This window comes from Carassius auratus, chromosome 15 (genome assembly GCF_003368295.1).
Source record: "Carassius auratus strain Wakin chromosome 15, ASM336829v1, whole genome shotgun sequence".
Classification (NCBI taxonomy): domain Eukaryota; kingdom Metazoa; phylum Chordata; class Actinopteri; order Cypriniformes; family Cyprinidae; genus Carassius; species Carassius auratus.
This window is the reverse complement of record NC_039257.1, coordinates 21607132-21751310: the sequence shown is the minus strand read 5'-3', so window position 1 is coordinate 21751310 and position 144179 is coordinate 21607132. Positions and strand designations below refer to the sequence as shown.

The 144179-nt window shown below is 39.8% G+C and overlaps 5 protein-coding genes across 6 annotated transcripts; 2 read left to right on the top strand and 3 right to left on the bottom strand.

Annotated features, from left to right (window-relative positions):
* Positions 1-30036: 30036 nt before the first annotated feature.
* LOC113115381 (putative gustatory receptor clone PTE03) lies at positions 30037-30954 on the top strand. Its single transcript, XM_026282908.1, has one exon. It carries the CDS (start codon positions 30037-30039, stop codon positions 30952-30954), a length of 918 nt encoding a protein of 305 aa, XP_026138693.1.
* Positions 30955-61059: 30105 nt separating this feature from the next.
* On the top strand, positions 61060-62762 carry LOC113115374 (uncharacterized). The gene is made up of 6 exons (XM_026282902.1): positions 61060-61366; positions 61468-61513; positions 61599-61690; positions 61924-62034; positions 62128-62404; positions 62482-62762. Exons 1-6 carry the CDS (start codon positions 61065-61067, stop codon positions 62683-62685), a joined length of 1032 nt encoding a protein of 343 aa, XP_026138687.1. The 5' UTR covers positions 61060-61064; the 3' UTR covers positions 62686-62762.
* A 99-nt stretch (positions 62763-62861) lies between these two features.
* Positions 62862-69960, bottom strand: LOC113115372 (uncharacterized). Of its 2 annotated transcripts, XM_026282900.1 has the most exons (13): positions 68075-68220; positions 67879-67954; positions 67515-67792; positions 67249-67314; positions 67072-67159; positions 66855-66948; positions 66563-66768; positions 66371-66464; positions 66121-66283; positions 65895-65992; positions 63915-64059; positions 63704-63830; positions 62863-63573 (listed from the first exon to the last, which is right to left on the bottom strand). In XM_026282900.1, exons 1-13 carry the CDS (start codon positions 68093-68095, stop codon positions 63317-63319), a joined length of 1713 nt encoding a protein of 570 aa, XP_026138685.1. In that variant the 5' UTR covers positions 68096-68220; the 3' UTR covers positions 62863-63316. The 2 variants fall into 2 exon arrangements, with proteins under 2 accessions (XP_026138686.1, XP_026138685.1); XM_026282901.1 differs by lacking the exons at positions 67879-67954; positions 68075-68220 and adding an exon at positions 69773-69960 and having other exon boundaries at positions 62862-63573.
* A 1611-nt stretch (positions 69961-71571) lies between these two features.
* LOC113115477 (uncharacterized) lies at positions 71572-84985 on the bottom strand. Its single transcript, XM_026283070.1, has 6 exons — positions 84814-84985; positions 84626-84737; positions 82472-82803; positions 73722-73921; positions 71773-71932; positions 71572-71660 (listed from the first exon to the last, which is right to left on the bottom strand). The coding sequence occupies exons 3-6, from the start codon at positions 82761-82763 to the stop codon at positions 71572-71574; spliced, it is 741 nt and encodes a 246-aa protein (XP_026138855.1). The 5' UTR covers positions 82764-82803; positions 84626-84737; positions 84814-84985.
* A 50055-nt stretch (positions 84986-135040) lies between these two features.
* LOC113115371 (uncharacterized) lies at positions 135041-139539 on the bottom strand. Its single transcript, XM_026282899.1, has 4 exons — positions 138900-139539; positions 136313-137373; positions 135911-136227; positions 135041-135523 (listed from the first exon to the last, which is right to left on the bottom strand). Exons 1-4 carry the CDS (start codon positions 139221-139223, stop codon positions 135165-135167), a joined length of 2061 nt encoding a protein of 686 aa, XP_026138684.1. The 5' UTR covers positions 139224-139539; the 3' UTR covers positions 135041-135164.
* Between the last annotated feature and the right edge of the window lie 4640 nt (positions 139540-144179).

The window sequence follows — 144179 nt, the reverse complement described above, 5'->3', positions numbered from 1 at the left end:
CTCTGTAATAGTGGACACCATTGAACCAGTGTCCACCAAACAGGGAACTGAAACCCCACCAAAGACGGCAACAAGATGGGGACAGGACGAAATTAGTAGAGGCATGTTTTCAACGTGATTTAAAACCGAGCCCATTGACACCCCAACCGGACTGTGGCTCTGCAGCCCGGTGGGAACTAGTTTTCCGACTGTTGTGCTGGGCGGGGCTGTCTTCCTCCAGATACGGGTACTACCGCGGAAGGAGGCCAAGGGCGCGGAGAAACCCGGTCACCATCGCATTCTCTAGCGAAGTGACCAGCACGTTGACATCGTCTACATATTACAGGTCCCCTGCGAGGGGAGGGCTTTTGCAAGGAAGAACCCTGTAACTGGGCAAGCCCTTGAGTAAGCTGGCCCAACTGCTCCTGTTGAAGTTTTAACATCTCTTTTAACTCATCAAATTCCGATCTGGCCACCAAGCCTCCACCCTCTAACCCAGAACGCCCCTGCATTCCATATTGGACACCATACGCTAACGGGAGGGACTGGCTCCGAGCTCTCGCACCTCCCAACATCCCTTCCCTTTCCCACCTTATCGCTTCACTACGCACATGTAAAAAATTACAGGACGGCTCACGACGAACCAATTGTTTAAGCTCACGGCGCAATGCTGGATCTAAAACAAATTCAACAAACTGGTCACGTAGCAAAACCCCTGCATTTGGCATCGCAGCCGGTGACTGTTGCTTCACCTTCTCCTGAAGGCTCATTAAGGCGAGGGAGAACTCCAACAAGGTCTCCCCCTCCTGTTGCCTACGGGAGAAGAAAGCTTCTTGTAGTGCTACATACGACAAGGAACAACCATACAGGTCACGAAGTGCCACAATAATTTTATCAGGGTCTCCCTTTTCTACATCAGGACGATGCCTAATTTCCTCTCGAGCTTCCCCCTCTAAATGATCAAAAAGGAAAAAAGCTTTATCGGCCGTGGACAGACAACGGACCCGCATACAGGCCTGTGCTTCCTCAACCCACTCATTAATACCCACTCCTGATTTACCACTAAACTTTGGGCACTTACGGTCCCTGGGGACAAAAACAAACCTATCAACAGCTTCAGTGCCAGCACCGGCCTCTAAAGGCCTAGATGTTGCTGCGTTACTACCCTGCGCATCACTAATGGCACTTACTGAAGGTTGCTGTCCCTGTAGCCTTTCGTTCTCACTCCTCAATTGGGCCACCAGGTCCCGCAGCTCCTGCAACTCAACATCCATATCTAATAATTTTAATTGAGAAAAGAATTATGAATTAAATACATAAACCTAGACATAGGGATGTTAGAGAGAAACAGTTTATGACACCGCTGTTTTGTCAAAATGCATACAATCACAAGAAAACAAAATAAATACCCAGGTCTCCAAAATCCTGTCAAAATAATAAGCAGACCCTGCCGACTACGCCAAATATGTGGCAACCACAGGGACAAAGGGCACAATAGATGTTATAGAATTTAGTTTAGACTACGCCACCCTGGGAATTTCACCCAGGGAATAATATACCCGCACACAGGTTCCCCACTAAAGACAGAACAACATGGAGACACAGGTATTTATACAAAATTACCAAAAGTTTATTATAATAAAAACCATGCACAGACAAATGACAAACCACAAACGCAATGTTCACAAAAAGGAAGCTGCGGCCTCACGAGAGATGTGTACGTTCCCCTCACACTGCACACTCACTCTCACAGCACAAAGAGCCCCAGTGAAATAATTGGTCACAGCACACGTTGTAGACACCACCACCAAAGATAGGAGGGAAACGATCAATTTCCTAAGCCAAAAAGGCCGCAGCTCCTAAAAAAAAAAAAAACACACACTCCACACCACACACACACACACAGAAAAGAAAAAGATTAATACAAAAAAAAAGGTTATACAAGCTAACAGGTGGATGACAAATACTCATCCACCTAAAGGTCTTGACGTTCAACCTTAATGGGCCCAATCCAATCCAAAAAAAGCCATTAAACAAATCTTGAAAAATAAACTTAAAAATCAACAGTTATTACGTTGTATACATAAATCAACACTTCAAATGAATAAACAATATATGAAATAAATAAATTCACAGATATTATACCAAAAGTGACAATTTAGACATGAAAAATTACACAAAATAAAGAAAACCCCAAAGAAAGAAAACCACGAATTGCTTGAGGTTTCAACAAAGAAATATAATTCGAGATCTTATTATATGGGCAAAATATGCACTTAGAAAGTGTGTGTAGGCAAAGATGTACAGCAGTATGTATCAACACATTGTATTACAGCAGTATCAGATTGTCTATAAACAAAACAGCGGTGACACTGCACGAACTGTAGTTCTCCGTAGCTGCGAGGCCAGGCACCCAAAAGGATATTCCCTCAATAGTTTGATATAGTCGTCATTCTCCCACCAAATCACGAACTAATCAAAACAAATGCAGGAAAGTTGCCACCTAACCAGTCGCTACACTTTAATAAGACAACAATAAATTAAAACCAGTCATACCCGTACCTGAAGTCCACAGATGCCCGCACAACAGTCATCCGAATGAAGCCAATTGTAATGAAACGCAAATGGGAAATTGTTGTCCGTCCGAAATGGTCAGAGCAGCGCGCAGCAAACAGGTGAGGTTTCACAGAGAACACGCTGAGAATGGTCACAGCAGCGTGCAGCATAAAGCAAACAGGCGAGCGTTCACAAAAGACGCGCAAGGAGCCTATATGCCAGCGCAAATTAATGACGTCACGTAAACTGCGTGTGGGCTTTCAGCTCATTATGCCACATAGGCATGTTAATTTTCTAAATTACTTGAGTAAAAGGACAAGTACAAAGAACTACTACAGTAGCAACTTTGTTACAGCCCAATTATTAGCCTATAATGGAAATGAAATATGGATTTTGTTTGCTTCTAAATGTTTAACTTTTGATTATGAAATGTTTGTTAAATTAGTTAAAATGTGGGCAGTATACATGTTAAAATGGAATAAAATATGCTGTATTAAGATATGTTCTCATCTGAAATAAACAGATGAACAAAGTTTATTATTACTTTTATAGGTTGTTCTTAGTCAAAATGATGTAGTTTATTAAGTCCTGCAAAATTATCTGATAATTAATTATTAATTACTAATGGGTTCCCTATGTTTTCACTTTAGAATACTGTTTCAGATTCTAAGTAATTCTTCAGGAATTATTTGATAATTAATTATTAATTAATAATGGGTTCCCTATGTTTTCACTTTAGAATACTGTTTCAGATTCGAATTAATTCTTCAGGAATTATTTGATAATTCTTTATTAATTACTAATCGTTTCCCTGTGTTTTCACTTTAGAATACTGTTTCAGATTCGAAGTAATTCTTGAGGAATTATCTAATAATTCAGCCTGATCTCACAATCAAAACGTACATATTTAGACGTAAATTAAAACTGTCCAATATGTATGTGCCTTTAAATATTTACAGTGTTGTTTACGTATTATCTAGACGTAATTACAGGTTCAATACGTAACTAAATTTACATAAAAACAACCTAAAATAAGATAGAACGTTTTCTCTGACCAGTCAGTTATCCATAGAAAAATGCGTAACCCCACCCGAACCTACCCAATTTATACAGAATGTTAAAAGAATAAAACATAATAAAAGACAATTTTAGTAAAAATATAATATTAAAACGTTATTTTGAGCCACTAACGTTAATTCTACACCTACTCCTAAACCTACCAATAACCATTTCTTAAAACTACATAACGTTACTGTTATAAATAAACAAATAACAGACAAACAAACGTAACACTAATCATTTATTTTTTGCGAAAAGATCAGAAGTGGTACCAAAAGTAGTTCAAATGATAATGAGTTCCAGCCGCAGTCCTCTCTGGAGGTAATAGTTTTTATAAGGTACAGAGCAGAATTTAATTTATTAATCCGTGAAATTATGAATCTGTCTTCTCTCCGTGAAGGCGCATTGGCGCGGTACTGATTTCAAATGTCTATCAACTGAAACACGGCATGTCGCAATCTGTGACGAATTAGGTGAGAACCAATGAGAGTTTGATATCAGTGCCGTAAACCGTGTCGTAACGTTTCTCGAGGGTGGCGCACTGGCGCTATTTTCACATTCAAATCATATCATAACGAGCGCGGGCTTTGACTGTGACGGTCGCTGTTGCTGAGAATGAAGATGAAGATCGATTGATAAAGGGCTGAATTTGGATATGTTCCTTGCATACATCTGGATTCTAAAGATATGGAGTACAGCAAACAAATTAAATGGATGTGATTTGTAATTTTATGCTGTACTTTTGTGTATCTATGGTTGTAATGCCACTCATTGGATAGGAGAAAATCGCACAGCAAAATATTGCAAAATGTTTCAGGTTCAAAATAAGTCATTCAGAATTATTTGTTCATTAATAATTAATTACTAATAGGTTCCCTATGTTTTCACTTTAGAATACTGTTTCAGATTCTAAGTAATTCTTCAGGAATTATCTGATAATTCTTTATTAATTACAAATTGGGTACCTGTATTTTCACTTTTCCTGGTGTGTATATATATATATAATGTCGTATATGCTGAGGAGGCACACATACAGTACTGTATATAAAATATAAAAACTAAGGTAAGTTATCACAAGGCACTGGAGTGGGGTTCCACTGGAAGGTGATTTCTTACAAAACACACTCACAAAACAATTTACTACATAGGCAAAACCTCTATAAAATGTATTGCATTGATTAATATTGCATTTTCATACTACTACTATTATTGCTAATATCATTTATATGAAAGGGTCACAATTCAATGTAATTGTGTAAAACTGTTCATTAGTAGTTACTTCATAGTTATTTTTCTTGAACCTTAACTAGTTGATAATTAATAGTAGTTCTTCAGGAGGTATGACAGAATACATTAGTTATTGATTAGCTAACTGTTACTTAACATAATCATAAAATTATATTACATACTGATAAATTAACACATCTTCCTTAGTAGTTAACAGTAGTGAGTTAAGTGTTAATGAATAATCACCTGTTAGTTCTTCAATAATTCCTTATAAGTTATGTAGTAAGTAAGAAACAGTATTCTAAAGTGTTACCATTTTTTTTTATATTTATATTTTCATTGTCTGGCTATCTGGGACTTCGGTATGGAGTTAAATGTTACGATTATAACTTTTTCGCTAGTATTCTATAACATTTTGAGTTTATATTAGCACCTTTTGTTGTTTTCTCGTTGTAACTGATAGAGCGTTTGGACACGGAAGCGTTGCTACGTGATGTCAGACTTAACAAGCGAATTAGAATGGTGTTTTAAAAGCTTGATCAAGTTAATCTTAAAAGGTTAGTGCACCTAAATATTAAAATTGTCATTAATGACTCACCCTCATGTCGTTCCAAACCCATAAGACCTCTGTTCATCTTCGGAACACAGTTTAAGATATTTTAGATTTAGTCTGAGAGCTTTCTGTTCCTCCATTAAAAATGTATGTACGGTATACTGTCCATGTCCAGAAAGGTAAAAAAGACATAATCAAAGTAGTCCATGTGACATCAGAGGGTCAGTTAGAATTTTTTGAAAGCATCAAAAATAAATTTTGCTCCAAAAATAGCAAAAACTATGAATTTATTCAGCATTGTCTTCTCTTACGGGTCTGTTGTGAGTGGGTTCACTGCAGTGTAGTGATATCCGGTTTGCGAACGAATCACTCAATGTAACCGGATCTTCTTGAATCAGTTTACCAAATCGAACTGAAAGGTTTGAAAACGGTTTGCGTCTCCAATAAGCATTAATCCACTAGTGACTTACACTGTTATCTTTTTTAATGTGGCTGACACTCCCTCTGAGTTAAAATAAACCAATATTCCGGAGTAATTCATTTACTCAAACAGTACACTGACTGAACTGCTGTGAATAGAGAACTGAAGATAAACACTGAGCTTAGCCAGTTAACGAACAAAAAATTGACATGTTCTTGAGTCAAGAACCGTTTCTGTCTGACGCGTCCGATTGGAGAACAGAGGAGCTGATTAGGGCTGCACGATGTGTCGTTTAAGCATCGATATCGCAATGTACGAATCCACGATAGTCAGGATAGTGCAGGATGTGCGATGTAGGCTGTCGTAGTTGATCCGTTATTCATTAAGTGTACGGGCCAGCTGCTCCCCGGCCCTTGACGAATGTGATTTGCGGTGTGTTTTTAAGTCCTGTCAGTTTAACAGGTTAGAGACAGAGAGAGCGTGAGAGAGGGCGAATGCGCGTGCGAGAGAGCGTGAGTATTGGATTATAATCCCGCAAAATGTAATGCAGTCACAGAGCAAAAATATCAAGCAAAGATCAAATATTATAAAACACATGTAAAATAATAATGCACCAAACCGAAAAACAAATGCAATTTTTTTTTTTTTATAACAAAAAGCGCAGTCATGGTTCGAAAAAATAATACGCGTAAATCAAAAATGTAAACGCATTTAAAAGTCTATTGCACAAAATTGAAACATGAATTCAAAATTTTCAAAATCTCAAACAAAATCAGGTTTCCTGCTCTTATGTAATTTTTTTTTTTTGTGTGTGCTTGTGGTTTTTTCGCCTTTGCTCTTGTTTCCACGTTCTGAGCTTGCGTTTCTAAAAGTTGCAGTTTGAGATTCATGTAAATCAGGGCAGGCTTCAGCATTACCATTGGCCCGCAGGTTCTAGATTGACAGCTGCGCCTCTAGCCAATCAGTCCAAGGGGGAGTTGACGTCACTCCAATGCGACTCGTGGCTGCTGAGGGTAATGGTGACACAGGAGTGGATTTTCAAATCTCTCCCGTCCCCCTCCCGCAAAAAAAGATCCCGTCCCAGTCCCACAAAAAAACTGGGGGAAAATCCCGTCCCATTTCCCGGAATGACTCATGATCTCTCCCTCTCCCATGTTGTATTTATTTTTTTCAGCCGGAATCTGTCAGTTACAGTGAAAAAATACAGCACAGATCACAGCATGCCCACTTAAGTTAAATATTTTTTTTTGTTATTTTATTGAACTGAAAGCAATCTAAAACAATGCACATTGTGCATTTCACACACATTTTCTATTTTTTTTTTTTTTTTTTGAGCATAGACATTGCACTCTGAGAGTGGAGCTCTCTATAGATTTATTTTTAATTTTAAAGCTGCAGTAGGTAACTTTTGACACTCTAGCGGTTAATAAACAGAACTGCTTGCATCTTGCGGAAGAACATCGTAGCCGGAACTACTTCTCTTTGTTTATGTCTATGAAGAATCACAAAGGTACTGGGTTACTTTGCCGCGGTATCCCCGAAGCAATCTAAAAAAGTCTAAATATAAACACTCATTATAGGTGCTTCCTAGTGCTTCAGGACAAGCTAAAAACACGGTTTGGAAAATGGATTCATGGTGTACTCGCTTATTATTTACATTTTTCTACATTTTGAACACAAACAAAGTTACGGACCGCAGCTCTGATTGGTTGTTTCTTACCGGGAGCGGATGACTTTCTGCAAATGGCAATAGGACCACTGGGAGGAGCCAGAGGAGCTTCATTTTTTTCACAGATTATCTGTCTCATATTCTACTGTCAGGACATAATAGTGATGGGATTTATGGCTCTTTGAGGGGATCCGGATCTTCGCGATCCGTTCCTTTCAAAGAGCCGTTCAAAAGAATGGCTCTTTTGGCTCTTTTTAAATATTTAGTCAGTTTTAAGAAGCCAGCTTGGGAGCATCTCAGTTTATCCTGGAAATAATCACTGGGAGGTATTATGAGGTGAGATTTGTAGTCAAATAATTAAAGCTCAGATATCACACACCAATATCTGAGTTTGAATTATTCTGAAATATTGATTATTACCTCATTTCTCATGTGTCGACTATATTCCATAGGGTTGCACAAATCCCTCTGCTTAGACAGTGACATCATTATTTTGATTTACCTTTAGTACAAAGTGTGTGTGTGTGTGTGTGTGTGTGTGTGTGTGTGTGTGTGTGTGTGTGTGTGTGTGTGTGTGTGTGTGCGTGTGTGTGTGTGTGTGTGTGTAAAACTACGTTGACTTATGTTATTCATACAATACCTACTCACAAATAAACATAAAAAACAAAGCCGGCTGCAATGAATTTCTGTGCAAAACAGCTTTTACTACAAACACTTCCACACAAGAACATTGTTATCACACAAGAACATTTTGATAGAAAACTAATTTTTTTTTTAAGTAGATAAAATTAGAATAAATAAAATGGAAATGTCTACATACTACATACTATTACTACTGTAAACTTTGCAAATAGGACATCAGCCCCTTCAAGTCAATGAACAATAACAAAGTGGGCTACAATGAATGTCTGTGGAAAACAGCTTTTAGTGAAACATTTCTATACAAGTACAGTATCACAAAAGAACATTTTTAATGATTTTAAAATAAGTTTTAAATGAACACAAAATGCAATGTAAATGCATGCACAACTAATAACTAATATCATCACGCTATAAAGGGTTGGCCTGCGCTGGGTGCGCCCCTCCCCCTATAACTGTTCTGTCTCCTGGCGGAGCTCATTTGTATGAACACGCATAGGAAAAAAGAACGATAGAAAGAACGGCTCCTCTCCAGTCGCGACTCGGCTCCCATCGTTCATGTTTATGAGCCGTTCAAAAGAATCGGTTCGTTCGCGAACGTCACAACTCTAGGACATAATGATAGGTTTAACAAATATGTAAAAAAAATATATATTTTTACAAAAGTTACCTACTGCAGCTTTAAGAGCAAGTGAGAGCACTGGTGCCACCATAGTGTCCACACACACTTCAATAGCACACATTTCTATAGGTCAACATTAGATTGAGCGACCATATAAAGTTATTACTACATACATCTTTTCGATGAAAAGCTATATTTGAGGTCTATGAATGATAGGTGGGCTTTTGGATGTACTGCCCAATGTAGGCTACTGTTTTACCACATAGACCAGCCGTTAATGATCTGTCCTTTATCAGCCACACCAAAGCAAACAGGAGGACAGCATAAAGACACAGGGCAAGTACAATTGAGTTCAAAATTTAAAAATAAGACTACAGTTTATACTTTATTTATTTAAAAGATAGGCTATATTTGTGTAGGAAGTTAGGGATCAAAGTGTTATTATGATTCCAGGTCCCACCAACACGTTTTCCCATCCCAGTCCCGTAATAGTGATTTTGTTTACAATCAATGTCAGTCTCTAGTGTGGAGATGGATAGCCAGCGTCAGCAGGCAAATCCCGGACAATCTCAGGTAATTGGTCTTAAATATTTTGTTAGTGGGTGACAGAAACATTCCCTTTGTATGATATTTAATGCTCCTCTTGTCAGTAAAGCTGGTTGTGTAATCAGCGGTAAATCTCCATCACCTGCGCGCTTTCACAAGGAGCAGCATTACGCCCGTTTCACACATACTTCGTCTGCGGTGCGTATGCGTTGCATATTTTTTTTACGCACCCATGTTAATGGATTCCAGCATTCACACTGCACGCAGTTGCGGTCCGTCAGTGCGTTCCAGGAGCAGTGTGTCTGCAGCAGTGCAGCGATCGTTTACGTACCGAGTCTATTTTTGCTGTGCTGCATGCGCTGAATTAAAGTGACAGTGCATTGTTCGCGGTAAAAATGAACATGGATTGACACAGAAATGCAGTCATTTCACAATAAATGTATACTAATCAAAGCCTACTGTGTTTTACACGCCAAACACATGGGTTTTGGCTAGATTTAAAACAAGAAAAGGAGCAACTTTACAGAAACAAGGCAACATTATAAATGCACTTTTATAGAGGCAGAAAAAAGAAGTTATTTAAGACCCGTTGGATTGCGTGTAATAAAGATTTAAATGCAAAAGGCACGAGAGTCGACTGTTTCTGTCAGTGGTGTTTTAATTATGAATGTTTGTGATATCCTAACAAGAAAAGTAGGCTAATGTTGTGTTTAAATGTGTTGCAGCTTGTTTCAGCTATTATAAAAACCTAGCAGTCAAATGCATGAGTAATACGTTGTTTATATTTGAATTTAAATATGTCTATTAAAGATTGTTACTGTTACTGTGATATAGTAATGTTGGATAATTGCATTACAATAGCAAAGAATATGGGGAAAGTAATAGCACAAGGCAAATAGTTTTTGCACAATGAACCCACAAACAGTAATGTTAGCCTACTATTTCACAAACATTTTCTCAAAAAAGAAAACTGCCCACCCCCCTCCAATTCATTAGCAAGTTGAATGTATTAGTCCTGAGAGTTACATTTAGCACTGCTCATTTGTTATTGAGCAATACAGTGTGTTCATGACAACACAATAATAACAATAAAGGGGATACACGGAGCCCCTATTCACATAATAGTGTCACTACTAAGGTTATATTACATTAGCATGGCACTGTTACAGTATGGCTAATGTAAGTCATCTCAAAACATAACGGAACACTTAACGCAGCAACTGGTGATCCAATTTGTCCTGTCTTTATTATCGATGGGATGGCTGTATCCTTTAGCACATGTTTCATGGTGCGTGTGGCAACTTGCATTTTTTCAAAATAGTCGTCTACAGTAAAATGTTCAGAGCAAACAAAATACTTTGTGATGGTGTTTACAGGTGTGTTTGGAACTATAACCAGAACAAGTAGCCATCGATTCATCAGGTCAGCGTTTTTGGTTGGAATTCTATGAAACATCATAGTATTACCAGGTGCCCGGTCTTCGTACGTCGCTTATTACATCCGAGATCAAATGACACATCCAAGATGATATCATCGTGCTAATCATGATCCGGCTAATTGGGTTCTTCGAACACACCTGTTGTGTATGATAAGTATCGCTGGATTGAGTTATCAGAGATAATTGCACATTCATGTGTTGGCTTAAAAGGGGATATCTATCGATACTCGAAACCATGATCAGCAGTGCAGCGATTGGCTGGTGGCAGGACGGCAATGTAATGACGTCATATAATTTAAAATGACACCCGACGAAAAACTTGACAAATTTCTGGACTTTTATAAGGAAACAGCCAAGCAAACAAAACTACATACATGTTATAATAGATACATGAAACAGATAATAGGTACATGTTTTTATTTTATTAGAATTTTTTTCATGATTCCCAAGATATTTAGATTCGCAATTTATAATAGTTGTGCAGTCTTTACATTTTTATTTCAATGTAGAAATTATCTATTCATTTTATATTTGGACAGATATGTTACGTGACAGCATTAATGAAAGTTTCTTAAGGGTCAATATCATGTTATCTGCATCTCCTGCGCTCCATCAAGCCACTCTAATAATAGCATTCATCACTCAAAATAATGCACGACTCTATTATCTGTATAGCATGTGTGTTAGACTCTAATACATTTATGAAGTAATAATTTTATGACAAATAAATATTTCAGTGAGTAAAACTGGCTGTTTCTATAGTAGGCTGTTATGGACTACGCAGCATTTTTATATTATTTTTTAATAATTTTTTTAATGATTATTATTTACAATTATTGTCCCTGGATCAGTACGATTCACTTGTAATAAAGTAGCGGTGGTAGCAGACATATTTTGAGTATCGGTTCTGGTTGAAAAGAAGCTATCTAATCCTGTTCACATGAAATAAGTCTGCTCCCGAGCAGGTTTGAGCTTACGGACCTGTTGCTATGACAGCAGCTCCGGGATGAGCTTCGAAGAACCAAATGATCCAAGATCACGCCAAATCGTCAACATTCAAATCCAGCTAACTGAGTTAGCGACGTACGAAGAACAGGCCCCTGGTCTCCATTGTTTATTGTCGCAGCTCTTTACAATACAGCGAACACCCATGATTGTACACTATAAATTTACTATCTAGTAATTGCTGACTCTATTACTCCAACTCTGAGTGAACTCTCTGCTCCTCACCACGGCGCGTCTCGGGTGCTGCGCTAATCACTCCGCCCAAGTAGCCACTCCCCCCAAGTAACGTTTGCTGTGCACCTACGCCTGGTGAGAATATAGTTCCCAGTATTTATATGATTAAAAATGGTCTCTGTCTCATATAGCCTTGTTATTTGTACACGCTGTGACTATACAGATCACAACATGTAAATAAGAAAATGTTTGCATTATTTTGTCACTTATTGGGATTACTATGCTACCATTATCGATTTATATCCAGTCTTTGTGCTAAGCTAGGCTAGCAGTGGGTGCATCAAATAACACTTACAGAACGCACAGAAATGAAAGAGGTATGTATGGACTTATCTAACTCTGGGGGATACTGTGAATAAGCTGAAGTCCCAAAAAGTCGGAGTGTTCCTTTAACATCCCGCTCGACTATTGCAGTCATTATAACCTGATCAAGCCATAGCTAAATATGTTTAACATGAATTCTTGCTTGATATGCAGTTATATTACAGGCTGTTGGCATGAATTGTACTCGTGATGGAGGCTCTTGGAGCAAGTGAAAACCAGGATGCTCAGACTCGTAATATCCTCTCCTCGATCAAGTCAGAATCACACCGCTCCGCTCATCCTTTGCTCGGCGATGTGTCTCTGTCAGACTCGCAGGGGAGGGTTAAGCCACTCTGAACTACGGGAGACTGAGTGGTGCGTCGGTGGATGTTAAAAAGAAAACCAATTTTCATTCAAACAAACCGATGTAAATTACAAATTCGAGTTAATTGATAAAATCGATTTATCACCCTCCCCTACTTGCTTTCATATGATTTAATGAAAAAATAAATGCAGCTGCATTTAAATGCAGTTGTGTAAAATATGTTCAAGATTTGCACTGCACGTGTGATGGTAGATGTGCAGCTTTTATTCTTATTTATTTTATCTTCATTACAAATCTTGTTTGGTTTCATTTTGGATAATTGCATGTAAAAAAATAATTTTCATTGTAATGCAAAATGTGAATTAATATTCATATGCAAGTATTTGTGCAAAAATTATTAATTTGCATTAATGACAGGGCACATTAATATTCATGATCAACAATCTGTGAATGTTGCATTTCTCTGTCGGAGAGAGCCAGCAATGTGAATTTAATCTTGCAGCAGACAAGAAAACATTTGTTTATTAATAAATAATTAAAATGTCTAATTTTTCAAAATTATAAAGCTACTTCTGCATGTACTTTGTGGCAAACTTAATGCATGTGCTTGAGAGCGGAATATATTAAGATTTATTATGTAAATTTAATATAAACCTCTGATTAGTTGAATATAACAAATGAACGACTAGAACTAGAAAAATCTTAAGTGGGGACAGACCATTTTTTAGTCTATAACCAAAACAACAGTCCTATATAAACCAGTTCAGCAACTTTGAAAGCCTCATAAGACACTGTCCATATGAAAGAGCAATTCACACCTTTATCTCGACCCCCACAAGCCACACATAACTAACCCCAAAAACCCAACCCCCTCCAGCTGAACAGAATTCAGTCTGTGTTTTGGCTCTGAGGAACGGTGTGTTACTGGGCTGAAACATGCCTGCACTCAGCAGCACTACTCTTTGTATTCATAATTTTCTCGCAGCCCATATTATTTTCACAAGACCATAATGATAATAACAAATCATCAATTAATAATTAATCATTATTTTACAAAAATCATTGTTATTTGTGATCGTGGATGTTTGAGGAAGGCTTTAAGACCAAGCGGAGTCATCTGTTCCCGCCTCACAGCGCGCGGGTCTCAGAGGCTTCACTGTCTGCGGTTTGACTTTACTGAATCAGATTGAGGCAAACTTATTAATAATGAGCCCAAAATTTAGCAAGGCAGAAAAATTCTAACAGAAGGAAGACGTATATCATTGAGCTAATGCTGTTAAAGAGAGAGAGAGAGAGAGAGAGTCCAGGACTATTCTTAAACTTGGAGCTCATTATATTGAAGTACAAATCCAAACACCAGAAACGTTATGCATTTTATGAATAATGAAATGTTATGAAAATTATGCATTTTATTTATTCACATGCTGTATGGTTGAAATAATATTTTAGTTCACAACTTTAAGTTCCATTGGCTAATGTTTCATAAACCTTCAGTTGTTATGCTCTAAAATCCATGCCATTATTAATTTCACAGTATTTTTACCACCTAAATGATTAATCTTTAAAGTCACAATTCTATAATGGTCAAAATTACTCAGGCCAATGGTATTTTTTAATGACATTATTTTATTATTATTATTATTTGAATAATTTTAGCTTACATATAAAGGTAAAGCAAAACAAATATTCGGATTGTCCCTTATTTTTTCCCTTTTTTCCTAAAGAATAAATACATATCTTTTACAAGAATAAACATGATAACATTATTAATTAATAAAAATAATTTAAGCAATTTAAGCCTTTTTTTTTTTTACTTGAATATAAATACTATTAAACTAACTTTAAATTCTCAAGGAGTTTATAAGTAAAAAAAAAAGTTCTAAATGAACTTGTGTTAACAATATAATTCGATTTTTTAAAATGAACAATTCCTGTATAAAATGGGACAGCAATCTTTATATCAGTGGTTCTTAACCTTTTTTTTCCAGAGGGCCGCACTTTGGTCTAAGTGCAAGTCTACGCATATAATTTACATATTACGTCAGCAATACAAACCAACCTGATTTATAATATTATAGCCTAACTATTATGATATATAATCTATTACATTCATTGAAATAAACAATTCTACCCCCCATAAATAAAACACCTGATGCTGTTAGGAGCTGACCAATTTTGTGAGATTCAGCTTGAAAGGAGTAACACAAAGAAGTTGCGATTGTAACGCCTGTGTTATACTTTTCGCATGAGCAATCCGGACGGGTACACGGCCAGCGCGAACGCAGACTTCTTCAATTTATACTTCTGAATGGGCAGGCTGATGGCCAACTCTGCAATTGCCCAGAATTCTTATCGCTGTCTTTATATTCTTTAATTGACGGATTGCACAGGTTCGAGTAGCAATTAGCTTCTTCACTCTGCCTGCACATGTGCAATTTTGCTTTTGAAGCCTACTGACCACGCGCACCTGTCCACGCGGTCGTCTGCTCAGAGCCTCAGCACACACTCTCCAATGACGATTTTTACGTCACGCCTACCTAGCAGTCCATAGCGGACTCGCGGACACAGAAAGTTTGACAGAGGCTTTAAAATGCATGACCTGACGCGCAACATTTCAGAAAATGTGTGTTCATAAATGTAGCTTATTTTGATCCAAATATGGAAAGCACTTTTGAATTTAATAATATGAGGTTCTCTCTTGAGATATTTTGCCACATTTCTTCAATTAAGGATTGTTACAGTGTATGGTGTTTCCATTTATCTGAACTTATTCAAGTGTGTTGCGGGGCAAAAAAAAAATATAAAAATCCAGCACTTCTCCTTCAATACTGATACTGTGACTATTCACAGTTTGTACATGTTCATTCGCTGGCATTTTGTGATTTTTTTTTTCTCCCTTAAAAAACAAATATGTCCATTCTGATGCAGATTTTTACATTAAGGCAATTTACCTAATGGCTGTTGATGACTATTTGAATTGAATTGAATTGCCAAAGTGCGTGCTTGTATGTGTTCGTTAAATGCTTATGCCAGTGCAGGCCCGTCGTCAAGGGGGGGCATCGGGGGGCAGTGCCCCCCCAAAACGTAACGCACAGAACAATTAACCCAACTCGCATTAGACGTTTGATATTACATGTTATTGATTTAGATTAGAGGTGGGCAGATCGATACTAATATCGATAATATCGATACCAACGTTGGTATCGGTATTGATCGATACCAGCGGGAAAATATCGATACTTAAGTTTCAGTTTCTATCGTTTTGCGACCTGGCCGTGTTTGTCAAAATGCTGCTGCTGTCACAGAGCAGAGCAAGCTCTTAAGAGTGCTGCTCGTGCTCGACACTGCTCTCCGCCCCCTCTCCTGTGTTGTACCGTCACGTGACTCACCACTAGCGCTACCACCAGCAGTCAGGCGCGCGCACCGCTCAGCCGCGCATTTCTAACAGCAGTCAGTCAGAGGCGGAGAGAAAGAGGAGCGTTGTATGGCTGTATTTTCAGGCCGATCTACCCTTTTTGTGTTAGCTGTGAAAGGGATACTAGTTTCTATATTTAAACTTCACCTAGATGTGCACCAGACTTAATTATTTTTATTATTTTATCAATAGCTGATTCTCCAAGAGCACTGGATATTACAAGGCGCCTATCAGAAATGATTGCGAAGGACCTGCAGCCTCTTTCCATAGTGGAAGATGTCGGCTTCAGGAATTTTGTATAAGGAGAATTTGTTTTACATTGGGAAGTAAAACGTTGTGACTTTAAGAAAAAAATCCTGAAAAGAAGTGCACTAAAGAAGAGAAACATTTTTTTACTTGAAAAGAGAATTTGTTTTTACATTTTTTATATTTGTGAAGTAATCATTTTGTAACTTTGTTTATTTAAATAAATCAGAAGTAACCAAAAGTTGTTTCTGAACAAAAGCTTTTGTAGTACTGATTAATAACCCAAAATGCAAATCACAAAAACAAATTAAAAGTCATGAAAATTCATTTAGATTTAGGTTGAAGACGCATCCACCTTAATTATTAAAAAGTATCGGTATTGGTATCGGTATCGGCGATACTGGCCCTGCATTTACTTAGTATCGGATCGATACCAAATCTAGCGGTATCGCACACCTCTAATTTAGATCATTGCGACAATGACGTTGTTTTCAGCAGAACTTGTCTCACAGGAACAGTAATCACTAAAACGGTAACAATAGAAATGCATAACACATTACCTTCAGAAATGATTCAGACAATTCATTATTCAACGCATTACTACACAGAACATAATTTTAAATATAATTATATTCATAAATGACTGTTAAAACATCCCAAAACAGCACCCAAACCTTGCAAAGACATACCTTATTAATTATTCAAATACAACAGCCAATGGCAAATCTCCAGCAGCAGACCTTTCAATATGTTATTTTTGTGTTAGTAGTTTTATTAATTCAAATTACAATATGCAGTTTGTGTATAAGTATATGTATATGTATATATAAATCATGCAGTTCATTTAGTTAAGCATACAGTATTGTATTGTTTATACGCAATTCCTTTGCGCAGCTGAGCTTTGCATTGCATGCGATCTCAGAATAAATTTTTGGCGGTTTTGTACAGAAAAGCTACAGTATATAAGAAAGTGGTTTAAAGATTCGTCGGTGAAAAAGACGACTTTGACCAACACCAACGTGTGTGGAAACGACTCTGGAGCTAATGAGATGGTAGGATTGGAGAATTTGTCTAATGAGACACAAGTTCACAGCGTAGACAGAGCAGCGGGTCTAATTATGAATGGGCCTACTACTAGTGGTGACGTGATTGCCGTCGCTCTGGCTGTGACTGGGCCAAAGCTGCAGGCCATTGATGATCTTGGAAATGAAGGACCGAATCAGATCATTTTTACAGCGATACCCTGCTCAGTTGTATAATAATAAAAATCGCTCCTTTGTGTCTTCATGGTATCAGACTCGTGACTGGCTTGAATATAGTGTCATAGCTGATGCAGCATTCTGCTTCCCATGTCGAGTGTTCAATAGTGCGCACGCCGTAGTATAGACGTTGAGATCATACGGTGAAGTATTTTATTTGAATAATTGAACAAATCAAGACTATTGTGGTATTTTATTTTATTTTATTTTAGTTATAGCCTAATAGGGAATGTGAAGGTACGTCACACAGTGTTGCATTATGGGACGTGGGCGCCATGTTTAGAGGCACGATCTCTGTTTACGTTTTCGCCAACCATTGCTATGACATTTAATTGTGGGTGTGTTTGGCTAAAACGAGGTAAAATTGAAGAACGGAAGTAATGGAGAAGTTGAAAGAAAAAGAGAAGGGGCCCTATCGGGAGAAACTAAATGCCACTTCCAAAAAAAAAACGTTATTTAGACAAACTGTCCGAGATAAACAAGATAGATCCATTTGATTTAGCAGCCCAAGACTGGATTACGGATCCAGACGCACTACCTCCGCTCACATGTATGGACATCGTCAATTACCTCGTTTTAGGATTGAGTGCGTACACTTTGCAGGAGTTTAAGAGCTATAAATCCCTTCAAGCTCATGAACAGTTTTGCAGCGGCTGGGTACAAGACCTCCTCATTCACAGGCCGCCTAACTGCAAGAGCACAGTCGTACTGGCAAAGGTAAGATGGCACTTCTTCTTCTGTCAGAGTTTTATGGCGGTTGGCACACCAGCTAAAATAAATATGCTATTTACTGACAATGTTTTAATACCTACGTATCTTAATGATTCTGTAAAATTGATTCTTTCTCTGTTGTATTTTGTGCAATGAATCAACACGTTCATAAGATGGCACTTGTGTTTTTGGCCAAGTTATTAAAACAAACAAAATGGTAAATATTCAGCTAAAGTTATGTTATTTTAAAGAGACATAAGCAGTGGGTTTGAGCAGTTGCATTTTAAAAAAATATTGGTTATAATTGTCAAAATTGTCTAAAAACCCAGTTTTATTTTGCTTGTGGTGGGCAGATTTATTTTTGTAACACGTGATTATGTTGATTAGAAATGAATGAATACATAATGTATAATCAATAATTTACATTACATTATTTTTACATTGAAATACATAATTTACATTTACAAATTAGTTTGACAGTGTAAGCATAAAAGCAAGATAATTTAAGTGGTTCTGCTTTTATTAATCACAAATTAACTACATTTAATTTGTATTAATCAGATAACAAATTTATCTGTCATTGATTAACATTTCTGTCTTTATGTACAGGTGATGCACTCCCAGTGCCTTGGTGAAGTTCCTCTGAAGGCTTGGGTTATTATCAACACCAATGGTGAAGTTTCCTCAGCCCACTGTACGTGTATGCCTGGAGTTGCAGAGACATGCACCCATGTTGAAGAATGTCAGTACCCAAACAGTTATCTGGAACCACTGACTTCCATAGATTTTTTTTTCCTGCTATGGAAGTCAGTGGTTCCAGGTAACTGTTTGGTTATTGACATTCTTCAAAATATCTTCCTTTGTGTTCAGCAGAAGAAAGAAATTCATACAGGTTTGAAACAACTTGAGGGTGAATAAATGACAGAATTTTCATTTTAAAGTAAACTATCCCTTTAAAGGGTCTCTGTGAATACAATCAGTACAGAAACAGATAAGTCACTTAATGTATTTAATAAGCAGTTATATAAAAACTTGAGTCAGAAACACTTCAAAAAGGCATGTAAAAATATGTACAGAATATCAAAGCAAATTGTTCATTGAAAACAAAATAAATAATTTTTGATTCATGCAATGTGGCCTGTCTTTATCATCTGCTAACATAATCCACAAATTCAACATCATTCATCAACTATCCTACAAATCATCAAGGAATATACAATACACAACACCTTTTGCTTTGTACAACTTTTAACAAACGTTTTTACAAACCAGTTGATTTAGCAATCACTGCACAACACTTGGACACATGTTTGTAAGAGCACAGCAGACTGTGACAACTTTCTTCTTGTTCTTTCTCCTCCCCTTCCTCTCCTGGCCTCTTGCTAATTACCTGATGTTTGAGGTATTTTCTTAACTGACGTGCAAACCTCTCTTTGTTCATCACTTTCACTTCATTGTGGCCCAGAAGTAAAGATGGTGCCCAGTCAGGATGAGTATCCAGCATTTCAAATGCTGGTTGTCCTGTAAATACAGCAATTTTGTAGGTTATAGACAATTATGGACATCTTCATATACTTTCAACACACATACATCTACATATACACACACACACTCACACATATATATATATACATATACATAATTATGTTAGTGTAACCGTCTTCTTCTGTCTGCGTTGTGTTGTTAATTCAGTGCAAAAAAAGACAGGAGAGCACCAGATTGGGTCTGCATAAGAGAATATATTTTGTTTTACAGGCCGTCACGCCAGCTTCAGCTCAATTACACAGTGACACTCAGTTCGGGAGAAAGGCAGAAAAGGGAGAAAACGAAGGAAGACAAAAATAGGGTTTTGTCAATGCATACCTGCATAAGAGAATATATTTTGTTTTACAGGCCGTCACGCCAGCTTCAGCTCAATTACACAGTGACACTGCCAAAAAACATAACATTCCCAATATATTGTGAATAAAATAAATAAAAACAACTTAAACATCGTGTGTGTGACTTGTTTTCAACCAATGCTAACAACTAATCGGTAGCATAGAATACAGCATACCTCGGGAGAAAGGCAGAAAAGACCGCTCAAAGATTAATACAGCGGATATAGCTGCCTGGACCGAACCACTTTGTTGTAAAGAGGAGGGGAGGGGGGGGGGCGGTCAAACCATCACCTCTTTACAGACCGTTTTTTAATGAATTTTATGAATATAAACACTTGTTTCAATAATAGTAAAACAGCCTTAAATGTATAATAACAGAAAAATCTTGTGAAATTAAACCATTTTAACCTCGTTACACTCACCCCCACTGATTTCACTAGATTTTACATAACATCATAAAAAGAGTAATACATAAAAAAATAAATAAATAAATAAATCATGCCCAAAATACTCAACTCTACAGTTAGATGACTCAGCAATCAAGTGTATCTCCCAAACATGAAGACTGAAGAAAGTCTACCAACATTATCGCTGTCCACAGAAGGACTAGGAAAGAGAAAGGTTAGCTACTCCTTTACCTAACCATAGGAAGACATGCCATATACACATCTTATCGACAAATTACATCCAAGATTGCATAATTGTCTAATTGTCATAGACTACACAAATGTGTTTTTTTTTTCTTTACAAGGACATTGAAAACGTGAAATGAAAGAGAGAAAAAAAACAATAATAATAACACATGAACTCTTTATCAACTCTTCTTGTTTTCTCCAAACGAGATCGACAAAAGATAGGTTAGATATAGTCTTAATGAGCCTATTTAACGGCTATACCAGTCTGAATGAGCCTATTTAACGGCTTTACTAGTCTGAATGAACCTATTTAACGGCTTTACTAGTCTTAGACTGTACACTATTACACATTAACCCTCTTAAACAAAATAGAAAACAGAAAATGTATCAATAGAAATTGTAACAACAGAACAAAAACACAAAAAATATATATATATATATATACACACAAGTAACCATCTACCAATTACTCATAGTATCATTTTCTTTTACCCAAAAAGATTCTTAACAAATTGACTAGACATAGTCTGAATGAGCCTATTTAACGGCTTTACAAGTCTGCCATGTCTAGTACGATAACCCTCACTCTGCCCAGGCCTTTCCACTGACAGCTCCTTTCCAAAGGTAGATGGTGGTACAGAGGGGGGATGCTCATTAACCAGGCTTCCTTCGTGAACTTACTTAATCTCAGTGACATTCTCCTCACTCAAATTGACACTTGTTGCCGAATCATCCTGATTCCCATTCCTTAATTCAGAGTGGTCACAACCGCGTTTATCATTGCCCACATGGAAATCAACACCAGTAACCGTAACATCACACTCACTGGAAGCAGAAGTTACCAACTCCCCCTCAAATTCTACATCATCACTTTCGTGAACAGTTCCCTCACACATCACATTCTGCTCATCCACTTCATCTCTATGTGCGACAGAACCACCAGACCTGCTAGAGTGGTCAGCAACCCACTGAGTAGTCCTTTCTTCTGCAAGCTGCTCAAAACTAGAGTCCTCAGGTTCATCACCACTCATACTGGATAACTGTTCCTCGACAGCGCCTGCATCAAGCAAAGGCAGAAAGTCAACCGGCATAATCAGATTCCTATGAACAGTTTTAACAACGCCCAAAAGGCTTCTGAGTTTGTACGTGTTCATTAAGGAATTTTTGTCAATCACTACATAAACTGTACTCTCCCAACGATCTGCCAGTTTCTTTTTACCTCTTTCGCCTTTGTTGGCTAATAAAACTCTTTGCCCAATGTCAATTGACTGTCCTTTACACCTTTTGTTATACATTTCTGCTTGTTTGTGTTGTTGTTTTTCTGAATGGGACTGTGCAAGCTTCATAGCTTCACAGAGGTCTCGCTTGAGTGACTGCACATACTTATCAATGTCAACTGTTTCTCCACTCAAAAGTACAGGTTCAAACATCAGGTCAACGGGTAGTCTCGGAGTACGGCCGTACATGAGAAAAAAAGGTGAAAAACCTGTAGTTTCGTGAACTGTACAATTATATGCAAAAGTCAAGGTGTTCAACATTTGTGGCCATCTGATTTTAGATCTGGGGGGCAGTGCACGGATCATGTTACCAAGAGTACGGTTCATTCGTTCCACCTGGCCATTGCCCATTGGATGGTACGGTGTGGTGTGCGTTTTGTCAATACCAGCCAACTGACACAGCTCTGCAATCAATAGACTCTCAAAATTGGCGCCCTGGTCAGAGTGAATGCTAACTGGAAAACCATACATGCAAAAGAAGTTATTCCAAAGAACCCGTGCCACTGTCTTCGCAGATTGATTAGCACAAGGATATGCACATGCCAACTTCGTGAAATGGTCAGTGACTACTAAAACGTCAACAGACTTATTGTTGTGGTCTTCAGCTGACCAAAAGTCTATACAGACTAATTCGAGTGGCGACGAAGTGGTAATGGAAACTAATGGGGCCCTAGCCTCAGGCTCTGGGGCTTTACTCACAATGCATCTCTTACAGTAGTGTACGTAATCCTTCACATCTTTCTCCATTGTATCCCAATAAAACCTCTGTCTGGCCAACCCCAATGAGCGCTGCTGACCCTGATGGCCCACGTCATCATGAATGCCTTTCAATACTGCCATTCGGAGCGATTCCGGCACAACATATTGGTAAACCTTCTGTTTGGTCACTGGGTGCTTGGACACACGATACACTATTCCCAGGCGGGTGGTCAGTTTACCCCACTGTCTCAATATCCTTAACGTTCCACGTGATTCATGAACTTTTTCGCGTCTAGAGGGGCGACGACCGCGGTCAATGAAAAACTTGACATGACCCACAACACCATCATTGACGTGTTTGCTAAGAAGTACATCATGAGTGAAAACGGGAACCGGGTTCTGCCCCACTGCGACAAGAGATTCCAAGTACTGCACATGTGAAATAGCTCTTATAGTACCAGCGTCTTCCCAATGCTGATGTGTCCTCATAACAGCAGAAACCTCATCACTGCACACATGTACACTTCCTGTAGTACACACAGCTTTCACAGTAGTGTCCACAGTGCCAATCTGAGCAGTCACACCCCTCATCTCAGGAAGCTCCGCCGAGAGCCGAAACATATTCTGAACTTCATCCGTTTTGAAATTGTCTGCCTGCTTAAGAAGGGTGGAATAAGGAGCTCTAGTAAGTCTGTGCAAAATTTTTGACTGCACAAAAGGCTCTCTGCTGAGGGCATCAGCCACCACATTTCTAGGGCCTGGAATATACTGGATGTCGAAGTCAAACGGTGCCAACTGCGCCACCCAACGCTGCTCGCAGGCATCCAATCTGGGCTTGGTCAGTATGTACTTCAAGGGATTGTTGTCGGTCCACACAGTGAACCTGTGACCACGCAACCAATGGCTAAATTTATGACAAATTGCCCATTTCATTGCGAAAAATTCAAGGCGATGTGCTGGATATTTTGCCTGAGCGTGATTTAGAGACTTGCTGGCAAAAGCTATAGGTTGTGCTCTCTCACTGTTGTGTTGAACTTGCGACAATACTGCACCAAGTCCAGATGTAGACGCATCAACGGATAAAATGAACGGCTTACTAAAGTCAGGGTGAGCCAAAAGTACTTCCTCAACGAGTGCTGCCTTAAGATTCTGAAATGCCTGTTTACACTCCTGGGTCCAATCATCTGGGACAAGTTTGCGGGACAGCGAAGGCTTTTTCCTACTTTTCGAATGCCGAGGCCTTTTCTGACCACCCGTCAGAGCAAACATCATTGACGTGTTGGGACTAAAAACATTAACTGTTTGAGGATGCGGAACACCATATCTACATCATCAGTCCTTGAGACTGAGGCACTATTGCGCAACCATACCTGAATGACATCCCTTGCACGGCCCATCAATTTGTTTATGATTTCATCAATGCACTCTAGTCCCGAATAGCTCACCTTTTCAAGGTAAGCTCTCATCAACTCTTCCCATTCAAAGACTGAACACTTATCTGAGCTGTCACCACGGAAGTATGGTGGCTCTCTACTACTTTTCAGTACAAGGTTCATCTTCGAAGCATCAATGATGGTGGTACCACACGGATTCACTTGTGAGCACCTCTGGCAGTCATTAAACGAAGTTGATGCAGGTAACTGACTGCTAGAAAACAAGCTGGCTTTAATCGACTGACTGATATCGGAGCTCAGCTGTTTTACCTGTTCATTAGATAGTACTACAGTAGGTTCTGATAAACTCATTTCCAGTGGTGGTATATCGTGGGACACTGGAGTAGAAAAGTGTACTCTGTTAGCATCATAATCAGTGCTATTCAACTTCCCAGGAGTACACGGAACACTAAATGGCAAAACCCCTCTACCTCTCCCCAAATGATAGCCACCAAAATCACTGGTATCTTTGTTATAATTCATCATGAATTACCATACTTATAAATAAAATAAAAATAAAAAATAAAAACACAAAAATATATTTTTTTTCCACAGCTGAATAAATTAATCAGCACTTTTGATTTTACCTCTCTAATAAGCTGATTAATCACTCAAAACATTTAACCTAAATCAAATCTATATCTGTTTGATACCTCTTAAACTTGCTGGTTCAAAAATACTGTAAGCTTAGTTCATGCGTCTCCTCGGTGAACTGTAAAACGGCAAAGTCCGACGTCTTCTTAACCTCTGTACCAGCAGTCTGTGCGTCCCCTCAATGAAACGGAAAAACGGAGCGATCTGACGTCATCTAATCTCCGTGCAGCATTCCGCGTGTCCCCACGATAAAGCAGGAAAGCAGTGAGATCCGACGTCTTCTAATCTCCGTGCAGCAACCTCGGGAGTTCGGCAGCCGCTGAACAATCGAACGGGTCACGACACCAGTGTAACCGTCTTCTTCTGTCTGCGTTGTGTTGTTAATTCAGTGCAAAAAAATTAACACTGCGCTTGCGGCATTCTGAAAAGTTGAGATGTTTTTACATTTTGCTGTATCTAAAACGTATCGAACCGAACCGAACCGAACCGTGACATCAGTGTATCGTATCGAACCGAACCGTGAATTTTGTGAACCGTTACACCCCTAATATATATATATATATAAAATCAACTTCTTAGATATTATGATTGTTGTTGCAAATGGAACATTATCTGTTGATAGCCACAAATTATGCATTGCTCTGGAAGTCAACACACATCGACGTTTAAGACAATAAGAACAAAATGAAAATATTGTATTTAGGTCAAAGTTAGAGACCAGAGAACTCACCTGACTGAAAATGCAGCGAACACACTCTCGCTGATGCAGGGATGTTTTGGAAAGTAAAAATGTTTTTCTCTTGATTGCGGCAACCTCCTCCACCTGCTTTCCTTGTTGTTTTTTCCAGGAAGGAAGGCTGAAAAAACGTATTCCGTTGTTCAGTTTCCTCCCTGAACGATCGTGTGACCTGCTATGGCAGTTCTTGATCGAGCAGTACTGGCCAAACATATCGACGTTTATTAAAATCTCAAAAGAAAATCCAAACACAGCCTCCAATAGAGGTGGGCAGATCGATACTAATATCGATAATATCGATACCAACGTTGTCCCCACCAAAGCTGAGACCAAACCTACGCCCATGCATATGATCCTTTGTGTTAAGGTCTTCTTTTAATTTTTGTTTAGTAGACTGTAGTCTAAGACTATCCTACATTTTAAAAATTAACAAGTTGTAATTTTTTTTTTTAAATGTTACAATGTTATATCATAATGTTATTGCTGTTTTACTTCCTCCTTTTATCTCATTTTACAATTACATTCATTTCGCAAACCGTCCATTTGCGCCACCTGGTGGTAGTTTTGTGAATGATTTTAACACGCGACTGAATTACAGTTACCACTGCGGCGGTAAGTCCCAGATAGGCTGGCCACCTACTGTATATATATATATATATATATATATATATATATATATATATATATATATACATGGGCCTTATATTTATTTATTGTTTAATAACAATAGCATGCATATGATCCTTTGTGTAAAGGTCTTCTTTTAATTTTTTATGAGTAGACTGTAGCCTAAGACTAGCTTACGTTTTAAAATTAACTCACTGTAAATGTTTGAATATTTTTTAAAGACGTTACAATGTTATATCATAATGTTGTTGTTGTTTTACTTCTTCCTTTTATCTCATTTTACAATTACATTAATTTCGCAATCCGTCCCTTTGCGCCACCTGGCGTTAATTTTGTGAATGATTTTAACACGCGACTGAATTCAAGAGGGTCTGGCTGCAGACTTGCACTTGCACTCTCAGACATGCATTCTCAGACTTGCACTCTCAGACACTTGCACTTCCAAAAGTGACATCACTTGCAGTCTTTATTTTTTATTTTATTGAATTTTTTTTTACTTTTTATTTTTTTGAATTTCCCAACATTTATAACATTAGCCAGGTGGCAAAGACAAGAAAAAATAAACTAAATTACAATGTCACTTTCAATCGCTACTTGCAATCTGCTACCTGCGACACTTGCAATCAACACATCGTGCTTGTTGCCAATGGAGACAAGAAGCTGTGGTGGTGAATAAAAGTAATGTGCAAAGTTTCGCGTTAAGCATTTTTCCATATAGAATAAACTGTCTACAACTCGTTTATATCACTGTCTTTGTCAATTAAGCTACAATATGTGTTTTATTTATAATGATTTTCTATAGGAGGAAAACGTTTAATGTACAATTTAACGCACTGCGTTCTTCTGTAGCCTACTCGTCTGCTTGCCTGTATGGAGTTGATCCTTTTAAAATCACTTAATGCATGTTCATAATGCATGTTCATATTTGCTGGTCTGTATAAACGTTGAATCAACAACAAGACATATAGGCTAGGCCTACTAAATTGTCTTTATCATCTTAGTCTGTTATTAGGCCACATTAAGCATTCGCATTGTGTTCATAGCCATCTGCTTGCCTTGTAGTAGATTAAATACCTATATATTTAATTTGGTCTTTTAATTGAACATAACGTATCCTAATACATTATGCCATATTAAGTGTTTGTTTTTTTCTACAGGAGGAAAACGCTTAACGAAAGACTTTGTGTATAGTAGTATGCCTACTAATTTGGTTTTAATCGTTTAATCACCACCACAGCGTCTTGTCTCCATTGGCAACATGCATGATTTGTGTTGATTGCAAGTGACGTCACAGGTAGCAGAGAGTGCAAGTAGCAATTGCAAATGACATTGTACTTTAGTTTCTTTTTTCTTGTCTTCACCACCTGGCTACTGTTGTAAAATGTTGAGAGATTCAAAGAAAAAGTTATCAATAAATAGAACAAAAAAATTAAATAAATAAAGACTGCAAGTGACGTCGCTAGCGGAAGCACAAGTGTCCGAGAGTGCAAGTCTGAGAATGCAAGTCTGCAGCCAGACCCTTCTCACTGAATTACAGGTGCCGCGGTGGTACACATGGCAGTAAAGCCCAATTAGGCTGTCTACCTACTGTATGTAACAATCCCAAGTAGTTAAGACATTACAAATCATTTGCACATAAATCACACATAAATAACTTTTATTACATTTGGATTTAGATAGATTTTTAAATATGATAAATGGCTACTTTTTATATTTATCTTTTTTTGTAAAAAAAAAAAAGTGTTATTGTTGCTTGAAAACATTGATTTTAACTGTTAGTTATTGCAGTATTATTTGTCAGCCCTATAAAACACTTTGTTACCCCAAACTATTATACATATAAAAGCCATTAGCCATTTTAGTGTCATAAAAGTAATCAATGCAGCCACTTAATCCTTTTCTACTCATTAAGACGTGAATTTTCCCTTTAATTAATGTAATGCTCTGACTTATTTGTAAATTATACTGTTCCCATTAAGTGATGTTATAAGTGATTTGATTCAGCATTTCGACACCTCTGTAAGGATGCATTAAAACTTGAGAAAGCAGTTTAATAAAGGATGTATTGATCTCATGAATTAGCAAATTTTACTATACAAATTATTTTTAATTGGCTGTTAGTTTATATGGGAATATCACATGACTTATGATCCTTTAACAATGGATTCGTGCAAAAACACACACCTTTTGGACAAATCTCACAACATGATATAACACCCACAAATACTGCCTAAATAAAATACTGATATCGTGCACTATATTCACTGTACCAATATTTAAAATTGGCATTTGATCTTAAAAAAAAAACAAAAAAAAAACTTTTCTTTGCCAAAGCACTGACAGGGCTCATTGATCTAATGGCACTGACGAGTGCTCCAAATGCAAATTTGCTCGCAACAATCAGGCTGAATTTGACAGCACTCTGATCCAGTGGCACACAAGCATTGTCAGTTTGACAGTACTCTAGCCCAATAATGTTTGGGAATTCACTGGGGGTGACTGTCATATTTCAGAGTGACCATGCCACTATTTATCACAACCCTGCTAAAATGTAGCAATGTAGTTCCAGTATGAGCTCTTTATTGGCACCCCTTCAGCTGTTGGTGCCCTAGGGTAGTCATTCCCAAAGGCGGGGTCCCGACCCACAAGTGGGTCGCGGGAGAATTTGTATGGGTCGCCAAGTCGAGCACTATTTTTCAGTGTGCTATATACTCTTGATAAAAAATTGATTATGTGTAGTTCACCAATTAGCCGCACGATGGAGCTCGTCGTTTTCTTCGGGTTTTTTTTAATTTATTTTTTTTTTTTTTTAGCTGCGCTCTGCACTGGGCAACCAGCCATAAAAATGGATGCTTGGCTAAACTTGTTCATATTATTCTGGTAGATGTGCAAAGCATTGAATGTTATATGAAACGCATGCATTGATTCTGTCTGGTTTTATTGATGATAGGAAGAAAAATAAATGATTAACTGCCCTATTTTGCACTTTGTCTCATTAAGTATAAATTGTGTACACTGTAATGATGAGGATATGAAAACAATGAGATGCCCTGTCAACTCTTCCTTTCTCATTTCACCTCTGCATTTTGTTGTCAACAACAGGTAAATAAAAAATAGTTGTGCTTTGTCAAATATCTGTATCTCTTTTAAATAATTAAGTGGAAGCTTAACTGACCTTAAAAATGGTCATACATATTTTGTTAATGCATAAATTCTCCTTGTGATATATGAACTATATGGGCCTAATGTTTATTGGGCCACAAGGATTTATCGACTTTAAAATGTGGGTCCCCAGAAAAAAAGTTTGGGAAACACTGCCCTAGGGGACCTCCTAGTTCACCTATGCCTAGAAACGGCACTGCTTTTAACCCATGACTTCTCTGAATTGCACCAGGACTGATTTTTTCAGTGTTGTTGTTTTTTTTATTTTATTTATTTATTTTTTTTGGTAGCAAATTGTTTGGAACAGTAGATGACAGTTTAATCAGTAAGTGAGTTACAAGAGTTTTGCCCATTTTGCCACATAATCCATTTTAAGGATTGTACGAGTCTATCCTATTTATGCAAATCAAGCACAGCAGAGAGGTCTCCAGAGACATGTTTTATACTATATAAACAGCATGTACTGGCGACTCTTAGTTCTTCTAAACTACAGCACAAGTAGAGCTAATTCTCTGCACATTCACATATTATTTGAAGATGAAGTGATGGTAATTTCTGATCATATCACACAAGGTATTTCTGATAATGCATTCACATGTATATTGTTTAACTTACTGAATAATTCATAGAGTACTTTATATTCACATTATGTATTATTTAAAACATTGTGGTTATCTAAAGCTGATAACCATGAAAACTATTTATTTGTAAGATACATAAAGATCACATTAACTTTTTCTCTTCTCATCCTCAGGTCCATGAATCCAATTCTTTGATTAATGGAAAATGGAAAATGGAACATATTTTTACATGATGTTGTTTGAAAATATTGGGTACATAAGATTTGCTTTCTTTGGTTTGGGGTTTATTCTATATTGTGCTATTGTATGTTTTAATGCCCTTATTATTCTTGCAATTTTTCTGGAAAGGACATTGCACCAGCCCATGTACATTCTGATTTCATGTTTATCCGTCAACTCTGTGTTTGGAACAGCTGCTTTTTTCCCAAGGTTACTGACAGACTTGATATCTGATACACACTTAGTCTCCCGTGCAGCATGTATTTTACAGGCTTTTGTAATTTTTTCATATGCATCAAATGAAAGCATAATATTAATGTTAATGGCATTTGACAGGTATGTAGCAATCAGTAAACCATTACAGTACAACAACATAATGACTCCCAGGATTTTATCTGTTTTGATATCTATAAGCTGTATTTATCCAATGCTTTGTGTTGGTATTGGTGGCATATTAAGTGCCAGACTCACAATGTGTGGTAACAAACTGTGGAAGGTGTATTGTCACAACTTTGAAATTGTCAAGCTTTCTTGTGCAAACACTATTGTTAATAATGTTTTTGGCTTTTTCATACTGACCACAACTGTTATCATGCCTTTAAGTTTTATATTATACTCTTATGTTAAAATTCTTATCATTTGTAGAAAAAGCTCACTAGATTTCAGGAGAAAAGCATATCAAACTTGTATTCCACACATAGTGATCCTCTTAAATTTCTCAGTAGCTATTTTTTGCGAGGTCACTTTGAGTCGAATTGCAACTTTGGAACTCCCTATAGGACTGTCAGTAATTCTTTCATTAGAGTTTCTCATTGTACCACCCATCCTGGACCCTCTTGTTTATGGTTTGAATTTTCCTAAAATTCGCAAAAAAATTATATGGATTATGAAAGCTTGCAAATAGCTGTAACAGATACTGCAAACAATGTTAACAAAATTCAATAAATTATGTAATCATGATGTACAATACATTTTATGAACCTGTGAATTTGAGACTTTGTGTTTTACTGTAAATATTTGCCACAATCATATATTTACTATACATTTTATTATATCGCAAGTTACTGTATTCATGACATGGTTCAGACCCTCGGTCACCTTTCAGACACCAAAAATATCAGATACCAGATATTGCCTGTAAAATCAATAAACATTTATACACACACACATTTGTTTAATAGTCAACATTTGAAGTGGATCAAAAACTTTCATCAAAGTTGTCCTAAAACCTAAAATCAAAATGTGTTCTTGTTTAACCCTTGTGCACTGTTCGATTTCTGTGTACACCCTTTATGGAGCGGGTCAAATTGACCCTAATTGGATTCAATACAATTCCTCAAAAATCACACTATGAAAAACAACAAAGATTCAGGTACAAACTGTAAACTTTTATTATCAACATTGTCATTTTTAAAGATGTTTTGTTTTGACAAAATTTTAAAAATAAACAGTATGCTGACTTGTCTTGCATATACATTTGTTTTTCTTAGAACATCATAACTGAACAATTAAATGTAGCTGTATAATGAAAATATTTATTTATCTTAAGTTTACTGTTTTGTGAACTCATTTCATAAAGTCAAGAAGTTACTTTTGACATGATGAGCACACAGCAAGTATGTGCTTTTGGCATTTGAATTTCTTGCACTTCACACACAAGGTGCTGGTTTTGCTGTCGCGCTTGGATGGGCACACCTCACATCTCTGCCTTTTTTTTCTCCCTATCATCTGTGTTCACTCCTTTATTTTCTGTGGGTCTGACTCCAGATGCACATTTCTGCCCTCCATGTTCAGAATCTCTTTGGGTAGCTCAGGTTTGTCATTTGTAATTTGCCATTAATTTTGAACATAATGATTTAGCTTTTTGAAGTGTGTTTGGTTAGGGTTAGAGCACTTTTAGATACACTTACACTTTAGAACTGAAGCTGATGCCTGACATACATTAAATATTTTTTTTTTATTTCGTGTCTGTACAGTTTCTTTTGAATGGCTGTCTATGAGGGTCAAACTGACCCACGAACATCACAAATGTAATATTAATTTTTCTTGTATATGTAAAAAAAGCCCAGCATTTTGAAACTTTGCATGCATGTCCATGATGATAAATGAGAAAAAGTCACAAAATATCAATAAGAGAATAAAGGTTTAATATTATTTCAGTTAGCTTGAAAAAATAAATTATTAATTTTTACCATCTGTGGCTTACAAAATATTTTTCTGTATTGAAATAAGTGTGGAAATCCTAATTTTTTAGCTTCATAAAGTAGTAAAATAATAAAATAACAAAATATAACCAAGAAATGTTATTATTTTGGGTCAGTACAGTTTCCTTAGAGCGTTAAAATATGCGGGGCAAATTGACCCGCGAACATCACGAACGTAATAGTAATTTTGTTTGTATATGTCAAAAAACACCAGCATGTTGAAACTGCACGCATGTTCATGATGATGAATGAGAAAAAGTCACAAAATATCAAGAAAAAAAACATAGGTTAACCAGTATTTCCAACAACTAGAAAATCTAAACGGGTCAAATTGACCCACAACATAACACAAGGGTTAACTTTGATAAACTTTACTGATCAACTTCAAATGTTGACTGATATATATATATATATATATATTTTAGTGGTGTCAAATGATTACTCATGATTAATCGCATCCTATATAAAAGTAAAAGTTTTTGTTTACATTCTAAATGAGTGTTTACTATGGAGGGCCAAATTACTCAAAATTAAATAATTAAATAAATGTTGAAATCGTAAATCGTTAAATGCATAATTACATATTTAAACACATAAATAAATGCATAAATAAATATATAAATATTCATTTATTTATTTATTCATTAATTTCTTTCTTTTGGTATTTATTAATTTATTTATTTATTTGTTTATGTATTTATTTATTAATTTATTCCTCCCTTCCCATTTCATTTTCAGGTTTACAGTTGTGGGCACATCACTCAGTTGACGGTGTCACGTTTCAATCTAAATTTCTTTGGTCTTTCTAATTTAGGCTCCTTTTTCTTGGATGGTAGAGTAAAATATCTGTTGTTAACTCTTGCATATGAAGTTAGCCATCAAAAAGTTGACTATGACATAATTTTAATACAAGTAGAACATATCCAGGAGATCTTTAGCCTGGTAATACCAGACTCTGCTACTTCACTTTGCTTCGTAGACAGAGTCTGGAATGGCATAATAGAGAAGTGTTTTCTCTCTCGCTAGGGGGCGCTTGTCTGAAGTTTAAAATCATTGGTTACCGTAAGCCAATCAGATACATTTAGTTATGACGTATGTTATGCGCCTATACAGCCGCATCGAAGCACAGACATCATGCATCGAACTCAAATCTATGATTGAACTTCCACTGTAAACCTGTTGTAAACACATGATGATGCGAGCGAAATACCGGAGTGAACATGGCTGTAAACGACTTTTGCAGATTATGCGAAGTTAATCTACGCATCTACGTCACGGCTCTCAGCCCGCCCTCTGTTCGTTGATTGGACCGGCTGTTTCCAGACCGGTGGCAAACAGAAAGCTCTGACGCTGTATCAGACTGAGTACAGAAGTTAAATGAAATTGAGCGGAAGTAGGAAGTCTGACGTAGTCAGGCTAGGAGATCTTTGCTGCATGAGTAAACACCGTAATAGAGTAATAGAGTAAGCAGCACATATTTTTTTGGTGCGCTCAGATTATTCGCACTGCATGCAGTTGATCAAAACTGACCTGATTAACATGTAAAATAACAGATTTTCGATTAATAAAAACTTTCATGTTTCACAATCACCATATGCAAAAATAAAATGCATGAAAACACATCACATCTGCTTTTTGTCCAAACTTCAAAGGCCTGTTTAAATGAATAAAACTAGAGGCATTTGTTAACTTTAAGATTACTTTTTATAATGTAAACTACCTATATGTGTGACACCCTGAAGTATGTACACATTTTAGTTATTGTGATTTTAGAAGAAAAAGTTTTTTCATAAACTTTTTTTCAGTTTACATGTATTCTATATGTTAAATGTAAAGGGGAGCTGAAACTGTAGGAGTTCTAGCCTGTTCTCTCTGTCCCTCCCCTTTCCCCATACACACAGGATACAGCAGAGTTTTTTCCCACCCACATCCTGCTTCTAATTGGCTCTGACCCACATGGCAACGAGTACTAGCCAATCAGAGGCAGAGCAGGGCAATCTGTTTTTTTTTTTCTGGCTAGGAAAACATCGTCAGTGAGTGACGTAAACATTAAATAAATTTGTTTGCAATTTGCAAGTTGCGACTGATGGTGACTTCCTGGACTGTAGAAGAGTTTTTATTATGCAGTAATAAATAAAGAATTTGTGAATTCAGGATTATATTTATTTGTGTGTGCACATTTTAATTATTAGATGTTTACTGTGTTTACTTGGTACATCAGTCTATATTTGATATCCCATCAGTTTTCTAATGTTAAATAATGTTAAAAGGTGGTTTAACTCCCTCTTGTGGTCAGTGTCCTGAAGCTTAGGGGGGATAAAAATAAATAAACTGTACCATGCTTGCATTTTGTAAAACCAATCTGTCCACAAGGATGTAAATTGACAATCTGTACCCACAGTTTAAAATCCATTCCCAAGAATTGTAAAACCATGCACACAGTTTATTTATTTTTGCAAGATCAGTTTATTTTATACAGAACATAAAACACATAATAAAATAATAATAATAAAAAAAAAATACAAATAAGTAGGTAAGGAATGACAATATACAAATTGACAATTGTATGGAGGTATAATACAAAAAGCAGTTATGTATGTACAGGTATATTATGTGCAAAATTTAAGTGTACACTAAAGATGTGTGTTAGATAAGTAAGTGTATGTGTATATAAATATAAAGTGTAGTGTGTTCCACAGTTTTTATCAATTGTTCATTAGATGGATTGCCTCTTTTTTTACTTCCGGCGTGCCGCTACGATGGCGTCGCTGACGAGCGCTCTGTGCAAACTTTGCTTTTTTTCGTGTTTTTTTGTGTTATGCGTGTTACTTGGTATACTTAACCCTCTGGAGTCTAAGGGTATTTTTGGGGCCTTGAGAAGTTTTGTCATGCCCTGACATTTGTGCTTTTTTCAGTTTCTTATAAATATCTAAATGGGTAAAGTCTAATATCACTGTAATCAGCACAAACTGGGCTATAATAATATGTGAAATGCATGCATGTACATGATTGTATTTTTGAGAAAAAAAATGTTATGCATGGTTAGTGAAAAACTAAAAATGTTAAATCACTTGAATAAGGCAATAAAACACATACATAAAATTGGTTGCCGGAAAAGTTGAGAACTGGAGCTTGTAGCCTAGAATTTTTCTTTCTGAATGATGTGAAAATCATCTTGTTTACTCACTCACAGAAAACAATATATTGATTTAAATTTTCTAAAACACTTTTTGTTGGTAAAAGTCATATGCGAGTAGGCGTCAACTATCATGAATATCATTGTGATTTACACCTGAGAAGACAAAGGGCTGCATAATGAGCTGCATAATGAGCCTCTCATTCAACTGTGCCACTCTGAGGGAGGACTTACAAGAAAGAATGTGAGAACAAAATAAAAGTATATAATTTTATGTTTGTAGTTTATTAAGAATATATTTAATTATCCCACAACATAATTTAATATCCACTTGGGGAAGCAGGTAAACAGTTTATTAGGAACAATCAAAGCTGACTTTCAAATTTTTTGGCATCCTTTCTCTAGTCACACAATCCTTCAGAAATCCTTTTAACAATCTTATTTTCTACCAAATAAACCCCATTTATTATCATCATCATTATTATTATTATTATTATTATTATTATTATTAATGTTGAAAAGAGCTGATAATATTTTTCAGGTTTTTTTAGGGGGAATAAATCGAAAGAACTGCATTGTTTTTACATTTGTTAGAGTTATCTCTATTTGTCACATTTATATTATTTACATCAAGCTTTTGAATGGTATAGTATTGTATATTGTTATTGAAACTTCATAATGTTTCACTTGATTATACATTTAGTCAGGAATTATAGTTTGGAAAAAGTATTTGGAAAAAGTCTAACTAGTAAAATGTTTACACGTTATGTGAAAACTAGTACAAATAAATAAAAAGAGACTTACTCATGTTTATGATCTCTGCTGAATAAAGTGCTTCATTCTTTTTTCTGAGGAAATCCATTTCTCAAATCCTCAACCACATCACATCTTTTTGGGGTGAATTATGTCTTAGTCCTCTCATCGCGAAGCAAACAGTAAAATAAAATAAAAACTTGAAGAATAGTCTGGCTGCTTTTTCTTCTCTGTGGGCGTATTCAAGCCGCGCGCTTCAGTTTGAATCTGAATAGCGCGTTAAGCGCGGGGGCATGGTCACATTAGATATAATGAGCGGTGATATGAAAAACAGACATTGCGTTGTTTTCATATGGATTACTTTATTTCAGAATATTTGTTTTCGGCAGCACTTGTTTAGTTTAAAAGTAGACATTCCAGACTTTCTATAGATATCTCTCTCATGTCTCTTCGTTGAGTATTCACGGAGTTACAGTTCATTTTAATGAAATGTTTATACATGACGATCAGCGGAGACAAAGACTGTAGACAGCGCACCTTGTTTGTTATCTTTATTTTATAAGTGCACAAAGGTTTTTTGTTATTATGTCTGTATCCAAAAAAAACTAGACCCTTTACAGATTCGATTGATGTATTGCTCTTATCTGTACGAATAAAACTGAGAGTGTAATTTAAGTTATTTTCGGGGTTATCAGGTGAAAATGACTCAAAACGCATATATGCGTTAATCGACTCGAAAGGGTTAATTATGCTCAGACAGTACAGACTCTAATACAGTACGATCGACAAACACTACTGGACATCCGATCAAATTTAAACTTCGGGTCTGAAACAACGCCGCCTCTGAACTCCAGCTTCAGCGTTTACGTGCTCCCTCGCTGGGGCACTGATGTTCAGACATTAGATCACTGCTATTCAACACTAAAGGACAGTTACAAACCTCTCCCCCGACCAGCATTTGGCAAAGGTGACCACATTAGCATACTGCTGTTACCAGCATACAGACAATGCCTCAAACAGGAAAAAACGGTTTCTAAAACAGTCTACAAATGGAGTGAAGAGGCCATCTCCACACTACCTGACTGCTTTGATTCCACAGACTGGCAGATGTTTCAAGATACAGCAGGAGACAACATACAGGAATACACGGACTCTGTGATAGGCTACATTAACAAATGCACAGAAGATGTTGTTCCATCCACTAACGTTAAATAATTTCCAAACCAGAAACCATGGGTCAACGGTGAGGTGCGGGCCAAATTATGAGCACGGACTGCTGCCTTCAACTCTGGTGATTTAACTGCTTATAAGAAGTCCAGGTATGACCTTCAAAAGAGACTTTAGGGACAGAGTGGAGTCAGAATATCATGGCTCTGACCCCCAACGCATGTGGAGCAGTCTACGCTACATCACAGACTACAAAGGAAGGAAAAGCAGTGGTGTGTCTTTGTCTGTCTCTTTACCAGATGAGCTCAACACATTCTATGCTCGTTTTGAGGCAGACAATACATTTCCTGCTGTGAAAATACCTGCTGACAATGACACCTGCCCCTTGGTTCTTACCACACACGAAGTGAGTAAGGCCTTCAAGAGAGTCAACGGCCGCAAAGCTCCAGGTCCAGATGGCATACACGGACGTGTCGTGTGTTCCACAGTTTTTATCAATTGTTCATTAGATGGATTGCCTCTTTTTTTACTTCCGGCGTGCCTTTACGATGGCGTCGCTGACGAGCGCTCTGTGCAAACTTTGCTTTTTTTTGTGTTGAATGAATGCCTCTTGACTCTTGGAAGAACCTGTTCCTGTGTCTGGTCGTTCTGGTGCTCAGTGCTCTGTAGCGTCGACCAGATGGCAACAGTTCAAAGAGGGAGTGTGCTGGATGTGAGGGGTCCAGAGTGATTTTGCCAGCCCTTTTGCTCACTCTGGATAAGTACAGTTCTTGAATAGAAGGGAGGGTTGTACCGATGATTCGCTCAGCAGTTCGGACTACCCTCTGTAGTCTTCTGAGGTCCAATTTAGAAGCTGAGCTGAACTAGACGGTTACTGAAGTGCAGAGGATGGATTCAATGATTGTGGAGTAGAACTGTTTCAGCAGCTCCTGAAGCAGGTTAAACTTCTGCAGCTGACGAAGGAAGTACAACCTCTGCTGGGCCTTTTTCACAATGGAGTCAATGTGAATGTCCCACTTAAGGTCCTGAGAGATAGTGGTGCCCAGGAACCTGAATGACTCCACTGCAGTCACAGTGCTGTTCATGATGGTGAGTGTGGGGAGTGCAGGGGGGTTTCTCCTTAAGTCCACGATCATCTCCACTGTTTTGAGTGTGTTAAGCTCCGGGTTGTTGAGAGTGCACTAGACAGCCAGCTCTTTAACCTCCTGTTTGTAGCAGACTCGTCACCATCCTGAATGAGGCCGATGAGTGTGGTGTCATCTGCAAACTTCAGGAGCTTGACAGAGGGGTCTTTAGATGTGCAATTATTAGTGTAGAGGGAGAAGAGCAGTGGGGAGAGAACGCAGCCCTGAAGAGCTTCAGTGCCGATTGTTTGGGTACTGGACAATTGCTGGGGATTATGTGCGACAGAGACATGTTTGCTCTTGTCTCCTCAATTTTTCCTGTTTTTACAGGTATGACTTTCACAATAACAAAACATCCACACAAGATATTTAATTCCTATGTGTATGTTCATATTGCGAATATATTGTTTATAAATGTTATGTTTTTTGAAGATATTGAATATGCGTAGATCATCCGCCATTTTATCAACGCTGTGAAATGTACTCTTGTGATGTGTTAGTGATATGCATTTTAATTTTGATTCATATAGGCTCCAGTTACCAGGTTATGATTTTCATTATTTTTTTTTATTAATGTTATATGTATTTATTTAACTTGGAGTGTAGAGAAAAGCCTTACAAACCGTATTCATTAGCCTATATAAAACTGCAATGTTCAAGTTAAATAACAACGCTCCGTTTACTTTAACAAAAATCCCAAATATATACTATTTATTAATATGGCAAATTTAAAATGGGCAATATTGTGCTGAATGTAGAACTTGAAGACAATAACAGTAACAACAATAATAAAGGGAAACTCCAAAGTCGAGTCAGGTGCTCATGGACCCTCCAGAGTCAGAGTTAGTCACCGTCGACCTTCCAGAGTCAGGGTTAGTCACCGTCGACCTTCCAGAGTCAGGGTTAGTTCCTGTTGACCTTCCAGAGTTGAGTCAGGTGACCGTTGAATTTTCAGAGTTGAGTCAGGTTCCGGTTAACCCTCCAGAGTCGAGTCAGGTGCTCATGGACCCTCCAGAGTCGAGTCAGGTGCTCGTGGACCCTCCAGAGTCAGAGTTAGTCACCATTGACCTTTCAGAGTCAGGGTTAGTCACCTTTGACCTTCCAGAGTCAGGGTTAGTCACCTTTGACCTTCCAGAATCAGGGTTAGTCACCTTTGACCGTCTAGAATCAGGGCTAGTCACCGTTGACCTTCCAGAGTCAGGACTAGTCACCATGGACTTTCCAGAGACAAAGCTAGTCACTGTTGACCTTTCAGAGTCAAGTCAAGTCACTAGTGATCTTCAAGGACAGAGTCAAGTCACTGGTGATCTTCAAGGACAGAGTCAAGTCACCTGTGATCTTCAAGGACTGAGTCAAGTCACCGGTGATCTTCATGAACAAAGGCAAGTCACCATTGATCTTCATGAACAAATACAAGTCACCAATGATCTGCATGAACAAATGAAAGTCACCAATAATCTTCATGAGCAGAGTCAAGTCAGCACCGATCTTCTGGAATCCAGTATAAACACCATGGGATTACCAGAGTTTCGTCCTCCCGTTGGTCCGGCCGCACGGATGTGGTGGTCTTCTGCTCCGCCCTGGGGGCTTTCGGCCTCAACCACAAGGATGTGGTGGTCTTCTGCTCCACCCTGGAGGCTTTCTGCCTCGACCACAAGGATGTGGTGGTCGTCTGCTCCACCCTGGGGGGCGTCTGGTTTGACCACACGGACGTGGTGGTCTTCTGCTTTGCCCTGGGGGCCTTCGGCCTCGACCACAAGGATGTGGTGGTCTTCTGCTCCACCCTGGGGACTGTTTGCATCGACCACAAGGATGTGGTGGTCTTCTGCTCCACCCTGGGGGACTCCGGCCTCAACCACACGGAGGTGGTGGTCTTCTGCTCCGCCCTGGGGGTCTTCCGCCCTGACCACACGGTTGTGGTGGTCTTCTGCTCCGCCCTGGTGGGCGTCACGTGATGTCTTTAATGGACTTATGTTTTTTGTGTTTTTGTTTTTTTGTTTTTTCTGTCTGCTTCCTCCTATGGACCTGGCCCTCCGTCCCTCCCCCTGATCCTCCACCTCACTCCTGGGTTTCTCCGCCGGTCCACCTCCCTCCTGGGTTTCTAGTCTGTCTTTCCGTTTCCCTCTGGGACCTAGCCCTCCGTCCCTCCCCCTGATCCTCTGCCGGTCCACCACCCTCCTGGACTCCTTGTTTTGTGTTGCACTTCTCTTGTCTCTGTTTCCCCATTTTACCTGGTTCTCTTGTCTCTGTTTCCCCATTCTACCTGGTCCTCTTGTCTCTGTTTAACCATTTTATCTGGCCCTCCGTCCCTCCCCCTAGTCCTCCGCCGCTCCACCTCCCTCCTGGTCTCTTTGTCTGTTTGGTTTTCCCTTGGGTTCAGGTGGAGCATCTGGCAGCTGCTCCGTGGAGGAGGGGGTAATGTCACGCTGTCGAGTTTCTGTTTCCCTTGGTGTCCACTAGTGGGCTCACTTCCCCTTAGGCACTTCACCATAGGCACTAGAATTCCTCTAGTCTGGTCCTGTCTTCACAGTAATTGCACTCCAGTTATTTTGCACTAGGTGCAGGCAATCTATTGTCATTAGCCTCCTTATAAATACCAGTCTTTCCCTGTTGTTTGTATGGAGTCCTTACCCTTCGTATGTCCAGTCTTCTCGCTTCCCGAGATTCTTCCTTCCTCACATTCTGAGTTCCCGTTCCTATTCCTTTCTTGTTTGTTTGTTTTTGTTTGGACTGCATTTCTGGTTTTGACCCTGGCATGTCTGACAACAAATTCGGATTATCCCAATAAAGCATACCTGCGATTGGATCTCTCCTTTTCCCTGTGTTTCACTGGGTGCGAATCGTTACAGTCTATCTGTTTGTCTGTGTATCTGTTTTTGTCTGTCTGTCTGTGTATCTATCTGTCTGTCTATCTGTCTTTGTCTATCTATCTATCTGTCTGTCTGTCTGTCTATCTCTCTTTGTCTGTCTATATATCTGTCTGTCTATTTGTCTTTGTCTATCTATCTCTGTCTATCTTTGTCTATCTATATTTATGTGTCTATCTATCTGTCTTTGTCCATCTATCTGTCTATCTTTGTGTATCTATATTTATGTATCTATCTGTCTGTCTATCTGTCTTTCTCTATTTATATCTATCTACCTTGGCCAACACATTAGGGTGGTGATTCCCTCATGTGCTGTTACCCGCATCAGAGCAGTTCCCTGACAACATTGGAACCTATTCAGGTTTTCAACCCCCTCCCCTTGACTAAAATAAAGAACTTAACATTTCAATTTTTCAATGTAATTTGTTTATTTACTTTAGATCACAGACAGACAGAAGGTAGTCTAAATCGTGACGTGTGTTGTGCAACAGTTTAACTCTTTTCAGGTCTTTGAAACTGTGTGCAGAGGTGGTCAGGAACTTGCAGTCCTTTTAGAGATTCCTGAAACAGTTGTGTCTGCTCCAACACACATTAAGGGGAGGGGGGGGGGGGTTGGGGGTGAAATGCTCGTTTTCACTCAATATCCTGTTAATCTTGAGTACATATAGAGTAGTACTGCATCCTTCATAAATCCAAAAAGTCTTTAGTTTTATTATAGTCATAAGGGAAAGATAGTCTTTACCGATTTTTCCCAGAAAAACACGAGCGCCTGGAAGCGTGACGTGTGGGCGGAGCTAAAGAATCACCAGCGCGAGTAGGCTTTTGCGTTGAGAGCATGTGGAAGCTGTGACATTACCGTGAGGGAAAGCCCATCATCCAAAACAAACCATGGCTTACAGTCAGATTCAGCCGTTTATTTATGATCCAGAATCAGATCCAGAGGCTGAATCTGAACGAGAGCAGCAGCAGCAACGACTCGCTCCGAGCGGGGCTCGAACCCGGGTCTCCGGCATGGGAGGGGACGCACTAACAAGGAGGCAGAGATATTTGAAGCAGTTTTACTCACCGCCTGCGGTTCCAACACACGATCGTGACCCTTTTTCCTTGGGATTGCATCATCCTTAAGAAATAAACGATACGCAAATCCGTCGTCAAACTGGGCCTTGTGAACAAGCATCTTCGAAATGCAGGGAACAAACAAAAACACTTGCACAACTCTGTTTATGCTCTGTAAAAATGAACTCCATCCACTGGTCCCTTAATGCTGTTTTTTCTTTGGTAATCTGTGCAGGGTTGTCTTGCCCTGGCAACCAAAAACACACTTCTTTTGTGACTTTTTGCGACGCTCCCGCTCTGATCAGTGAATCGCTCTGATCAGTGAAATGTCTGTGCTGCTCAGCCTCGCTATACGGGAACACGCGCTCTTCCGGCAGAAGTGCCCTAGGACCCATATAAGGAAATTCCGCTCCATCTAACGTCATACAGAGACATACTCAAAAAAAACTTTCCGAAACTTGTGACAAACCGGAAGGAGTATTTTGGGAACAAAAATACTCCTTCAAACGTACAACTTAATTTTTGAAACTTTGTCCATGTTTAGCTTGGGAATCCAACTCTTTAACAGTGTAAAAAAACTCAGTATGCATGAAATAGCATTTCACCCCCCCTTTAAAAAAGCAGATCCTACAAGTGGTCAGATCCTACAAGATCCTAGTGGTGGGCATAGATTTTTTTTTTTTTAATCTAGATTAAATCTCACTATGATCTTGAAATTAATCTAGATTAATCTAGATTAAAATGGTTCATTCGAATTCTGCCGAAGGCATTCAGAATATGTGTGTTAACCAAATAAAATTGACAAAAAGTCAGTCTTTGAGAAGTGGTTTATCAAGCTAGATGGTGTATTAGAAAAGGGGCTCATCTCCTGTTTCCAAAATGCATCACAAAGTGCTTTAAAAGCTGTAAACTAATTCCACATTGCACAAGGTGCAAACAACCTTACGCCTGTTTCACACATACAATGCAGTGGGTATGCATTGCATATTTTTTTAAGCACCCATGTTAAGAGTAAAGAGAATCAAGAGGCATTTATTTGTCATTTGCATAAGTTAACACTTGGGAAAACTGGGCATTGAAATGCTTGTGACGAGGCTCAGACATACAGTGACAATAACAAGACATAAGACATAGACGTACATGGAGAGAGCACTGAGAATTTTGAGTGGCTACAGTGCCCATAGACAGAAAGACATGGACTGACACTTCATTTTTGTCTTTTCAAGAGTTACTGAATGCCCTGCTACATATATCCTACAGTAATCGTAATTCTATTTAAAACATATTAATGTACATGTGTAATTACAGTCATTATAAAATATATAGTTGTTTAAATACACACTATAAATGCATATATTTGAAAAAAAAATAACGCTTAAAAAAAACCTTGAGTACATAGCATAGGTCTACGCGCCCCCTGAACCCCAAATAAACATGGACAGTGACATAGAAATTTGCAGTGGCTCTGTGGAGGTGGAGGACTTCTATCCTCCTGATTCCCCAGGGCTAAATGGAGACATAATAGATGGCAGTGCAGGTCCTCTGTCCTATCTATTTTAACCAATAGCCCCTGCCGTGACTGTGGACACAAACATGGACGAACCTTGACTTTATGCCTCCACGTCCCCCCCGATTGCCTCAGAGATAGTAAAAGATTGCCTCGAGCTTCTCCTCCTGTCCATACGGTAATTTCTCTACTGTGCGCAGGTTATGATGCAATCGTTAGCCTATTTTTTGCAAAAACTGTTTCCACGGGGCCATAACGTAAGATACAATGGGGCCAGTACAATTTCCTGATTTTTTAGAAATAATTATTGTACAAATTGAGTCTTTAAATGCTTCAGATGTAAAGTTATTCGCTGTCAAAGTGACGCCAAAATGAATGGGAGTCAATGGAATGTAACAGCAGGTGGAGGCAGTGTTGGAAGTAACGGCGTTTAAGTATAACAATGTTATTAACAGAGTTTAATTTTCAGTAACAGAATAATCTAATTAATTACTTTTCCCATCGTTACAATGCCGTTATCTTTACTGAGAATGTAAAATGTCACGTTACTACAATTTGGTTGAATAAAGCGCAAGGTGTCATGCTTTGGCTAGTGGCTACACATCAGCTGCCTGACACCGTTGCAAATTCAATTCAAGTTTATTTGTATAGCGCTTTTTACAATATGAATCGTTACAAAGCAACTTTACAGATGATTATGTTTCTACAATATTTAGTAGTAGCTTATGGTGGTGACTGTCAGTTTGTGCACGTTTGACAGGATTTTTAGAAAAAATTAATACAAGAAGTAGTCAGCTAGACGATGAACATTATTAATATTATTAATTAATAATTATTATATGTTGCAGTCACACTTGTAGCAATATTTGTTAGTTCTGTTTGTTGATTCAGGGTTAGCATCATCTGAGGTCCTCTGAGGGTCAGCATCATCTCTTCTCAGGTGTTTTGGATCCAGACTGGAGCTTGTGTAAATCATCCCGTGGCAAAACATAGAAACAAAATAGAGACATCATTAGCATAGCTGCTGATCCAACAAACTAAAATTAGTTTAACCCAAGCTAATGAATAAAAATGCAAATTTGATCAGATGCAACTACCCTCACAATTTCAGAGATACATTATTCGAATGCTTGGTGAAAGAGATGCGTTTTTAATCTAGATTTAAACAGAGAGAGTGTGTCTGAACCCACGAACATTATCAGGAAGGCTATTCCAGAGTTTTGGAGCCAAATGTGAAAAAGCTCTACCTCCTTTAGTGGACTTTGCTATCCTAGGAACTACCAAAAGTCCAGCGTTTTGTGACCTTAGGGTGTGTGATGGGTTGCAGCGTGGTAGAAGGATAGTTAGGTATGCAGGAGCTAAACCATTTAGGGCCTTATAGGGAAGTAATGATAATTTGTAACTGATATGGAACTTAATAGGTAGCCAGTGCAGAGACTGTAAAATTGGGGTAATATGATCATATTTTCTTGACCTGGTAAGGACTCTAGCTGCTGCATTTTGGACTACCTGTAGCTTGTTTATTGACAAAGCAGGACAACCACCTAGAAGTGCATTACAATAGTCCAGTCTAGAGGTCATGAATGCATGAACTAGCTTTTCTGCATCAGAAACAGATAACATGTTTCATAGCTTGGCAATGTTTCTAAGATGGAAGAATGCAGTTTTTGTAACATTGGAAATATTATTTTCAAAAGACAAATTGCTGTCTAATATGACACCCAGATTTCTGACTGTAGAGGAAGTAACAGTACATCTGTCTAGTTGCAGATTGTAATCTACAAGATTCTGTGTAGTGTTTTTTGGTCCAATAATTAATATCTCTGTCTTATCCGAATTTAATTAGAGAAAATTATTTGTCATCCAATCTTTTACAATTTTAACACACTCTGTTAGCTTAGATAGTTGAGAAGTTTCATCTGGTCTTGTTGAGATATATAGCTGAGTATCATCAGCATAACAGTGGAAGCTAATTCTGTGTTTTCTAATAATATTACCAAGGGGCAACATGTATATTGAAAATAGAAGAGGACCTAGGACGGATCCTTGTGGCACTCCATATTTTACTGATAATAAATGAGATGACACCCCATTTAAGTAAACAAAATGGTAGCGATCATACAGGTAGGATCTAAACCATCTTAGAGCCTGCCCTTGAATACCTGTATAGTTTTGTAATCTATCTATGAGTATGTCATGATCTATGGATCTATCTATACAAACCACGCTGAGAGGATTAGTAAAACATACAATCTCATTACAGGGCTTTCTGATCATAATATTGTATTTTTCTCCCGAAAATTAACAATTACAATTTTATTCCAAAACATCTTCATCAAAATCTTGATATTACTCTAAATGAAGTAAATTGGTCTGGATAATTTTCTGATAAAGATATTGAAACCAACTCTCAGATATTTAACGCTAAAATTACAGATGTTATGAAGCCTTTTATTAAAAGAGGAAAAGATAAAAAAAGGTGGAAATCATCTACCCTGGTTGAATAATCACTGCAAAATACTTATGAAAGAAAGAGACATCTTACTCAAAGTGTTTTTAAAATCTGGTCTTACCATTTGATAGGCAAAGATTTACTTCCATGAGAAATAAAACAACTCATACCTTACGTAAAGCCAAGGCAAATATTTTCTTGGATGTCATTACAAGTGCAAATGGAAATGGCAAAATAATATGGCAAAATATCAATAAACTAATTGGAAAGTAAAATAAAATGGACAATGATAGATTGGAAATGTCAGGGACACAACTGGACACAGATGCAGGTATAGTGTGAGAATTTATTCAAAAAAGTCCAAAAGAAAAACTCCCTCCAACTAACAAAAACAGGCCGGGAAATAATGGAAAAATGTCCAACAGGAAAATAAGAGACTTGAATGTCCTTTTGTAAACACCCGGCAGGGGGCGCCCGACGGCGCGGCCGCGTAGGAAGTGGAGGAGGGAGGAGAACACGAGAGAGCCCGTCACAGAGCAAACCAAAAACACTTCTGAGGAATGCAGGTATCTGGTCTAGGAAATGAGGGAGGGGAAAAAATAGAAAAAGCCAAACAAAACCAGTAGCAGCAGACAATGGCACGACAGAGCAGGACTAGACAGAATGGCTACACATGGGCTGTAGTCGAACGACGATCTGGCACCGATTGGCGTGACAGACGGGAATAAATAGAGGAAGAGATGAACAGACATTGAATGCAGGTGAGTGGAGTCAAACAATTAGAAGCGGAAACTGTAGTAATGAGGGGGAGGGAGGAACGCCACAGATAGGTGCAAGACGAACGATCAAAACCAAAATAAAACACCATGTGTGCATGAAATGACGACATAAACAAAAACACACACACCGAAGAACAGGGTCATCAGACAGCTGACATGACAGTACCCCCCCTCTGACGGACGCCACCAGGCGCCGCAGGAAGGGGCTCACCTCGTCGCCGGTAGAAGTCCTCGACCAGTGTCCGATCCAAGATGTCCCGGGCCGGGACCCAGCTCCTCTCCTCTGGGCCATAGCCCTCCCAGTCCACAAGGTATTGAAAGCCCCGACCCCTACGTCGGACATCTAGCAACTTCCTCACCGTATAGACCGGGGAGCCATCCACTAGACGGGGGGGAGGGGGGGGGGGGGGTTGGGGCAGATGGAACAAGATGGGAATGGAACACAGGTTTAACCCTGGAAACATGGAAAACAGGGTGTACCCGACCAAGCGTGGTAGGGAGCTTGAGCTGCACCGCCGCCGGACTCAGGACCTTGGTGATCCGGTATGGGCCAATGAACCTGGGTGCCAACTTGCGTGAGGCTACCCTGAGAGGCAGGTCCTTGGTGGAAAGCCATACCCTTTGACCACACACATAGCGGGGAGCAGGAGTCCGGTGACGATCGGCCGCTGCTTTGGTCCGCCTACTAGCCTGGGCCAAGGACGCCTTAGCTTTCTTCCAGGTGCGTCGACACCGTCGGACAAAAGCCAAAGCAGACGGGACCGCAGCTTCGGGTTCCTGTGTGGGAAACAAGGGAGGTTGATAACCAACAGAACACTGGAATGGGGACATACCTGTGGCAGAAGCCGGAAGGGAGTTATGGGCGTATTCTACCCAGGACAGCTGTTGACACCAGGAGCTGGGATTGTGGGATGCCAGGCAGCGAAGAGTGCGTTCCAAATCCTGGTTTGCCCCCTCGGACTGCCCGTTGGTCTGGGGATGGAAACCTGATGACAGACTCGTAGAGGCCCCGATCTGCCGACAGAACTCCCTCCAAAACCAAGAGACAAACTGGGGACCCCTATCAGAGACCACATTGACCGGAAGACCATGAATCCAGAATATGTGATCAACCATCACCTGAGCAGTCTCCTTGGCTGAGGGGAGCTTGGGAAGGGGAATGAAATGGGCCGCCTTAGAGAAACGGTCCACCACCGTAAGAATGACGGTGTTACCCATGGATTCTGGGAGGCCAGTGACAAAATCAAGGGCCAAATGTGACCAGGGGCGGGAAGGGATGGGCAACGGGTGGAGCAGACCAATCAGGAGGCGCATTGGAAGTCTTGTTCTGAGCGCACACAGAGCAGGCAGCCACGAACTGCCTGACATCCTTGGCCATGGATGGCCACCAAAATCGCTGACGGATGGCAGCCAGCGACCTCCGGACTCCTGGATGACAGACTAGCCTGGACGAGTGACCCCACTGGATCACTTCAGAGTGCAACTTGGTGGGAACAAACAGATTACCCGCTGGACCCCCCTTCGGCACAGGACCCTTAAGTAGAGCCTCCTCTACTCGTCTCTCGATGTCCCAAGAGAGGGATGCCACCACCACCCTCTTGGGCAAGATGGTGTCTGCAGACTCCCTCCCCTCAGGAGCCTCGAAAAGACGAGAGAGTGCATCGGGCTTGATATTCTTGGACCCGGGCCTGTATGACAGGGTGAAATTGAACCGACCAAAGAAGAGGGCCCAGCGAGCCTGTCGGGAGCTCAGCCTCCTGGCCGAACGGATGTACTCGAGGTTCTTATGATCCGTCCAGACCAGGAAGGGCTGAGCTGCGCCCTCCAACCAGTGACGCCACTCCCCCAAAGCCAGCCTGACTGCCAACAACTCCCGATTACCTATGTCGTAATTCCGTTCTGGGGGACTCAGGCGGTGGGAGAAGAAGGCACAGGGATGCACCTTACCATCCTCGTGTGACCGCTGAGATAGGACCGCGTCCACACCGACATCTGAGGCATCCACCTCAACAATGAATTGACGTTCAGGGTCTGGAATAGACAAGACAGGAGTAGAGATAAAACGGGACTTTAATTTATCAAAGGCCTCCTGTGCCCCAGTATTCCACTTGAACGGTACCTTGGGAGAGGTGAGAGCCGTTAAAGGTGCAGCAATCTGACCAAAGTTCCGGATGAACCGCCGATAGAAGTTGGCAAACCCCAGGAACCGCTGCAGAGCTTTACGAGAGTCAGGAGCTGGCCACTCGGCAACGGCCCTTACCTTACAGGGGTCGGCTTTGATCTCCCCCGCAGAAACAACAGACCCCAGGAACGGAACCGACTGGGCATGGAAAACGCACTTCTCCGCCTTAACATAGAGCTGGTTCTCCAGCAGCCGTTGTAACACCTGGCGAACATGCTGAGTGTGTACCTGCAGAGATGGGGAAAATATCAAGATATCATCAAGATACACGAAGACGAATTGATTCACCATGTCTCTCAACACGTCGTTAACCAGGGCCTGGAAGACAGCTGGGGCGTTGGTCAGACCAAATGGTAAGACCCGGTACTCAAAGTGTCCCGTGGGCGTGTTGAAAGCTGTCTTCCACTCATCCCCCTCACGTATACGAATCAGGTGGTAGGCATTTCGAAGGTCCAGCTTGGTGAAGACCTTGGCTCCCTGCAATAGCTCAAAGGCAGACGACATAAGAGGCAAGGGGTACCTGTTCTTAATAGTGATGTCATTCAGGCCTCGGTAATCTATACAAGGACGCAAGGAGCCATCCTTCTTCTTGACAAAGAAGAAGCCAGCACCTGCAGGAGATGAAGAGGGTCGGATGAGACCGGCTTTGAGGGATTCATTAATGTATTTGTCCATGGCCTCTCTTTCAGGGCCTGAAAGGGAAAACAAGTGACCTTTGGGCGGAGAAGTGCCTGGGAGGAGCTAAATGGCACAGTCATAAGGACGATGTGGAGGTAACGAGGTGGCCCGGGACTTACAAAACACCTGGCACAAGTCGTGGTACTCCACCGGGACCCCCTTCAAATCAGCAGCCTCCACCTGTAAGACAGGACACACAGACACAGGAAAAGAGGCAGCACCCGAACAAGACGCATGACAAAACTTACTCCAAGACAAGACAGAGTTGCTCAACCAATCCACGTGAGGGCCATGTTGCACCAACCACGGGTGCCCCAGGACAATGGGAGCACTCGGGGATTCAAGAAGGTACAGCGTGGTTACCTCACGGTGATTGCCCGAGACTATTAGATTGACAGGAGGGGTAGCATAGGAGACAGTGGTGATCAAAGTGCCATTCAATGAACGGGCAGGAATAGGTTCAGGAAGAGGAATGACAGAAATCCCCCAACGGGTGGCTAGAGAGAGGTCCATAAAGTTGCCCTCAGCTCCCGAGTCAACCAGTGCTGCACAGGAGTTAGAGATATCACCAAACTGAATTGAGACAGGAAGGAGAGTGCGAGAGCAGGGGGGATGCAATAAAGGGGTAGCGCTCACCAGGATCCCCCTCTTTACTGGTGAGCCTTGACTTTTAACGGACAGCCTGCTGCGAAGTGACCGGACTTGCCACAATACAGACATAGCCCTTGGGTGAGTCTTTGCTGCTTCTGTTGCGGAGTGAGCCGAAGGCGCCCCACCTGCATAGGCTCCGGCTCAGTGGTTTCGGTGGGGGAAACAGGTGACAACTCCTCGGTCCTCCAGGGTGGACGAACTGCCAGGCGCTGACGGCGGCGGCGAAGGCGACCCTCGATCCGCAACGCCATATTAACGAGATCGTCAAAGTCCCGTGGCAAGTCCTGAGTGGCCAGCTCATCCTGGATGTCATCATCTAGCCCTGCACGGAACATAGCTCGACAGGCCCCCTCATTCCAATCGCAGGTCGCTGCCAGAGTCTTGAAATGAATAGCGTAGTCCGTTACTGAGCGACCCGCCTGACGGAGCCGTGCTAGCTGGTCAGCTGCTTCCTGACCTCTGGCAGAGTGGTCAAATAGCCTCTCCATCTCCTGGCGGAAATCCTTAAAAGAGGCGCAACAAGGGGCTTGAGTCTCCCAGACGGAAGTACCCCAGTCTCTAGCTTTACCAGTTAGAAGAGTCAATACATAAGCCACTTTGGACATCTCAAGAGCATATGTGCGTGGCTGCAAGGCAAACACCACCGAACACTGGGACAAGAAGGCCCGGCAGGAATTGGGGTCTCCATCGTAGGGTGGTGGGTTATTGCATCGGGGCTCAAGCTCATGGCGAGGAAGATGGTGAGCTGCACCACCCTTTGCAGCCTCTCGTTGCAGCTCTTGGATGCGGGTGGTCAGCTCAGCCACTTGGTTGGCTAAGAACTCCACCTCCCTTGTGGTGTTCGTCAATCTGGCTTCGTGCTGGCCCAAAAGAACACCCTGCTGGGTGAATGCGGTTCTGACAGGGTCTGCGCCTGCTGTGTCCATCTTGGCCAGATCGTTCTGTCAGGGACACAACTGGACACAGATGCAGGTATAGTGTGAGAATTTATTCAAAAAAGTCCAAAAGAAAAACTCCCTCCAACTAACAAAAACAGGCCGGGAAATAATGGAAAAATGTCCAACAGGAAAATAAGAGACTTGAATGTCCTTTCGTAAACACCCGGCAGGGGGCGCCCGACGGCGCGGCCGCGTAGGAAGTAGAGGAGGGAGGAGAACACGAGAGAGCCCCTCACGGAGCAAACCAAAAACACTTCTGAGGAATGCAGGTGTCCGGTCTAGGAAATGAGGGAGGGGAAAAAATAGAAAAAGCAAAACAAAACCAGTAGCAGAAGACAATGGCACGACAGAGCAGGACTAGACAGAATGGCTACACATGGGCTGTAGTCGAACGACGATCTGGCACCGATTGGCGCGACAGACGGGAATAAATAGAGGAAGAGATGAACAGACATTGAATGCAGGTGAGTGGAGTCAAACAATTAGAAGCGGAAACTGTTGTAATGAGGGGGAGGGAGGAACGCCACAGATAGGTGCAAGACGAACGATCAAAACCAAAACAAAACACCATGTGCGCATGAAATGACGACATAAACAAAAACACACACCGAAGAACAGGGTGATCAGACAGCTGACATGACAGGAAATAAAAGTTAACAACCAGCTGCTATATAATCCAAAAGAATTAGCAACTGAATTCAATAATTTCTTTATTAATTCTGTCAATGAAATAACACAAATGTTTAGTTCCTCAGAGATAGTTTGTAAGCCTATTAATCCTGGACAGCCGGTCTTCAGGTTAGAGCAAATAACTGATCTTGAAGTGGCTAACATTATTAAGTCCATGAAACCATCAAAGGCCAAAGATGCTTTTGGCCTTGATACCTATTTTTTAAAAATACACAAAGACGTGCTGGTTTGCCCGCTAACACATCTGATAAATCTATCAATTAAAATGGCAGTTGTTCCATCAGGATGGAAGGTGGCTATAGTCTCACCAATTTTTAAATCAGGAGACAAAACAAACATTTCAAATTATCGCCCCATCAGCATCCTCCCTGTTGTATCTAAGGTTGCAGAAGAGTGGATCCCCAAGCTGCTGAATAAACATCTCAGTAATGGCCATTCTCTCCTGCACCCCATGCAATTTGGGTTTCGCCAGTACCACTCCACAGAGACTGCAAACCGTGTCTTCGTTGAAACAGTGAAATCCTTGCTTGATAAAACCACATGTGTTGGTGCAGTCTTTTTGGATTTAAAGAAGGCATTCGATACAGTAGATCATCGAGCCCTTCTGTCTAAACTGACTCACTTCAACTTTGCAGAAGATGCGCTAGTTTGGTTTCAATCTTACTTGTCCAACAGAAGACAAGCTGTGAGTGTTAGTGGCACTATGTAGTCTTACCTTGAATGTTCAGCAGGAGTCCCATAAGGATCTATTTTGGGACCAGTACTGTTTTCTCTATATATAAATGATATGCCAAACATTTGTCAAAAAGTCAATTTCCAAATGTATGCTGATGATGCAGTTATTTTTACACCTGCTAAAAGCACACAGGAAGCATCATCCATTCTTACATCAGCACTGGAGAATATTCAGCATTGGCTGCTTAAATCCTGCCTATTATTGAACAAAAAGAAAACTGTTACCATGATTTTCTCAAAAAAAAATCATAAAACTAGAGCGGTCCAATGTGTTCCTGGGGGGAGTGGAACTTGACATTGTTGAAGAGTTCAAGTACCTCGGGGTCACACTGGACCCAACACTTTCATTCAAAAAACACATTAAACTTACAGCAAACAGAATCAAATTCAATTTACATAACTTTAAACAAATCAGACCATCAATGACAATTACTTCTGCTAAAATGTTCCTACATTCAATGATATTCTCACATATAAATTACTGCATCACAACCTGGTCACTCACTGGAAATACAATTTTAAAACCCATAGAAATGTTATTCAAAAAATCTATAAAAATACTTGATCAAAAGCCTCTGTCATTCCATCAGTGTAATATTTTGGGAAAATACAATATGCTCAATTTTGAAAATTTTATTAATTAAAAAAATAGCTGTTTAATTAATAAAGTTTTTCAAGGATTGGCCCCACCTTCTCTTTCAACATATATCAAACCTAGGTCTGATAGAGGTTTTTGCACCAGAGACTCATTTAGAGGAGATATAGAGATCCCGCACAGAAAAACTACCTTTGGACAAACTGTTCTGTCTATCAGAGCAGGTCATTTTTGGAATAGCCTCTCAACAAATATTAGAGAATGTCCTACTTACTGCACATTTAAAATGCACCTTAAACAGTTTCTTAAAAGTTCCCAGATATGTCCTCATTTTGACTAATTTTATTGATGTAATCTGTCTGAATGTGTGCTAATGTGTTTCTTGCTTGATACTGTATATTGTCTGTTCTTTTATGTTGTATTATTTGTATGTTGTTGTTTTCCTGCCTCGGGACTACAGGTGAAAATTAGCATTTATGCTATAACCTGGCTCATTTACAGTCTGTACAGAAATGTTAGATTGTTCATTAATGTGCATTGTCCCGAACAAATAAATAAATAAAATAAAAAAATAAAAAATGGTGTCGAACGCAGCACTAACATCAAGTAAGACTAGAAATGAGATGCAGCCTTGATCTGACGCAAGGAGCAGGTCATTTGTAATTTTAACTAGTGCAGTTTCTGTGCTATGGTGGGGCCTGAAACCTGACTGAAATTCTTCATACAGATCATTTTTATGCAGGAAGGTGCTCAATTGAGCAGACACAACTTTTTGTGAAAATTTTGACATAAATGGAAGATTTGAAATAGGCCTATAATTTGCCAGTACAATAGGATCTAGTTTTGGTTTCTTAATAAGAGGCTTGATAACCGCCAGCTTGAATGATTTTGGGACGTGACCTAAAGATAACGACGAGTTAATGATATTGAGAAGCGGTTCTTCGGCTACAGGTAACAACTCTAGATCTAATAAACATGTTGTTGGTTTAGATACAGTGATAAGTTTATTTAGCTCTTCCTGTCCTATGGTTGTAAAGCACTGCAGTTTATCTTTGGGTGCGATGGATGAAACTGAAGTGTTAGATGCTGTAGAATCTACATTCGCTATTGTATTTCTAATGTTATCTATTTTATAAAATTAAATTAAATTAAATAAAAAAAAAATTATGCATTTAGCAGACACTTTTATCCAAAGCGACTTACAGTGCATTCAGGCTATAAATTTTTACATATCATGTGTTCCCGGGGAATCAAACCCCCAACCTTGCGCTTGCTTGCTTGCTAGCGCAGTGCTCTACCAGTTGAGCTACAGGAACACTATCAGTGAAGAAATTCATAAAGTCATTAATATTTAACGTTGGTGTAATATTTGAATCAGGTAGCGTCTGGTAATTTGTTAATTTAGCTACTTTGCTAAATAAAAACCTTGGATTGTTTTGGTTATTTTCTATGAGTTTGTGTATACGCTCTGCCCTAGCAGTTTTTAGAGCCTGTCTATAGCTGGACATACTGTTTTACCATGCAATTCTAAAAACTTCCATGTTAGTTTTTCTCCATTTGCGTTCAAGACTAAGAGTTTCTTTCTTGAGAGAGTGAGTATTACTGTTATACCATGGCACAGTATGTTTTTCTCTAACCTTTTTCAATTTGATGGGGGCAACAGTTTCTAATGTATTAGAGAAAATAGTGCCCATGTTGTCAGTCATTTAGTCTAATTCATGTGTATTTTTGGGTACAAATATCAGTTGAGATAGATCAGGCAGGTTATTTGCGAATCTTTTCTTTGGTGGCTGGAACAATAGTTCTGCCCAGATGGTAACGCTGAGACATATAGTTAATATCAGTTATATGCAGCATGCACGATACAAGGAAATGGTCTGTAATATCATCACTTTGAGATACAATATCTATAGCAGTAAGATCGATTCCTTGAGATATAATTAAATCTAGTGTATGACTAAAACGATGAGTGGGCCCGGTGACATTTTGCTTGACTCCAAAAGAGTTTATTTGGTCAGTAAACGCAAGTCCTAATGTATCATTTGTATTATCAACGTGAATATTAAAATCTCCCATGATCAGCGCCTTATCAACTGTAACTAGAAGGTCTGAGAGGAAATCTGCAAATTCTTTTAGGAATTCTGTATATGGCCCTGGTGGTCTATACAAAGTAGCCAGAGCAAGAGTTACATTAGATTTCTTTTGCATGTCTGACAGTGTAATATTTAGCAGAAGTATTTCAAAAGAGTTAAACCTGTATCCTGTTTTCTGGGTAACATTGAGAATATCACTATATATTGTTGCAACACCTCCGCCACGACCAGTCTGACGGGGCTCATGCTTATAACAGTAGTTTGGTGGAGTAGACTCATTTAGACCAAAATAATAATTTGGTTTTAGCCAGGTTTCAGTCAAGCAGAGTACATCAAAACTATTATCTGTGATCATTTCATTTACAATAACTGCTTTGGGTATGAGTGATCTAATATTTATGAGCCCAAACTTTAAAAATTGTTTTTGTTTATTTACTTTACATGTTTCTGGTTTAATTACGATAAGATTTTTTCTAGAACCTAAATTATATTTATATTTGACCTCACTATTCGGGAAACAGACACAGTCTTAATAGTTTTTACAGTGCAAGTACTTTTATCATTTTAGCGGGTGGAACAAAACTCATCATAATGGTTATTTGAGAATTGACTTACTAGTCACATGGAGCGAAGTGTCCTGGAGATGTTGTCAGAAAGCAGCTCCGCTCCGATTATGCTAGGGTGTAATCCATCAGCGCGAAACAGCTTAGGATGCTCCCAGAAAAGATTCCAGTTATTAACAAATAGCAGTTTCTGTTCTTTACACCATGACAACAACCATTCATTTAAAGCAAAAAGTCTACTGAACCTTTCGTGTCCTCGTCGATACGTGGGCAGTGGTCCTGACACGATGATCGTTGCCGTGGGCGTCGTGCTGCGAACCGTCTCGATCAGGCTGCTGAAGTCCCTCTTCAGCGTCTCCGTCTGCCGCAGCGTGGTGTCGTTAACCCCGGCGTGAAGCACAACCGCTCTGGGGCTCTTGTCGGCCTTCAGGATCGCGGGTATCTGCGCAGAAACATCGAGAACACGAGCACCAGGCAAACAATGAGTGTGCACTTTACCTTCAGCTAACGTAGCACGGACGTGTCGGACGATGGAATCTCTGATGATCACAGCGTCGCGTCCTGTCTCGCGGAGGGGAGCGAAGCAGTTCCAGATGGAGATCTTGAAGGCAGGAGGGGGAGAAGTCGTCGCCCGGGGCCCAGCTCGCGTCCTCCACTGTGGATGCACCCAGGGTCCGTGGTGTCCCGGCGTCGCAGTGAAGGACATCTGGGAAGATCGCATCCTGGGTGTGTGGGCGGTGCCCTGCTCACGCTGTCTCACTGCACACTCTGACAACCACTAAACACAAGACGGCATCAGCGATAATGGCATTCTCTAAAAAAGACTTTATCCAAGTCTGCCTCAAGCAACTCAAATCTTATGAACCACCTCACATCAACACATGCTAACATGTTACTGTACTGAATATTTAATGCTGTGTTGAAACCAGATGCGACTTGTGCAAATAATTTGCGCTATCCGCGCGTAATTGGATCCTTGAACATTTTGAGTTCATACGCTTCATTCGAGCGTGAAATTAACTTCACAACAGACGCAAATTCGCATCATTGGGGGGCTTCTGCCAGTTATGTTCACGCAGCATTTTCAACCACCATTTTTATTCAGATAATTTTCTAAATATTACTGTAATCGTGTCATGCAATGTAGTTTTAAAAGTATTTAATGCGAGAATGTAGTTGTTTTAAACTCAAATATGCGGTTTATTTTAAAATGTGTTTGCCGATTTTCGGAGGTTGTCTATTCGCGTCTTTGCATTGACTTAACATTGAAATCACTCGCGCCAGACACTCTATTTGCGTCTGGTGTGAACGCACCATGAGAGTTGGATAGTATTCTGTTTATTGTGCAGTAACTTTAGGCCTAATATACAGTTACAGATATTTGCACTAATGACCAGGTTTCCCTTTGTTTCTTTTTACCCAAGTTTGAATTTGTTTATCTTAAACAAGTTTTATTTTTAATATTTATTTTTTATATGTTTTTATTTCTATGCATATCATATGGCAAGCTCCAATCTATTGAGTTCAAATAAATACATTTTCTAAAATTTTCTAAAAACTTAGTGTTTTTACTCTTCAATCAGTTAATATAAACATCTTATATTTACATTTTGAGAGAAGTAATTTGTAACTGTAACTTATTTACTTTTTTCATGTAAGATGACCAACACTGGGTGGTGGTCTGCTAGCCAATGGCGGCGTCCAGGGATGCTTCCATAAAATATGAAACCCTGCCCCTCTGGTGCGCATTTGAAGTGTGAATGCATCACAGGAGCGCGACGAAGTGTGTCTCAAACGGAAGTGTGTGGACTCCGAAGTGCGGATGTGAAGTGCGATTGCGTCACAACATCAGGACATAAGCTGTCCCAAAGTCAGAATGCGCACTTCGCACGTGTTACTGGCATAAAGCCCACAAACAATAAGAGAGTCACCGAACAAATGTTACTTCGCATGTGCGCTTTTGTGGCCCTAACTTAACTTGCGGCAGACTTCCAAATAGAATCAATAACAACAGCCAAGTCCCAATAGAGTAGATATTTTTTTGATAACAAACAAAATATGTTTGCTCCGTAAATCAAGTGGACTTAATGAAAATACAAATAAATTATTTCTGAGCAGGAGATGCATAAAGCACGAGAAATGAAAGCTTTAGCCTAAGTTCTGCCAGGAAGACTCAATTACTTCGTCACTAATTACCTTCATCATTATCCAATCACGTCTTTATACTTCAGTATAAAAGATCGGTACTTACACCCCAGATAGCAAAATAGCTGTGGCCCAGATCTGGGGCACATTTGACACTTTCATTTGGCCCACATATGGTAGGAATGATGGCACTTGGGCGGTCCGCTCCTGTTTACCAGATCTGGGCCACAAGGAAGCCTTAGCAATGCCGCATGTCAGCCATGAATAAAACCAATGAAGCAGAACTGGCCCACATCTGGGCCACAGTTAGTTTTAATTCTGGCCCAGATCCAACACCTTCCTCTGGCCCACATACCACGTGGAATGATGGCACTTGAGCGGTCCGCTCTTGTTTACCAGATCTCGGCCACAAGGAAGCCATAGCAATGCCACATGTCAGCCGAGGACTAAACAAATAAAGCAGGACTGGCCCAAATCTGGGCCACAGTTATTTCGAATTCTGGCCCAGATTTGGCCCAAATCCGATACCTTGCTCTGGCCCACATACCACGTGGAATGATGGCAACTGGGCGACCAGCTCCTGTTTGCCACATTTGGGTCTCATGGAAGCCATAGCAATGCCACATGTAACAAACCACATAAACCACACATGACCCTAATGTGGGCCACACATTATAATTTTTTTTATGCAAAACCTCTTTCCCACATTCCTCATGTGGCCCACTGCAGCATGGAACGATGGCACTTTGACAATGCACTCATGTTTACCAGTTTTGGTCCACTAAGAATGAAACAAATTAACTGTAACTGTGTATGTGTATGGCGTGTGTGTGCATGCTGTGCCATTAAAACTTTGGAAACTCAGTGACAAAATATCAATGACACTAAGTGAGTTCTGCATCAACATTATTCACATACAGTCAAGAGAAATGTAAAAATGGCCTACCTAAATATTAAGTTACAACAGATGATCCAAACACATTTCTGAAAAAATTGCATTATTTATTAATATTGCCAATGAAAAACCCATTGCATGATTACATTTCCAAAACTGGGAAGCAATCTATGGGATTAGAATCCCGCCAAATGTATTGCAGTCACAGATCGAAAAATAATAAGCATAAATTAAAAAAATAAAAACACGTGTAAAATAATAACGCACAAAACCGAAAAACAAATGATTTTTTTTTTTAAATAACAAACAATGCAGTGATGGATCTAAAAATAATAAGTGTGAATCAAAAATGTAAACACATTTAAAATTATATTGCACAAAACTGAAACATGTGTTAAAAAAATTCCAAATCGCAAACAAAATCAGGTTTCCTGCTCACGTGTTATTTTTTTGTGTGCTTGTGGTCTTTCCCCCTTTGCTCTTGTTTCCACGTTCTGCGCTTGCGTTTCTAAAAGTTGCAGTTAGAGTTTCATGTAAATCAGGGCGGGCTTCAGTGTCACTATTGGCCAACAAGTTCTAGATTGACAGCTTCTCCTCTAGCCAATCAGTCCAAGGGGGAGTTGACGTCACTCCAATGCGACTCATGGCTGCTGTGAGAGGATGGATAACCAGCGTCAGCAGGCAAATGCCAGACAATCTCAGGTAATTAGCATAAATATTTTGTGTGTATATATATATATATAGGTGCCTGATTTCACATAGAGCAGCGGTTACTACACAGAGCCTTTGTTTACTGAGAAGATGCGCAAATAAACGCTGAAAATGAACGTGGATTTGCGCATCTTCTCAGTTAACAACGGCTCTGTGTAGTAACAGCTGCTCTATGTGAAATCACGCACCTGATGGAATTAACCGCTGATTAGAAAACCGGCTTTACTGACGAGATGCACATAACGATCGGCCAATTGTGATCGGAGCACCCCTAATATATATATATATAGTGTGTGAATTATGACAGTTTTGTGGATTTCGGTTTAGGTGCAACGAATGAATTGATTGCTGGAATTTATATTGATAGTTTTATATTCCATTTATTCACAGGCAGTCTCAAGGTTGCTTTTAGAGAGACTCTTGTCACGACTACAGGAGGCTTTGCAGCGCTTGCCATTAGACCTGGATTATTTATATTTTATTTGCACAAATGGTTTGGTTTTGATCACTTCACATACAAGTCGTGAACATGTACCTCAAGAAGTAATGCAGTGTCTTTCAAACCTATGTTCTGTTCTTGTGAATCGCCTGGAAACAAGACGTACCTCTTTAGTAGGGGTGCTCCGATCACGATCGGCCGATCGTTATGCGCATCTCGTCAGTAAAGCCGGTTTTCTAATGAGCCGTTAATTCCATCAGGTGCGTGATTTCACATAGAGCAGCTGTTACTACACAGAGCCGTTGTTAATAGAGAAGATGCGCAAATCCACTTCATTTTCAGCGTTTTTTGGTGCATCTTCTCTATTAACAACGGCTCTGTGTAGTAACAGCTGCTCTATGTGAAATCATGCACCTGATGCAATTAACGGCTGATTAGAAAACCGGCTTTACTGGCGAGATGCGCATTAACGATCGGCCGATCGTGATGGAGCACCCCTACTCTTTAGTGATTTTGAATGAAATTGCTGGACTAATGGGACGTCTCAAAATCATTGTATCTGAGCAGCACATCAGACGATTGATTGAAATTGGTCTGACTGTACCTTGCATTTCAAAACTGCTTGGCGTGTCAACACGAACAATAGAACGCAGAATGCAAGAGTTTGGTATAACAGTGAGAGGAACATACAGTCAATTGACTGATGAAGAGTTAGACAATCTTGTGGTTGCAATCAAAACAACATCACCACATTCAGGCTACAGAATGATGAGAGGACACTTGAAAGCTCTTGGTCATCGAGTCCAGTGGAGCAGAGTCTTCAACTCTATGAATAGAGTTGATTCAGCTGGAGTCCTTGCTAGAATGTCACAACTTGGACATGTTGTGAGGAGATCATATTCAGTTCAGGCCCCTCTTTCCCTCATGCATTTGGACACCAACCACAAGCTGATCAGGTAGGTTAAATTATTTTTATACAAGTCACTTGTTGTACAGTAAGATATCTTATGTTATTAAAGGTCCCTGTGTGCATAAATGTTTTTCCTTTTGAATTCAGATATGGCTTTGTAATATTTGGGGGCATAGATGGCTACTCAAGAAAGGTTAGTGGTGTGACTCCTGTATGTGTGATACAATCATGGAATAATTGTGTAAAATGCCAATAACTTCCCTAAATTATTTTATGAGGTCATGTATCTGGGGGCTGCAACCAACAACAAAGCAGAGACTGCACTAGGTTTCTTCCTTGAGGCAGTAGAAAAGCATGGAGTTCCTTCACGGTATGTACATTTGAGTACATCCTAACTATCCATCCATGTTTCTATATATACAGAATGACTGACTGACTGAATGGTCTTAAAACCCTCACCAAGCATTTTAAATGGCTTCAAACTTAAAGATATAACAATTTACTCTCTGGCTAGGCTCAGGCTTTCTCAAGCCAACCCCATAAGATGTTTTGTCCAACCTTACTATGTAGTGTTAATGTTAAATTTACTGTCTTAATGTGTAGGGTAAGAGCAGACCAAGGTGTAGAAAATGTGGACATTGCAAGGTGGATGTTCACTGTTCAGGGCTGTGGCAGGGGAAGTTTCATTTCGGGGAAGAGCGTTCATAATCAAAGGTAATTTCTTGTTACTTTAGTGTTGGTAATTTGTTTTTGAATTTTGAATCATAAATGATTAAGAAATAAGGTTGTTTTGTCTCTTACATTTAGGGTCGAACGGCTGTGGAAAGATGTGTGGATGTCGGTTTCAAACTTGTATTATGATGTTCTACATAATTTGGAAGAGAGTGGCACTCTTGACCCATCAAACACCATTCACCTCTTCTGTGCACATTATGTTTTTCTTCCACGCCTCCAAAGAGACCTAGATACATTCACTGAGGCATGGAATGACCATTCCATCCGTACAGAGCAAAATCTGTCCCCCAATCAGCTGTGGGAAATAGGACTCGCACAGAATACAGTCAATGTTTCTTGTAATGTGGAGGTATGATTGTAAAAAAAAAAAAAAAAAAGCACTATGTTTTGTCTATACTGTATTATTATTATTATTTTTTTAAACAGGACCTCAACATTTTGGTGCAAGATGGAATTTACCCCCAGGAGGAGCAGAACACTGGAGTAGTGGTCCCTCAGGTGGAGTGTCTGCTCTCAGAGTATGAAATGGCTCGACTCAGGACAACCATTAGTCCAGTCTCACAGTCCAGAGACTTTGGACAAGATATTTACTTATCAGTGTTACGTTTTGTGCAGCTGCTTCTTGAATAACACTTTGGAGCTCAAAACATCAGACTGTAAGTTACGTAAAAGAAAATCCTGTAATGGTATCATTAAACTATTGTGAAACTAAGCAGTGCTTCCCACACAGAGATTAAACAAAAAAAATGAAATCTATATAACTAATGTGGTAAATATGACATAACACTTTTGGCATAAAAATAAAAACAATTCCTTTTAAAAGTTTTTTTTATTATTATTGTAATCAACATTGTCAAATACCTACTGTAGTTGCAAACCTCTACACCAAGGCTCTCTTGGAAAACATGAACTTATAAATGAAATGCAACATCAGTACCTTAAATCAGATATAAAATCAGTTAAGGAAAGCTCTACAACAGAGCGGCTTGATTTGAACTGCAGATGCAAGTTATATATCTTAAATCAGATATAAACTACAGAAACCAGACTCATTTCAGAAAAGAATGTGCAACTTAAGTATCTTAATGTAGGTCTAAAAGTACTGCAGACATCCACCAGTTGATGTAGGAAATATGTTAACCAACTGTAACACTTAAAGCTATGGTTTAAGAGATTAACTCAAATCCAGCACTATATTGTGGGTGATATTTAAACCCTGCTAAATGCTCCCCCTGATTTTATGGCTTGTACAATGATGAATTTAAAAGTCTTCGTATGTTGTCATGTGTGCTACTGGAAAGGTAACCGTATTAGTGCAAGCACTCACTATTGGGAAGCATATGGTGTGCTGTGGCATTCTGACTTTACAGTCATGATCAAATTTGAAAACTATCTGAAAAGCCTTCTGTTCCGAAATCAGTAGTGGCTTATGTCCCTGGCCTGTAATCCATTGCATGACTCTAGGGACAGTGAGGTAGGATGGCTCAGTTTCCACTTCTGCTGCATCTTCAGCACTCTCTATAGTTTTGTGTAAAGAAAAACAAGAAAGTCATATCTTGGACAAACTGAGAGTGAGTAGTGTTATTGAATTTTAATTTTGGGTAAACAATCCCATTGATAATAAAGTACAATACAACGTAAAGCCCACCTCCACATTCAATTTCTTGAAGGAAGTCCTGAAAGTAGTTTATGATTTTACTCTCTACCGAAGCCCTTGAAGTTCCTCTCTCACTCATTTCAGGAGCAACATTGCTGAGAATATAGTCTGCATCTGGCTGGAAAAATAACAAATTGTCAGTAGAACAGCAAATTGATGTTTCCTTAAAAAAAAACAATGTTGTTACAAACATTTAACTTACTGTACATTCCTGCCCAGGAACAAACAGACTCTTGCAAAGACTTGGATGCTCCTTGAGTATGTCCAGCAATCCATACAGCTGAAGGCCTTTGCGCAAGTCTCCAAGCATTGGTATAACTCGAAATGTTGCATGGAGAACAATTGCTCTTGTGGAGAAAAACAAAAGTAACAAATTAGAAAAACTGTAGATCTAGTAATACAGCATAAGTTTGTTTCAAGATGTACAGTATTGTTCAAAATAATAGCAGTACAATGTGACTAACCAGAATAATCAAGGTTTTTCGTATATTTTTTTATTGCTACGTGGCAAACAAGTTACCAGTAGGTTCAGTAGATTCTCAGAAAACAAATGAGACCCAGCATTCATGATATGCACGCTCTTAAGGCTGTGCAATTGGGCAATTAGTTGAATTAGTTGAAAGGGGTGTGTTCAAAAAAATAGCAGTGTGGCATTCAATCACTGAGGTCATCAATTTTGTGAAGAAACAGGTGTGAATCAGGTGGCCCCTATTTAAGGATGAAGCCAACACTTGTTGAACATGCATTTGAAAGCTGAGGAAAATGGGTCGTTCAAGACATTGTTCAGAAGAACAGCGTACTTTGATTAAAAAGTTGATTAGAGAGGGGAAAACCTATAAAGAGGTGCAAAAAATGATAGGCTGTTCAGCTAAAATGATCTCCAATGCCTTAAAATGGAGAGCAAAACCAGAGAGACGTGGAAGAAAATGGAAGACAACCATCAAAATGGATAGAAGAATAACCAGAATGGCAAAGGCTCAGCCAATGATCACCTCCAGGATGATCAAAGACAGTCTGGAGTTACCTGTAAGTACTGTGACAGTTAGAAGACGTCTGTGTGAAGCTAATCTATTTTCAAGAATCCCCCGCAAAGTCCCTCTGTTAAAAAAAAAGGCATGTGCAGAAGAGGTTACAATTTGCCAAAGAACACATCAACTGGCCTAAAGAGAAATGGAGGAACATTTTGTGGACTGATGAGAGTAAAATTGTTCTTTTTGGGTCCAAGGACCACAGGCAGTTTGTGAGACGACCCCCAAACTCTGAATTCAAGCCACAGTACACAGTGAAGACAGTGAAGCATGGAGGTGCAAGCATCATGATATGGGCATGTTTCTCCTACTATGGTGTTGGGCCTATTTATCGCATACCAGGGATCATGGATCAGTTTGCATATGTTAAAATACTTGAAGAGGTCATGTTGCCCTATGCTGAAGAGGACATGCCCTTGAAATGGTTGTTTCAACAAGACAATGACCCAAAACACACTAGTAAACGGGCAAAGTCTTGGTTCCAAACCAACAAAATTAATGTTATGGAGTGGCCAGCCCAATCTCCAGACCTTAATCCAATTGAGAACTTGTGGGGTGATATCAAAAATGCTGTTTCTGAAGCAAAACCAAGAAATGTGAATGAATTGTGGAATGTTGTTAAAGAATCATGGAGTGGAATAACAGCTGAGAGGTGCCACAAGTTGGTTGACTCCATGCCACACAGATGTCAAGCAGTTTTAAAAAACTGTGGTCATACAACTAAATATTAGTTTAGTGATTCACAGGATTGCTAAATCCCAGAAGAAAAAAAAATGTTTGTACAAAATAGTTTTGAGTTTGTACAGTCAAAGGTAGACACTGCTATTTTTTTGAACACACCCCTTTCAACTTATTGCCCAATTGCACAGCCTTAAGAGCGTGCATATCATGAATGCTGGGTCTTGTTTGTTTTCTGACAATCTACTGAACCTACTGGTAACTTGTTTGCCACGTAGCAATAAAAAATATACTAAAAACCTTGATTATTCTGGTTAGTCACATTGTACTGCTATTATTTTGAACAATACTGTAAGTTAAACAGTTATGGTTAATAAGTAAAATTTAATTTGACTAAATGTAACATTACACAGTCTTCCAAATTCTATCCTTCATAACACAGTCTGCTTAAAAGGCAAAGTATTTTCCATATTTACCTAATTACGGCATCTTTTTGTTCTATGTTGAGTGCTCCTGTGTATCCACAGCTGATAATTTCATCTGTAAATTCAGTCAGATCAGTTGCCTCTTCAACCTTAAGAAAAACAGTCAGTGACAAACAGGATGACAAATTAACTCAATGTGATTGCTTTGTGGTAATATACAAACCAACAATGTAATATACTGCTGGCAGCTATTAGGCAGTATTCAGAGTGAAGTTACCTTTGTGATCAATAGGGAGTATTCAACATCATCTACATCATCCTTGCAAATTCTGCTGACATCAACTTCCCCAGTGGTGAGGTAAAAGTAGCACCACTCCCTCATAAAACATGGGGCTGGGCCACCTTGAGCTAGACTGACAGCAAAGATCTCGCCAGCAGTCCTATTATTTCAAAGTGAGGTTTTAAAAAGCACTCAGTAATTGCCTTTACACATGTAATAAAAAAAATTGAGCTTCAACAACACAAACCTGAAGAGACCATTGTCAAGGTCACTGTTGGAGTACTGTGGACTCTTTGCTCTCTGACCCAAGAAGAGGCGTTTTTCAATGCCACTGATCATTTCTTTGAATAACATTGAGAAAAAGCAGAGTGTGAATTACACAGATAAATGTTTATTTATTTTTGGTACAGCTTTTCCACTTTTATTATTCTTAACTTGCCTGTAAGAAACTCCTTTCTTAAAGCACCAGAGTCGACTCCAGCTTCCCCAATAAAGGTTATTTTTAGCTGGTTGGCTGGGTTTCCTTTTTTTTGTCTTTGCCACTGCTTGAGCCCCCTCTCTAGGAGATTGTCCCGTGAAACACAAATGCGGAATTGATTTTCTGCATTAACTCGGCCAGCAAGCAGCTCCAGAAGATCATCTAGACTGTAACAGGAGATGATGAGATGGTGAACACCATTTACATTTACACTTTATTTAACTTTTTAGACTGTACTATATGAACATTTTACCATAATACTTGTGGAGAGCTTGAATTGCCTGTTGTATCATCAGCAATACCAGAATCATCATTGCGCATAAAAGAACTGTGATCTGGAGACTCCACTGTAATTGGAAAGAGAATACGGTTTCATTTTACAGTGGAACATGTGACATTAAAGCACTTGGGGTTGATTTATAACACATTTGTTTCCTAGAACTATGTTTCCTAAAGTTTGTGTTACTCACAAAGATTTTGTTCTCCACACAGGCTGGCATGTAGTTCAAGACTGTCCACAGGAAACTTCAGTTGACATATTGGGCATGGTAAAACAGACTACAAACAAGAACATGTTAAACGATATAATAGTAACGTGGATTAGAGAAAATTTTGATTAGGGCTGGAGAATTTTAATGCCACATTACCTCAGATGGAAAATTTTCTTGTGTTATCTCATCCAAATTGCTTTCTGAGACGAACTGAACTTCTGTCTGCTCCAAAACAAATAAATAAAAACTGTATCATACAAAGTACTTCATCATAAGTATGTGATTAGCAATCTGTTGACATAAACTAAAATCATTTATCCTTTTGTAGGTCTGTATAATAAATCAATATGGAATGTTACATTATTCAAAATAAAAATAATCTTTTTGGGTACTAAACTAATTAGAAAGCATCAATCCATTACCTCTTCAATTGAGGATGCGGAATCACTTGACTTGCAAACCTGAATGTGGAGAGCCAACACTTGCAGGGGCATGCTTTTGTTGCACATTTGGCAAGTAGCCTTTGGCATTTTTTTGAATTCTCTGGCATCATTAGGGAGAGGATTAAGGTCCAGCTCCTCTTGTAGAGGAACTACATACAGCATTGTCTTTCCAGATGCGGAGGCAGATTTAATCTGGGATCCAGTGTAACCTTCCGAGTCTGGAGGAATAACATTCAGCCGTCTTGTACCACTCCCCCCTATAAACAAAGACAAAATTAACAAGACAAATGTTTTTATAACCCAAAACATACTGACTCAAGTGGTAATAAAAATATAAAGTCACCAGTAGCCTTATAAAGCATCCATCCTCCACTCAGACCCTCCATTTTCGGGAATGCTTCATACAGTATGCTGGAAAGCTATTGTGAAATGCAAAGAAACTCACTAAATTAGAATTTTTAATTCTATTTCCTGTACTTATGACTCTACTATAAATGTACTTTTTCCAGTTGTACAAAAAGACAAATACACTAACATACCTCTGAATGTGTTATGTCCATTGTAATTGAGATTGTCCTTTTGCCAAACCCTGCTTGAACAAGCTTGAGCTCGTGTGCAGGTGAAGGGGTAGTCTCAGAATTTTTATCCAAAAGATATACATTTAAATTAAAAGGTTTAAATGCTTTTGCATTCTTGGTATGTGTTCTGGATGCTACATTTATTCTTTTTTTCCCGCAGATTGCATGTCTTCGGAACATGCTTGGAAAATTTTATCATTTATATATTTTTTTTTATATAAAATGAATGTCTGTAGGTATACAGTAATAAAAAAACGAAGTTTGTTTAACTTAAAAAAATGTCAAATCTAATAGTGTAGGGGTTTAACTATGTAAATGACAGAGTGCCTGCAAATAAAACATTTTAACTATTAGATTGGTTATCCATGCACTGTTTGGCCAACAACATGCACCTGGCCATGTCCTGATCAATGGTGGTATTTGTCTGTCTTTCTGGTAAGACTGCCTGCTGCCCCTGACCCTGCACTTGAACTTGAGGACGTGGTGTTACAGGACTCTGATTAAGAGTCTGTGTTAGCACAGAGATGAGGCTCTGTGCTGCACTAAGCACATCCAGGTATTCGGTCTGCTAAACACAAAGTTTACATTAAGAGTTAATGCGAGCATAATGAGAAACAATGAGAAAACCTTTATATTATGCATTCAGAATATATTCAGAACGCTTCACTCTTGATAATGTTGTCATTGTTTGATTGGTATACAGCAGAGCGGACTATATATATATATATATTATACTGAAAGGTCTTTGTACTTATGTAAAGGTGATATTATTTAGGGTTTTACATTTGCTAAAGATAAAAAAACTATTATCAATTAATCACAGTAGGGTACTAATCATATATTGGTGAGGTTAAATATATGTGAACATTTTTAACTAAAGACTGTGACAAATGAGGGAAAAATGTTTCTGACCACTTTATGAATCCACTGTATATAGGCCTACATTTCTAGCATTTAGTTGGCATTCTTACTGATGTTCTGTCCTCTATTTCTAATATAAACGGTTAGCAGCCATACTTCTCAAAGCTATTGGAACTGCTTTATTGATGTGATGAAGATAGATAATTAGATACTGATTTCTTTGCACTATAGTGGAATAGTCCCTAAATAAGGTAACAATTTGCTATCCCAGTGAGTTAGGATCAATGCATAAAATCATAATAATCTTAATGGAATCTATGATCTCGAGGATACACCGTTACAGATAGCAAAATCGTGCATTTTAAGATATACAGTCATAGTCTTAAATACTGCCTGCACGAAAAAAAAAAAAGCACGTGATATTTAATGCTCATCTGATCAGTAAAGCCGGTTCTGTAATCAGCGGTAGATCTCCATCACCTGCACACTTTCACATGGAGCAGCATAACGGCTCTGTGTAGTAAATACTGCTCCATGTGAAAGCGTTCAGGTGATGGAGATCTACCGCTGATTACAGAACCGGCTTTACTGATCAGATGAGCATTAAATATCGTTATCGTGTAACGTTAGGCCTACTGCCTAAAATATAAAGTATTGCTTACTAAGCCAAACAAACAAGACACGTGTTAACAGGCTAGATATCGACCTACTCAGACTACATTGAACTTGGAGAAAATATCATAACACACAAAGGGAATGTTTCTGTCACCCACTAACAAAATATTTATGGCTAATTACCTGAGATTGTCTGGCATTTGCCTGCTGACGCTGGTTATCCATCCTCTCACAGCAGCCATGAGTCGCATTGGAGTGACGTCAACTCCCCCTTGGACTGATTGGCTAGAGGAGAAGCTGTCAATCTAGAACTTGTTGGCCAATAGTGACACTGAAGCCCGCCCTGATTTACATGAAACTCTAACTGCAACTTTTAGATACGCAAGCGCAGAACGTGGAAACAAGAGCAAAGCGGGAAAGACCACAAGCACACAAAAAAATAACACGTGAGCAGGAAACCTGATTTTGTTTGCGATTTGGAATTTTTTTAACACATGTTTCAGTTTTGTGCAATATAATTTTAAATGTGTTTACATTTTTGATTCACACTTATTATTTTTAGATCCATCACCGCGTTGTTTGTTATTTTAAAAAAAATCATTTGTTTTTCGGTTTTGTGCGTTATTATTTTACACGTTTTTTTATTTTTTTAATTTATGCTTATTATTTTTCGATCTGTGACTGCAATACATTTGGCGGGATTCTAATCCCATAGCAATCTAAACATGGAAAAAAAAACAGTACAATAAACACAAAATATGTGTATAGAAAATATTGTAGAAATGAAATAAAAACAAAACATGTTTCCAGTAGCTATGTATAAGTTAGCTCATCCAAAAAACAAACTTGTCTGACATTGTAGAAGTGAACACTGCAGAACCTTGGCAACAGGAACAATCCAAACTTATAGGATTTATTGACCTCCTTGACTGGGCCCATCAGCATCATGGCAATCTCGCAGGCCTTTAAAGGACACAAAAATGAAAAAACAAAAAAACAAACTGTTGACTCAGTAAGATTTTAGAAGCCAAATTAAACAAAATTCCCAAAACAAAATAAAATTACAAGAAAAAATTAAATAAAAACACAAAACAAAAAAGATAGGCATTGTACTTATTTTGTGTTATTGTTACAGGTACACTATGTAACTTTTTACACCATCTAGCAAGGGTGGCATGATCTGAAAATAAATGAGAACATGCATTTAAGAAATATCTTGACTAAGGGGAATCTAGTGCTTATGTCTTTTGGTCTTACTCCTCCTTGTGCCTTATAAAAAATTCTATTCAATTCAGTTCACATTTATTTGCATAGCGGTTTTCCCAATACATATCGTTTCAAAGGTTCTTTAGGTTCAGGTTCTTTCAACTAAAAGTGAAGCTGCAAGTTTCAAAAACAGCAGTATGTGTTTCCTTTATTGGAAGCATCACATAAATATTGAATGGTGAGTAAATGGACCGGAACTACCTGCGCATTAAACTGTTTGGTAAAACTTTACAATAAGGTCTCATTTGTTAACATTAGTTAATGTATTAAGTAACACGAACTAACCATGAGCAAAACATTTGTTACAGTATTTAATCATCTTTGTTGACATTCGATAATAAAAAATACAGTCCTTCATTTGTTTGTTCATATAAGTTCACAGAGCATTAATGTTAACAAATTCAACTTTTGATTTTAATAATGTATTAGTAAACACTGTAATTAACATTAACTAAGATTAATAAATGCTATTGAGGAATTGTTATTTCCTAGTTCATGTTGACTAATGTAGTAAACTAATGTTAACTAATGAAACATTTAAAGTGTTACCAATGGTTTTAATACACATCTTAAAGCCAATCAAAATTATGTATTTAGACAGACCATGGTGTAGTACAAATTATTACATACATATATAGTTAAAATGCAATGTTACTGACTTACAGGTTTCTTGGACACTCTTTCGTTTCTCTCTTTCTCTTTTCCCTCCATCTCGGTCACCTGCAAGGTGAAGCCATTTTTTTTATATAGAATTCTATCTCTTGATCGGTGGCCGTTGCTGTTAGCCTGCTGTTTCTGACAGTTCCTAAAAGTAGAGAACTTTTTTTTAAACCTAGCATTAATATATAGTGTGCATAAAACATGCATACAATGGAGAATGGACTTATAGACTGATGACAGCACAATGTGACACTTACCAGTAATAACATCTTTCAGCTGCAGTCTGTGGAAAGCTGTTTTGCCATTGATGCCACGCCAGTTGAGTTGTTTGGCAAGGGAGTTGGTAAAACAGTGTTTCATAACTCGCCAAACGCTATCCTTAATGTCAACTCCTCCAATGACGCTCAAAGCAGTAATCTGAAAAATATCAATTACAAGCCACGGATCCATGTTTTATATCAGCATTTCTCACAGTAACACTATTCACAATAAAAAAAAAAAAAAAAATTCATCACTTCTCCCTTAGTTGGCATTTAGGACAGTCTCATTGTTGGATTACTGGCCTTATTAACCCGTTTTCTACTGTAGGACTGCCACTCTATCACTGATGCAGTTCCATATTCAACTGTCAAGGTGATACAGTGGCAGTGCTATAGCAGAAAACACTGCCATTTTGGAAACTAGCTGGCTCAAGAAAGTGATGAAGGTAAAATGAAACAAAGCAAATTTTACCAATCAATACATCGTCTCCCCAACTGTAAATGACTAAAATCAAAAGCAACATCTAACCAGCATCCAGAAGGGAGAGGACAGAATCACTGCTGTCCAACTCAGGTGGCTATAGAAACATATTGGCCAAAAAAAGTTACCCATCCTTTTAAGTGGTCATGAAATGGAAAAGTCATTGATGTTTACACATGTAAAAGTTTAATCAGCAGTAAATAAATTCTGCAAGTTTAATACTTCAATACTCCCCAGTTTAAAATATGTTAATGGACATGTTTCCAAACATCTACTAAAATTTATATGTATGTAAAGCAAGGATGTCCATCAATTACAAGAGCGATATTCGGCTGCAAGATGACAAGAAAGACCAACCAATGTTGGCCTGTCCCTGGACGTGGAGAAACTCTTCCAAAAGAATGAAGTGTTATAAATGCATGTCTGAAGATTATTTTAATACGAATTGCCTGAGCGATTAAGCAAGCTGTTTTCTTAACTATGCTCAACATGCTGGCGGTTTCCCCAAATATTCTGCGTAGAGATCTACAGTAGTGCCAAGTATTTTGTCCTTGGAGGCAATACCGTTTATGAATTTATTTATAATCTATAAGTGTGTTGTGATAAACATAAAATCAGCGTTTAACACTATTAAGAGACCAAGTATGTCATAAGGGTCTTTCGCACCACTTTAGTTCCAGAGTACTAAAGTACAGGGACGATTTTGCGGGAACTCTTTCCAAGAACCATTTAAAGTGTTGCATTCGCACCGAGAGTGCGAGACTCTAGGACTAGTAGGTAAGCCAGTCGACAGCGATGTCATTTGTGTGCGGCGTTCAACAACGTTAACAACAGGAGAATGGAGGACGCTGTGATCTGAGCTGTGTTTTTGTTGTGTCTTGCGGGTTTCACAATAATGGACATGGAATGTCGATGTATACATAAAGCGATTGAAAGAACGGAAAGGAGGATTAAGAATCTCCAACTACAACTGGCAGTGCTACAAGTGCCTGCACTTTAGTGTCCGTATATTTATCGCTGTTCGTCAAACTTGCGAAATAAGTGGACACAATGTTTACAGTATGTTACACAGCGTTTTAAATTATGGGCATTTTCGAAAACGTCTGGCCAATCAATGTCTACTTACGTTATGGGTTGTACCAGTTGTGCTGGTTATACCCTGCTCCGGAGTAGGAGCTAATTTGGTTCCCGAAAAAAGGCAGTCCGGTACTAAAATTGCACCCAGTTCCTGTGGTGCGAAAACGCCCAAAAGTGGGTAGTTCCACAATTTGTTCTGGTACTATGAAAAGGTTCCTGCGGTGCGAAAGGCCCTATTGAGTCCTACTAATCAAATCAGTACACACATGGTTTGTTTTCTTGAGTGGAATATTAATATGTTGTCTGACGAAAGCTTAGTCAAGTTGATTATATGCCGGTGTAGTTTATGCAATATGTTTGTAAGTTGGTAAGGCAAAGTGTTATTTACCATTTTGTTTTTGAGGTCAGGCTCTTCCCTCAGACGTTTTTCCAGACCCAGCAGGGAGGTAAGATCTTTTAGCGGCAGTATATCCCTCTCAAGGGGCTCCTGTCCACGAGCTGGTTCACCCATTTTCTGCATGGACTTTAGAATCACTTTGAGTTGATCCATCATCATTTCTTGATTTGTAAGAAGTCTATGCAGAAGAGCTAAAAATAAAGACATACATAAATTCCAAGATGACTCTTTACATCTGATGAAAAAAAAAAAAATTATATATATATATATATATATATATATACACAGTATTGTTCAAAATAATAGCAGTACAATGTGACTAACCAGAATAATCAAGGTTTTTAGTATATTTTTTATTGCTACGTGGCAAACAAGTTACCAGTAGGTTCAGTAGATTGTCAGAAAACAAACAAGACCCAGCATTCATGATATGCACGCTCTTAAGGCTGTGCAATTGGGCAATTAGTTGAAAGGGGTGTGTTCAAAAAAATAGCAGTGTCTACCTTTGACTGTACAAACTCAAAACTATTTTGTACAAACATTTTTTTTTTCTGGGATTTAGCAATCCTGTGAATCACTAAACTAATATTTAGTTGTATGACCACAGTTTTTTAAAACTGCTTGACATCTGTGTGGCATGGAGTCAACCAACTTGTGGCACCTCTCAGCTGTTATTCCACTCCATGATTCTTTAACAACATTCCACAATTCATTCACATTTCTTGGTTTTGCTTCAGAAACAGCATTTTTGATTTCACCCCACAAGTTCTCAATTGGATTAAGGTCTGGAGATTGGGCTGGCCACTCCATAACATTAATTTTGTTGGTTTGGAACCAAGACTTTGCCCGTTTACTAGTGTGTTTTGGGTCATTGTCTTGTTGAAACAACCATTTCAAGGGCATGTCCTCTTCAGCATAGGGCAACATGACCTCTTCAAGTATTTTAACATATGCAAACTGATCCATGATCCCTGGTATGCGATAAATAGGCCCAACACCATAGTAGGAGAAACATGCCCATATCATGATGCTTGCACCTCCATGCTTCACTGTCTTCACGGTGTACTGTGGCTTGAATTCAGAGTTTGGGGGTCGTCTCACAAACTGCCTGTGGCCCTTGGACCCAAAAAGAACAATTTTACTCTCATCAGTCCACAAAATGTTCCTCCATTTCTCTTTAGGCCAGTTGATGCGTTCTTTGGCAAATTGTAACCTCTTCTGCACATGCCTTTTTTTTAACAGAGGGACTTTGCGGGGGATTCTTGAAAATAGATTAGCTTCACACAGACGTCTTCTAACTGTCACAGTACTTACAGGTAACTCCAGACTGTCTTTGATCATCCTGGAGGTGATCATTGGCTGAGCCTTTGCCATTCTGGTTATTCTTCTATCCATTTTGATGGTTGTCTTCCGTTTTCTTCCACGTCTCTCTGGTTTTGCTCTCCATTTTAAGGCATTGGAGATCATTTTAGCTGAACAGCCTATCATTTTTTGCACCTCTTTATAGGTTTTCCCCTCTCTAATCAACTTTTTAATCAAAGTACGCTGTTCTTCTGAACAATGTCTTGAACGACCCATTTTCCTCAGCTTTCAAATGCATGTTCAACAAGTGTTGGCTTCATCCTTAAATAGGGGCCACCTGATTCACACCTGTTTCTTCACAAAATTGATGACCTCAGTGATTGAATGCCACACTGCTATTTTTTTGAACACACCCCTTTCAACTAATTCAACTAATTGCCCAATTGCACAGCCTTAAGAGCGTGCATATCATGAATGCTGGGTCCCATTTGTTTTCTGAGAATCTACTGAACCTACTGGTAACTTGTTTGCCACGTAGCAATAAAAAAATATACGAAAAACCTTGATTATTCTGGTTAGTCACATTGTACTGCTATTATTTTGAACAATACTGTATATATATATATATATATATATATATATATATATATATATATACTTTTAGAAGGACTTTTAGTTAACATATGAATGAAGACTAATTAGTTGTTTCAGTTTGTTATTTGCCTTATAAATGACAATATAATTTTTAAACATAATAGCCAATCAAATGCATTTAAGATAGAATCCACTCACTGCTCAAAACTTCAGAGTTTTTGTTCAGTGCTTTGTTCTGCATGCTGGCAAAACCTCTGATTATAACAAACAAAGTGTAGACATTATGAAAGATTTATTGTGCAGCCACATTCATTGATTATAAAGGAGCTTTGTGAGATCACAATGAACTGAAATGTCAGGGTTTTTTTTAGGAATTATTAAGAGAGCGCACATTGCGCAAATTCTGCCATGCCAAACCAAGCAAGCAGTAGCCTATGAGTGGTTTGTGAATGCTGAGGCTTTAATAACAAATTATTTATTGTGAGCATTTATGTGGGGATGTGTAGGTTGTGGATAGGTGACATGTAACTTGAAATTATTTCATTTAGTACAGAAATATTTTTATTTATTTATACTTTTATGCGGGCTTTTGTGATCGGGTGCTGGACAAAACATGAATGTTGCAGGAGGAGGTCAAATATATTTTTGCAGAAGCAGGACAGAAAAATCCGTCCATGTGTCTAATATACAGTTGCATTTCCACAGTGGGGCAAAATGTTTCTAAGAACAGTAAGGAATGGTGCCAGTTGTATTTCCGCTTGAGCCTGAAACGGTATGGAACAATTACAAACCGTTCTCGGCCTGGAATTCCCAGCATGTCTGGCTAACTGATTTCACCACTTGGTCCCCCGTGCATTGCCTGGCTTTCAGCTTCTCTGTAGCTGGCTAAATGTGTGATCTATTTGAGTGACGAAACTCAAATTAATAATAAAATTAAAAGAAGTATCTAATCATCTTTCATAAGACTGCTATTTACATCTCGTATCTTCTGTAAACTCTTTATTTACCAAGGCAATAACTGATGCATTTGCATTACAAAGAGTGGCTGTTATCAGCCCCACAGTGGAAATTAAATCATGGATGGTCATGGAGTTCGGACAGGCCATGACACCTAGATGGTGACTGACTCCAGGGTGCAGATTTCTTAGGAAGAGGCTTTTGAAGTTCACATCCTCTTCAAGGTCAGGGCTGTTGTGTGCACCAAAGTAGGCTTGTCGGAGTCGGTTGTAATAAGCTTGTGGAGTCTCTTGACGACCTTGTTTGGTTTCCAAGGCAGTTAACAGTCCATGTTCAGACTCTGGGTCTGTAAACTCTTTAACCAGGACCTCACGAAGTCGCTGGTAGTTTGACTTGGTTTGACTGGGCTGTCGATCTAGAAAGTTTCGTACCTCGGAACTGGACGTGGCTCTAAGGAGGTATAACCAGTCTCTGTCAGTCACATGAGGTCTCACTTCCAGATGGAATTCGATATCTCGCAGGTAAGCTTGGATGTCAGGGCTCTCTGTGGAGTTCGGGTTGAACCTGCTGATGTTTTTAGACAGCTTGTTGAGGTCTTTGATGGTCATCCCGTGTGCAGCTTCAAGGCCTTGGACGGGAGGTTTTCTTTCGTTGGCAGGAAAGGGTTGTGTGGCGAAGGCAGGTGAGGTTTTGGGTTGTGGCCCTTCGCTCCTTTCGTCATATGCCAGTTCTTGGACGTGGGACTCTGCTCTGCTCAGCAGTGATGAGGCTAAGAGATGTTTCTCTTTTCTTGGCTCTACTTTGTGCTTGTAAGCATTTTGGAGTTCTTTTCTGACCATGTAGAGCTCATCATTGGCATCATCTAGTTGTTGGGTCAGATTGTCCATTTCAGTTCTGTACCTTTCAAGGTGGTCTTTCAAAGCACTGATTTCAGAATTCTTGTTTCTGATGTCTATCTTGGCTTTCTCCAGTAGCTGTTCGGCATACTGGAGTCTGTTTACCAGGTCTTTCTGAGCAGCCGTTGCATGTTGCTGGTCGAGCTGAGCCGCTGCCAGGGCTGCTAGGAGCTTCATAACTTGTTCTGTTGTATCCTGCTCCCTCTCGCTGGGTGCTTTGAGTTGATCTTGAACTTTCACTTCCAGCTTGTCTATGCGACGTTGAGCACGTGTCAGCTCCTCTTGAAGGTGGGTGATGTGCTTGTCGCTCAGTTCCAGCTGGGTTGTGAAGGCATAGCTTAGTGAGCTTGTGATCTTGACTAGCTCCTCGTGGTTGTTGTTCTGGCTTGAATCTTGTGTCAGGAATCTTCTCAGGATTAGGATTATTATTAAAAATAATAACAGTTCAAATGTCTTTGGAGTGAGGCTGTCTGTTATGCCTCTCAGCCAAATGTTCACATCTTCCCCATGGGAAATGGGGTCTGCAGTCTGCGGCATGTTGGCACGCTGGGGAGAAGAGAGACTGACACAGATCTGTGTGGAGTAAAAGCCTATGTGTGGTGGGACAACTAAGTGTTGTATCAGTGATTGTGAACCACTAGTGAAATGTGGTGATGACTGTGTTGGTCTCAGGGTGTCTAAGTAGACTAGAGATGCGAAGACTTTGTCACTCTAATGAGGAAGAGGAAAAGAGAGACAGAGGTGAAAAACAAATTCAAATGACAAGCAAAATTTCTGTTTTTCAAATGAGGAAAATTATTTTTTCCAATTAAATGTTATCAAAAACTTAAACAATATTATTATATTTCTTGCTTTGGACAAAAGAATACAATAATAATTCTGATATCTCTTTTCTTAGTCTGACAGGATTGATACCGTACACCTTTCAGTTGGACCGCTCACCAGGGGAGTCAGCAAAGGCGACAGTTGCTCAACACGTATCTCTATTAAATTGATCTCAACGTTGGATGAGATGCTAAAACTTGGATTGCGTTTCCAAATGTAGGGAGGTTATGAAGAACAAATGAGAGGATGATTACAATCAAATTCATAAGGATGATTCGTCGTCTTTGGCACGATTGTGTATTTACTTCACTTAGAATTGATTGATGGTTCTTACATGTCCTACAAATGTAAAAAGAGAAGAGGAAAGTAAAGGAGAGAGAGGACGGAGATGGTAAGTCTCAGTAGCGGTTATCTCAACTACAAGGAGAGCGTTGTGTTAGTTGCTGCACAACTAATCAAACAAAATAAACTTTAAGTGAAAGAGAGTTGTCTTTCTAATTTATTTGAACTCGTAGTGAGGGATAACAATGTCTCCTTTCAGGGCTCAGGTTTGTCGTTCCCAGGCTAGGATACACAAAAGAAATGGTAAGAAATAGGAAAATTAAAAAAAAATTAATAAATGGGCAAAATATGCAAAAATGAAATTCAAAAGAGGAAATCAATACGTAAAACAATAGTGGTTAAGTGTATAACCAAAACAGGAAGAGGGGTAAAACGCATTCAAATAAGTAAAGGTCTGAATAGCATATATTCAGATGGGTAATAAATAAATTAGGAAGAATAAGTTTACTTTAACTTCCAAAGTTCAAGGCTTATTCATTCCTAAAATAATTAGACCCAAAAGAGAATACTAGAAATAAAAGATCATATGAAATGATCTGAGAGGGAAATTTTAAATGCTTCCAAATAAATTTAATGTTTCAATTAAATTTCAATTTGACAATTAATAATTGTGAGTCAGTATTTCCCTTTCTAGTAAAATGAAAATAAGTGGTCTAGTGAGAAAAGAGAGCGATAAAAAGAAAGAGACTAACAAGTGTTAGTTAAGATGTTTAAAATGGTTAAATCACGTCAGCGTTGCCCAAACACACATTATTCTAACACTGGATGGTAATGCTAACGGCTAACCTTCGAGGCTAGTGGCTTTAGTATAGACTTCAATGTAAATGCAATGGTTTCGTTAGCTTAGCGAAACCGCGGAGTTTGTGCGCTGCGCGTGCACAGTTCAGAGTTGCTCCGGAAGTACGTTAGGCTTCCGGGTCACGGTCGTCACTATGGCAACCAAAACACATTCTAGTGGATTAGCACATGAATCGTTGCATTGTTGCAAGTACAGTTAAGCATGTTACATGAAATGTCGGCTCATTTCAACACTGTACAAATAACAACACCGCCTTTCAGTTGGTTTTGCGATGTGGCACTTAAACTATCAGTTTGTATAGAGTTAAATTTATCTTAATTCAAATAGCAGCTTCCTGCTGTAGTTATTATATCAATCTCAGCAATTTGATTCTCCGTGCCAGTTTTTCTGGACACAAACATAAAAGTTTTCCTTCGCTGTTGGTACACAGTTAAAATTTACTTGATCAAGCTTTTAAAACACTCCCATTCAAATTACTCTCGGGCACACGCAGTGTTACGCGAGATTGCATTCACTTTGTGAACGGATACAAATGGACAAACATTGTTCTCTAATGTTTAACGTTAACTTAGGGGAGTCGAATATCAAATTTGATTCGGCAGTGGAACACGCACTGGCAATCAAACTATATGAAATATGAATACGGGGACTTTGATAAATAGATTGAGGAACCCGCTCAAAACTATTCTTTATTCACCGATTTATATCCCTTTTGAAACACTAACAGTTTAGCTCCGTTCAGCAAACAGTGACTGAGATAGCGTTTGAGACACTGGAACACGCAGTGAAATCAAATCAGCTATAAAACAAGGCATTACACAAATGAGGAACACGCTCAATTTCTACCTTATTGTACGTTCTCAGATGTTTACTTTTAAGTTCACTTACTGCTGTTAACAACGGGGAGACGGACTCGAGTTAAAGTCTCCTCTAGTTCCTTTCATTCAAGCGGGAGGGCGCGCGCTGCTTACGTCACGCAAACACACACACATACTCAGGTCTCGCATGCTTCTCATCTTTCACTCCTTTAGCAAAATCAACGATTAAATAACTTGGTTTATGCTCACAATTTAGATTAAACTGCCCGCATTCTCCACCATTATAAATGTAAGGGAAACAGGTCAATTTAGCTCAAAGGGAATCATTTAAGATTTTAAAGGGAATTTGAACAGAATCACTGTTTCACGGCTGTTCACGGAGACGCGCCTGCGGTTCAGTGAACGAGCCGTTTAACATAAAATCTGCGCTGGATACTAATATCCAAACTATAGTGAAAACACTATCAATTAGCACAGTAACAAGATCGGCAGTTTAAGACATTAACTTGTAAGCACAAAACACAAGATACTTCTCTTTTCAATATGAATAAGGCTTTATTAGATAAATCTAAGACATATAAACTAATCTAACACATAAACACACGCACACACACATTCACACAAGTTGCAGGAAGGTCGAAAGTTAGGGAAAGATGAGTTTAAGAGAATGGAAATATGGAATCCCAAGTTAACAGCAATACGTTAAATTGCATAGACATGAACAACCATCAATCACGTAATTAGCGCTCGCATTGAGTTCCTCAATGGGGTTAAAATTATATTAGATACACCAGCACAACAAATATCTGGGAATACGTTGCCTTCGTTTGCTGTGAAAGGGACTCCAGTTGAAAGGGGTATCCCGGTGTCGCTGATTGGCTGGAAGTTCAGTAGTGAAGTGACGTCTTGGGAAGCCCGTGGTTGTTGAGCGTTGGCTGAAAGTGCAGAGTCGTGTTCGCTGGTTGAAGTTGAATGGACGTTACAAAACTTAACTCAGAACACGAAACTCTCAAACGGAAAAGAAAAGAAATAAAGTTTGACGAGACTAGGTTGTTTTCTTTCTCATCGTGGCATAGTAGCAGCAGGCAGGCACGCTGGAACCGCGCTCAAAGAACAATGATGATTAACCGCATGGCTAGATGCTACAAGCTAAAGCTAGGTAGCAAAGCTACAAGCCAAAAGTAGGCATGACTGATAGCACGAGCAAGGCTGGAACTAAAAGCAGACTAAAAGCCAACATGGCTAATAGCAGCAGGCAGACTAGAACTAAAAGCAGACTAAAAGCAAAATTTCATGGGATCCAAAGTATTTAAAACTTCCTTGTTGGCCACCCCTCAAATGTTGCCTTGACCAATCAGATATGTTCTTGGGGTGGGTATCATAAATCATTTGTTTATCTTACCAAGCATGTGGTTCTTGCCTCACAGGGTCTAATTTTGGACATGATTCCTATAACATGATTATGATATATTTTACAAATAAATGATTGTCAGGACAATATCAAGCAAGAAAATGCGATTATTTCAATACTAGACATGACTAGGTATCCTATAGTTATCAAAAGACATACACAATAAGTGATTATACATGATAGTCGAATGTGTGGGTTACACGTAAATGAATATGGAGTTAAGCAATGGAATGATTCATTCATGAGTCTTTTTTGAGTTCATTCTGGTCCATATATAATGTATAAAAAGGGTTTCTTTGCCATTCTCTGGCAAAGGACTTTTCTGTGAAGACAAAGGTTTAAAGCCCTTCCCCCTTAGGAATTTCAGTCTGGTTTCACTGGCTGGGGGGGGGGGAAGTCAATGCAAGTATTTAACTTGATCTCCTGGGTTTACATGTGATGTCCAGCGTTGCATTCCAATCACAAACAATAAATTTGACAATCTCTTCTTCGAATTAAAATTGTCAATAATTGTTCTATTGGTGTTAATGTTGAAAGCTGTTGTGTGAACAAGTTGGTTGGTTGGTTGTCTTGCTTGGTTCTTGTGGCACTAGAACTGATTTATGACTTCCTGAGGAATTCAGCTCATGTTTCAATGCACACAGCTCTGATAGACTCTTTGATTTGTCTGATTTGACTCATTTCTGCTACAATGGTTTGGTTAAGACAGTGGAAAAAGGGTGTGTGAATATATACATACATATATACCTATATGTCATTTACAGACAAACAATACAAACATTGCATAAATCACTTACGAGCAAAACTACTTGAAGTAGTTCCTGGCTGTCTTTGACTTTCATCTTGTCGTTGTGGTTCAGAACTTGTCGTAGACCGACTGGGTTCAGGACTTATTGCAGACCGTCTGGACTCAGGGCTTGTTTCAGACCACCTGGACTCAAGACTTGTCACGGACCATCTGGGTTCTGGGCTTGTCATCTGCTTGTGAGGTTCAGGCTTTTGAACCCGTCTCTTTATTGCAGACTGTATATCAAAGTTTGGTCCTTTTATCTTTGGGGCTGGAGGCAATGCTCTTGTTTGCTTGACCATATCTTCATCATCACTGTCACTCTCAAAGCGAATGTTTGGTCTTGTAGTGGTGTAAGTGGTGGGGTGGAGGGGAGAAAAAAAAATCAATCACAATTAATTTTAGCCAGTTTCACAGATCAGTCTCAGTCTAGTCTGGTACTGTTTTAAATAATGCTGTTCCTGTTTCTCCCTTGTGTCCCACTATCTCCTACTTGCCCACCTGTTTCCCGTAAGCACTGTCAAAGTTTTGTGTCACTATCACTTTACTTTAAGGTTGTGCAGTTATATTGGTACGGAGTAATATTAATGAACTACAAGTACTCACTAGAGTTACAATTATGGTATGGTTTAGGGATAGTTACTTGTAATTATGCATAATTTACTATAATAAGTACATGTCACTGTAAAAAATTGTGCTGTTAAATAAAAGTCATTTACTGGCAGCAGAGGTGCCAGTTTAAATGAAAAACAGCATGTTACTGTCAAAATTGGACCGTTTTTTTTACACCGATTTTTAACAGTGTAGTAATGGGGACTTAAGTCACCTGAAATTAAAGTATTATATTTTGTGATTCTGACCTCATCTGTCCAGCAGTACCCTTCTTTTATTTGCTTGTATTTAATGTCAATCTCCAGGGTTTTCCTATGCATATGACATAGCTATATATATACTGTGTATATATATATATATATATATATATATATATAGCCCTATATAACAACTGAGATCAGATTCACTCTTTTAGTATTGGCACAATGTGATCATGGACAGAGTTTGAAAGGGACAGAGTGGTACTTATGCCATAACCCTGGACTAGGTATGTGTACAAAACATACTAAAACTAATACTTGTAAAATACTTACTAAAATACTTACTCAGGAACACTTGCAATAAACACACATTCATTAGGGAAAGTTAACAGACTTTTGACCACTGACATTATTTTGATAGTGTGGGATTACAAATTTCTAAAATGTTAAATCTAGGTTCCAATGTAATAGTATGTACATTGTGTTTTTACATTTTGGGGTAAAGATGATGCCATTCTGAGATGATCAAGTCAAGCAGCCCAGGTTTCTGAGACATTGACCTTTTGTTTGCTCTTCCTGACCATAAACTCAAGGTACAGCTTTGTTTCTATGATAATGTGAAGGTATGGGTGATACTGTCAGGCACCGCTGTATTTAGATGACATTGTTATGCTGAGGAGATCAAGGCTGGGAAAATGCTAGACACTGGCATTTTCCTGATTCCATTTGCTTGCTGTGTTAAAATGGTCTTCACCTCTATGTATCCCTCCACCTTTAAATGTGTGTGTATATATATATATATATATATATATATATATATATATATATATATATATATATATATATATATATATATATATATATATATATATGTGTGTGTGTGTGTGTGTGTGTGTGTGTGTGTGTATTTATATATATATATATATATATATATATATATATATATATATATATATATATACATATGTGTGTGTGTGTGTGTGTGTGTATGTATTCGCTTCTGAGTTTCCAACAATAGTCAGGAATTAATATTAGGAGGTTAGTATTAGGATATTTTGCTGTCATCAAATAATCAGCCCATTTTTGAAAATATGAATGATACTTTATGTAATTCAACTAATATTAGTGATGATGGAAAACCATGCAACTATGTTTTTGTATATAAATATTTGTACCAAAACTTATGAACAAAATAAAATAAAATACTTCTCTTAAGATATATTAGTCTCAATTCCTGAAAACTAATAGATAATATTTGAGACCGTGAACAAATTCACAGATGTTGAAAATAGATTTTTCCATAATATTAAATGTCTACAACAACAGAAGTAGAATGGCACTTTAATACTTACAGCCTTTTTCTCTTTTTCTTTGGATTTTCATCTGCATCTTCTTCCTCTGCTGTTTGAAGATCAGTGTGGATTTCAGCTTGAGGAAGTTTTAGACGGGCAGCTTTGTAGGTTGCTGTAAAGAAATATCATTAGATTATGATTTGTCAAAATAGTGAAGCCTATTGATAAATAATATGTGATGGGCATACCAGCTGTATATAAAATTCGAACATGATATGTGTCCCACAAGTGTCCAGGCTGCTCCTCACTTCGTATGGCCTTTCCTAAATCATCAGGTCTATATTGAGCTGGCCACTGACATATTTCATCTTTAACCCACAGTGCTGGCACTACTTCAACCTCTTGGGTTTCTATAAATTCTACAATGTAAAACATGGCCTAGATAAAGAGGCACAAAGTTACTAGCATTAGTAACATTATAGTATGAACAATAACTTTTGCTTAAATAACAATAATGCTCTTTTTTTTAATGTTAAACAATTTAACATAATTATAAGTCTTTTTTATTTATTTATGATAGTCCTAAATGCTGTTGAATGATAGTTTAAGTGCACATAAAAGTCCTCATTAATACATGTTCCAGACCCAAGATATTAGAAGTATAAATATGCTATACATACCAAGAGAAATAAGTGAAGGCTGGCTGGACAATGACACTGTCTAAATTTGATGCTGATCTGCACATAAATTAAAAAAAATATATCCTCAAGAAAAAAAAAAAAAAAAAAAAAAAAGGAAATAAAATCTATTATTCAGCAAATTTACCAAACACCACTGCACTCTATGACTGAAATTTAGGATGGGTCTGCATGAAGAAGTGGAATGACAACAAAGCCAACCTCCAAAGGCAACCGGACACACTTCTGCAAATCGGTATCTAACTTTAAGCTCATCAGATTTGGTGTTAGATCTGACACAAAACAAATTCCCAATTCTGTGGAGTCAATGGGATAGTCAAAAAACTTTGCAATGTGTCTATACTCTTTGCAGACAATGTATTCCTCACCCTCAAAGACAATTATATTCTGAACCAATAGTATCTTATTTTTCATCTTGATACATCTGTCCCTCTCTGATGTGTTGATGACAAACCCATCTATTGACAGTTCCTTAAATTGGGAGACTACTCCTGTGAATCCTTGTGGAACAGGTCCATCTGAGTGCAGCATTTTAATTTTTTTGTGGGTGTAACAACAATGAGTTTTACAGAATAATTAACTCAAATGATATATAGGGAATTTGAATAATTAATCAGGAATATGATTAATTTAAATCTCAGATGACAGTTACATTAAATTTGATTGATTATGAAAAATAGCTCAATTGCCTATAACAATAAATAATCACAGGGCACTGTAACTTACTCATTAATATGTCAATATTACATTCTTCATATCAATTATTGTGATATCTCTTACTGTAAATTACTGCAAATCAAACCGTGGTATGTCCAGCAAACCACTGTAGACCTATCAATTTTCAATAAAGTTATCACGCCTTATAATTCAAGGAAAAGTATTCTCTGGCCATGAAAATATTATCCTATCCTTCACTGTAAAATGTAACTGATGATCTTACTAATAACATTAAGTGAATCTAACTTATTTTGAATAAGTTTGTTTACCTTACTAAGTTTAATAAAGTAAGGACAACTTTTTAGCGCGGAAAGTTAATAAACTCAAAATATTCAATTACCCTCTACTTAAAATAATAAGTATTTTGAAAATGTTCGAGTGGTCATGCGCAGTGCTACCAGTAGGTGGAGCCGATTTGAAACGGAAACGGAATACCATTATTTCTGGTGAAGAGCACATGGAAAGGTGAGGCAGTGCTTGATTGACTTATTTTTAATGTCTGAATTGCTTTGTATACATAATTAATCGTGTAATAATCATATTAAACTAACTAGTGTTACACATGAACATTGGATGCGTTTTTATTTTAATCAAATTCTTGGATTGTGTTGGATTGTGTTAATCGAAATGAGGAGTCTAGCATTGCAAGTCCCTAATTGTTAGGTCCATCCTTTCAATCAAGGAACATTTTTTTTTTTTTTTTTGTGAGTAGGTTCTCAGTGAAGAACTTAAAAAGAGTAACTTTAATAAGAATAAAGTTATAATGTATACACTCAAGCCTGTATCTTTGTTCCTACTTTTTTTTTTTTTTAATAATGATAAAATAATGGTTACGTTTTTTCCACTTTTATATTCCACTTTTTCCTTGAGGAGAAAGGAGATTGTTGAGATTGAGTCTCCAGTAAAAGAGGCGCCAAAGATGGCCATCACTCTTCACAGAACGACAAGTAAGTAACAATTAAATCACACAACCTAACACAACATTTACTTACCCCCAAGCCATTCCAGATTTATATGAATTTCTTCAGATACAAATTCTTAAAGTCGTCCATCTCGGAGTGTGAAGAATGTGAAAGCTCTTAAAAGCATATATACATTGATCGTGACATCAATCCATATGACCATATATTAACTCTCTTTTTCTAAATATACATATTTGCGTTTATCTGAAGAATATCTGTTTCATTTGGGACACCAGTAATCGTGGCAATTTTCAAATATCTCTTTAACAGAGTAACCAAAAGCCTAATAGATAAAGCATTGTTCTTTTTCCTTTTACAGATCAATGCAGAGTTTGTTCTCATCACAAGCAAAAACCTCAAGCAAGATTTTTTCACAGCACTTGATCAACATACAGCTCGATTTCTGAACATTTTTGAAACCAAAAAAGGGCAGTTGGAAAAAGGCTTTCAGAGTTTCTTGATCAAATTAAGTTGAAGGTAAGCTTGTCATTGCTTCGTTCTTAAACTAAATTCTGTAAAACTTAATTCTATGTAAGTTTTTTTTTTTCAGGGCATTGTCATCACTTCATTTTAAAATGGGTTTCTTTGTGACTAATTTTAACTTCATTTTTCCAGGGCACTGACATCAATGCTAATCGCACAGCAGTTCTTCGTGGAGTTCCTCTCCTTCTTGGAGAAGAAACCTCTGACTTTTTCAAAGCAACATTGGCAAGTACCATTCTTTGTATATTTCATTCTAAACTCTAATCCCCCACACATACATCACTAATAGGCATTCAGTCCCAGAAACAGACCAGACACAAAACTTTTTAAATGTAATTGTACATTTTCTTCTGTATGTTCTGCCGTCATTCTACTGTTCATTCTGTTTTACAATGTCTAATTTTCACAAAATTTTTTAATCATTGTTTATCTCTGTTAGTTGTATGTTGAACAGAAAGTGATGGTCCTGATTCTTTAAGATACATGTACATTTGTGAGATTTACTATTTCTAATGTAACCAGAATTGTAATATTGCTGTTCTTTTTTTTTTTATTATTAGGACTGTGATTGTGACATACCCCAGATTTCCATCGGGATTCTGACTGTGATAACAGAAGGCAGCCAGGATTCTTCAAAAGCACTGCATTTAGAGGATTCACACACCGCAATTATCCTCGAAGGAGTGATGGACAATATTGAAAACCTACCGGATGCCATGTGGCTACTGTTTGGGCTGATATATGCGCTCAATTTGGAGTACCCTCCACAGCTCAAGAACACTTTTGATTTTATTCAAAGAGTGTTTCTTTCTCTGGGACACAAATCCCTGAAACCAAAACTACAGTCCCTTAAAAACATGCTGCTCATGTAAGTGAAGGCTTTTTCAGATTGTTTTAAAGTGATGGTCCGCCCAAAACTGAACGTTCTGTCATTATTTACACTCCCTCATCTCTTTCCGAAACTGTAAGTGAAAGGGTCTAGTCTTACAACAAGTCACAAAGACATTTTGATAATCTTTTTGGATCTTTTTTAGTTTTGGTTACCTGGACTTTTAATAGAGGGACATAAACTGCTCAGGGTTAATTTAAAATATTTTCATGTGTGTTTCAAAGACTACTTACAGGTTTGGTATGAGATGTGGGACAGTAAATTATGACAGAATTTTCAGTTTTGGGCTATCCCTTTACTATATCTTTAAGCTTAATGCACAGACTTTCTAAAATACACAAAGTTTTGAATCGTATAATGGTTTTATTGTTAAATGTTTTTGTTTAAAATATTTTTACACTGCAAGGTTTTTTTATTTTTTTATTTATTCATAAAAAAAAATTTTGGAAGTGTAATAAATTGTCCTGCATTAAGCTAATGTTGATGCTTTTAAAAGGTCAACTGTTCTCAGTTCATTTCAGGTCACAGATTGTCAAATTTGAAATTCATTCATCAGTCATATTTTTTTTATTTTGGTTGCACTTTGGTTGCACGCTGCACATTTGTTAACAAGAGATGTGCTTTTTGTGATTAAAGTAAAAACTGTTTTATATTTAGGAGTGTCTAAATGATTGCTTGGTACACTGTATTTTACAATTGATAATAAATAATGTTTTACCTGAGATCAGGTGTTGCTTTTTGTCTTTACTTAATTTTTTTAGTTCAGCTTACTTAATTTTTTTTAAGGCAATCAGTTTCCAAATTTTTTCCTAGTAATGTGAACTCTAATAAGAAGTTAACACAACTAATGATTTTGAGTCAGCTTTACTCAAGTATACTTGATTAAAAAGTTTGGTATACAAATGTTATTAAGTTGTGCCAACTAAAAATTTATAAAATACTTTACTTGGAAATTTTAAGGCAATCGGTTTCCTCAATTTTTCTAAGTAAAGTCAACTAATTACATTTTACAGTGTTATGATAAATTTAGTTTCTAAATTTAGAGCTTGTAGCTATAGATCAGACATCTCAGTGACTCGTAATGTGAGTGGGGTGGAGTCCAAGCCAATCGTCAGTATATGGGTTTTTAATAATTAAACTAGTAATACATCAAACTACAAATCACACAGAGTAAATATGCGTACGACAATACAAACAGTAAGCTTTATACAATACATAACGAATCCAAATAAAAGAGAGAGAGAGAGAGAGAGAGAGAGAGAGAGAAAATAGAATGAGATCACATAAGGAGCTCAGGTATGAAAATCATAGTCAGTAACTTTTGGAAGCCAACAACAAATCAGATCATAACAACACTTTAAAGCAGCATTTAAATCTCCATAGAAAAGTGATACTTGCAGAGTGTCCAATGTGAGCTTTGCGCGGTGTTCCTTTTGAAAACAGCGGGCGTGTGCCGGAGGCCATGTGACGCGCGTGCACGCTGCGCTGGCTCTTGGCGTGAGCGTGGAGCACGTGGTCCTTTGTTCTGTCCTCGCGCGGTATTTGAAAGGTTCAACAAACATTGTTCCAGAATTCGTCTTCCTTGCGTGGAGAGGCGAATAGTTGAATAAACTTAGTAAAGAAAATAAAAGAAAAGAACGAAAACGAAAGCTTCTAAAGGAGCCATTAAAATGGCTTTTTCTCTCAGCCCCTGTGCTGAGGGGGTTTGCGCTATGCGCGCGGAAGCAACGTTGGAGAGCAGCATGTCCGAGAACCAAGAACGAGAAGAAGAGGCAGAAGAAGCGAGGCGGACCTTGTTCGGTCGTTCTTATGGCTTGAAATGGTTCACGCCCCTTTTTCGCGTAAACAGCCAATGAAAGTCCGCGATCTGAAGCGGAGGGAAAAGTTCCTTTGTCTCTGTGGAGACAACCCCCCCCCTGGAGATCTAGGGCTTGTCCAATTCCATCAGGGATATTTCTAGCAAGTTTGTACTTCAGATTGCATACATTTCCTTACTTTGTTCTAGATAAATGGGTCTGTCAGAGCATGACGATTAGAACAAGACTAAACATAATAGGTATATGTGATCAAAACATGAAGTTACATTAAATATGTGTAATTCTACATCTGAAAGATTTGCTTAACACATGATAACACTGCAGATGTTGGGAAACATCTAAATGTACCAAAAGGGAATACGTAATACATTTATAAAACATAAAAACAGAAAGTTAATGAATACATTCCATAGAATGCATTGTTCAAAAGAAGCCAGTGATTTGGCTTCTCTCCTGTCCTGTGTGGTCGTAAACTTTTACAACCTGCAAAAGTGGGGGTTGCAGAAACCTGGCTCTCTTTGAGAAGGTTAAAGTGAGGAGAGACATTTCCTAAAGTATGAGCTTGCAACTTATACTCTTCACATAACAAGGATTAACCATTTTATGCAATCCATAAACATAATTAAAATACATATTAATAATAAAATGAAAGTAAGGAACTTATACGAAAAGTTCCTTTGTCTCCAGTGTTGGAATGTGGTTGGGGGTTTTCATTTCTTCTTTGAAGCTTGCATGGGCATCGTAAATAATTTAAGTCCAGCCAGGCTGGCGCCAGGCCAGGCACTTGGTGCAAAAAGAGTTTCATTTGGAAAATCTGAATTAAACACATGCATCGATGATCTGCATATCCGTTACACATCCCCCTTCCGTCAGATGAAGTCCCTGTGTGGACATCATCGGACGGCAATCATCAGGATGGGCAGATGACAAGTGAATCATGATGGTCATGCAGCAGGTGGGTCATGATGACAGGTGGTTCCTGAAGCTGAGGATTCAGCTTGGTGAGGTTAGGTATTGTCTTTGACTTTGCGTCCCTTTTCCGGGGATTCCATCGGAGACCTCCAGCCACAGTTGTCGTGAGTTTGGCTGTAGAGGTTTGCATCTCGTTGAGTATCCTGTATAGGATGAAGGTCACGCCAAGAGTCAGGGTGGGCCCACTGACAGTGGAGATGCCCCGTGCAGTGTCGGCAGCAGTCCAGGCTAGGACCGCAGATGACTGGTTCAGAATGGGCTGTCGAGACAGTGCTTGGAGGGCTGTGTCGACAGGAGTAATGTCAATGTGTTGGGTGGTACCTTTCAGTACTTGGTCCAGCAGGTTGGCACGGGTGGCGGTGTCATGCTGGTCGTAGGTCAGTGTAGCTGAGCGCACAGGAGTGTTGACGAGCCATCTGTTACCCACAATCTCTGCTTGCGTTTCTGTGACTTGTGTACGAGGCTTGGCTTCGGCAGGGCAGCGCGTATCGCTGACCCAGGGTTGCAGCTCGCAGATTCCTTCAGAGTTGTGTCTGAGGAAGGGTTTGCTAAGGCAGAGATAATGAATGTCTTTGGTTAAAGTACACATGTGCATGTTTGGGGCCAGGTACAGCTGTGTGTTGCTGTCGTGGTAGGCCACCACATTTGGAATGTGTGTTTTGGTGTGGGTGTTGCTCTTCCACATCCTGACACTGACAATGTCTTTAGGTCTGTAGACTTGGTTTGACTCGCTGATGAGTTGGTTCAGGAGCACGTTCACTTCTCTCTGTTTGGGGTTTACGTGCCGTAGGAAGGCGCTATTCAGAGAGTTGGCCAGGTGTATTTGTAGCAGGTCAGCTGGCATGGTGATGGCGTAAGACAGCACAGTTAACACAAGGCTTAAGGGTATCATGTACGGTGGGGTTTTACCCGTGGTTAGGCTGTCATTGCAGGAGCTAACCTCCCACAGCATGTCTGTTGTTAATGCTGTTAACAGCTGAGTCTGGGTAAAGTCCTTCTGGAAGACAGTAAACAGTGGTTTCAAGGAGTTTACAGTCTGGTTCGCTGCATTGACACTGGACATAACAATGTTAAACATTCTGGCGGCAGCAGCGGCTCTAAGCAAAGCTCCCGGGAACTGTTTGGAGCGGTGGTGGTGTCCACCTAACTCCATTTGTGTAACCGTCACTTTCTCATATTGGCTGAACAGGTGTTTGACATCGGCCTCAGTGTGAGTGAGGGAGTCCTCTCTCCATCGGAACCTTGTACAGCTGTATTCGGTTACAGTGCTGGAGTAGTGTGCCCTGTCATCGGTAGTCAGGAGTCTCAGCGGTTTTCTCGGTGGCAGCTGTCCTCTCTTTGGCTGACAGCACGGCACGGCAAACCACAGCAGCATCCTGGTACAGATAATAGGGAGAGAGAGAGAAAGGGGAGAAAGAAACAAACAAGGCCTGTCTTTGGTTGGACAGGACAGTCTCTTTGCTTTGTGGGCGGTGACTGGGTTTAGCTCGCCCTCGCCCATGTTTTGCCACATCTTGCTGCTGGCATGACGCTTGCTTCAGTGTTTTGTCAGTGGCTCTGGTGCTGCGTGGTGCAGCACATGCTGCGTCATGGAAATATATTGGCATTATCCCCCTTTTGCTCCGTGGCATTACAAGCCCTGGCATTGTAATGTCAGACGGTGCACAACCCACAATATTGTTCTGTGCACGCAGCATGGTTTGTGTATCATGCAGTGGTCTGGGGCTTTGGTTGTCAGTGACTGTAGACTGGTTGCCAGGGTGGATGGAGGGGTCTGAGAGGTGGTAAAGCAAAGTCATTATCAAGGTTTCAGAAGCCCGCATGTCCGCTATGTTGGTCTGTGTAGACAACGGAGCCTGCGTAAGCGATTCTGAGGTAGGCAGTTTAGCTAGTAAAGTTCTTGTGCTGTGTGTAATCACTTCGACCTTGAATGTGGGTGGGTGGGTTGGGAGTGACCACAGAATGCTGTTTAGTGTGCCAGTTTTGGCAAGGGTGTCAGTGTGATCTTTAAAGTCCTCGTCTAGACTTGGTAACTTCGAGTGTCCTTTTACCTTCTTCCAGTACACGATCACATTGTGTGTTTTTGTGATGTTATCACATTGCTGGAACAGGTGTTGGTGTTTGACATGCTTGTTGTTTGCAAGTGTGAGTCCGAGTTCCACACATTCAGGTGAGGATTGGAAGAAACCCAGCGTGTGGTGTAAGGTTTGACCACCTTGCAGGTTGAGCCGAACAGCGACCCCTTTGGTGTAAGCTGGTACCACCGTACCCTGTTTGTTGACTAAGGTACAGAGGCTTGAACTTGGGCCTGTTGTTAGGGCGTTGTACTCATGGCTGGCTGCTGGGGTTCCCGTGACCTCTGTGACCTGACCGTCTGGCTCTGTGGGAGTTCCCGTGACCTCTGCGACCTGACAGTCTGGCTCTAGCAACCTGTGTGGCTGGAGAGAAAGAGGTTCTCGCACTTGAGCAAAGTCTTTTAGCTGTTTGAAGTTCAGAAAAGGGTCAAAGTGTTCTAGCAGGTCTTTGTCGATGAGCAATGTATGAGTGTTCATTGGTGGGACATACATGGGATGTATTAGACTCATCGGAACGAATGTCAGGTGAATGGAAACAACCTGTTCAAACTGGATGTCATCCTGTCTGTACACCTGTACATTCAGTTCATAAGTTTGAGGTGTAAGAGTTCGATCTTGTCTCTTAGCTTCAAATTGGAGTCTTTTGAAAAGGTGAGATGAGATCCCCGTCGGGTTTAATCCTGTGTCGATCAGGTCTTCCCTGTTGACTCCTTTTCGGCCCACCCCCTTTTTGACAAGGCTGCCCAGGAATGTTGGCATCAGGGCAGGTGTGACGATCGGTGGTTGGTGAGGACCGGTCTTGTGTAGCTCGCTGCGAAGGCAGGTAGTCAAAACAGCATTTTCTGGTACCTTGTGTTTGTGGTACCTGGTGTGAGGACCTGTGCTGTCTCGTTCAGTTAGCTGTAACAGTTAGCTCTGTGGTCTGTAGATGACAGGCAGTGTTCTGGGTGCTTGGCTCATCTTCCTTGTGAGTTTTCATGTGAAGAAGCACTTTCAGCACCCTCAGGATCTCTGCTGTCTCAGACGTGGCTGCACTGTGTTGCCCTCTGCTGGCTTGGAATGGTATTGACTCTCTGTAAAAATGTCTGTGACTGTGGTGTTGTAGGGCGCCATCTAGGGTTAACTCCAAGCAGTGCTCAGAGACAGAGACTTTGGGGTATTTCACAGTCTTTTCACAAATAGTCTTTTGCTTGGTGCAAGCTTTGTGGGCTAAGTTCCGTAACTCTTGTGTAGTCCTGTTACGGGGACACGCTGGGACTCTGAGATGAAAACTCCAACTGGCATGTAGGTTTAGGAGGAACAGAGTTTTTAAGTTGAAATCCTGTTCCATACCTGGTTCGTTGCATGCTCCGAAGTAGGTGTTTCGTAGCTGACTACAGAAAGTCTTTGGGGTTTCAAATCGGCCCTGTTTGAGGTCCATAGCAATAAGGAGCCCATGATCTGAGTTTGGATCAGAGAATTCAAGAATCAAAGTCTGTAGCAGTTGCTGGTAGTACGCTTTGACAGTCTCTGGTTGACGATCCAGAAAGCAATGCACATCACGGCTGGACGTGATTTTTAACAGGTACAATGTGTTCACATCTGTCACGTTAGCGACAGTTTGCAAATGAAAGTCAATGGCTTGTAAAGAAGCATGAACGTCATGTCCTCCTGCAGGATCTGGATTGAATGTAGAGATGCTTCTGGCTAGTTTGTGAAGTTCTCTGTGAGCAGTGCAGGGTTTGGTGACATGCGTTCTCTGGAAGGGTTCTCTTCCCTCCGTTGTTGACAGATGTTCTTGTAAGCTGGTTCTTGTTACACCCCCTTTTCCAGCTCTGGGTTCTTGGCTGAAAGGGTTGGAGTGGCGGCCCGGGAGAAATTTTGTGGGGTGCGTTTCTCCGATCCAGCTACTCTGTAATCTGTGAGATTGTCTCAGTTCGGTGTGAACAGTGTCAAGTTCATCTTGGAGCTCATCTCTCTGCAGAGTAAGCTTGTTGAGTTTAGCTCGGGCCGCTTGCAAGTGTGTTTTGCAGGCCCAGGTTTTATAGTCTCTTTCTTTCAGTTCAGTTTCTGCTCTTTTTAGGAGAGCGTCACCTTGCTGGAGTTTTTTGTTGAGGTCTTTTCTGGCTTCTCTCTCCAGCTGTTGTCTTTGATCTGTGTCGAGGCGAAGATCTTGCAGGGCATTGTGAAGTCTTTCAACTCCTTTCTGTAGCTCTGGATCTGTGTCGTCCTCTTTCTCGCGCTGGTTCTGGGTCTCGAGGAGAAGCTGATCAAGATGACTCTGGGTTGGGGCCAGGTCCTTCCAGGCCTCCTTCGCGATGTTGCTCCATTCACTGAGCCGTGCCTGGGCGACGAGAATGTGAACTAGGCTTCCGAAGATCCTGGCGAGTTCTCTGTAGTAGTCGCTTTGGTTTGGATCGCGTGCCATCAGTTCATCTAGCTCGGTGTCTAGTTGCTCTGGGTGCTGCAGGTTACTGGCGTCCTTGGGCAGGAAGGGGGTCGTCACTGCTTTCAACCATGTCGAGAGGTGGCCCCCGTGGACTGCTGGACTGGATGCCTGGAACATCCTGATTCTCTGTCGGTGAGAGAAGCACAGCACACACACACAAAAAGACCAATGCAAGTTCGTTCTACGTTTAACGAGCTATATTCATACGGGCTATGCCGTTTATGAGAATTTTGGGGCTGACTGATGCAAACAGTCAGATAGTTAAGTAGCCAATTAACTTGGGTCAACGAAGGACCTGACATGGAGATTTGACAGGCAGTAGCCTAGCGGGTCGTGTGATGACACCGGCTGCTGGTGGTCGCTCTACTATTTAACTTCGTTGGTGGCTCCCAGGTTACTGTCTCTGGGTGAATTGAAGTAACAAATCACAACAGAACAAAGGGTAGAAAAAGATCAAAGTGAAACACAACACTTGAAATTAGATGAAAACAATAGAAACACAATGTGTTAGTGGGAATAAGGAGGCCTAAGCCTACTGCTAGGTTTTAAGATAGGGCCAACAGGTGAGTGGGCTATCTGGGTAGGAAACCTAGAAATATGGTGTGGCTTAAAGAAGCAAAAGGGTTAAACACTTAAAATATATCTGGGGGAATATCTAATATTCTGTGGTTTATAAGAAGTGGATGGGTTTTATCACATTGGGTTCACCTGGGTGAATTGAAGTCATTCAGGTGGGAACCAGTGGCTTGGTCAACCTCCCCGGTGCTCCCCAAACACTCAACCGCAGTGTCCCCGGTCCTCCTTTACTCTGGCGTGGCGCCGTCTCGAACGGCTTGTGACTTTTAGCACAACCTTTGGAGTGCCAAAATTGCTGATGTCTCTTGAGACAAGAGGCACCGAGTTTCACTCGCAGCCAGTATCGGTAACACCGGTCGGGCAGCCTTGCTCACTGGAAACCTGAGATGACTGTCCAATCACCGAGGGAGTTCTAATAATGATAAAACAAAACAAAGGAATTATGATAATAATGGTAATTATCAAAATAACCTAAGTCAAAAGAGAGAAGAAAAATAATAAACATCAAATTAAAAGACAGTAATGAAACAAGGGAGAAGGAGTAGCTGGTTTTCACCACAAGGGGGGGGGGGAGTACTGCTTCTCTGTCTTTAACCTGCTGAGCAGAAAACTTAATTCAAATTAAAAATTCAAAACTGGTTTAAATCAAAATTTAAAATAAGCATGTATGAATTAAAAAGGAAAAACTGAATAATATCCTATAATAACCATTGATAGCTTGTAAGTCATCATTAATGATCATGAAATTAATCAAACAGTGTGAGATTAATCAAAGAGGGTAAAAGTGGACATGCAATTTCAAAACAGAATGGAAAAGACAGAGGTCTGTTAGTCGATTTAACAGGAGACTGCCACTAGATGGCTTACTTTCTAAGTGGGTCAATCAGTGGTTGACCTGACACATCTAGATTTCCACTATTAACAATTACCTTTTAATTCAAATCATGTTTGAACCAAACTCAAAGTAAATGTAAACAGTCAAAGGCAGGGAACATTCTTTTGTTTCCCTGTAATAATATTCGCACGAGCAAAGCTGTAAATGCAAATAATTATCGAGAATTTAGACATCCAATTCAAATATACATCACAGGGGATTATAAATTAGCAATCAGAGCGCATTATCTGAAATGGCCACAGGTTGGCAGCTTTGAACTCATGCAAGCTGGAATCAGAAAGCAGGGCGTACACTGAAATTTCTAACCCACGCCTTCCCTCTGGTGTTTAGATAGAGGAATTACAATTTCAATATGACTTAGAAATTATCTGATCGTTTGTCAGGCTGATTTTCTGCATCAAAAATCACAAGTAACAAACCAAAGGTTTTAATCTCTGAGGTGCTATATTAACATAGGTTGAAGAAGGATCCGTTCACTTCCAAAACACAACTGAAATAAAAACAGGAATTTTCCAACTGTTGACTCCAATAAACATTTATCAAAATAGCACTTATGATTTAAATGTTTTAGGTTTAAAAATCGGGTAGCTAAGCCAATTTTAGACCAGGAGTTTTTATCGTTTATTTTTTTTTTGAATATCATGTGGTTTACCACGAATTCAATAACGAGGCCTTTTTAACTGAATCAGAGGAACATCGCTCAGGTTCAGATTTACATGTTGCAACTATTAAAAGATTTCTTTATCTTTTAATTATTCATATTAAAATGTTCTCACTGTGAAAAGATTTTGGTCTTTCTTAACAGGATACTTTTAACATTATACTGCAGTTTACTTTCATTAAAAATAACAGTGACTATACTGTTAAGTTTCTACAAATACCTAGCGCTGACTGACCAGCTTTTTGCCTCAGTCAGTTGAGTGAGTTCGCGTCTTGTGACTTATCTCACAAGTACCGTTACATAATTTCATAGCGCACGTGCAGAAATTATTAAAAACCATATACATAGATTGATTGCTCACAAAACGAAGTTTGAAATGCCCGCGTTTCTCCACCATAATGTAACAACAATGAGTTTTACAGAATAATTAACTCAAATGATATATAGGGAATTTGAATAATTAATCAGGAATATGATTAATTTAAATCTCAGATGACAGTTACATTAAATTTGATTGATTATGAAAAATAGCTCAATTGCCTATAACAATAAATAATCACAGGGCACTGTAACTTACTCATTAATATGTCAATATTACATTCTTCATATCAATTATTGTGATATCTCTTACTGTAAATTACTGCAAATCAAACCGTGGTATGTCCAGCAAACCACTGTAGACCTATCAATTTTCAATAAAGTTATCACGCCTTATAATTCAAGGAAAAGTATTCTCTGGCCATGAAAATATTATCCTATCCTTATGATAAATTTAGTTTCTAAATTTAGAGCTTGTAGCTATAGATCAGACATCTCAGTGACTCGTAATGTGAGTGGGGTGGAGTCCAAGCCAATCGTCAGTATATGGGTTTTTAATAATTAAACTAGTAATACATCAAACTACAAATCACACAGAGTAAATATGCGTACGACAATACAAACAGTAAGCTTTATACAATACATAACGAATCCAAATAAAAGAGAGAGAGAGAGAGAGAGAGAGAGAGAAAATAGAATGAGATCACATAAGGAGCTCAGGTATGAAAATCATAGTCAGTAACTTTTGGAAGCCAACAACAAATCAGATCATAACAACACTTTAAAGCAGCATTTAAATCTCCATAGAAAAGTGATACTTGCAGAGTGTCCAATGTGAGCTTTGCGCGGTATTCCTTTTGAAAACAGCGGGCGTGTGCCGGAGGCCATGTTTCTCTCAGCCCCTGTGCTGAGGGGGTTTGCGCGGCCGCGCGGAAGCAACGTTGGAGAGCAGCGTGTCCGAGAACCAAGAACGAGAAGAAGAGGCAGAAGAAGCGAGGCGGACCTTGTTCGGTCGTTCTTATGGCTTGAAATGGTTCACGCCCCTTTTTCGCGTAAACAGCCAATGAAAGTCCGCGATCTGAAGCGGAGGGAAAAGTTCCTTTGTCTCTGTGGAGACAACCCCCCCTGGAGATCTAGGGCTTGTCCAATTCCATCAGGGATATTTCTAGCAAGTTTGTACTTCAGATTACATACATTTCCTTACTTTGTTCTAGATAAATGGGTCTGTCAGAGCATGACGATTAGAACAAGACTAAACATAATAGATATATGTGATCAAAACATGAAGTTACATTAAATATGTGTAATTCTACATCTGAAAGATTTGCTTAACACATGATAACACTGCAGATGTTGGGAAACATCTAAATGTACCAAAAGGGAATACGTAATACATTTATAAAACATAAAAACAGAAAGTTAATGAATACATTCCATAGAATGCATTGTTCAAAAGAAGCCAGTGATTTGGCTTCTCTCCTGTCCTGTGTGGTCGTAAACTTTTACAACCTGCAAAAGTGGGGGTTGCAGAAACCTGGCTCTCTTTGAGAAGGTTAAAGTGAGGAGAGACATTTCCTAAAGTATGAGCTTGCAACTTATACTCTTCACATAACAAGGATTAACCATTTTATGCAATCCATAAACATAATTAAAATACATATTAATAATAAAATGAAAGTAAGGAACTTATACGAAAAGTTCCTTTGTCTCCAGTGTTGGAATGTGGTTGGGGGTTTTCATTTCTTCTTTGAAGCTCGCATGGGCATTGTAAATAATTTAAGTCCAGCCAGGCTGGCGCCAGGCCAGGCACTTGGTGCAAAAAGAGTTTAATTTGGAAAATCTGAATTAAACACATGAATCGATGATCTGCATATCCGTTACATGGGTATTCCAAGTTTCCTCTTCCTTTAAACTTGCTGAATCAAGTTCTGAAATTCTGCGTATAACTTGCTGGAGTGGTGAGCTAGGTTTTCTATCCATTTTTTTTTTTTTTTTTTTTTTTTTTTTAGGTAGTTTTCAAAAGGAAACCCTGATATTAAATCTAAGTGGCCATGCATCTTCACATCATCACTGAGATGAATCAGACCATGTATCATGACCATGTTGTACACTAAAAAACCCTGGCCATAGAGTTCCCCAAAATGTTTAACAAATGATCTAAGTAGTGTGTTTGCAAAGTCATTTAACAGCAAACAATATGTTGGACTTGCCAAGATGTATATGCTCACAGACAACAACATAAAATTTTGGTAAACCTCAGTAGTCAGCACATCCCTTAAAACTACTGGACCAGTGTAAAGTAAGAACTGCCTAAGTTCTGTTGCTTTCCATCGTAACCTCTCATCAAGTGCCCTTGGTCTTCTAGCAAACTCTGAGGGTATGTAACTTTTGAGAGCAAGCAGTTTGCCGGAAATGAAGGACACTTGTCTGGATGAAATACGGTAATTCAACTTGCCGCAAGTTCCCATCCACAAATCAAGCAGACGCCGCACCACACCTAAGCACACTAAATGCATATAGTCATGTGGAAATCCACTAACCATAGCAATATTTGTTTCACAAAATGGGGAATGTTGTACATGGTGGTCTTCATCCTCTGCATTTGAAAAAGATACATCTGTTCTTACTCTAGCATTAAGTTCAGGAATGTCATGCGATTATTAATGTAAATGCCTGATTGTACACATTTATCACAACCACTGTATCCATTGTGTGACTTAATTCCCTTAATAAAAGCCCTCGCAGGAGCATCACAAATTACTGAGCACACAGTCAAGAAGAAGGTCTTTCCATTAACAACAAAACCAGTGCTTAAGGATTTCAACTCAGAGACCAGATCCTTTAGATATTCTGACAATGACTGAGGCTTTGAGTTTCCACTGTAAAGGGCAATCAACACAGGTTTTCTAGTGTAAGCCTGGAGTATTCCTAAAATTGGCCAGAACTGTAAACCTGAACTTTTAAAAATTGGAAGACCATCCATGTTCAATTGTAATTTGAATCTGTGATGACTCTGGACAACTGATGTAAGCTTCTGAAAGATGTGGCTGAACATTTTCTGTATTCCAAAATAGTGGAATGATCCACTCCCCAAGGAAACAATACTATGTCTTATCTGTGTTTGGAGTAATGTTCTTGCATCTTTTGGTAGAGATGGGTGATGGGCTTTCAGTATTGACAAAAGGGCAGACAAAGCAATCAATGAAATGCCAAAATGTGTTGCCCAGTCTCGCAAACATCCCGATAAATCTTTAGGAACATCCCAACTTTTATCAACATGGCTATCCTCATCACTTGTTGATTCACTTCCCCCATCACTCTCTGATCCACAAATTGCTGGCAAAACAAAGCTTGAAGTAGCTACTTCATGTTCAATCCTATGTTCTTCGATAGTACAATCCATGAAGCTACTGTCCTCATCATTTAAAGATTCAAACAACTGGGTGACTCTTTTAACAGCCCTTTTCCTTAAATTGCTGCGAGTGATATTCCACTTGTCTCTCTCCATTACACAGTAATTACACTAACATTTACTCTTTGAAAATAAGTCATGCAGTACAATGTCAATAACCAGGTGCGCTATGGAGAAAAAAAAAATACATTAATACTTTAAATATTGAACTACAGCATGAAATGTATCAACAGCTTACCTTAATGGTGACAGCTAACTTGACACTCTGTATTTTTACCCACCAGAAATGTTCTGTAACAAATCACATTGACTGTTATTAAGGTCTAAAACATCATGACTCAAAACAGTACATGACAAAAACATAATGCATGCAAATACATTTAATAAGATATGAGTTAAATACTTTCACTGTGACTATGGGTTGGGAGACTGAATGATCTCAGCGGTTTGCAGCGTTGAGGATTACACACGTTTGAGCTGAGCTTATGACCACAATGTCCAATCAGAGGCATTTTGATTAGTCACCGCTGAATTGTTCAGTGAATTATGAATCTTCATTTGCTAAAGTAGTGCATTCAGCTTCAGTGATTATTTAGGCATAAAACAGTTTTTGTGAAAGTGCATACATCACTTTAGACTGAATTCATGAACCGCTTCAGTGTTCTTTGCTCACTTTCTTTATACTTTAGTCCCAGTTTGAATAACCTTTGTTTTTAATGCTGCTGAAATAACCAGTGTGAAGCCTTGATTTACTAATTCATAATAATCAACATTAATAATTACAATATCAAGAACAATAATCAAATTAGGCTATTTACATTACACAATGCTTGTGTAAATACATGAGCAGCATTAATCTGTGTAAATTAACATAAATAGCTATGAACATAAAATATCACCTCTTATTGGACATTGCAGTAATAAGTTCAAAAGAAACAGGTGTGACTGGTTACAATGCTCAACACTGTAAACCTCATGCAAAAAATAGAAATATTATGCAACATGAGCAAATCTACTGTATGATTCAGTAGTAACATAATATAGGCCCACAGAAAGGTAAAGATATACAGGAAATTAAGGAGAAAATAAAGCAAATACATAACAATAAATAAAAAAAATTGAACTTACAACAATAATAATAACAATAATGTAAAATATTAAATAAAAAAATAAACAATCAGTAAATGTACTTAAAAGACTGTTGGATGGGATGAAATGATTTATAAATAATAAATTAATTTATATTAGCCTGTTTCGATTGTATCCTTAATATGGGTAAACTGCAGGCTAACCGGCGTTTTTTGAATGCCATCGCGTTTGTCCAGTGGAGAAAGAGCGCGTAAACATGGTTGACAGGTTGACAAACATAAGTAGCACACTTAGCAGATATTTCAGTACTGCGCAAGTGTGAAGATGTGTTTCGGGGATTTGTCTCTTTATATCAGGCAACCCCGGTTGTGTTCCTCTGCAGCCAGATTAAACCTTGTTGTAGCCTATACATATTGTGCTCTTTTCATTTTTAGCAAAACCTGCACCTTTCTACTTAATTTTGTTGTTCTTGTATTGAAATTAAGCGCGGTCCACAGCTGCACACGTGCAGAGCTAGCTGTATTATTACTGGTATCGTCAAATCTCTGACAATACATCGTCATATGGATGTATGGAACACAGCACTACTAATAACCAACATTAATAAAACTTATATCAAGTGCAATATTCATGATTCATGATTCACCCTCTGAGTTTTTTTTTTTTACAGGTTATTTTGTGTAAATACATGAGCAGCATTAATCTAGCCAAATTTGCACATTCCACTATAACGTTAATAATTTATCTTCAAATAGAAAGTATGCAAATTTGCTAAATTATGCCATTACCTCTATACATCACATAACACGTGGACTCCAACTGAATATGTAATCGCTAACAAAAGACACATTTATCAGTTATCTTACCTTGACTTTTTGCAGGTTCCGACGTCCTCCCTCCAACTAACGTTTTGTTTTTGGGTGCCTTTTTCCACGCCTTCCGGTTATGTTTAAATATGGGGGAATAAATAAATTAATTAATGAGTCACGATTCACCCTCAGAGGTTTATTATTCTTCTTCTTATTATTATTTATAGGATATTTATATTATTACATATTATATTATTAATATTTAACACATATCTTACCTTGAATTTCTGCAGGTTCTGTCCTCCTTCCAACTAACGTAACGTTTTGTTTTGGGCGCCTTTTCAGCACTTTCCGGATACGTTTGAATTTAAAAGGCGGGGAACAGGAAAATCGTTCCAGTTTGAATGTTTATTTATTTATAATTTATTATAATTTTTTTTGCCCACAGACAGAATAAACTATTAATACAGTCTTGCTTAAAATTTTATTTGAACAAAATATAGATCTTATCTCTAAGAAGTTTGCTAAAAAAAAGTGGATGAACCATATGTATCTGCTTGAGCGTTTTAGCACACATGCAATTTTTCAACACTGTCCACAGGAGGCTTAAAAAAAAAAACGGTAATAATATTTTTTGGTGATTGCGAAAGGGGGGGTTGAAATGTTAATATCGAAATAATATTTTCTCATAGCAGCTTCGACTGATTTGTCAATAATATGTACTTACATATACATTCTCATCAGTTAATAATTAGTATTATCATGTTTTAATATTTAAGAAAGAAACTGCTGTTCATAAAGATGACTGTTATAAATTACAATATTATTACAATATTTAGCCAAAATATTAGACAAACTAAAATATTTATTTGTTTGCTTGTTAGAATATTACACTTTGACACATCACAACCTTTTTTTTATTTTATTTATTTATTTATTTTTTTACGTCTAGGCCCCCTATTTGAAGGCCCCCCTCACTCACAACGTCTACCTGATAAAATATTACAGAGCTTAAAAAAAAAAAAAAGATGTACATTCGCTATAAAAAAAAAAAAAGAACAAATAACAAATATCTTTATTTTTGGTTGTTTTAACTTTTGTCTTATTATTATTATTATTATTATTATTCTTTTTATGGGGGGGTCTAATATGTCCAGGAGCTTTTTCGGAAAGACTCAGAACAGCGCATATCTATCTTTTATAAATACTGTAAAACTAAAGACTTTTCGGAGGGTTATGAAGGATGCAGTACTAGGTATTCAAGTTTAACGTGAGATTGTCAGAAGCTGTGTGTTACCTACCCTTTAAATAAATAATTTTAAGTCATTTTGATGCCCTTTTGGAAGATGGTTGAGGCCCCCTGGAACCTCCATTCTAGAGGTGCGTTCCATTCAACAGGGTCCCTACGCAGTGTTCACTGCTTCCTACTCCCTAAGCACGGTATATCAGTTGAAGTGGACTTCACTGACAATAACCGCTCATGACAGTTGGGGGATTATCGCTTTCCACTTCCCGTGAAGTGATGTATCGATGTTCCCTTATTCCCTGTGCCGTGCGCAGTGCCCTTCGAACTGACACTTAAGATGGCGGAATACCCTGTGAAGTCCACTTCGCAGCACACTTATGGTCGACGCACCTCAGAAGTTAAATGACACTGCTAGCAACATTTTATCTGATCTCATCTTGTTTATCCAGAAACAACATTCAAATCAACCAATTTGATTTGAAGTTTGCAATCTATGTCAAGTTTAGGCTTATAACCAGGGTAATGCTTCAACATCAGTGTTGTTCACCTGAATAGGGTTGTGGGTTTAGAGGGGAAAGGGTTAGCACTATTTTTTTTTAACAGGAATGTACCTCCAAGATCAACAAAATATGTTGATACAGGAATATGTCCTACTTTGCAAAATCATTGAGACCCAAGTTTTGCAACTCAAAATTATCTCATACAAATATTTAAAGGCACATCCCAAAACTATAAAAACGTATTAGAACCTAGACACTTGAACTTTTCTAGACACTATCTACACAACATATGTCAGCTGATTATAAGACCTGTCAATGCAATATATCACATTTCTCACACTCACAGCCTGCACCTAGTGTCTGCTGCATCCTACCATATTTATGCTCACACCCACATGAGCCATGTGCATGCTGTGCCCTATATTTGCCAAAACTGACCCAGAATTTTTTTACGATAACTGGGCCACATTTTCTGCATTATATGTGGGCCACTTTTGGCTCACACCCAGATGAGCCAATGGTTTATATCCCATATATTTGCAAAAAGTGGCCCAGATACATTTTATGATAAATGGGCCACATTTGCAGCATTACATGTGAGACACTTTTGGCTCACATTCAGATGAGCTAATGGTTAATGTGCCATATATTTGCCAAAACTAGCCCAGATACGTTTTATGATAAATGGGCTAAATTTGCAGCATTAAATGTGGGCCATTTTTGGCTCACACCCAGATGAGCAAATGGCTAATATGACATATATTTGCCAAAACTGGCCCAGATACATTTTACAATAAATGGGCCACATTTTCAGCATTATATGTGGCCCACTTTTTGCTCACACCCAGAAGAACCAATGGTTAATATGCCATATATATGCCAAAACTGGCCCACATATGTTTTAAGACGAATGGGCCACATTTGCAGCATTATATGTGGGCCACTTTTGTCTCACACCCCGATGAACCAATGGTTGATATGCCATATATTTGCCAATAGTGGGCCAGATACGTTTTATGAAAAATGGGCCACATTTACAGAATTATATTTGGGCCACTTTTGGCTTACATTCAGATGAGCCAATGGTTGATTCCATATATTTGCTAAAACTGGCCCACATATGTTTTAATATAACTGGGCCACATTTGCAGCATTATATGTGGGCCACTTTTGGCTCACAACCAGATAAGCCAGTGCTCACTGTACCATATTTTTGCCAAAACTGGCCCACATGCATTTTAAGATAACAGGGACATAATTGCTTTAACATATGTGGGCCATATTTGGTTTACACCCAGATTAGCCTTTGTCGGTTGTGCCACATTTTTATCAAAGGAGGCCCACTATTGTTTTTTGATATTTGGGCCATATTTATTGTTTAACACATGGGCCACTTTAGGGTCACATTCAAATTACACATTGCCGTAAGCACCGCATCTTTGCCTAAGGTGGCCCACATGTAATTTTAGATATTTGGGCCATATTTGTTTTTTTTACATATGGGCCACTTCAGATTAACATCCATTTTATCTGGGCCATAAAAAGGCCTACAGTGCAGCATCATTGCCTGAAGTGGCCCACATCCGTTTGCTATCTGGGACATGTTTGAGTTCGCAGATGCCGACGCGATAACAACCGCAGATGCCGACGCGATTGTTCCTTGCTCAAGCTGTAGCGTTTATTGATTTACTTGCTATAGTTAAGTTTGTGTCCTGCAAACTATCGCGAGTTTAAATTTCCTCTCAAGATGCACACGGGATCTTTGGCTTTGCTCGGTGTCGCGGTGACTATCTGCGGTCATTTGTGTTGGATGATATACAGGCATTCGACTTTTCTCTGCAGAGGTTGCGAAACATTGGCGGAGTTCAGTGTGCTTTCCAGGGTTGCCAGGTTTTCTCAAAACCGCCAATTACTACTAAAAACTAGCCCAATTGCGTTTCAGAAGTGGTTTCCCGGTATAATTCAAATTCTAGGGGCTAAATATGACATTATTTGGGTCACCTCAAACCCCGGACAGAAATACCAACCCGAAAAAAAAACAAAAAAAACACGGTTTTGGCAACGCCTGTGCTTTCCGAGATGTCGCGTCAGTGCTGCTCGGTCTCAACACCTGAAGGACTTTGGTCCCAATTAACAAATATTTCATCTGTACGCTCACGTGAACCTGCACGAATGAAGTCTCTCCGGACCAGCAGACAGAATCAAGGCTGTCGGTCTCTTTCAGCATCTTGCCTCCATCACTTCATCAGTCTACAGCATTATAAGTATCATTTTTGTTCTATGCATGTCACGGAAAAGAAGACTGGATGCAAATCCAAGTTAATATCTCTTTAATGAGAGCTTTGCACAGATAATCAGATGTTCAGGGATAGACAAGGCAAACAAGCAGCAGGAGAGATGGCAACACAGGGACCTTGATGGGCGTTGGTGTTCGTGGTGAGTTGAGTCCGTGAAGTGACTGTGGCTGAAGTGATGAACGAGGTAATCCAGAACGAATATCCACAGGAACTAACAGGCAACAGGAAACAGCGACGAGAAATCCAGAGCGGGAACACTACACGAGAGACACTCGGTCTTAGCCTTGGTGTGCGCCCTCACCTGCAAGAGAGTCTCACAGGCTCTGTTCCAGGTGTGGCGGCACCTCTGGACAAAGGCGTGGGCAGAGGGGACCGCAACTTCGGATTCCAGACTGGGAAAAACAGGTGGCTGGTAACCTAAGCTAGATTCAAACGGGGAGAGGCCCGTAGAAGACACTGGTAACGAGTTATGTGCGTACTCAATCATAGAGAGTTGCTGACTCCAGGAGGAAGGATTCTTGGACGCCAAACATCGCAACATGCGTTCTAAATCCTGGTTGGCTCTCTCGGTCTGACCATTGGTCTGGGGATGGAACCCCGAGGAAAGACTAACCGTTGCCCCCAGCAACTTACAAAACTCCTGCCAGAATTTGGACACAAACTGGGGCCCCCTGTCAGAAACCACATCCACCGGGAGGCAATGTATCTGGAAGATGTGGTCAATGACAGCGACCGCTGTCTCCTTGGCAGAAGGTAATTTGGCCAAGGGTATGAAATGGGTCGCCTTCGAGAACCGGTCCACAATGGTCAAAACAACCGTATACCCTTGGGAGGGTGGGAGGGCGGTGACAAAATCTAGTGCGATCTAGGACCAGGGTCTTGAAGGGACAGACAGTGGTTGGAGTAACCCATCTGGAGGACGGTTGGAAGTCCTACCAGTGGTGCAAACTGAGCAAGCCAAAACAAAATCGCGATGTACCCTAGGAAGGAAACAGATTGTGCATGAAATTTGCATTTCTCCGCCTTGACAAAAAGACCATTCTCTAACAGCCGCTGAAGCACTCGTCTGACGTGTTGAACATGTTCCTGGAGAGACGAAGAAAATATCAATATGTCATCCAGGTAGACATATATGAACTGATCAACCATGTCTCTCAACACATCATTAACGAGTGCCTGGAAGACCGCAGGCGAGTTGGAAAGCCCGAAGGGCATAACCATGTATTCAAAGTGCCCTCTGGGGGTGTTAAAGACGGTCTTCCACTCATCTCCCTCCCTGATGCGGACCAAATGATAAGCATTACGCAAGTCCAATTTAGTGAAGACGGATGCTCCTTGCAACCTCTTGAAAGCCGAAGACATCAACGGCAAAGGATAGGTATTCTTAACCGTGATGTTGTTCAGCCCCCGGTAATCAATACAAGGTCGCAAAGAACCGTCCTTCTTCCCCACAAAAAATAACCCCGCCCCCGCTGGAGAAGAGGAAGGGTGAATGATCTTGGCTGCCAGAGAATCAGAAATGTATTTCTCCATGGCCTCCCTCTCGGGAACAGACAAAGAGTATAATTTGCCCTTAGGCGGAGACTTAACCGGCTCTAGGTCTATAGCACAATCGTAGGGACGATGTGGAGGGAGAGAAGCAGCCCGGGACTTACTGAACACCTCCTTCAGGTCAAGATACTCCATGGGCACGTTAGAAAGATACACAGCCTCATCCTGCAAAACAGAAACAGACACCGTGGGACAAGCAGACAAAAGACAAGACTTATGACAACTGGTGCTCCACTCAGTGACAGTACCCAGAATACAGTTGATGCGGGGATTGTGGTTCCTGAGCCAGGGATGGCCCAGGACGATGGGAGTGTGAGGTGAGTCCATGAGAAGGAACTGAGTCTCTTTGGAGTGGTTGCCAGAGGTGATGAGTGTGATGGAATCCGTGATGTGTGAGAGAGCAGGTAGTAACTGTCCATTGAGTGCGCTGACGGAGATGGGGTGCTCGAGGGAGGAGGTAGAGATGCCATGTTGCTGAACGAAGTTATAATCCATGAAATTGCCCTCGGCCCCGTAATCCAGAAGTGCACTGCAGGTGACGTTGTTGGTGGCCCATCTCAGTCTTACCGGAAGGAGGGTAGATGGTGAGGACTTCTCGGCAGAGATCCCGCCCGATAGTAGCCTCCAGTTTACTATCGGGCCTGGTCCTTTTACCGGGCAGTTCCTAACGAGATGACCAGATGTTCCACAGTAGAGACAAAGGCCCAGGGACCTCCGCCGTTCCCTCTCCTCCCGGGAAAGCCGTGCTCTCCCCACCTGCATGGGCTCAGGATCGGACGGTGGACTGACCGCATCCACCGGACTGACTTGAAGACCGCTGTCTCGTTCTCCAGATTACTCCATAACCTCCACTCATCAAAGGCGTGAATCGACACGTAATGCCAGCTCTACCAGGCCATTAAAAGCCTCAGGTAAGTCCAGGGTGTAGATCTCACGGTGGACGCGATCAGCCAGCCCATGCGGGAAAACGTCCCACTGCGCCTCCTCGTTCCACCGGCACTCCGCCGCGAGGGTGCGGAACTCGATGGCATAATCCGCGCCCGTGCGGTTGCCTTGCTTGAGCGCGGTGAGTTTCTGGGCGGCCTCCTTGCCCGCCACCGCACGGTCGAACACCCTCCTCATCTCGGCGGCAAGAGCCGTGAACGAGGAGCAGCAAGGATCACGGTTCTCCCAAACCGCCGTTCCCCACAGCACCGCCCTCCCCGTGAGAAGCGAGAGTACGAATGCCACTTTGGACTCCTCCCTCTCGAACGTACGGGGCTGTAAAGTGAAGTGGATAGAACACTTGTTGAGGAATGCTCTACAAAAGTCAGGCTCACCAGAATAAATCTGTGGCACGGGGAGGTGGGGCTCCGAGATGTCCCGTGGTTCTGAAGGTGGTGGGGAAACGGTTGGTGGGGCTGGCGCAGTGGGAGCGCGAAGTTGTTGCATCTGTTGGGAGAGCTCGGACACCTGTGTTACCAGCGCCTGGACGGCGCGTCTGGTGGAAGAGATGCTCTCCTGCTGCTGATCCATACGAGTTATGCTGTGGCTGATGAACTCGGTGAAAGCCGCTGAACTCGCTGCATTCATGATGATGGTCAGATCGTTCTGTCACGGAAAAGAAGACTGGATGCAAATCCAAGTTAATATCTCTTTAATGAGAGCTTTGCACAGATAATCAGATGTTCAGGGATAGACAAGGCAAACAAGCAGCAGGAGAGATGGCAACACAGGGACCTTGATGGGCGTTGGTGTTCGTGGTGAGTGGAGTCCGTGAAGTGACTGTGGCTGAAGTGATGAACGAGGTAATCCAGAACAAATATCCACAGGAACTAACAGGCAACAGGAAACAGTGACGAGAAATCCAGAGCGGGAACACTACACGAGAGACACAACAACACCAGGACTCCAAACAACGATCTGACAAACATGAGACGAAATACAAGGCGTTAATATAGGCAAGATGTAATAAGCCGCAGCTGCCGCTGATCAGTGATCAGAACAATCAGGTGATACACCGCGCAACCTACACACAGACAACAAGATGACACTATGTATCAATGAACCGTGACAATGCGCTTGTGGCGCTTGGGCACTAATTTTATTCTCTGCAAGGTTTTATACTCACACGTTCAAGATAAAGCACTGGGCATTTCGTGCTTGTTTATCTAACAGACTCGCACTGCATAATTAAGATGTTGATCATATTGCATGCAATGTTTTGAATAACTCCTTCCTAATGAGGCATTTTAAGGCTTGTAATAGGAGCTACAATCTTTTATACTTATACAGATTGTTGTTCGTATCATTCATTTCTGTAAAAATATGCTTTGTCTAGCACACTTAATATATTTGTTGTCTTAATCCTATGCTTTAATCTTTGTTTATTCAGTCATGTTTCAGTTGCGTCTGTTCCAGAATGCTTCATACTGGAATGGGATTCTATGGCTGCAGATGCAGAGAACCGTTGCTCTCACCTCATCTTTACACGGCTTACTCTCAGACTACCGCTATTATGAACACCGAATCTATCAAGCTGATGTATATATGGACCCTTTAATTTGAGTCGTGGGTAAGATTCGGCTCAATGCTCAGCAGACATCTTAAAGTCCACGTGACACGGAAGTTGCTGCTGACTTTATTTCAGAGTAGTGACATCTCAAGTTTAAACCAAATATTAATTAGCGGGCATGGTTTTGTTTGCGCTCCTGGTCTCCGTCTCACTCATAGCAACTAACGGCTGGAGGGGTGTGTTAAGGATGTTCTGCACATGACTTTAAGCTACAGTCAAGGCTTGTTTATTTCGCGCATCTACTGGTTTTTGTTCATTCTGTCTCTCATACCCATCGACTTCAGTCTTACTTGGCTGTTGCGGCCTTCACATAACATGCACTATTGTGGCACCTTGCATAACTCCTACTATGTGGTCTATCAGGTAAGTTTTTCCAATTACGGTTCATGAAAATCTTGGCCTCCACATATTATAGTCTATCGAGGTCTTCTCTTAACATTGAGTTTTTTTTTTTTGCCATGTTTTTTTTTTCAGCATGGTCTTGCTGATCTGGCTCATTTTCTATTTTTGGGAGGGAATCAATTTCTTCTGAGGATTCTCTCAGTTAGATGGAGTTCTATCAAGCGTGCACAGGAGTCTAGCCTAAGGGATGGTATGTATCTGTATATGCTCTTAAGTCACTGTTAGGACCCTAATTCTACCTCTATCATTTAACCTAAACTAATGGCCTCTCTCACTCAATGCGGTGGTTTCGAATTATCACAATCCGCATCAATTGCTATGTACTCGATCGTCCCCACCATATTTCTGTCAAGATTAGTCTCTAAACTATTTCACATAAAACTTAAAGTACAGTTTAATACTCTTCGCAAACTAATAGTGGTGGTCCTTTTCCCATGCTCCTCATGTTAAGTCAATCACGGTCTTCACATACAATGGCCTATCGTGGTCATCTACAGTCATGGCCGGGAGTTTTGAGAATTACATAGATATTGGAAATTGGAAAAGTTGCTGCTTAAGTTTTTATGATAGCAATTCACCCTCCAACAGCAACTTCTTCCAACAATCCAACAACAGTTTGGTGAAGAACAACGCATTTTCCAGCACGATGGAGCACCGTGCCATAAGGCAAAAGTGATAACTAAGTGGCTCGGGGACCAGAATGTTAGAATTTTGGGTCCATGGCCTGGAAACTCCCCAGATCTTAATCCCACTGTGAACTTGTGGTCAATCCTCAAGAGGCGGTGGACAAACAAAAACCCACTTATTCTGACAAACTGCAAGAAGTGATTAAGAAAGAATGGTTTGCTATCAGTCAGGATTTGGCCCAGAAGTTGATTGAGTAGATTCACAATCCACCTATTTTTGGGGGTCGGCTGCGCCCCTGCCTTCGTCTTCAGGCAGGAAATGCTGGTCCGCTACCCTTGGATTACGAACTATGGACGGGCCTTACGCCAAATAAATTTATAATAATGCTTGCTGAGTTGTCAATAAATGTATGCTTCGTACATTGTATTTCCCGAGTCTTTCTGATAGAAAAAGAGGTTTCCCCAGTAACAGCTGTAAACAAAGCAGAGCTACGCTAACAAACGCTGCGTAATTAGGCATTTAACATGAAAGTCTTGCTTCAGAAATAGATATAAAAATGGTAAAACGTGCCTCGTTTTGATATTTAAACATAATTGTAAGGAATTATTATTATTAATCGTACAGTAGGTAACGTTACTCATGTTTATTCAACAAAGCCTTTTTGAAAATCGATCAGTTTTAAAATCGTGGCGAGTTTCCAGAAATAAATAAATGTATGGGAAACACATCTCACAGCACAACCACCTGAGCCCAACTTCAGTCTACTCATCACCTTATCTTTAACTGCGTTTGTAGAAGGCACCGCAGCCAGACTGATATACACAGCACAGACCGGAAGTTAACTTAGGTCCAGGCGCGTACACCCAATGAAACCGTCTATATAAGACAATGGTCTTTCTCTTTGTTGTGTTTTTGAAGTGCTGTCATGCAAGAGATGTCTACAAATGTTTTAACCAAACTGTAGCACTTGCAGTATTTTGTGTGCATGTCCTGCTGTGTCATATTTTCTATTTTTAAGATTACAAACCTGTCTTTATATTTTTCATAGGTGTTTCCATTTTCTCTCGTTTTATTACAATTCTGGAGCGAGTGAGCCTGCTGGGAAAGACTTAAAAATACATAAGCTCTGGTGTTATACTTATGTTCTTAAATTTCATTTAATGTATTACTTAAGAAATTCATACTGCATCTTAATATATCTTCTACTGTTTGAGTTGTGGTTCTCATCTTTTGTCATTTCCTGACCGGTTAAAGTTCTAGACAAGGTATTTGTTTTGAATAGGTCTATTTAATTGTTTTATTTATTTTGTAGTCATTTTTTTTTCTTCTCATGTCTTTATCTGTTGTTTTTTTAAATGCTAGAGGGCTAAGAAATCTCACTAAGAGAAAGGCTGTTTTCTTATATCGCAAACAATTTAAAACTGACTTGTTTCCTCCAAGAATGTCACTCATCAGTAGAGGATCTTAATTTCTGGAGATCACAATGGGGTCTGGACATATGGATGTCTCATGGCACGTCACATTCAGCCGGTGTATGCATTTAAAAAAATCAGTTTAAAGGGAAGGATTTACTCAGTGAAAGTGACTGTGGCGAGTGGGGCGGGGCCGAGAGGCGTGGGAACGAGGAGTGAGGCCAGGTGTAGTGATTGGAGATGAGCTACACCTGAGCCCCACCGCTAGTATCGAGTCCCACGTAGGAGATGGAAGGATATAAAACTGGAGTGACGACCGTGAAGGACGAGAGAGGACCAGGCCTGGGACATTATTTTATGTTTTGGTTTTTATTTATGCGCACCAGTCGTCCGTGAGGGGCTGGTGCGCCGTTTTGTATTTATTTTGTGATATTAAAATGTTTTTGATTGTGCGCCGGTTCCCGCCTCCTTCTTCCCGATGAATATGGAGATTTGTTTGTTACAGTGGTGCCGAAACCCGGGAGAAGGAGGGACGCGCTGCTGAAGATCCCTCGCCGCTGTGGTGAATCCGCGGTGCCCTCGAGCTGGCGAGGTACGTGCCGCCATTGACGCTCGAGGCGGTGGGCTGGAGCGAGTTGCCGGGGACGGGCGAGCTCGCTGCCGACCGCCCACGACAAGGAGGGGCGGCTGCCGTCCGTGAGGGAGCGGAGGAGTCGGCGCCGTTCGCCAGGGGGCCGGAGCCTGCCGCCTCCGTGACGGAATCCGGAGGGGCAGGGAACGGGGGACTCCTGCCGCTGCCCAAAATCGGAGGAGCCGTCGCCGTCCATCGGGCGGCGGAGGAGTGTCGCGCCGTCCGCCGAGGGCCGTCCAGTGCCACCGCCAGGCACCGCGGAGGAGATCACCCAGCTGGTGGAGGGCCGAGCAGCAGTGCGTCTGGGAACCGGATTTTTTTTTTTTTTTTCCTCTCTCCCCTCTCTCGTCCTTGTCGCTCCTCCTTCCATCTCCTTTTCTCTCGCCTCGTCTGTCCTACCCCCAGGTTCCTGCAGGTCCCCGTGAGCGGTCCCCCCCGGAGGGAAGGGGGGGGGGGGAGTAGAGCGCAGTCTCGAGGGTACCCCCCGGCCTGCGAGGGGCGATGGGGGTATGTGGCGAGTGGGGCGGGGCCGAGAGGCGTGGGAACGAGGAGTGAGGCCAGGTGTAGTGATTGGAGATGAGCTACACCTGAGCCCCACCGCTAGTATCGAGTCCCACGTAGGAGATGGAAGGATATAAAACTGGAGTGACGACCGTGAAGGACGAGAGAGGACCAGGCCTGGGACATTATTTTATGTTTTGGTTTTTATTTATGCGCACCAGTCGTCCGTGAGGGGCTGGTGCGCCGTTTTGTATTTATTTTGTGATATTAAAATGTTTTTGATTGTGCGCCGGTTCCCGCCTCCTTCTTCCCGATGAATATGGAGATTTGTTTGTTACAGTGACGTAGATGGACACTTTATCAGTCTCGTGACTGAATTTCAAACTTGTATCCTTGTTTGTGTTTACGGTTATAATCAGAAGAAAGAACATGAAGCCTTTATTAATCGCTTAGAAGAACATGTATTGAAATTATTGACTAAGTACCCAAATTCCATGCTTATTTTTGGTGGTGATTTTAATGTGGCTTTAAATAGCAACATAGACCGATGGCCTCCAAAACTGCCTGACAATAGTAGTTTATACTTGAAAATGCAAAGATTCTCTTTGATTGATAGTTGGAGGGAGTTATATCCCTCTCAAAAGATGTTCACATGGAGTAATAACACTCTCTCCTCCCAGTCCCGAATTGACATGTGGCTTGTTTCTAAGGAATTTTACAATACCTCTTCTGATATTTTTCCATCTCTGTTTTCTGATCACAAGAGTATCTTTATTCATGCCCATTTCCTTGCTTCTGATGATGTGCGTGGGTTTTGTTCTTACTGGAAACTTATAAATTCTATTCTCTCTTATAATGATGTTTAATGAGATTAGGTGATTGACAGCCGGATTTGCCTATCAGCGATCAGTATCCGAAATATAAGGGCTGATTTGTTGTTGGACGGGGTGCGTCACATCCGATTTTCCCCCTTTGTGCCTGTGTTTACAGTGGTTACAGGTAAGCGTGCTGTGCTGTAACGGGGTGTAATCTGAAAACTGGTGGGCTGTTAAAGCATTTTTTTTTTTACTTTTAGTGTCGTTTTGTCCGGGTGTCGGCGTGTTTTCGGCACTGCTTTAGTGGATCTAGTGACCGGTTGCCTCTCAGGTATGTGTGTGTCCAGGTGCATCTGTATGAACGCATATTGTACTACCGTTGTTGTGCTGTTGACGCTGCCGCATGCTGTCTAGGTGTGGTTTCCTCTACCCCATTGTTGTCGGTGGGCTGATTAATAGACCTGTGCCTGTATATTTTCTATTTGGGGTGATACCTCGACGGTAAGTGTTTTAAATGTAATTATAATTCGTGAAGGGCAAGTATCATTATTAGTAACGTCTCTCGTTGTGTTCGCTATAGGGTTCTCCCTCTCGTTCACTCTCTTTTCATCCCGTTCTAACTTATATTGTATCGGATCTGCTGCGTTGCTGCTGTCTTCTGCTTTGTGCTGTGGACGTTCTCTTTCATCATCTCGTGTTCGAGATCCACCTATGGGAAGGGCATCCGTACCTGACCTCTGCAGAAGCATCCAATTGCACCAAGTCTGGCTAGACAGACAGAAGCGCGCAGCCAATGCCAGGTAAGGCCCCGCCCCCTTACCTAGGGGTATAATAATGGCTGCAGCGCTGCTATTCTCCAGTTGACATTCGCTTCTCGCGATCTCTGCATTGACACAGTTCGGTTGGATTACGCTGCTCACCTTCGTGTCTTCAGGAGGACATATCGACCGATCAGCCTCCGCCCAGACATGACTGTCGTCTTCTCAGCCTTTTTCTGCTGTGTTCTGCATTCAGAGCCGCCCACGCTCTCGTCGTTCACCTGCTCCCACGGCTGCCCGCCACAGATTTTTCAGATTTCTTCTCCGGTATGTCACTTTCAAAACCTACTGCTTCTCCGGGGAATAGCCTATCACGGGCCTGCCCGGCCGGTGATGACGACGCGCTACCGGAGGACTCCCGGGGCGCATCCTCACTTGTTTGGGCTGACCAGCCCAATCCCGCATTCCCCGAAGAGGACATCTTCGCAGGCAACCTCATGCTCGCCGATGGACCGGCCGGTTCCGGCGATGAAGATGATGCGGCCCTTCTCGGGGTCTCAGAGGACGAGGAGGCCATCCGGCCCTCTGGCGTTCCCCAGGCTAGCGGCCACGCAGCCCTGCCTCAGTCCATCCTCCTGGAAGTGTGTGAGCGAGCGGCCGCTCGCCTCAACATTGAGTGGCCGGCTCCACAGAGCGCCACCGACCAGGAGAGGGATATTTACAGCGGAAAAGTGTTGGGACCTCCTCCCGGTCCGAGGAAACAACTCTTCCCCGTCCTTCCAGCGTGCGCTAAGCATATGAGGCACAATTGGAGTGACCCGCTCGACTTCAAACACGGCCTTTCGGGGCTTGAAGTAAAAGATATGGCAGCTCATGGTATGGGTGACCCCCCGCTATCGAGCCGTCCATCGCCAGGCACCTTAACCCCGCTCAGGGCGGGCTGCTCGCTCCCCCTAAGCCGGTCTTGCCAAACAAGATGGACCGTTTTTCTGCCTCAGTTCACCAGGCCGCATACAAGTCCTCGGCCTTGGCTGTCAGGGCCCTCAACGTCTCGTCTCTCCTCTCCGCCTACCAGGCGGAGATTTTGGACGAATTAGGCCAACAGCTAGAAAAGGGAACTCCTTCTCTACCCCTGCCGTCCAAGCCTCCGGGCGCTCTATGGCGCTTTCTGTGGTGGGAGAGCGCGCGCTCTGGCTTAACCTGTCAGGCCTTCCTGACAGTGAGAAGCGGCGCATCGCGGGCGTGTCGGTTGAGCCCGGCCGGGCTCTCTTCGGTCCCGCCATCGCATTGATGCAACAACGGTGTGACGTCAAAAAGAAGGAGGACGAGGCATTCAAATTATGTCTCCCTAGGAAGGCGGCCCCATGCCAGACAACCCCTGAGCGTTTGCCTAACATTCCAGCCATGGGACGACACTTCCACCAGGGCAAGGAAAGGCCCCGCGACCGCGGCGGGAAAACCACCTAACCCTTCCCCCATCGACTCGAAATGTAAGCGGCCTGCCTGATGTTCGGTTGATGGGGACATCGAGTCCGCGTTCATGGGCCTCGAGCCCTTCGGACTCTCTTCCTGTCCCAGGACCCCCGTTCAAAAGACGCAAGGTCTCCCGTGGATGGATCGGTTCCTCCCCGTTCGAGGCTGCCCAGCCCATGTGTTTAATGAACAGTGTGTGTTCCCCCCTCACGTTCAGGGGGCCTGTTGTGAGGAAAAGTGCAAAAGCAGTGTTACCACACCGCATACAATCTCATCCATCCAGGACCTCCTAGAAAAAGACAGGTCTTTTTCCACAATTAAGGTCTACTTGACTGCGATTTCGGCCTGTCATGTGGGCTTTGAGGGCTCAACAGTCGGGCAGCATCCTCTAATCTGCAGATTTATGAAGGGTGCCCGTCGCCGCTTGCCAGTCATTAGGAGGACGGTTCCTGAGTGGGATCTCTCCATGGTGTTGGAGGCTCTGTCTCAATATCCTTTTGAACCTCTTGGAAGTATTTCCCTAAAGCTGCTGTCCTTCAAGACAGCTTTGCTCTTGGCCTTGGCATCAGCCAAACGTGTCAGTGAGCTACTTGCATTTTCGGTTCATCCCTCGTGCACTAAATTCTCTCTTAGTAGAGATATGGTTTCCCTTAGGCCTAATCCGGCCTTCATGCCGAAGTGCTTCCCTGCGTTCACTTCGGAGGTGTTGGAGCTGTCCGCTTTTCACCCTCCACCTTTTTCCTCCCTGGAGGATGAGAGGCTAAATGCTCTGTGTCCCGTCCGTGCCTTACGGACATATATGAACAGGACCAGTGCTTACCGGAAGAGCGACCAGCTCTTTATTTCATGGGCACCCCCTCATGGAGGGAATCCTATTTCTAAGCAACGCCTCTCACATTGGCTTGTGAATGCTATAGCTTTGGCTTATGGATCAAAGGGTATGCAGCCACCAGGGGGCATCAGAGCTCATTCCACGAGGGGCATTGCCACCTCTTGGGCTTTGTTTAGGGGAGTGTCGCTAAAGGACAACTGCTCCGCTGCTAGTTGGGCTTCTCCTCATACCTTTGTGCGTTATTACCGGCTGGATGTCACCAATATCTCGGTAGCACATTCGGTTTTAGGGGTGGGGTCTGCTTAGCCCTTCCCTGCAACCTTGTTGGAAGTGACGACGGAGTGAATGGGCTGGCTGGCCATGCACATCCCTGTCACTAAGCATGTTTTTACAGTCCTTTTCTGGGTGTAATTTTATGCACATTGGTTATCGTGTGTGTGATGCAAAATGTTTTCATGTGCTGCATATGCACAGTAGTCACGATTGTGCATCAGTATTGCAGGTTCATGAGTATGGGACGTGTCAGGCACCGCCTCTTTGGGGCGACCGTCCTTCTCTGGCTTTCAGAACCTCACTGTGAGTGTATTGGGCAATCGGGGAGCTGTCCATGTCTCTCCCATAGGTGGATCTCGAACACGAGATGATGAAAGAGAACAATAGGTTACTGTCGTAACCCCGGTTCTCTGAAACATCGAGTGGAGAGATCCACCAGCGTTGCCCCGCTTGCCACACGAGAAGAATATACTTACTGGAGAATAGCAGCGCTGCAGCCATTATTATACCCCTAGGTAAGGGGGCGGGGCCTTACCTGGCATTGGCTGCGCGCTTCTGTCTGTCTAGCCAGACTTGGTGCAATTGGATGCTTCTGCAGAGGTCAGGTACGGATGCCCTTCCCATAGGTGGATCTCTCCACTCGATGTTTCAGAGAACCGGGGTTACAACAGTAACCTATTGTTTTGCTTGCATTCCTGCAAGGGGACTGTTCGTCTGGTTCCGATTGGGTGTAGTGACCGCTTTCTGTTTGTGTGTCAGCAGGGAGAATATGACGATCTCATTTTATTGAGAGAATTGAATTGAATTGTTTCTCTTCTTTTGATTTTGTTTTCGTTTTCTGTTTATACTTTTGGTTATATTGTGTTGTCTATTTGTATGTTATTTCTTCTTTATTAACGCAACTTGATTTGCTTCCTGTCTACATCTGACTTCAAGTTGCTTTGTAATTTCTTTTGAACATTTTTTGATTCTTCTAATGTTTTTCTTTAGTTTGTGACATTTGATCCCTTTTTGTTTGGAGTTTTATCAGTTATTATCATTTGTTTATATTGTATGTGGAGCTAATTGTGATTTTGTTAACTTATTTTTGCTTGTCTGCAGGAGCTGGGGGTCCCACTGGTGAACGGATCTTCCCTCTTGTGGTGGTGGTTCTTCATTGCGTGCGGTGTATCACTTCAAGTGTGTGGTAGTGTGATCTGAGTGCACTTTGGTGTGTGTGTGAAGTGTGCTCTTGTAAAACCAGACTCCATTTTTGTTCCTGCCGAGGGGAGCCTCAGCCCTGCTGATATTTACTTTATTTGGTTTTCATATTTAAAATGTATTATCTTTATTGCCCACATTCATTTTTGTAATTGTTTTTCTCCATTTAAAGTGGGGTCTCCTGCTGTCCTTCCAACATTTTTTAGTGTCTCTTTTAAAAACCATTCTTGCATTAATAAACATTTGTATTTTGATACTTCACCCACGTCTCCTGCTTACTTCCATGAGGGAACCGAACCTGTGTGCTTAATGCACTCCATTTTTGGGTTTTGAGTATTGTCCCTAGAGTTAAATTCTAGGGTGGCGTAGTTGGATTTCTTTATTGGTAAAAGGTTGGTTTCACAATTGTACTGCTCCGTAACAGATGTAAAAGATGAAATCAAAAAGATAATTCACAAAAATTGGAATAAAACAAAAGATGAGAACACTTACAGCAACAATTGGGAATTTACTAAATTGGCAAATATCTTAGAAAATTTAGTAGTGATGCGGCAAAAAAGAAAAAAACTGATGAAAATATTGTTATATACAAAATCACTAATCTTTTATCTAAAAAAACATGGATGATTTACTTGATTGTGAAAGAGCTGAATTGGCTGAATTACAGTGCAAATTAGACAACATATATAAACAGAAAGCAGAAGGGGCATTTATTAGATCGCGTAGAAAATGGATTGAAGAGGGTGAACAGAACTCTGCATACTTTTTCAGACTGGAAAGGCAGCAATTAAAAAATTAATGATTAATGGTAATATTAGTGATGACCCAAAACATATTGCAAAGTTTTGTGCCAAATTTTATAGTGATTTGTATACTTCTAAATTATCCCAACAACATATGAATGACTTCTTTAAATCTTTACCTAATATAAGCCAGCTGAGTGACTTAGATAAAAAAAAACTTTGTGATGCCTCTATCACACTGAAAGAGATAGAGGAAGCTATTAATACTTTAAAAGCTAACAAATCTCCCGGAACAGATGGACTCAGCTCAGAATTTTACAAGCTGTTTAGTCGTAGTATAGCACCATTCTTATTAAAGGTTTATGAGGAAAGAATAGAGAAAACACTGCTTCCAGCCACATTATGTCAAGGTTTAATAACACTTATCCCAAAATTAAATAAAGATCCCCTTTTAATAGATAACTTGCATCCAATTACATTATTAAATAATGATTATAAAATTATAGCTTTAGTTTTAGCAAAAGGATTTAAATATATTTTGCACTCCATAATTGACGAAACACAATCGGAATTTATGCAGAAAAGGCACATTTCTAATAATATACAGTTAGTTCTAGATGTGTTCGATTATTCAGATTTAATAGACAGTGATGGTTTCATTTTATTTTTGGATTATTACAAAGCTTTCAACACATTGGAAAGCATGAATTTTTATTTCAGGCTCTACAAAAAAATGGCTTTGGCGATGCTTTTTGCAGGATGGTCCAAATGCTTTACATTAACGGAAACGGCTCTATCAAATTAAGTAATGGTACTTCACCTAGATTTTTTTTTTTTTTTAAACGAGGAGTTCGGCAAGGATGTCCATGGTCCCCTTACCTGTTTCTTATTGCAACACAGTTCCTTAGCACACATATGAACAATAGTCAATTAAAGGGTATCACAATTGGTAACACTAAAATAAAAATTAGTCAATTAGTGGATGATATATCTTTATTCTTGAATGATTCATCACAAATTCAATTGGCTTTGGGTATTCTTCAGACTTTTTCTAAAGCTTCGGGATTAACTTTAAACCTTAATAAATGTGAATTGCTTCCAATTAAAGATTGCTCTCTTACTTCTATTGAGGATATTGCTGTCAAAAATAGGGTAACATATCTTGGTATATTAATTACTAAAGATGAATGTATGTGTTCAGCAAACTTCAAACCTATTATTAACAAAACACACAAAAAAAATTAATTGTTGGTTACAAAGGGATCTGCCACTAAAAGGCAGAACACTGCTCGCTAAGGCAGAGGGTTTTTCTCATTTGGCCTACGCAGCTCAGTCTCTTTTTTTGGATAAGCCCACATCTAAATTAATTAATGAGGTTCTAATAAAATTCCTATGGAAAATAAATCTCATTACTTGAGAAAATCAGTCATATTAAATGCGTGTAATAATGGTGGTCTGAACTTTATTGATTTTGATTCTCTCAACAATACATTCAAAATTAGTGGGCTGAACTAATATCTAGTCCAACCATGTTCTATTTGGAATTAGTGTTTTCACAACTTGGTGGCCTTAATTTTCTCTTAATGTGTGATTATGATATATCCAAACTCCCGATTAAACTTTCCAACTTTCATCGACAGGTTCTCTTAGCATGGGCACTAATTTATAAGCATAACTTTTCACCACAAAGATGTTTTATTTGGAACAATAAGAACATTTTATTCAAGAATAAGTCTTTGTTTTATGATAGTTGGTTCAGTAACGGTTTAATTTTGGTGGAGCAATCGTTTAATGAGCAAGGACTTTTGTTCAGGTATTCAGAATTTCTTTCAAAATACCAATAACCCCAAAAGATTTTGCTACAGATTTGGGAGCCATTCCCTCTGGTTTATGCTGTAATTGGAAAAGTTGCTGCTAACTGTAATGGTTCCTCAGTATCTACTACAGCATCCTTGCCTAAACCTTGTGATACTCCTGTTGGTCAAATTTGATAAATTTGGTCGAAAGCCAAAAATGATAAAATACAGTCTTTATTTCTTAAGAATCTGATTTCTGTTCCACCTGTGATGTCCTTTTGGAATTATTTGTTTGGTAACCTTAATTGGAAGAAAATCTGGGCCCGTATTCATAAAGAATCTTAAAGCAAAAAGTAGCTCCTAGTGACAAAATTCTAAGAAAATTCTTAGAAATGTAGGCGTTTACTCTTAAAATTAAAGAAAAAATCCTAGTAAAGAAAAAAGTAATTCAGAAAGCATCTTAACCCTTAAAAGAGGTCTTAAGGTCAAAATTGTTAGGAGCACAGACGAGGACTTTTAAGAGGCTTAAGAGTTTCTTTAGCAGTGGAGAAAATGGCAGAAAGATGAAGAGGCAGAAGAAATGTGTTGCAAACAATGGATGACAGGGAGTAAAGTAGATGCTATAGATTAGATAGTGTCTATCACATTTTCTAACTGTTTTTAAATTCATTTTAAGTAAATGTTTTAATCATTTTAAAAGTTTTAAAATTGCTTGTTTTATTTTTGTTATTATCTTTCTTCATGATTATTTTACTTTCTTTTATGTAAAGCACTTTGCATTACTATTGTGTACAAAATGTGCTATATAAATAAACTTGCCTTGCCTTGCCTAGATCGTGCAGGGATCATGTTTGTGACTGATCTTATTAGAGACGTACTAACATCTCCGACACCGCGCAGAAATGCCATAGCGCCAGAAATTAAAGGAATCACTACATTACGATATTTGGCAACTTGGAAAATGCAACAATGCAATAGTGATGATTTGGGTCTGTCACAACCTTCTGTAAGCAGAGTGATCACACAAACAATTACAGCACTTTCAGGACATCTTATTGTGTCGCAGTTCATTTCGTTTACATTGGACATTCCCTCAAAAAACTGCATTTATGAATATAGCAGGTGCGCACAAGGAGGGGGGATGAACCATTAATAGTTTGTGCTATACGCTCCCTTGTCTGCTTCTTGTCCCTTGCTGTGACACCTGGCCCGAATTATCCTTTAAGAATGGCCTTGTGTTCATCCACTAACTGGGCAAAAACAGAACAAAACACTGGGTGGTTATCTGTTTGATCTCTGACGCGATCGGGCAGCAGCGCAAAGTTGATTCTGTGCTTGCTTGATCTATTATTTTGTTTTGTTTTTTTAAATGTTGTAGATTTAAGTAGCAAATAAGAATAGCTAAAATTATTGCATACATTTTGAGACAAATGTCTTCTTTATGATTTTCAGTTTTGTTTATGATAATTAAAGCAACGGTTTTTAAATAACGAAAGAATATTATTACGAAAGAATATATTATGTTGGGTGTCCTTCTTGGAGATAATCACCATGTTTAGAATGAAACAATCATATTTAAAAACATGATATTAATAAAGTTTACGCGATTATATATCTATAGCGCGTGGGCGTGGTCGCATTAGAGTTAGTTAAGGGAGACGTGAAAGACTGGACATTGCGTTGGTTTCATATGGATTACTTTATTACTTAATATTTGTTGTCGATAAGACTTGCTTAGTTTAAAAGTAGACATGTCAAGATTTCTATAGTAATATATCTCTCATATTTCTTCGTGGAGTATTTGTTGAGTTTCAGTTCATTTTAATAACGTATTTCTAAATGAAGATCACGCAGACCAAGGCTGCAGACAGCGCACTCTGTGCATTTATAAAATAAAGAAAACAAACAAAGTTTTCTTATTATGTGTGTATACAAATGAAAGTAGACCCTTTACAGATTCTATTGATGTATTGCTCTTACCTGTACGATCAAAACTGAAAGTGCAATTCAAGTTCTTTTCGGCGATATGCCACAAAATGCCTATACGCATAGACTGAACAAAAAATAATTTTTATTTTTCAAAATGTGCAGAAAATAGTATAAACTCTGCTTAAGTGATTGTTTTGAGCAAGTATTATCTTAAACATTATTTATAAAAAAAAACAACAACATTATTTTAGCTTAAGTATTTGTATCTATGGGGCTCTGTGGGCCTTTTACCCCGTGCTGGGGCGCCTTCTCCCCCGTGTGTGGGGTAAAAGGCCCCTCTTGCCACCTCAAACAAAACAAATAACTTGAATTATTTATTTTCACACAAAATCAGTTGCTCCGTTAATAGTCAATGCAAAAAAGAAATATTATAATATTTTTGTATTTATTTTGTATGTATTATTTTGTAATATAACATATTTTAGGCGCAGTGTAGCCTGCATATAATTTTCGCACATCAGTGAGCCACTATTAATATGCGGGGTATTCAAATCTCTCGGTAGTGGGGGGTTTACCCTAACCGCAAGATTTGCGTCCTGCGGGAACCCAATCCCAAAGTCTAGTACATTAACCTATGGAGAAGCAGTGCTAATTAGGCTATTAGTCTCAATGCCAGGAAAGTGCAAATTCAATGATTCTTGGCTCAGTATTGACCTATATAAGAACTGGTTACTGAAAGTTCCAACGGATGTACATTTAGCAAGATGTACAATTTTCAAGAAAAACATAAAATTGGATTGCATGGGGGAGTCGGCACTGAAGAGCCACGCAAAATGCAGAGGACATCAACAGGCAATGGAGAGTCAAGCGAACGGTAATAATCTCATGCAGTTTAATATATGTTTAATATACAGTTTAATATTATGTTAGTGTGAGTTTAATATATATTTAATGCATTAACTAAGCGTTTACTGTGTGTCCATCATTTTATATACATATATAGATTAAAACGTGTATATATATGTAATATTCTTTTTTTTTTAATATCTCGAACTTTCCCGAGCAGTGTTTTGCACTCGACAGTGGGCGTATAGCGCCCTCAGGCGACCGTTGATTATACAAGATAAATAAGTACCTGCAGTTTTTTGTTTTTTTTGCCATTTACCTTATCCATATCTTTTCACTCAGTTGCAAAATGTATTCATAATATTAACTCTATATATTAATGTTTAAATCAAGTAATGATTAAAAAAGGGGAAAAAACTAAAACTAGAGTGAAATAATTGTCATTATTTATACTCCTTACATTTTTGATTTAGTTCAGTTGTCAGTATATTCATTAATGTTACTGAAGTATAGATGGACACAAGGTAAAGAGGTACTCTAATACTGTTTAGAATGGCAGTAACAAATCTTCCTTTAGTGTCTTTGTGACCATACTTTCTTTAGAAAGTATTATAGTTAAATTATTGTTCTCCAAATGCATTTTGACTAATAACCTTTTCATAAAAAATGTGTTTTATTGTCGAGTGACAACAAGTAGACAAGAGGGTTTATACATTCCGTGTTTTAGAACACCTTTAGTTCTTAAGTTAGTTCCAGTATCTATTCATTATAGGACAGTTTCATGTAGGGTTCAAAAGCACTCATATGTTATGTTTTTTTTTTTCCACAGCTATAAATATTCAACAGTTTATGCCACGGCAACAACCTACCACAATAGCCTCAACACTTGGGACACAGAGACAATCCCAAATTGTCAGCGTCACAAAGGAGGCAACCATGAAAGCAGAAATATTGTGGTCACTTAAAGTAACACAGTCACATTATTCTTACCATTCAAGTGAACAAACACGTGAGTTTAATTTCTTAATCACAAAGTAGTATTCATAAACCTCTTCAGAAATGTATTTCTTGTTAACTGTAGTGATAACAAAAGCAAATCAAAGACCTGTGTGATTTTTATTCTTTTATTTATTCAGGAAAGATAATACTTTTTATTTCATTTCTACAGGTCAGCTTTTCTCTGCTTTGTTCCCTGACAGTGACATTTCAAAAAACTTTTCATGTGGCCAGACAAAGTGCGCCTACATATGCGCTTATGGTTTAGCTCCCAATTTTAAAGGTCTTCTCACAAACAAACTCAAATCTGGAGATGAGAACTATGTGTTGCTCTTCGATGAGTCTTTCAACCGCATGACACAGTCAAAACAGTGTGACTTTCATGTCCGATTTTGGAATGGTGATCAGGTTCAGACAGAATTCATGGGGCATTCCAGAGCAGATGATCTCAAATTGGCGTTCGAGAAAGGCACTGAGGCTTTGCCAAAGAAAAACATGTTACAAATATCCATGGATGGACCAAATGTTAATTGGTCCTTTTACAAGAAGGTCGAACAGTCCCTTGCAGATGAATATGGATTGAACTTCTTGAATTTGGGCAGTTGTGGTCTGCATATTGTGAATGGGGCATTTCAGAAAGGACTTTCATCAACAGTTTGGAGGGTCGATGGTTTTCTACGTGCCATATACCAGCTCCTACATGATTGGCCTGCCCGTCGAGAGGAATATATTAAAGTCACTGATGCACAAGATGGTCTTCTTCCACTATCATTCTGCCCAACAAGATGGGTAGAAAACACTCCCGTCTTGGAGAGAGCATTGCAGATATTGCCAAACTTGGCCACATATGTGAGTGCTGTTGGAGGAAAAAGAACACCAAATCCTGACACCAAGTCATTTGATGAAGTCTGTCAAGCACTGAAGAATCCTCTGCTGGAAGCGCAGATGAATTTTGCTTTATCTGTGAGTAAGACTGTCACCCCATTTCTGACAAAGTTAGCTATGTAGATATGCTACCATCTTCTCTCACACCTTTGCTGCCAATGAAGCACAGGCATCCAAAAGACCGAATCAATGCAACTGCATGAGCAAGCAGAAGCATGCTCCTCCAAGAATAATTAAAACTAATGTTGTTGCTACTTTTTTCGGGAGATGTACACCTAAATCCCGGGCCTCTACGTAAACTTGATGTATACCAACACATCTTTGAACAACTGTACCAAGCTAACGACTTACTACCGGGAGTGAATGTGACAACAAATGTACTCCCTCTGACTAAAAAAAATGTGGGTGAGTTGAGTCATCATGTCTCACAAGTTGATGCTGCAGTTGGCGTGCCTTTTCCTGTTGCTGGGTCCGTTGGGGCATCTGGACATCTGGGTGCATCCGTCGGCGGGATGGATGGAGCGGTTGCTGGTGCTGCCGTACTGGAGCCGCTGAAGACACAGGGCCTTGGTCGCGGTGGGGACCGGAGCGTTGGAGTGTGCCATCCAGATCCAGCGGCGGGTCTCAGAGCACCGGTGTCTGTGGCCCGGGTTCGGACAGCGCGGTGAGTCTTGATCTACACGGCGCATGCATTACAATAGATGCCGAATGGAAACAACGACGGCAACTCATAAAGTCCAAAAATCTAAATCGGGCAGCGCTCAAGCAGAAAGAGCTGAAGATCTTTCAAACTGTAAATCATGCCCAGATTATTTGGAATCCCCAAACAAAACCAAAGGGGATTTTGGGAGGACACATTAATATAAGGAGTATTTTACCAAAAATAGATAAAATTAATAGAATGTTAACTGACTCTAACCTGGATTACCTGTGTGTGACTAAAAGTTTTACAAGAATTACAAGACATAGCGAAACATTGATTGATTTTATTTTTGTAAATAGACCAGAAAGAATAACTAAAACTTATAACCTGATCACAGGGCTTACCGATCATAACATGACATTAATTGTCAGAAAGTTAACTAAAAAGCTATTCGTTAATCATAATAAAGTAGAGAACAAAATGAAAACAACAGGAATTCCTAAAGCAAAAATAAATTACTTTGAAGGTGAATTAAATCAAATTAATTGGAATAGTATTACTGCTGAGACCGATATAAATTTGAGTGCATCCAAATTTGTCACTAAACTAAATAATGTAATAAATAAGTATACAAAAACCTGGATAAGAAAACCAAGAAAGTATTCTCTTCCATGGTTCAACAAAGACATTTGGCTAATGGCTAAAAATCGTGACCTTGCACTTAAAAAGTCTTTAAAATCTAGGAATAATACTGACCATCTAATTTTCACTGGTCTTAGGAACAAAGTCACAAGTGAGCTGCGCAAAGCAAAAACAAAATATTTTATAAAAATGATAGAAGAAGCAAATGGAAGCAGCTCCAAACTATGGCAACATATAAACAAATTGACAAATTCTAATAGAAAAAACATCAAATGATAGATTGCCTTAATACTGATGATAATTACGTTAATGACAACCAGCTAATTGCTAACGAGTTCAACCAATTTTTTTGTTGAATCAGTCTACGATCTAGCTAAACCTTTCAAGGGCAAATTACCTTTTGAGAACAAAGTTCAGCTTAGCAGTACAGATCTTTTAAAAATAAGAGAAGTTTCGCATGACAAAATAAGGAAAATTATTGTCAATATGAAAAATTCTACATCAAGAGACATACATAATCTTACTGTAGATGTAATTAAAAAACATCTTAGCAGTTTACTCGATCCTATTACTTACCTTGTAAACTTGTCAATACAAACAAATACTTTCTCACAGAGCTGGAAGATTGCTGTAATCACTCCAATTTACAAGTCAGGCAACAAAGATCAAGCCTGCAATTACAGGCCTATTTCCATTCTCCCTGTCGTTTCCAAAGTATTGGAAAAAACTGTGGCGGAGCAATTAATAGAACATCTTGAAAATAACCAATTGTTGCATCCCCAGCAGTTTGGGTTCAGACAAAAACACAGCACAGAAACCGCCAACTGCATCTTGTTGGAACGGATCAAAGGGTCACTGGACAAAGGGAATGTCGTAGGTGCTGTGTTTTTAGATCTGAAGAAGGCCTTCGACACAGTGGACCATTGTATCTTATTGCACAAATTACAGCAATTTCAGTTTTCAGTTGCGGCCCTGTTATGGTTCAAGTCCTACCTGGAGGGTAGAGAACAATGTGTGAAAGTAGGAACCATTAAATCCAATCTGAGTCCAAATGACTTAGGAGTGCCTCAAGGGTCAGTTCTAGGACCGTTATTGTTTTCACTGTATATAAATGATCTCCCAGACTGCTTTTAGGGTGTAAATTGCCAGCTTAATGCTGACGACACAGTTATCCATGTGTCAGCAAAAACAACTGTACTGGCTGGGCAGCAGTTAACACAGGCTTTACATAACATCTCAAGATGGCTTCAGCTGTCCCATTTAACTGTAAACACACAGAAAACTTTCTCAATGTGTTTTTCTATCAACCAGAGGTCCCCTGACAGCATCTTTGAGGTTCATTTAGACCATGAACCCATTCAGGAGGTTCATGAAACAAAATACTTGGGGATAATCTTGGATAAACACCTGAAGTTTCAAAGTCAAGTAAATCATGTTTGCAGGAAAGTCAAATCAAATCGGAACTGTTTTCGTTTTATTAGAGGAGAGTTGTCACATCACGCGGTGTAATTGTCACAACATTATAATAATGTATAATTTGTTTTCAACCAATGTCATAATTTAGAATTATAAATCACATTTAGTATTATTTAGTGATTTTACTTGGTAAAAGTGAAGTGCTTTTATTTTGAAGTTTCCGCGCAAGGTCTTATGGGGACGTACGCGTGTGAGAGAGTCGTCAAGCTAACAGCAAGAGAAGCATGGACAATTTAATGCTCTGATAAAAGTGTTAAGGTTGATATAGTGGATGTCAGCGATCTAAGGAAACATTTATTCCCTTGTGTACAGCATGCAGCCAACGAGGTATGCTGTTTTGTGTCTGTATTTTACTTTGGTGAACGTTATTTTACATGCTGCGCATGCCATTGTATGTTCATATTAAGCTAATGCAGTCTTTATTTTCTCGTTATACTGTATGTTTAGTTTTCACGGTGGATATGGAGAATAAGCTTCAAATAAACCCGTTGCAAGAAAACCACTTGTGTCTGCCAGTGCTTCGAGGGAATTACAGTGAAAACTCAGACTGTTCATTAACGCGAGTGGACATTAATCGACAGTGCGCAAGTTCAAAGGATCAGCAACAGTCGGTAGCGCGCAGAACTGTCATCAAAGGACTGCAGCCGAAAACATGCACGCACGCAGACAGAAGTAAGATGACGCACAGATCTTAATGAACAACGTTTTCAAGACAAAGCCATAAAGAACTGGAACACTAATAAGTCAAGAGTGATCTAAGAAGAGGGCTTCTGTTAAGGTTTGCCAAAAAGATTTGCGTCAATATAGCATCTGTGTGTGTAGTAAATGTTTTGATTTATGTGACCATGTAATATACATTGAAGCTTGCCATTTTGTAGACACAGTGCCAGAGTTAAAAGGAAATTATATTCAAGTTTAAATAGTGTGTTTAGAAGTGAAGGTTATTGGTCATTTAATATTTAAGTGTCTAAGGGCCCTATTTTAACGATCTGAAACGCAAGTGTCAAAGCGCGAAGCGCAAGTAACTTTGTGGGCGGGTCTCGGCGCTGTTGCTATTTTCCCGGCGGGATAAATGGCTCTTGCGCCCGGCGCAAATCTAAAATGGGTTGGTCTGAAGTAGCTTCATTATTCAGAGGTGTGGTTTGGGCGTAACGTGAAATAAACCAATCAGAACTTCATCCAACATTCCCTTTAAAAGCAGGTGCGCAAGTTCCATTATGGATTGCTATTATTATGGCGTATTTACCAGGCGCACGCCAGGAGCGGTTCACAGCCGAGGAGACTGATGTTCTTGTAAGAGCAGTGAAAGACAGAGAAGTTGTTTTGTATGGGGATGGGAGAAACCCACCCAAAATAGCGTCGGTTAAACAGGCGTGGGAGCCACAATTGTTTCATCGATTTTTTTTTTTTCCTGGTTCTTGACGGACAAACAAATTTGTCAGATGTCCTTATATACATATATGTCTTGCCACTATCGGGCAAACAGGTCTGATCCTTAATTACTACAATTAGCCTGAATAATTTGTAAGCAAGATTTCACAATGATTTCCGTCATCTCATGTGTTAATATTTTTTTAGTGTAACAATTTATGATTTGCAAAAATAACTGTTGCATCTGTGTAGATTACATGAGCAAAGTGTATGCGCGTTGTGCACGCTATACATTATGGTCAAGCTTGCGCCCTTAAAATAGCATAATGAACAACGCGCAACGCGCCACTGACTTTAGACTAGGTTTTTTCTGGTCAGTGGCGCAATTGTTTAATGGAACAGCAAAATAGCACCAGGGATTGTTTGCGCCGGAACACGCCTCCTTTTTTGCGCTGAACCGCCCAGGGAGCGCAAGTTCATTCACTAGTTTAGCGACGTGCTTCTGTGGAGGGAAAAGCGCGCTTTGCGCGGGTGCAAAATAGGAATGACACATGCGTCGGTGTACAAAGTCAATTGCGCTGGGTGCAAGATAGGGCCCTAAGTCTATATTCTCTACAGAGTTAATGCATAATAAGAACATTTTGAAAGGTAATAATCAAAGTTGAGTTAAGCTGGGGTTTTCTTTTTTTTTGCACATTTTCTATTTTCTAATCACATTTGAACCTCATTGAAAACTGAAATTTGAAAATCATTTAAGCTTACAAGTAACAATATGTAAGTGACATTTACATTTGAGTAAGCGTTAAAGGCAAACATAAGTTTAATTTAACAGTTTAATTACAGCCCTTATTTAGAAAAGTGGGTCAATTTAAAGGATTAGACAATGTCAGAGTCAAGTGAGCCTACAACTCAGGTTAGGGAAAGCATAGAAGAATATCAAGTTGGTGTTGCTGAAGTCCAGCAAGAGAAAGCGCAGCAGCCAAGACGAAGTCAAAGAGTCAGAACTCTAACCGAAAAAGGTAGAGAATTGCAAGATGAAAAAACTAAAGCGCTTCATCAAAGGTTCAATTACATTTATGATAAATGGAGAACCCAAGTTAAATCTTCAAAGAAGTCATTATCACAGTCAACAGAGCCCTTACCTGATGATCTGCTTAATGACATCATCGGTTGCATCACAGGTCTTTCTGCAGACGTTCAGCGTGTTTATGATGAACTACGTGACGTCTCAATTCCAGAGCAAGACACGCATCGAAAAGTGGATCTGTGTGTAGAGATTTCCAAGTTCATTGTATCCAGAGCCTCAAGTCGACTGGATGGAAAGATTCCAGAAGGAGAAAAACAAGATTGGCCTGAATCAGGCTCTCTCTTCGACTCAAGTACATACAAATCAGGTTCTGTCACTTCTTTCTTGAAAAGCAATTCGGTGCATTCAAGTAGGTCTTCTGTTAAACGACAAGAAGATGCTGCTGAAGCTGCTGCAAGCCAAGCTGTTCTGAAAGTGTTACAAGAACAAGAGAAAGAACAATTGGAAATACAGCGCCTAGAAGCAGAAGCTAAAAGGAAGATAGCTGATCAAGAAGCAGCAGCAGTAAGGCGTTGTTTAGAACGAGAAGCAGAGGAAGTGAAACGAAGACTACAGAAAGAGGAAGACGAATCTAAAATTAAGGCTCAAATGGAAGAAGAGTTTGGAGCTCTACAGAAAACTCTGGAAGAAAAACGGAGGAAGATACAGCATCTGGAGGCAGTAAAAGGTCTTAATGCAGCACGAGCGAGAATGCAGGTATATGATCAAATGAAAGTCATAGAAGAAGAACGGAAAGACATACTGGAGCATGAGATGGTAGCAGATAACAAAGTCCCGGCTCCTTCAAATCCTCAGGCTCTACGTATGAACTCAATCCCACAAGCTATGACCACTTCAAATGAAAGTACATCAGAGCTCATTAAGGTGCTTGCAGGCGCTTTAAGTGCCAACAGAATTCCAGTTCCTGAACCTTCAGTTTTCAGTGGCGATCCATTGCAATACAACGATTGGAAACTCTCCTTTGAAACACTGATCGACCAGAAGAACCTTCAAGACAAAGAAAAGATATACTACCTTCGAAGATATGTGAGTGGAAAAGCTAAGAAAGCACTCGATGGTTATTTTCTTCTCGGAACTGAGTCTGCCTATGTTGCTGCATGGGAGATTTTGGAAGAGAGATACGGAAACCGATTTACGATTGCAAAAGCATACAGAGACAAGCTCCAAGCGTGGCCCAAAATAGGATCTAAGGACAGCCTTGAGCTCAGGGAGTTCAGTGATTTTCTCCGTAGTTGTGAAGCTGCCATGGTTCACATCAAGGCATTGGAAATCTTGAACGACTGTAATGAAAACAGGAAAATTCTCTCCAAGTTACCTGATTGGCTAACGGCAAGATGGAATCGGAAGGTTATCGAAGTAGAAGAAGAGATAAACCAATTTCCCTCCTTTAGCCAATTTGTCAAATTTCTGGCAAGGGAGGCCAAAATTGCCTGCAATTCTGTCACATCATTGCAGTCACTAAAACAAGGTGAAGCTGAAAACCCAAAAGTCCAAAAACAACAAAACTTCAGAGCAAAGACACTGACCACAAGTTCCAGCGAACAGACTTTTATCACATGCACTTTCTGTAAGAAAACTGGGCATACTTTGCACAAATGCAGGAAGTTCATGCAGAAAGCAGTTTCAGACAGAATCAAATTCATTCAAGTTGAAAGTCTATGCTTTGGGTGTCTCAGGTCTGGTCACCAGTCAAAGAACTGCAACAGTAGAAGTGTCTGCGACATTTGCAATAAGCGGCATCCTACCTGTCTGCATGAGGAGCGAGACAAAAAAGAACAAAGACCGCCACAAGCCAAGCAAAATCCAAGTCAAGAAAGATACAGAGAAATACCTCAATCATCCCAACATGAAGAAACCACAGCTGCTACTTCCAATAGAGTAATACTTGGTGAAGCTAATGCACAAACAGCTGCAGTAATTCCTGTCTGGCTTTCATCCTTAACTCAACCAGAAAAAGAAGTCCTTGTATATGCTCTGTTGGATTCTCAAAGCGACACAACCAGAGGTGTAAAAAGTACTCAAAATTTTTACTCAAGTGAAAGTACAAGTACTTAGGGAAAATTTTACTCAATTAAAAGTAAAAGTATCTGGCTAGAATCTTACTTGAGTAAAAGTAAAAAAGTACTCCATTAAAATTGTACTTGAGTATTAAAGAAGTAAAAGTAAAAGCAAGAAAGAAAACTAGAGATTCTTGTTTAAGCTTTTAATCTCAAAAAACATTAAATGAAATGCATACAAGGTTTTATCCTGCTTTAGAACTGTTTGTATTTAATTATCAAACTATAAGACAGACAATCTAATGCCAGTACACGCTACTCAAAGTTGTAAAACCTCAGATTTAACTTCAGTAGAAGCTGATTCTCAAAATTGTTAGTGTCAAGCCTAGCTCTTTTGGGGCTGAAAAGCAATCCTGCAGTGCTGAAAAGCCTCTCACAGGCAGCCGATGCGGGAAGAGGTGTATTAGTCTTGATAGAGAGGCTGCAAATAGCAGGAAACGTGAGCAGAGACTCCCTGGTGTCTGAAACACAGGCCAGATATCCATCCAACTCTTTGCTGGCTTCATGTGTTGTCGGTTTCAAAGAAGCAAAAAAATCTTCATCATCAGATGAAGTGTTGGCCAATTCCTTCTTGTGGTCCAAAGGCTCCAGATGCACTCTGATGTAGTCCATGCCTACAAGCACAGTGAGCAGACACAAAGAAAAGTTTGGTTGAGGGGCTTCTGACTGGGAACAAATTTTATGGATTTTGTCATTAACTACATTTACGTGCAGTCATCTACATCTAAAATCATGCAAATCCCTTATTTTAGCATAAAATCTAACTGCATTTCCAAACCACATATGATACATATGAGTTTTGTTTCAAGAAACACTGAGGGATAACTACAACCTGCTGCAAGAATACTTTACATCAATATTCATATTGAGATCACAGCCAAAGATGGGATATAACATTCCTAAAAAGTGCAAAAATAAATAAATAAAAGAATAATTTTTGTATGGCTCAAAGGTTGCCCAGATTAGAATTCGTCAAGTGTATGTTGCTTGCATTCATTTACCTCGTTTTATGATGGTTTCATCATTTGTCCAAGAGGTCCGAAATTTAGGGAGAAGGATGGCAGCTGCTATGATCTCAGGATCTTCAAACATATGCTTGAATCGTGTTTGGATTCCTTGTTGTAGGGCATCCACAAGTGGGTCACAGTACCTGAGAGAATGGTGGAGTCGCTGAAGTTTCAAGCTTAACTGATGGACACTAGGCAGCAGCCACCCCAGCTGTGTATTCGTTTCCGCTTGCAAGATGTCGAGTACTTTTGCAACTGGACGCATTGTGTTGGCCCACTCTGTCAAGAACAGCATTTCTGCTGGATTAAACCTACAGGAGAAATCAGCATAATCAAAGAGTATTAAACAACAACAACCCACATTTGTTTACATCGATAGAGGGGAAAAACACTTACATTGGAACCTCAAGAGAGGTGCATATATTCCGAAGTGCGCCTTCTCCTGCTTCTTTGCAAATTTGAAGAATTCTGTCAACAGCCATAAAAGTTGAATTCCACCGCGTTTGGTTTGGCCTTAAAAGCTGAAGCCGGCTTTCTGATTCAACAGCTTCAGCTGCTAGAGCCGATCGGCTGCTTTTATTCCATAAAGCTTGGCATTTGCCAAAGACAGATCTGTATAGTTTCTTGTAGTGTTCATTTGAGAGAGCTTTTTGGGCATCAACGCTTGAGACTAGGTTAAGTAAGTGACAGGCACACTTTTGATGTTTTGGTAGCTGGAATTCGAAGCCATCGTCTTGGTCCAGGACTCGTGAGGCATCTTGGAATTCCACACCATCACTTCCCTCACCACAGCCTTCAGAATCAGTGTCATCACTTTCACACCTTCTTGCCTCAGTCTCGATATCATTGTTTTCCACACCAAAAACTCTGAAAGCCTTCAGAAAGTTGGAACCACTGTCTGTGGTTGTGCAAACAACCTTGTCACGTATTTCATACTCTGAGTGGATATCATTCATGGCACTGGCCAGTACCTCAAAAGTATGAGAGCCCATTAATCTTTTGCAGGCAAGTGCAAAGGCGGAATGTCTTTCAAGACTTCCAGGGTTGATCCAGTGAGCAGTTACACCAATGAATGACTTTCTACGTGCAGTCCAACAATCCGTTGTGGTTGCAATCCATTCAACTTCACTCATGGCAGCAGTCACTTTCTGTTTCATGATCAGAGCAGCTTCAGCTATCTTGGAGCGTAAAGTAGGCCTTGTAATGACAGAAATGCCAGGCTGCAGTGTACTAATCAGCTCTTTAAATGATGGCAGATCAACAGTGCTGAAAGGATGAAGTCCTTGAATGATGTACCTTAATATAGCTTTGTTCACAGTGACTGGAGACACATGTTTGACTGGGAAAACTGAGTCAACTTTCAGTTGCTTACTGCTGGAAGCATGGGTGGAGGTCCCGATCTTTCTCTTCTGTGCTGTCAATTTAGAGTAGTTTTTGAGGTAATTTGGGTGCATTCTCTGTAAAAACAACAAATAAATATTTATATTGTATGCAATAAATGTAACAATTACACATACACTCTCTGATTACAGCATTAAAGGGTTAGTTCACCCAAAAATGAAAAGATGTCATTAATGACTCACCCTCATGTCGTTCCAAGCCCGTAACACCTCCGTTCATCTTCGGAACACAGTTTAAGATATTTTAGATTTAGTCCGAGAGCTTTCTGTCCCTCCACTGAAAATGTATGTACGGTATACTGTCCATGTCCAGAAAGGTAATAAAAACATAATCAAAGTAGTCCATGTGACATCAGTGGGTTAGGTAGAATTATTTGAAGCATCGAAAATACATTTTGGTCCAAAAATAACAAAACCTACGACTTTATTCAGCATAACGCGGATTGACAACAGACCCGGAAGAGAATACAATGCCGAATAAAGTCGTAGGTTTTGTTATTTTTGGACCAAAATGTATTCGATGCTTCAAAAAATTCTAACTAACCCACTGATGTCACATGGACTACTTTGATGATGTTTTTATTACCTTTCTGGACATGGACAGTATACCGTACATACATTCTCAATGGAGGCACAGAAAGCTCTCGGACTAAATCTAAAATATCTTAAACTGTGTTCTGAAGATGAACGGAGGTCTTACGGGCTTGGAACGACATGAGGGCGAGTCATTAATGACATTATTTTCATTTTTGGGTGAACTAACCCTTTAATAAAACTGACATTTGCAGCCAATTGCACACTTTATAATGTTAAATACTTGTTGATTTTAGAAATACAGTAGCATTTAGTGACAATCAAACATTAATTTTATTTCTGATTATATTGACAAAAACACAGGACTGTAAGGCTGACATGACAGGGTGAATTGATTTCATTACATTAGTTTTGATGGTAACACTTTTACAATAAGGTTCGTTAGTTAACTACATTAGTTAACATGAACTAATAATGAACTGCACGTATACATGTTAATTTCAACATTTACTAATACTTTATATCTTGTTAACATTAGTTAATGCACTGTGAACTAACATGAACAAACAATGAACATCTGTATTTCTATTAACTAACGTTAACAAAGATTAACAGATACAGTAACAAATGTATTGCTCATGGTTATTTAATGTTAGTTAATAAATGAACTAATCAACCTCATTGTAAAGTGTTACCGTTTTGACAATACAACATGTTTGGTAATTATTAAAAATAAAAATTTCTCGCTTGGTTTTCTTGTGTTTTGCATGAATTCAAACACAATGAGAGCACGGAATGATAATGATTATTCAAAGCTCCAATAGGCGCCAAATTTCCCGTGGACCTAACGTTACCATAGCAAATAATTTACAGACAATTACAAATGCATTTTAGCATTTTATTACGTGAGCCTTATATTGTCAATCGCATGCATTAGTGAAAATAGGCCTACTACACATATAAAAGGCGCGCCATCAACGTCAAAACATTCACACCCAAAAAAAAAAAAAAAAAAACTATCAGTAAAACAAAATACTTAATGTACTTACCTCAATATGCTTCCTTAGGTTTGATGGCGAACTTTTGAAGGCCGATATTTCTTTATTAAGCGGGAGACAGAGGACACATTTCATCTTGAATGAATCTTTATTTACACCACTAAAAGAAAATAATTCGCGAAGATACGGCCACGGGTGCTCTTGATCCTGTGGCTGATTTTGGACTGTGCTGCTCGCAGCTGCTGATGAATCACATACTTCCTCCATTTTCTTCCACTGATTGACTGTTATAATTTCTCTAATTTCCAGGTCAAGGTGCTGTGCATTGTGGTAATAGATGTGACATGACGTCACTTCCAAAGGACCAATGAACATGTCTGACCAATTTCATATAATGTGAAAACGATTTTCATAGGCAGAATAAATAACATTTAAATTAAACTGGGCATCAGCGCAATTCAATTGGTTTGGTAATAGCAAGGGAAAATAGAATGAAGTGATCTCCAAAAAATAAGTACTTTTTGACTGTAAATAAAATTGTAAGGAGTAAAAAGTACTTTTTTTTCTAAAAAAATGTAATTAAGTAAAAGTAAAAGTATTGATTTTTAATTGTACTCAAGTAAAGTAAAAATCCCCAAAAATAATACTTAAGTACAGTAATCAAGTAAAATTACTCAAGTACTTTACACCTCTGGACACAACCTTCGTTCTAAGTGAAGTAGCTGAAGTCTTGGAAGCAGACAAAGAACAAGTGAAGCTCAAGCTCTCTACTATGACCTCAAGAACCACAGTAGTAAGCTCTCAAAGAGTAAATAACCTACAAGTCAGAGGCTTTTACTCCGGTAAGAACATTTCCTTGCCACCCGTCTACACACGCGAGTTTATTCCAGCCAACAAATCGCACATACCTACAAATGAAACTGCTAAAGCATGGTCCCATCTAGAGCACCTCCAAGAAGAGATTGCACCTTTGCAGGACTGTGAAGTAGGTCTGCTTATTGGGTATAACTGCTCACAAGCTCTACTTCCAAAGGAAGTTGTGTTTGGCGAAGATCATCAACCTTATGCTCAGCGTACGCACCTTGGATGGAGCATTGTTGGCCATAGGCATCCCACTGTAGACTACGGTGATGCCATCGGAATTAGTCATCGCATAGTAGTGAGACAAGTGACACCAGGTGTGGAGCCTTCTCTCAATCTCAAAACTGAAGTACACTATGTGAGCCGAAACAAAGTAAAAGAGATCACTCCCTCAGACATTATAAAGGTCCTTGAGTCTGACTTCTCTGAAAAAGCTGGAGAAGATAATCTGGTGTCTCAAGAAGATCTCAAGTTCCTGACAAAGTTGAGAGAAAACATCACACAGAAACACAATGGTCACTACGAAATGCCATTACCGTTCAAAGAGGAAAGACCCAAATTACCTAACAACAAGACATGCGCAACACATCGACTGCACTGTCTTGAAAGGAGATTAAAGAAAGATCAACAGTATTACAAAGACTACGTAAACTTCATGGACGATATTATTTCACGTGGTGAAGCGGAAAAGGTCCCAGAGGAAGAAATTGACAACAGTCCGGCCTGGTACATTCCACATCATGGAGTTTATCATCCACGAAAACCAGGAAAAATATGTGTAGTATTTGACTGTTCTGCCAAGTTTAAAGAAACATCTCTCAATGACTACCTGCTTACCGGTCCTGACTTGACAAATACATTGGTGGGTGTTCTATGTCGCTTCAGAAAAGGTTCCATTGCAGTCTTGTGTGACATTGAAAGGATGTTCCACCAGTTTCATGTGAAAAGGGAAGATCAAGATTATTTAAGATTCCTTTGGTGGGAGAATGGCAACTTGTAAACCATACCATCAATTTACAGAATGAAGGTCTACTTGTTTGGAGCAGCCTCGTCTCCTGGCTGTGCCAACTTCGACCTGAAACATCTGGCAGGACAAGGACGAGGTCAGTTCAGTGAAGACTCCATATGCTTTATTCAAAGAAATTTCTATGTTGATGATGGTCTTGCAAGTGTCCAAACTGAGAAGGAAGCCATTCAGCTCGTCAAAGAATCAAGAGAACTTTGCTCCACTGGCAAGCTAAGACTCCACAAGTTTGTTTCCAACAGTGAGATAGTGATGGCAACCATCCCAGAAGAAGAACGTACCACAATCAAAGATCTAGACATGGCCTTGAGTTCACCGCACATGGAGAGAGCTCTAGGAGTAGAGTGGTGCATCACATCAGACTCATTCAAATTCAGAGTTCAAGTAAAACTTAATCCACTAACAAAAAGAGGTGTGCTCTCTACTGTAGCCTCTGTGTATGATCCCCTGGGGTTCATGGCACCCTTTGTCCTTTTGGGGAAACAAATACTCCAGCAAATGTACAGAGAGAAAATTGGCTGGGATGAGGAACTTCCGGAAAACCTAAGACCTAAGTGGGAGTCCTGGATCAGAGACCTGCCCAATCTTGCTGAAATGCAAATCAAAAGATGTTTTTTACCTTCATATTTCGGCAAAGTGAAAGGATATGAACTTCACCACTTTGCAGATGCAAGCGTCTCTGGCTACGGTGAATGTACCTACCTTCGAGCCATTAACATGTCCGATGAAGTTCATTGCTGTCTGGTAATGGGCAAGTCAAGAGTGTCACCAACCAAGGTCACAACTATTCCGAGACTTGAGCTTTCTGCGGCAGTTGTTGCGGTTCAAACTAGTAACATGCTCCAAAGGGAATTAGAAATCCAAGATCTGCAAGAGTTCTTTTGGACAGATTCCACAGTCGTTCTTGGCTACATAAACAACGATGCCTGAAGATTTCAAGTTTTCGTAGCCAACCGCATACAGAGAATCAAGTCAAGTACAATGCCTGAGCAATGGGCTTATGTTGCCTCTGAGAATAATCCGGCAGATCATGCCTCTCGGGGTTTAACTGCAGAGCAACTTAAGAACTCAAACTGGTTCACAGGTCCAAAGTTTCTTTGGTGTAAAGAACTACCTGAAAGAGAACCCAAGGTGGGAGATATCAGACCGGATGATCCCGAGCTTCGCAAGGTGCTTGTGTGTAATACTAAAGCCAAAGAAGATAGATCTTTTCTGGATCGCCTACAGAAATTCTCTGATTGGTCAAGAGCAGTAAAAGCAGTTGCCAGATTGAAACGACAAGTCAAAGAATACAAAGGTGTGAAGCAAAGAACCAACGCAGGTACAAGCTTAGAAGAAAGGAAAGAAGCAGAACTCACTATCATCAAGCTAGTTCAAGAAGAAGCATTCTCAGAGGAGATAAAAAGCTTGAAAGCAAAACGGGTAGTTACCAAGACCAAAGACAGTAAGCTGTATAAATTGAATCCTTTCTTGGACGAAGAGGGTATTTTAAGAGTGGGAGGATGCCTAAGTCAAGCCACGTTACATCCACATGTGAAACATCCAGCAATACTCCCAAAGAACTGCCACATATCAGTCTTACTCATTGAGCACTTTCACAAAAGAGTACAACATCAAGGATGTGGAATGACAATAAATGAACTGCGAGCTAATGGATGGTGGATCCTGGGATGCAGCAGTGCTGTCTCATCACACATCTCCAAATGTGTCAAGTGCAGAAAGTACAGAAGAGGTACTGAAGAACAAAGGATGGGTGACTTACCACAAGACAGAACGGAGATGACTCCACCCTTCACTTACGCAGGCATAGACTGTTTTGGTCCAATCTATGTAAAGGAAGGAAGAAAAGATCTTAAGAAATATGGTCTCTTACTTACCTGTCTATGTTCAAGGGCCATACACATAGAAATGATTGATGACATGACAACTGATGCATTTATTAATGCTTTAAGGGCGTTCATTGCCATAAGAGGAAATGTGCGTCAACTAAGATGTGACCAAGGAACTAACTTTGTTGGTGCAAGGCGAGAGTTTGCAGAACTCCTGAAAGAAATGGATCAAGAAAGAGTAAAGGCTCTAGGATGCTAATTTTTTTATGAACCCTCCAGCGGCAAGTCACATGGGCGGTGTCTGGGAGAGACAAATAAGAACAGTAAGGAGTGTTCTAACTGCTATACTTGACCAGTCATCGCGAAGGCTTGACAGCACCTCTATAAGAACATTCTTGTACGAGGTTATGGCTATTGTTAACAGCAGACCACTCACAGCTGAACATTTGAATGATCCATCTGGACCTGAACCTTTGACTCCGAACCACATCCTTACAATGAAGTCAACCATTCTTCTGCCTCCACCTGGACAATTTGTTGGAGAAGATCTCTATCTTCAAAAGAGGTGGCGTCAAGTGCAGTATTTGGCTAATGAGTTTTGGACTCGATGGAGGAAAGAATATCTATTAAACTTACAACCAAGACAAAAGTGGCACATGGACAAAAGAAACTTGAAGGTCAATGACATCGTCCTTCTACAAGATGATCTGATACCACGCAACGAATGGAAGCTAGCAAGGGTCACAGAAGTCTATCCAGGGTCAGATAGTAGGGTGAGAAAAGTAAGGTTGCTAGTTAGTAACACTACATTTGACAAAAAGGGAAAATCCATAACTAAAACTGTCATGTCATCTGTCTGATCACCCTGTTCTTCGGTGTGTGTTTTTGTTTATGTCGTCATTTCATGCGCACATGGTGTTTTGTTTTGGTTTTGATCATTCGTCTTGCACCTATCTGTGGCGTTCCTCCCTCCCCCTCATTACTACAGTTTCCGCTTCTAATTGTTTGACTCCACTCACCTGCATTCAATGTCTGTCCATCTCTTCCTCTATTTATTCCCGTCTGTCGCGCCAATCGGTGCCAGATCGTCGTTCGACTACAGCCCATGTGTAGCCATTCTGTCTAGTCCTGCTCTGTCGTGCCATTGTCTGCTGCTACTGGTTTTGTTTTGCTTTTTCTATTTTTCCCCTCCCTCATTTACTAGACTGGACACCTGCATTCCTCAAAAGTGTTTTTGGTTTGCTCCGTGACGGGCTCTCTCGTGTTCTCCTCCCTCCTCCACTTCCTACGCGGCCGCGCCGTCGGGCACCCCCTGCCGGGTGTTTACGAAAGGACATTCAAGTCTCTTATTTTCCTGTTGGACATATTTATATTATTTCCCGGCCTGTTTTTGTTAGTTGGAGGGAGTTTTTCTTTTGGACTTTTTTTAATAAATTCTCACACTATACCTGCATCTGTGTCCAGTTGTGTTCCTGACAGAACGATCTGGCCAAGATGGACAGAGCAGGCGCAGATCCTGTCAGAACTGCAGTCACCCAGCAGGGTGTTCTTTTGGGCCAGCACGAAGCCAGATTGACGAACACCACAAGGGAGGTGGAGTTCTTAGCCAACCAAGTG

Bases quoted from the DNA above. Each gene is read 5' to 3' on its own strand.
- LOC113115381 (XM_026282908.1), top strand. From the start codon at position 30,037: ATGGAAAATGGAACATATTTTTACATGATGTTGTTTGAAAATATTGGG.
- LOC113115374 (XM_026282902.1), top strand. From the start codon at position 61,065: ATGCAAGAGTTTGGTATAACAGTGAGAGGAACATACAGTCAATTGACT. The intron at 61,514-61,598 runs GTTAGTGGTGTG...TTATTTTATGAG, and splicing joins TAGATGGCTACTCAAGAAAG to GTCATGTATCTGGGGGCTGC. The intron at 62,035-62,127 runs GTAATTTCTTGT...TCTTACATTTAG, and splicing joins AAGAGCGTTCATAATCAAAG to GGTCGAACGGCTGTGGAAAG.
- LOC113115372 (XM_026282900.1), bottom strand. From the start codon at position 68,095: ATGGACATAACACATTCAGAG. The intron at 67,793-67,878 runs GTGACTTTATAT...CTTTGTTTATAG, and splicing joins GATGCTTTATAAGGCTACTG to GGGGGAGTGGTACAAGACGG. The intron at 66,465-66,562 runs GCAAGTTAAGAA...TGTTATTCAAAG, and splicing joins AAGAAAGGAGTTTCTTACAG to AAATGATCAGTGGCATTGAA.
- LOC113115477 (XM_026283070.1), bottom strand. From the start codon at position 82,763: ATGGTCAAGCAAACAAGAGCATTGCCTCCAGCCCCAAAGATAAAAGGA. The intron at 73,922-82,471 runs GTAAGTGATTTA...CTTTATTTTTAG, and splicing joins TACTTCAAGTAGTTTTGCTC to CTCTTCTGCATAGACTTCTT. The intron at 71,661-71,772 runs GTAAGTGTCACA...CTCTACTTTTAG, and splicing joins GCTGAAAGATGTTATTACTG to GAACTGTCAGAAACAGCAGG.
- LOC113115371 (XM_026282899.1), bottom strand. From the start codon at position 139,223: ATGTTCATTGGTCCTTTGGAAGTGACGTCATGTCACATCTATTACCAC. The intron at 136,228-136,312 runs GTAAGTGTTTTT...TTTCTCCTGTAG, and splicing joins ACCTCTCTTGAGGTTCCAAT to GTTTAATCCAGCAGAAATGC. The intron at 135,524-135,910 runs GTAAATGAATGC...CTGTGCTTGTAG, and splicing joins TGAAACCATCATAAAACGAG to GCATGGACTACATCAGAGTG.